The sequence below is a fragment of the Aythya fuligula genome, chromosome 15 (genome assembly GCF_009819795.1).
Source record: "Aythya fuligula isolate bAytFul2 chromosome 15, bAytFul2.pri, whole genome shotgun sequence".
Classification (NCBI taxonomy): domain Eukaryota; kingdom Metazoa; phylum Chordata; class Aves; order Anseriformes; family Anatidae; genus Aythya; species Aythya fuligula.
The window spans coordinates 5,535,903-5,674,660 of record NC_045573.1 but is presented as its reverse complement, the minus strand read 5'-3'; the positions used below and the strand labels follow the sequence as shown (position 1 = coordinate 5,674,660).

Below are 138,758 nucleotides of genomic sequence, written 5' to 3'. Positions count from 1 at the left end.
TTGAAATCTGCACCCAATCCTTTCAGATTCAAAGCAATAGCTCAGGGGAGACAAAGGGGAGCGGCTGACATGGGTTTCCTCTGCAAGTGAATGAGAGGTCTGGCTAAACACAGAAGGGCTTTGGGATCACAAGCTTCCTTTCAGCCTGGAAAATAAACACTAAGCTGAAGCCGGGCAGCTGTACCTCCAACCAGCCTGCCCCATTCACCACCAAGTGAGGAGGATGGGGATGCTCACCGGCGGGTGGTGCGGCACCCTGTCCTGCACCCTGTGCCCCAGCACCCCAGCCAAGGAACACGCTGAAGCCTCCCTTAGCCTCTTGGCCAGCTGTAACCCTGTACCAGGGGTGGGCAGGATGGGCTCCCAAAAAGTCTTTAAATATAAAGAGCCACATTCTGCAAGCAGAGAATGGAAGAGGCATGGTGGAGGGAAAGGGAGGGTGAACCAAGGCAGGCAAAGCAGTTGTAGAAATATTACAAGGTGTTCCCATATTTAACACCATTTCACGGCCCTCTCTCCATACAAAACTCATGCACCTACAACTTGCCCATTCCCTGCAGCAGGGGAACAGTGCTCTCCTCCCTCTGACCTGGGACACCAGGCACCACAGGCAGATGAAACACCTAAAATGCACACAAACGGATGAATTAAAATCAAAACAAAAATCGAATAAGTAATGACATATGTAAGAAAGGCCAAATTCTACATTAAATTATATGTCTGTCAATGACTAGCCATGGGATGGGGAGGGCAGCGTGGTGCCTGTGGGTCAGCAGTGCCTGCTCCTGCCACTTGTCCCTTTCTGCACTTGAAGGAAACCCACCGGCAGGTACGTCCTCTTTGAGTTTCCACAGCTTTTTGTTGTCACCTCTTTCAGAGAAAAATGTGAAAAACACCCTACACACACTGTTTGTGTAGACCAGTACCCCTAAGTGCTCTCTTTTGCTTACACATTTTTTTCCCAGCTCTTTCCCTGCACCTCTCCCTCAAAGTTCATATTTGCCTATTTCTGGTTTTGTAGCTCACCCACCATCCCCACATCAAGCATCAACTTTGTTCAAGATATTCAAAAGTACTTCCCCGAGTAACTGCTGTTGGATTTCAGTGAAATTCATCTAGCACTGGCCTTTAAAATCCTACCACTCCTTAGAGAAATCCTTCCTCCTCTTCCACCTATTTCTTCTTCCTTTCAGGTCTTCCCCATCCTCCCCACTGGTTTTTCCACTGACACTGCAAGACCAGTCTTCTCCTCTGCCTTACTCTGTTCTTCTCCCACCTCCACCTCTCTCACTTTGTTCTGGAAGCCCCCACAGATGTATGCACAAACAGAAATGCACTGCTCAAGTGCAAACTGGACACTACAGCCCCATTTCCAGGTGCCCCAGAGGTCTCAGCTCTACCATTGGATGCCCCAGAAGCTGGTGCAAGAAACCACATTTTGGGAGTACCTTGGCACTGCAGGAAGTTTCTTCCTAATTTTGACAACAGAGGGTTAGGCAAGTGCTGGTACAGGCACCCAGAGATACTCTCCAGACCTCTTCAGAGGGTGGTGTTATTTTGTTTGTTCTTTCTATTTTAATATTGATTCCTACAATTTTGGATGTAGCTATCCATACAAATGCTGAATCTCTTGAACCCTGTTCAGCTCTCAGACTTCATGGCACCGTGGGGCACTGACTTCCAGCCTACCTGGGTGCTCACAAAGAGGTGATGGTGTTTTATTTTTCATCAGCTCTGAACTGACCAGGTTTTCCAGCTTCATTCATCACTAGGAGACAGCCCCTGCAAAAGGCTGGTTTAGCCCTCCTCGAGTCCCACATAATCCTTGAGTCTTACTGAATTATCATTTTTAACTTTCCTGGAGTGATGCTGCTTGTGAGTCACCTTTAGTGCTGAAGAAGTAGCCTCTCCTAGCAAGAAGATTAAAATCCCATTACTTGTTATTCATGTGTTATTTAATGATATTTTTTTCCATTATGTATTTATTTATTTTTAAGTTGCTTGCTTTGAATCCTGAGTTGGTGTTTTTAATACTAAGTGTAGTTTCTAGTTTGTTTTCCTAATTGGAATGAAATAAAAATAGAATGGAATTTTTTAGTGAGTATTTTTGCGTTTATTACAGGAATGACAAAGAGCAAACCCCAACAGCCAAACCCCAGTAGTGCACCTGTGGAGGATAACAGCAAAAAGACAGCGCCCTTACTGCCAGGAGCAGAGGAAATGAGATTAAAGACAGCCCTGCAGTTCAAAAACAGCAACAAAACCCCCCTCAGACTGCAAAATGTCCCTTGCAGAACCCCATTACCTCTCTTGTAATGATTTGGCAGCCAAGTGGTGACTGTATTGACCACGTCTTGAGGACAGGTACCTCTGCTTACACAGTTGTCTCTCCGTCCATGGGGAAGATGGGACGAAAGGAGGCCTGCATGTTCCACGAGATCTTTTGGTGATGGCCATCTCCTCTTTGAGGGATGATGCATCTCCTCGGTGACCGGACAGCTCTGGAGATGCACTGCCACGTCCTCATCCAACAGAGGTCTCAAAGCAGGGAGAAGATTTCTCTAAAACAACAGGATCAGGGCTTAAAAGGAAACCTGAGAAAAATGGCTCAGATGGTGAGATGAAAACCAAAATGGAAGGTGGTAGGAAGGGCAAGAAAGATGGAGTGGGAAGAGAGAAATGAAGGAGAAGTTTAGAGAAGGAAGATAAATGATGGAGATACTGTAGAGATAGATCCAGGCAGAGGCAGAGAAGTAGGAGGGATTCATATGGAAGAGCTGGATGGGAAAGTGCTGCAGAAAAGAGCAGACAGGTATGGGAGGAGAAGGAGAAGGATGACAGGGAGGGAGCAGCTGGAGAGGGTGGGAAGAGGCATGGAGAGACAAAGAAAGCAGGGAGGAGAGAGAAGGACAAAACTTTCCCCAGACTGTAGTGCAGCAGCCCTCTTGCATCTCCTGGATGCATATAACGGGGCTTGGGAGAATCTTCATTTATCAGGAATTCAATTAAGTGGAATAGTCGTTATTAATTTTATAGGAATTATTTGTACAGGAGAGCCTGGAGTGAGGAAAGGCCTCCTGGAGCCATTTCTCCTGTCAATGCCCCGGGTCAGGTAGGCACTGGCAGCGCAGTCTCACCAGTTGAGATATTAATGAGATGCCTCTAGGTGCAAATGATAGTTTAATAGGTGTTACTTAACGGGAGCGCCCCTCGCCTGCGCACGCTGGCGCGCGCAGCTCCTGACGAGGCTGCCTCCTTGTTAGAATAAGTAATTAGAATGTAGGAACACTCACTTTGACACTTTAATAAAGTGTCAGCCATCATCAATTTAGTATTTAATAAAAATAAAATTAAATATTTACTACGTTTTTATAGCATCATATTTAAAATACATATTCCTCAAATTTAGGTGATTTAAAATGAGGTCCCGCTAGGACTCTGGCCCCAGAAAATAAGTCCCACTATTTCTTCCTTGGGCTTTGTCTGCCGTGGGAGGGAGGGACTTTGTTAGGGACACCAAAACCCAGCAGCACAAGGAGGGATGTGCTGTGGTATGGAGTGGAGAAGAGATTTTCTCTCTGCCTTTTGGGCCTCCCCGTGCTGTCTAGAGGCTGAGGATGAACTGAGTTGAGCAAGTCCATCCCCAATGTCACTGGGGCTGGCGGGGCACAGGGAGGCAGCTCAAGGCGGGTGATGGAGCAGATCCCTCCCTGCTCAGCGTGGACAAGCAGTGCCAACCCAAAGGCAGGAAAACCTGTGGTATCTCAGCAGAAAGGCAAACCTCTTCTTTGGCAGACCCTCCCTGGGATGTGGGACTCGGGCTGGGGAGAGCTGCCACCACTGATGGCAAGCAGCCAATGCCAAGGTGTAGGGGAAAGCACAGCTCTGTTCCTATTCCACTGGAAAAAGAGCTTTCCAAACCAGATGTTGGAAAGAAAACAGAAGAAAATCCCGAAGATTAAAGCGTGCTTTAAGCCTGGAGGGAATTTGAAAGCTAAAATAGCTTTGAGTGAGTTTGCTCCCCTCCTGTCTCAGAATCCCAAGTTTGTCCTTCCTCAAGGTGCCTACCTGGCCAAGGACAGTTTGCTGTGCTGGGACTTCGGGATGCTGGCGACACCCTGCTGGCAAAGAAGCCAGACTGATCCCCAAGAATCTTGACCCAGCAAAATATCTGAATGCAGACCTTTCTCAGCCTCTCCTATCTCTTAAAACAAACCACAGACATGGGAGCCCGACTGCTGCAGCAGAGCAGAGCTCTTTTGGGGTGCACACAGCTCTCCCTTACACACATGCACCCCGACTGCACTGGGGCGAGTGTTTTGGAAAAGAAATGAAGGAGCAGAAGGAGGTGCAGGTCCCTCTGGTCGAGGTGCCTTGGCAACACGGGGCGGGTGTTCCCCAGATAGCCCCCTGCTAACAAGGGATCCTGTCTTGGAGACTATGAGTCACCGCCGAAACCCTGGCAACAATTATTTAAATGGGAGCTGCATCCCTCGTGCTCCGGAGCCCTGCTGACGTCTGCTTTTTGGGGGGGTCCCAGTGGGGTTGCGTGCAGGCTGCTTGCACCCACGGCATCACTCCTGGGGGGCTGTGAGTGTTGTTGGACCCACCTGAAAGCACCACGAGACTTGTCCAACGTCACCAGCCACGCGGGGCCAAGCCCAGCCCAGCTCCTTGGTGTTTTCTAGGCTAAGAAATCTCTTCTCCCTAGGCACGAGGCTGGCTTTCCCCAGGTGGTGTTTCCTGGAGGGGGTGGCTGCATGGATCCTGCCCCCGGTGCAGTCCCACCTCCTGGTCCTTCAGCTGTCACTTGGGGGTCCTCATCTGGATAAGGGCCACATCCCCTCTGGATGAGCAGGTTATATCCCCCCAAAACAAGGCAAACCGACACCACCTCCAAGACACATCCTCACAGTTCTCCCAGGATTAAAAATGAAGATCTTACCCCTCTGGACACTGTTTTCTGGCAGCTCTATCTCCAAAACACTCGTGGTTTATCGATGCACACATCCTGATACTCACTCCGAGCATCCTCTGAGCACTTCCCTGAGGCAAACCCCTGGCACTGCTCGGGTGGCTGCCGGCCGGAGCTAAAATACTCAGCAAGGCACCAGCTTTGGAGGAGATAAATCAGCTGGGGGGCTGAAGCTGGGCGTGCAGGTGGCGAGCAGGGCTGGGTGAGCCCCGGGGTGGCTGCGGCTGCGGCTGCCGGCGGGGACAGGGACGCCCGTGGGCTCCCATGGGCGCTGGGCGCCGTGCTCTGGAAAAGAGTGCCACGCTGTGTCCGTGCCGGGCCTTACAGCAGCCAGGCAGCCGGCAGCGATCCCTGAGGCTGCAGCAACATTTCTGCCTGAGGAGAGAGCCCGGGGGGCTGCAGCAGCGGTGGGGTATCCCAAAGCAGCACCCGCTGCTTGCTGCCCGCTCGGGTCCAGGTGGGCAGAGCGGAGCTGGACAGCAATCCTCCGAGAGCCAAAGGCACGGGTGGCTGGCAGGGCTGGTGCTCTCCTCGAGGCTCTGGAAAGAAAACTTTAAGTTACTGCTGGGGAAAATTGGGTGTGACACAAGAATGGGATGGAAAAAAAGCATAACCCAGACCTCTTCCCTTCCTGGGCTTGTCCCAGCGAAATACATTAACTGGCTGAGGAGCTTGGCAGCAGCTCCCGGTGCACAGCTCTGACCCACAAATAAATGGGATCCCTGGCTGCAGGAACAGAGGCATGAAGGCAGATACAGCACCTTTCTGCTCAAAGCACTAAAAGCAAAAATAAATCAGAAAAAACAGCTATCAACAAACTCTCCCGTTACCTTGCTCTCCGCAGTACACACAGCCCCAAGCTGGCACCCACCTCGGCGGTGCTCTGCTCGAGGCTCCCTGCGCTGGTTTTACTTTCAGCCTGCCTGCCCACGCACCCGTTACCCATCGTACAGGGGCTGCCTGTCGCTCCCTTGGCTCCTGGTGACTGCGGTCTGCCCCTGCCCACATTAAAAAAAAACAAATGTGTCTTAGGGACTCCGCAAGCCCTGTCCCACCCATCACCTGGCAGCAGATGAGGCCACTCTGGTCCCTCAGATGCCATCAGCGCAGTTCACTGATGGAGGGGGAACAGTTAGGGACAGCCTGCAGCTCAGCCTGATTTCACACTCCACCATTTCATACTCTTCATGAGAAACTCAGCCAATAAAGCTCTGCACCAAAACATTTCAGCAGCTGCCCACGCTCCGTTCCTAAACTAAAGTGGCATCACTTGTCACCACAAACAGCACCCAGCTCTGCAACGGGTAATGCTGGCAGCCTTGCCTCGATGTTTTCACAGGGAAATTCATAGGCTGACCTCCTCGGCGATACACACAGCGAGTGCCTTCAGTCTGGTTTACATCTGCCATGGGATCCTGTTACATTCAGAACAACCCCTGTCAACGCTGAATCTGTAACAATCAATAGAGAGGGTTTGTTTATTCGTTGTTGTTTTTTTTTTTATAAAACGTTTTCTCATTCCTAATTGTGTTATTTTGCTACTCCAAGTTTTGCAAGTTTTGCCATTGTCTCCCCCCTCCCCTTCTTGTTTTCTTTTAGGACAAGCTGTCATCTTTTCGCATCTTTTCACCAGGCCACTGCAAATGTAAAACTGTAAATTGCAGGATTGTGCAAATAGCACTAATAGCATTTGCATAAAAATTGGTTGCAAAGAGCAATTAGCACTTCATTAATAATCAATGAAGGGCCAATTTACACATTGCCCAAAAGCAAATTGTAAATTCAATTTTGTCTATAATTGAGCATTTGGTGCTGGGCAACTATACAATGGTGCCAGAAGAGACAGGCACAGCAGTTTTGGAGTCAAATCTCCGGTGAGTTCAGGTTTCAAGTAATCCCCAGCCTGGCTCTTTTGGAGGCCAAGCCAGCACCTCCTTCACAATGGAAGGAGGCTCCAGGAGGTCCATTTGTTTCAGCTTAGACAGAAAGCACACACCTCTGCCTGCTACCATCCCTGCTCACATACAACCCTATTGCAAGGAACATGGATGCTCCTTATAGAACAGAGGTCTTTGTCTTGTCCAAATGCACCTTGCAGAGATGCTGTGGAGAAGGAGAGATGCATGAAGGACATGGGGGAAAAGAAGTCATCACCCCGGTACTTAGATCTGCGCATCATTCCATTGCAGTGTCAGCTCAGGCCCTACAAGTGACACCAGAACCTCCTTTACCTTGGGTGAAGGTCCAACATGAGCCTAGTGGGTGAAATGTTCCTAGTGAGACAGTTCATCCAGTCTCCCCTTTGCCACCTCCCTCCACACAGGACCTTTCTGGGATATCCCAAATGTCTGCATCTGTTAGGACCCAAAAAAACCCCAAAAACATCACCACCACCACCAAAAAACGAAAACCAACCAAGCAGCCCTGCTACCGCTTTGATTTCAGCATCAGAATATAGTTCCTGGGTCCAGATTTGGCCGTGAGGAAATGTAGCCCCCACAGCTTCCCCTCTAGGTGCATGGCAGCATCCAAAAAATCCCAGCCAGCTTAACCAGGGTGACAACTTCCCAAGTCCCAAATTCTTCCCTATCTCATCCTCCACTTAAAAGACACAGCCAGCTCTGTTTCATGAGAAGAGTCTGACTCTAAACCACTTGACATCTGAGGTTTTCTTATCGCATTCTACGTGGATCTCATGAATCTGGTGAAAAGCTAGACGATCATTTAGCAGGGGTTGGTCGCTTTATCTATTTTCCATAATAATTTGAATATTATTACAATGGCACCTTTCATCTGGGGATATACATGCACTTTACATATGTTACATTAATTTCACCGATGAGCTGGGGAAGCACTCTTTATCCCTATTGTGCGGATGAGGAAATGGAAGCACAGAGATGATATACTGCTTGCCCAGTCTCATGCAGGAAGTCTCTGACAGAGCCAGGAATAGAAATCACATCTCCCGTGTCTTATGCAGAAGAATATCTTCATGTCCCTGCCCAGTAGCTGAGCCCTTAATCCAGCCTAAGACACCTACACGGGACCGCTTTGCAAGAGCGGCGCAGACACCCAGTGGCAGCGATGCCCTGCTCCGGGAGGAGACTTCCTAAATTGCCCCCACCTTGAACGCTGGACGTGCCCTCTGCTATGGGTGCCCAAGGGAAGGGAAGTCAGCTCTGGGAGCAGTTTCCATCCAAAGTGGATGTTATTACTTGGTGTAAGAGGATGCTCGGCATGGGATGCCCGGGACTTCTCAGCTTTCACCCAGCAATGTCCCAGCTCCCTTTTTCCTTGCCTGTTCAATCCACCTTTACCAAGAGATTGAATTTACAATGGACTCGAACACATTTAAATCCATTTATTGCAAAATTACTTTTCAATAATTACATCACTGTGCTGACTGTGTTGCATAATGAAATTAGCATGAGAGATATTAGAAAGAATATAAAATTATAAGAAATATTGAAATACCTCTTTCCCCGTCTGCCTTAGCACAGCCCATAGCTTAACTGGAAAACGAGCACTGCTCCTGGATGGGATTTAAATGCATCAAGTGTAATTTTATAATGTCTTTTATATAAATTAATTATAATGGTTATTGCTGCTTTACATTATTAGATTGAAATTTGCCTCCACTTCAGTGCATTAAAAGAAAGCTGCACCCATTTTGTTCAGCAGTGCCCAGGAAGTTCTCGTGGCATGGAGCCATCCTCCCTGTGTCGGCACCACCAAAACGCCTGAAGTTCAGAGCTTCAGGCTCGTGTTGGCATTGCAGTGACCACCCATGGGTCCCAAAATCACCCCTAGAGCTTTGGGGTCAGGCACTGGCACCCCATGAGGATCTTGGGCTGGCATGGGACTTTGCACCCTACCAAAATTTGGTTTTCTGTGTAATCTCTGCAGCAGCAGTAGAGGTGCCCATGCTGATTTAAGCAATCCCACACCCATTTTCTACCTGCAAAGAACTAGAAGTGATAGAGGAGGTTCATTTTGTGCATCCCCACTTTTACATGCACAGTTGGTGCTTTTCTCTTCTAATTTTCTCTTCTGGGTTATTGCACACAAAAAACAAACAAACAAACAAACAAATAAAAAAAAAAAAAACAGTCCAGGAAAGAAGGCCACAAGCTCTCAGGTAGCTAACTAGGTGCTTGCTATGCTGGACAAACCACAGTCGTGCAAAGCAGGATGAAGACACAGCAATATGCTTTTACTGCTGCTTAATCCTCAATAGAAGTCCAGTAATATTCAATTTGTGACATTATTTGCACATTGAATTAATCCAGAAACTAAAGGGCTAATGAGTTATGGAAAGTAGCACATGGCTTAATTGTAACAACAAGGGCCTGCCAGGCTCCATTTGGTCCTGGTTGAAAATAAAAAACTGCATCCACTATTCCACACCGGGTAGGCCCTAAAGAAGCTGAGAACAGGCAAGCAGCAAACTGAACAATGCAAACTATCTGAAAAGCTGTTCTTTAAATACCCAGTCTTGCCTTTATTTCCATCCTCGCTCCTCCTGCAACACCACAACTTCTGTTAAACAAAGCACAGAAAAGCCAGGATGACCAGTAGAAAACAAAACAGAACAGAGCAAACTGGTACCTCTAGAACTATTCTCCAATAAAATAATTGCACGGCTTCCTTACAGGAAGGCTGGTGGAAAAAAAAAAAAAAAAAGAAAAAGGAGGAAAAGAAGAGGAGCAGCCCTTCATCCCATCCCACTGGTTCCCAGTACAGGTGACTGCTGGTGGCATTGCTCCCTGCCCATTTCAGAGGATGCAAAGTTCTCACCAAGCCCTTTCATGGAAAGAAAAGCCCCATCTTCTGCATGGTCTCATAGATCCTGCCCTTCATCAGGTTCTCCGTGTGGCAGAAACCCAGTCCTTTCTACAATGTTCACAGTGTGGACAGCTGGTCCTTCAAAGATCTCCTGGAAATCTGACCAAGGCAGCGAAAATAAACATGGAAAGTGGCATATATCCAGCAAACCGATCCCAAATGTCGCCACTGCCCCATCTGAGCTATGCTGATGGTCAGTCCAGGCCAGCAGGTCCTCATCATCTGCTTTCTCCACACAACAAGACTGAGATGGAGCTGCCAGCAAAGAGGGTTGGAGCTCTCAGCCTTGGACGGAGCTGGGTCAGGAGCTCAGGAGCTTGCACCGTGTAATAGAAAAAGTGAATAAATCTAAACAGCACTTAATTTATTGATGAAGTAAGAAAGACCGTTTAAAGTGGAAAACATAAGCAAGATCAATAGCAGAGAGCACAAATAACTAAAGCTATTGACACATAAGTATTTTAAGCCTAATTGCAGGCATATGCACTTTCTAAGGGTATCTCACCTTCTAATAGCACCCTCGAGATTATGGGGTTAATTGATGCAGCTGTTTACTCCTGGCTCACGTGGTCCAGATTGGGATTCCCTGGAGGATGCTATTAAACTAAAGCGTTTAATGAAGTACTAAAGAGTGGAGTTTCTAATATTCTCTCCTTGAGTGAGATTGAATGGAAACTGGAGCAAACTTCCCTTCCCCAGGTGGGAACTGCAGCTTGGCGTTGCCGTAAATCACCCTGTGCTCCTCGTGAGGACAGGCTTGCCGTGCAGGGGACAAAAGGTTGCTTGGGTTCACTTGTTAGACTGAGGATGTTGGGATATTTCTGCTTTTTTTCCTCCCAAGTCACAGGTAGAACAGACCTACAGAGGCATTCTGTGTTTCAGGGCATTTCAGCGTGATGGTGGTGGGGAAAATCAAGATTGCCAGAAAATAGGCTCTTAAAACCAGCCTCCCCATTTCATGTTTTGGTCTGGTTTGGTACCTTAGAGAACCAGACAGATAACTACATAGGACATAAGTTTCCAAGATGGACAATCCTGGCCACAGCACACAGCCTCCCCACACCCATCACAGCTTGATTTTGCCCTACAACTGAAAGGTCTCAGCTCCGCTTCGCCTCCATCCACCACCACCTACTAGGAGCAGTCCAAACCCAGTGAAGAAACGTGTGAAGTAGTTCTGGGGACTGTTTCTCCTGTTTCTGTACCTGTTGTCATAGGGAAAGTGGGATACGAAGAGGTTGGATGGGGATTATCTATGGGATTAAGCCGTAATAAACCACAAACCGTACCTGTGTCTGCTCCCTGCTCCCCTCGTGCCTGGGATCTCTGTGATTTGGGGAAGATGCTCTTGGAGCTGCAGAAGGGACACTCATCTCCCAGGGACGTGGTTCTGCACAGTGTGTTTCCCACCTGCAGGACCTGCAGCTCCTGGGCCAGGGCACGGTGTTACCGTGCGTGTCCTCACCGGGGCTGTCCAGCCGGAGCAGCACGCCAGAGCTCCTCTAACCCTGTACGACATTTCTCCTCCACCAGGCAGGTTTAAGCTGAACTCTTTTATTTCAGCAGGGCCAGCAAACAGCCAGATAGCACGGCTCTGCCGGTATGTGCTAACCCATTAAACGACAACAATAAATGGCTTGCACTGCTCTGTCCCCCCCCCCCAAACTCCACGCTCGCTGCAGCACAGGGCACAGCCGGCATCCCCTCCACAGCCACCCCACAGCTGCAGGGGGGGCAGCACGGGGACACCGAAGCCCCCGGCGCCAGCATTGCAAACTGTTTGCAGAGCTGAGAAAATAAAAGCAGCCAAAAGGCCACGATGGAAAACCAGGGAGAGAGGAAAATTAGCTAAGAAATATGCAGCCTGGATGCCGATTCGCTAAAGAATAATTATTGTCCTCTCACGCGTCTTGCTTGCCCTCCTAACAAATATAATATTTTGGAGAGGACGTGTCTCCCTTTACCACTGCTGTCTCTCTCACGCCCTTTCTCTGTCTCGCTAGCTCTGTCTCTGCCTCTCTGATACCAACTCTGCCAAACCGTGCGATTCTGATGGAAAATTCATTAGTCGTCCTTTTTTTTTTTTTTTCCTTCCCCATTTTCCCAGTCAGCTTCGCGCCTGATCTGTCAGCCTCTTCCATCCTGATTATCTGGAGACGCCAATTTCAAAGAGACATCTTAATAGTGATGTCAACGAATTAATTAGATGTGTTAATGAGCTAAAAGCAACCCAAATTAAATTAATGCAGTAATAAGCACAGACAGCAAAATTAGCTCCAATTTCTGTAAATGATTCTGAACTGTACACAACATCTCATCCTGCTAGAACATTACCATCCCCCAAAGCTAATCAAGAACTCCAGTGCAATTAACTGCTTAATTACAAAACACACACACAGCTCATAGATCCAGCAGCAGGAGGGGTGCGCCGTGCTACCGAGCGAGCGGGGAAATTCTCTGCAACAAACGCCGCGCATCGGCCCCGCAGGAAGGGCTGCGTCCCGGCCAAAAGCACCCCCGAGGAGCCAAAAAATGGGGTTCTCTGGCATGAGGGCAGGAGATGGGGCAGGCAGAGGGGACAGGAGCACCCCGTGCACTGGGTGCCACTGGGGGATGATGTGTGGAGCCAAGGATGCTCGCCGGCCGTGCCCAGCATGGTCCCCACATCTCCGTGTTGTTTATTGTGTTTATCAGAGTGGGGGCTGCATGGAAAAGCCTAATTGTCCAGCTCTGTTCGTCTCCCCCGGGGATGAGGGGGAAGCCACTAATAGCTTTGTGGATCTGCTCAGGTATCTGATTAGCGCTAATTGCAGGCGAGAAGAGAGAGGGAAGGAGCAGGACAGGGCGGTGATGGAGGGAAGGGGAAGAGGATGGTGGAAACGGGAAGGGCGAAAGGGCTGGGGGGGCAGAGGGAAATCCTCGGGATGGGGTGGGGGCAAAGGGAGAGGTGAGGAAGGGAATGATGGATGCAAACAGAAAAAAAAAAAAAAAAAAGAAGAAAAAAAAAGGAAAAAAGCAGGCAAACAAAGAACGGGAGCCAGAAACAAAGGGAAGGAAGGCGAGACAAAAGGGCTGCATGCTGCCAGGCCCCGCGGAGCAGCCGGGGCAGGAAGGCTGGTGGGGACAACGCGAGTGGCCCCGTCCCGGCCCCAACGAGCTGGGTGGCACTGGGGGTGGTGGGAACACGTGGCAGGGTGACACCGCCGAAGCAGAGGTTGTGGAGTCATTAGTCCGCTGAGCAAATGAGAAATATTTGCAATAAAGATGAGGGCAGAGATTCGCTGTGACAAATAGCATCTCTGTGTTTGTCTCTTCTTTTTTTTTTTTTCCACCTTTTATTGCAATTAGTTCGGTCTGTTAATAAGCAAAGGATATTTTTAGTTAATTTCAGTTCCAGTTAATTGATTCAAAAGCGAAACCCAGCAACTGAGTTAATTGATCCATGCGTCTTATGCCGGAGCGGCGAGGTATTCTCCGGGCAGCTGCTGTTGCAGGGGCTCGTGGTGGCGCAGGAGGGATGGGGAGCGGGGCTGTAAGAGTGGCAGGGGGCAGTGGGGACAGCAGTGTCCCCTGCCCTGGGGACAGGCAATGGCCTTCGCACACCCTGCTGCCTTCAGAATTTCCTAAACCTCAGCCAAATCACCCCTTTCCGCCTCTCCTGTCCATGTTGTGTGCCTACATCTTGTCGCAAAATCTTCTTTTTAATGGGAAGACTGAATCCCCATGCTGGTTGGTTTGACGCACGGGTCTCCTGTCCCTGCTCTGCTGGAGACCTGCTGCTTGGGTAGCTGACACGGAGCTGGGTTCAGACTGACACGGCCTGCCCTGCTTTTTGGGAGTTTTGGTCTCATCATGAAGGGCACAGGCAGTCCCTTAAGTCACCCAGGACAAGGTGTGCACAGAGCGAGCTGCCCAGCCACACAGCTACCATGGGCATGCGTGCACATCTGGATTGTATCCGATTTTATAAACTGCAATAAAGTGCACTAGCAATCGGGCCGATGGCTCTGCAAGTTGTTTCCCTTAGCAAGTGCTGAGCACATCTCCCCAAACGCCTTTCAGAAATACCTGTTGATATGTCTCCTGTGTTTTCTGCACAGTTAATGTTCCTCTTGCCTATTCCTTCTGATAGTGCCTCATGCCATTCCACAGCAACCTCATCATTTCCAGGGGAAAAACAAATCTCCCGGGGCAGACAAACCAGAACTGTCACACACATGAAGAGCACAAGCCAAAAATTGGATCTCACCCTCGTAGATACCACGCAAACAGAAGAACACCTGGGCTGTGATCTACGCAAGCAGGTTGGAAAGGAGCTCAGGAAGGGAGCAAAGCACGAAGCAACACACCATGAAGGCTACAGAGGAGGTTTTCTGAGCACAAATTTCTTATGGCACAGGAAAACAAGGCTAGCAAGGCAGAAACAGGCTTTGTGCTCTCGAGGTGGTCCTGCTCCTGTGCACCAGTCCCCCCAGCTGGTACCAGTGCTGCTGGGGGTCCCGCAGTGACCACAAACTGGGTGACCCCATGCAAGAGGGCCACCCCCCTGCTCTCACCCCATTACCCTTCCCATGCACTAGTGGGATTTTCCACCCAGCTGTGCTTTGCCAAAACTGCCACATACCCTCAGGTCTCGGGGAAGAAACTCAAAGCTGTTGGTTTTGCTGCTGATGAAGAGCGCTAAAGTTGGGCTAAAAACGGCACGTAATTGAACATGCTCTGACAATTGTATACCTGGCCACTTCCATACTGCTCTCACTTTGATTTTAATAATAGGAGTTAGTTTTTAAGGCAAATAATGCACTTTCAAGGGGATGTTAAGGATGTTATTTCAGTCTCTGGAGGCTGCATAGCTTGGCAATGAGAACTAGTGAGAGACAGACAGACAAATCGCTTGCTCTCTGCAACTGCAGCATAGCTAAGGACCTACCTAATGAAAGAGCCTAATAAAAATAAGATGTTTCAGAAAGCGCACGCTGAAACGATCTTCTGGAATTGGGCCTAATAGCGAGCCCTCTGTGCCAGGAATACGTAGCTCATCTTCATGCCGCTTCCTCTCTTCCCAACTTTATAAATGGGATATTACGATGCACTATCTGCCCAGAAAACTCGATAGATGCGAATCTGGGTGAGGAGATGAGCAGCTCCAAAGCAGTGTCTCCAAGAGCACTCAGCACCCCTCGGCCCCAGCTGCACGGCTCCCTGCCAGGGGCGGCGGGTGCTCGGAGGAGGTTCAAGGATGCTCTGCTTGTAGCACTGGCTGGGAAAATCTGGAGGGGGGTTACTCTTCGATAACACCACAAATTAACCACATTTTAAAACGCTGGTCCTTGTTTTGTCAGCGTATTTTTGAATAATTTGGTGGATTTGGCAGGTGGCTGTGATATATCATGTAATATGAAGGGGGAAGACTTTTGAAACAGAAGTTAATACTTTCTGGGAGAATAAAGAAATAATTGTGTCAAAACAAGCCCTAATCACTGAATTTTACCTGTTTCTCAATGCACACGAGTTTGCAAACATGATTCCCATTAAAGCAAATGAGAAACATGCGTATCAATCTGTGTGCCTTGAGAAGAAAATACTCTTCACAAGTGCCTTTCTTGGTGTTGTCTGATCAATCCACCATCTGGTTTTATTTATTCATGATTTCTCAGACTACTACAACAATATTGACATTAAATACAGCTTTGGCTTATTAATTTTTTTTTTCATTCATATGTATTTTAAGTCGATTTTATCGACTTCCCCTTGGCTTGCTCTTTTAGCTGTTGGCTTGTGTTCCTGGCCTGCTACTTGGTGCCTACCTTTACGTACATTGCCCATGTTTCCTTGCCAGCTCCTTGCTTCTGCTCCAGGTAGCTGAAGCAGAGTAATTTCCTGCTCCAGGTGTGGTGGATGAGCTGATTTAAGACCCCATTGACCAGACTGGGGTGGTCCTGCTTGCCCTGGGATCTCCAAGGCCCCCATGGAGCTGCCCCCAGCCCCTGTAGCTCTACCAAGGGGATGGGAACAGCACATCCACACCCCAAGCAGACCATCAATCTCCCCCACCCTGGGCATACACAGGCAGGTCACTTGTTCCCAGTATACTGTGAAACTCAAGACAGGACAAGGTTAACTCTATCTGTCCCCCCTTTTCTATCTCATTGCCCGCCAAGGTGCCAGGCCCAGCTGGGACTGCACATTTTCCTGCAACCACCTCTAACTTCAACCATCACTTCTCAAAGTGCCAGCTCACCAAGAGCAGGTCTGGGCTTTCGGGAGGTTTCCAAAGCCCCATCCTTTACCTCATCTCTACCTCATTCCAGTTTCAGGCAACGCTGACCACACCAACTGGCAACGCAAGAGAAGGCTCCCAGCTACAAATCGTCTTCACTCAGACCAGAGCCATTAATTTGGAGGAAGATTTTGCCTACAAGTAGGTTTTGGGTCTCACTCTTTAATATGCCATCCCTCTGAAAGAGAGCAAACCCTGTCCTACTGCACTGTCCTATAGCCCCCCAAATCTCTGCGTCCATTTAGAGCCTCCCCCTGTTTCCTGTACAGTGTTTTCCCTGCCTCTCCAGTAATCTTTTTTCTCTGTTTTTGCAGCTTTATCTTCCCCGTATCCCTCGTGAGTTCGTACTCCTTCCGCCTTGTGCTTCGCTCCCTGCTCACCGCATCCCCCTCTTGTCATATTCTTCACTGGCGGAGTAACAACCTGTCACATCCATAACCTCTTTGCACCAAAAATGTTCTTTGATCTGTGTAAACTACATTTGATGCTGAAATCCTTGATATTAATATCTTTTGTTTGTGTGTCAATGTTCTCTAGAATCTAATTAAGCAATGTTTTGAGAGCATTATATATGTTTGAACAATTTGGCAGAGCAGACAATATGAGCTATTGACCTGCAAGGATAAACTGTGCTTGCAGATTCTAAGAATTCACACGTGCCTGCTGCTTTATGCTATTTCTTCTGAAATATGTGCATTCAGAAGGTGGCCTTGTTTTGCAATAATCTCTGTGAGGCTTAATCAAGTAACTTCTCACACTCCTCACTGTAATTGCAGCGGCAGTTAGAGCAGGGCAGAACAGAAGCAGATTTCAGCTGGCCGAGGAAAACAATAATAAAATAAAACAAGGAGCGAGTTCCACCCCGACGCTAATAACAGAGATTATTCAATCAATAGGCTCTTGTTATGAATGAATAGGCTAAATTGCCTTTGAATGATGTAAAGATTGACAAGGTATAGGTCAGCCTGATATAGCCACTTACCCTAATTTGACTTCAGCAATTTGGAAGGCAGCGTGGGCTGGCAGCGGGGTCATGGCAGGGCGCAGAGCGGTGATGCTGAGCACGTCCTCACAGCACCCTGCAAGTGCCACGTGCTTGCACTGGACTGGGCCTGGAAGGCCCTGAGAAGAGGAGAGGGAGGGAGGAAGAGCAGCAGCACACCACAGCAAGGTGATACAGGAGGGAGAAGGGATCTGGGCGTGCAGGGCTTGGCCCTTCATTAAGGAGCTGGACAGAAGGGAGCCCTTCATTAGCTAATACCTGCAAATGCACTTGGAGGGGGAAAAGTGCTCCCTAAATATTAACCAGTACTGTTCTTGCATCAAGGTAAGAAATGAAAGAGACAGGGATAGAGTCTGGACCAAGAACTTTCATTATAGATAAAATAGTGTCTTGAAAAACGTATGGATGGAAAGTTTATGGCACTTCCCAATAAAAACGTACTTACCACCCAGAGTAGTCTGGGTTACAAGGAGCTGACGTGTCCAGAACCAGCACGTTTGGTCTGCAGGAGGCCCAAGCAGCTAAAGGTGATGAAAGTAGCATCACAATGTCCCCACCCGCATCTGTCTGACCCAGCATCCGGGAGGTGTGTTTTTGGGAGCAGGTTTTTGCTGCTCCCCACCCCAAAGCAGTGTTTTTTTCCCTGTAAAAAGAAGGATTTGGGAGATCCCAGTGCTGTGGCACTGAGCTGTTTAGTAAGAGCAGCAAGTGTGGAGCTAAGGACAGATCTGGAGTTTCCTTAACAATTTTGTGAACCACAGTGACCCAAATTTTAAAGAAAATCCTTTTCTAATTTGCTCCTTCATCATTACTAAAGCCTCAACTATTTTAGAAGTAGAGGAAGGGCAGTGGCATCCAGAGGTTCCAGCCATGTTTTGGGAGCAAGGAATTTGCACACCAGGATAAACCTCAGCAAGGCAGCGTGCCTCGGTTTCCCTACCCACAAAATCCATCAAACACTTACTGTCTCGTGCACAAAATGCTTTCTAAACTGTGCATGAAAGGCCTTACACAAGTAGTTATTAATATTAATAATAATAATTGTTGTTGTTACTAAGCCAACTACAAAAATAATTTTTCAGGGAAACAAAGTGCCCTGTCTCCCGGTGATAGATGGCAGCGATGTTGGAAATTACTCACAGTGTGAATCTGGTTTCCAGTCTGGTTCCTTTCAATAAATTACAGACCCGAGCCCGGAGTGTGCACAGTTTACCGAAGTAAATACAAAGCAGGCAGGAAGTATATTCCCCCATCAATTTTGCTCATGGTCATTTGGGGTTTTCTCCAAAGTAAATATCCCCAAGCAGTTCCTCAGCATCTTAAGCTGGGGATGGTGGGCAGGGCAGGGCAGCTGGCCCTGGGGCTGCGCGTGGGGGTCCTGGTGGAAATGGGGGTCCTGGTGTAAACATGGACATGCCCCATCCACTCCAGCCCTCGCACCACTGTGCCCTTACCTGTCTGGCTGCGTCTCCCGCGTGCTCTTCAATTTTTATTTTTTTTTTCCCATTTTTTGGGGGTTTCGCCGCTGTTGTTTATCCGTTAAATTCCTTCCAGATGGGGCTGCGATTTTCCTCCTTCCTTCAAGCCGGCGGTGCGCGGCGGCTGCCCACGGGCAGGTGTAGGGCCGAGCACAGCATATGCCGCGGGTTTGGCAGCGCCGGCTGCGGCGGCAGCTCCCGCGCGCGTCTCGCCGGGCAGCGCTCAGCTGGGACCTGGCGCCACTCGCAAACACCATCTGGCCTTGGCAGGCCCGAGGAGCCCTTCCCGCACCGGCAGCCCGGACGGACGGACGGGTGGACGGATGGACGGATGGCGCCAGCCCCGCTTGGCACACGGAGATGCCGGGAGAAAGGGCGCAGGGCAGAGTAAAGATGGGGGGGTTGTGCAGCAACCCCTTCTGCTGCTCCCTCGGTGAGTGGCGGCACTGGAACGATTTCTGGATGTCTGGATTAATGTCAAGGAAAAATAAAAGATTAAAAAAAAAATAAGATGCCTGAAGCCCGCATGGCAGTCCAACAAACTCCACCGCGTGGCTGCTGCAAACAGCTGTGGGGTACAGCCTGCTCCAGGTGCCGGGAATTTGGGATGAAGGCCAGCCTGGTGGGTTTGCCCTCAGTGGTGCTCACACGTTTTGCTGGCACGTTGGCCACAGCCCCATCTCCTGCCCACCCCGCAGAAAAGCCCTGCTCCTTGAGACAGCAATTCTGGCGGGGGTGACCAGGGCAAGGCTTCCAGCAGCAAGCTGAGCACCCTGCCGGCCCTGCACCAGTGTAGAACCACCCGAGCTACGCAGGGCAAGCAGCACTTTGGTGCTTGCTGAGCTGCCCTGTGCCCCCAGCCCCCTGCCGAAGGGTGCTGGCACCCTCCCCATGCAGGGGCAGAGCATGGTGGAGGTTTTGTTTCCCACCTCGCCTGACCTATAGCCTGGTCAGGAAGAGCAGCTGCTGCAAGCCAGCAGGGCAATGCGCATCTGGGCTCCCCGCAGGACTCTCCCCAACTTGCTTGCCCACGTGCAGACCCCCCAAGCCCTGCTTGTGCACAGCTGTTGGCCTCCTGCTTGCCCAGGGTGGGCAGCCCACGCAATGAGGCCTTGGTGCACGTGCCTGGCTCCATGTCCCCTCGGAGGAGCTGCTCACGATGCTCTGCTCCATCGTCACCGAGCTGTGGGCTCCCCTGCCCATCCCAGCTGTGTGGGAGCTGCTTTGTTCTCTCCTCCACGGGCACAGCCACAACTGCAACTGACACCACCGGGCACCATCAGAACCATGTGCCTGCAGTCAGCAGAGCCCGGAGGTTACCAAAAGATCTGCTTTTACCCCATTTCTGCAGTTGAGGTGCTCCAGATCACATCTAAGCAGACATGGAGGCCTGGTGTCCTCCCCGTTAAAACCTCCTGTCCTTTTGCTGCCAGCTGCTCCTGGCCCATCTCCTTCTCCCTGAGCTGCCCAGCGCTGCCTGCCCAGCCCTGTGGCTGGCCCAGAGAGGGAGAGAGCTGCCCTCTGGGGTGAAACGTGGCTTTGAGGTGGCAGAGCAGCCAAAGAGGGCCCAAGACTAGAAGATGATATAAAAAAGACAGCTATGAACCAATAAAGACTTGCAGAGCCCTGAGAAAAACAAGCAAAGGCAAAGCCAACACGGTGTCCCAACAGTGACACCCCAAGAGATGCGACCACTGAAGCTGCTCTCTCCTGCTGCCCTCCTGGGCCCAGCAGTGAGGGGAAGCTCTGAAACTTGGTCAGTCTGTCTGTCTGGAGAACACGAGCAGGCTGCAGGGCCCACCACAGAGGCCTGAAGGTTAACTCAGCTGCAGCGAGGTGGCTGCAGAGCCCTGGTGCTCCATGGTGCCAGCACTGGGTGCTGCTGACGAGGGCAAGGTGTGAGCACTGCTGCTTTAGGGCAGACGACTGTATGCAGCAGGGCTGGATGTATTTCACCATATATATCTCCACGCTACAAAACCCAGCTCTTTTACACACAGAGCAGCTTAAAGATGGGCTGTCCTCCAACTTCACTGCGCCTGGCCGTCCCCTGGGCTCCGGCCAGCCTGGGAGGCACCGACAAAGGAGGAGGGATGACAGATGCTCCCCATGCACGGAGGCAAATAGAGACGGGATGAGGGGAGAAAGAGAGCCTAAAGGGAAAGAAAATGAGCGTGCACACCCACCCGTGCACACAAAGGCAGGCGAGACAAAGAGAGGGGGGCGAGCGAAAGGCCGGGGCTGGAGGAGAGGACCTGAAGCGGCAGGCGAGGGCTGTTTGCAGCGGCACCGCGCGCTGCTCCGGAGAGCTGCCCGCACCGGAGCTGCATCTGCGAACCAGCATCCTCACACCAGCCCCTTGGATAAATATTTATCGTGCCAGGCTCTCTATCACTTCGGTTTCCACCAGATTAACCTCGATTCTTGCAACAAAAAGCGCCCCGATGCCCTGCCTGCCGCGCGAGCCGCTCTGACCATCCTTCTGCCTCCCCACGGCCCTCGCGCCCGCTCAGTGAAGGACAGAATTTCCTCCCATCAATCAGGACCGGATTTCTCCCATGCCATGTAAATAATTTAGAAGCACAAGCATCCATGGCACTGCTTATGTGCAACCCAAACCCAGTGCCAGGAATCTTGGGAAAAGGGCCCAATAATATTGTACCAGTCCAAAGTAATTAAAGTGCATCATTACATATAAATTTGTAATTAAACACTTTAACGTAATCATCCCGCACAGCACGATTCCTGATGAATTAATTAAAAGAACTCCAGAAATTAATGTTTTACTTGTCACCATTGTTGTGCTAGCTGTAGCCATCTCCCTGACTATTCCTGCAGCATGTTGTGAAGTAATTATATCATTACTGGGGAAGGGAAAGGCCCAAAGTCCCAAAAGAGGAGAAACCTGAAACAAAGTGGAGACAGCAACCACAAAAGGCAGAAGCAGAGCGAGTCTCCCCACCTTCAGCATTAGCAAAAGGGGGGTGTGAGAGGAGGTGAGGATGTTGGGAACGTCTTGCTGGCACCTATCTGTGTTTGCACGCTCACCCAGGATGGGTCACCCCCCTCTGCTCGGCCTCTATCACCCATAGAGGTGTCCCTCACCCAGTCCCCATTCCCATCCCCATTCCCGTTGTGCAGGAGCAGGGCAGCCACACAAGAAACCACCCTGCTCCGTGGATGTCCACCCATTCCCTGAGCCTGTTTCCCCCACCACCTGTGCCCCCACCAGCCCCTCTGACTCCTCGTCCATCTGGACCTGCCCAGCTCCCTCCCTCATACCCTCCATCCCTCCGTGTTTATGTTCCCTTCCTTGCCCCCACCTCCAGGCACAATTCGGTGCCCCTGGGTCCAGCCACGTCCCCCCCAACCCCATCGAGGCACCACCGGCAGCTTGCTGCCCTATCCTGGTAGATCATCTGCTAGGGTGACGGGGTTAAAGCTGAGCCTAAATTGAATTGTTAGATGCAGTGGGCATCGCTGGCCGTCTGTCTGTCCATGCATGTGTGCACGCATACATCTACACGCAGCGTGCAGCCCCCCCAATGCCAAAAATCCTGCCGGGAGCTGTGCAGCGCGATGCACATGGGATGCTCCCTGCAGCCAGAGCCTGGGCTCTAATTTCCACTGAAAGGAAAACATACAGATAAATGCATGTATAGGATGGGTGCCCGTTAGCGGGCACACAGCATGGGCTGCTCAGTGGTGGGTCACCCATGGGTGCTGAATGTGGATGGAGCCCCCCTTGTGGCTCCTTGTTGGGGTGCCTGTGTCCCCGCAGCACTTCCAGCACTGTCCGGACACAAAGCTCCACAACCCTCTGTCACCAGAGCTGGAAAATCTCCCTAACCCATGGCTGCAGCACTCACAGTCTGTACTTAAAAGCCACCAGTAAGTAAGGGACTCTCCCGTGGTGTGTTTTCCATGAACAATATTCCCAGTGCTGGGTGAGGAGCTGGTTACTGCTCTGTGTCCCCCAGGAGCATCCCGAGCACCACCGTGGATCTCACCCAGATATGCCAATGCTGCCACATCAGCAAGCCCAAAGTGGGAGCAGGCAAAGAGGGGCCACCCATCTGCCATGCCAAGCCCCAGCTGTGTCTCCACTGGCTGTGCAGGGGCCACAGAGCCACCTTCCTGCTGCCTCCCCCAGCCCCAGCTTTGCCTTTGCTGTGGTTGGCGGCTTTGGGATTTTCCTTCCCCTGATTTTCTCAGGAGCTCCTGCAAGGTCCAGGATGGTGAGGGTGCTTTCCACATGAGGCACCCAGCAGCTCCCTCTCCCAGGCTTGTACCGCACGTGACTCGGTTTCCCCACCCAGAGATTACCCGCAAGCAGGGCTGTATTAGTTAATTTGTACAGCTCTTTGAAAAAGAAAAGTGTTGGAGGCTTTACACACTGCCAGTGGGAACAGATCAACAAGATTTCTAACCCTTCTGAAAAATTAAAGCTTTTGCCAATTAAGCTGGCGGACGCATGGATGTGAATCTAAAAACCTCTTGAGCTCGAGACCACGACCGAAGCCTCCTGAGATCAGCCTCTCCTGCTGCTCCTCGGGCTCATCTGTGTCAGAAACGTGTCACAGAACCTGGCTGTAGCTGTCCCGGCAGACACACACTGAAATGTAACTGGGCTGCAAACAGGACTGCAGCAGGGCCACTGCTTGGGACGTCTATCCAGGCAGTGCTAACGTGCAGATAACGTCTTCTCCTCGATTGCTTGAACTGGTATTGCAGAAATATCACAGCAAAGCGTAATTTCCTTTAATTTTGCAATTAGCCCTCTAATTTGAGTTGCAGCACTGATGGCACCAGCTATCAGCGATCTCCATGCGCAGAGCTGTGCCAGTGTATGCATGGCCGACGTTCAGGCGATGTCTATGGCTCCAGTGATTAAATCCTCACTTCTTCTCCTGCTCTGGGCTGCACCTCTGCTGACACTCACTTGGATGAAGCTGGGATTCGAGTGCAAAGTTTCACACGCCATAAAGCAACCTGCCCACCCTGCCCATACACCCCTGTTGGGCAAGCTGAGCTGACCAGAAGCAGCAGCAGCACCCAGACCAAGATGCTGGCACCAACCAAAGCTCACCCGAGGGGAAAGGCATCGCCCAGTCCATGCACAAACACTTGCAGAAGTCCCTGGGCTTCCCAGGAGCCACGCAGACTACTGAAAGCTGCATGAAAACAATGCCACGGCGTGGCAACAAAGCAGCCCAAACAACACCGTGATGGATGGCAAAGCAAATCGCTTGATACCTGAACGTTCCCATCTCTTCTGGGCTAATGTCCACCCTGGCACAGCCCCGCTGACTTCTGCTGAGCCACGTGCAGCCTGTTGGGGTTCACCTGCAGAAAGCAAACCCATCCCATGTGCTCAGGATGCAGCCCTGCGCCGGTCCCTCGGTGCTGTCACCGACGTGTGGCACAGACACTGCTCCGTGGATGAAGGTGCTAAGGACACACTGAAAAGGATAGAAGTCGTGTGTGAGCACAGAAAGCACGCGGGCTTAACCCCGCTGCACAGCCCTGGGCTAGTGGATGAGGGCAGATGCCCACATTATTGCCCAAATTGTGGAAACAAGGAGCCACTCAGCACCCCCGTGTGCTTGCAGTTGCACTGATGGATACAAGCACCAGGCAGGCGTGCTGCGATGCACAACCCCACATCAGACCTGGGCACCTGCTCCTGATGGAGTCGTTTATCCCCACCAGTGCCTGCCCGAGAGGGTGGCACTCGGTGCATGGGAGCCTGGGGATGCCAATTAAAACCAACGCTCTCCAGTGGACCCTGCAAGCTGTGGTCAGCCACTCGGTCCCTTGGTGCAAACACTGGGATGGAACAACCCTGACACCGCTCCCCATGCATGGTGGGTGCACCCTGGGGGGGCCACCCCGTCCCCTTGCACACACACACCCTGGGAAAGGTCTCATGGGGCTGGGGACCCCTTCTTCACCCTTCCCCGGTCCCCAGTGGAAAAATTTACCTTTCGGAGCAAGTCCAAGATATTAATTAAGATAAATCTACCTCAATTTTGAGATTCTCTTATCATGTAATTTATCAAAATTATGTTAATTATTTCTGTAGGGCAGCAAAATTATTACCTCTTCCGTGTCTGATTTGTATTAATATTCATAATTTAATAATTCAGCATCCAAGCCATCTGGTTTGGGGAGCCACGCTCCTTCCCCTCCCTCCGCCAGAGCCAAATCGCCGCAGCCTCTCTGCTCCTGCGCCGCTCCCCGACAGTTCCTGACCCAAACTGTGCCACCAGCTCTGGCACTGGTGTCCCCCTGGTGCCACCAGGGGGGCTGTGGCGGGGTCCCGTGCCCCTGGGGACGGGGAGCAGCCCCTGCCCCTGCGCTGGGCTGAGCCTCTGTCACCGGCGCTGTCTCAGCCCGGCAGGTGAGCGCAGCTGAATTGACATTTTCCACACTTTGTGATTTTTACACTGTAATTTGACATAATTAATGCCTACATTACTGCTGATAATTTAGCTAGTTAATTAAACTCGGAGGAGATAATTAAGGAGAGGCTACTGCTTGGACTGCTAATTGTTTTTGTCATTATTTTAGGGGCCCGACAGCTGCCGGCTGAGTCATCCTCCCCATCAGCTGATGGCCGCACGTGGCCGCGGTGCCGTGGGCGCAGGGCTCAGGGTGAAGCAACCCAGGGGCTGCCGTGGCTCAGCCCACGCAGATGGCGAGCGGAGGCTCTGCGAGCACACAGTGCCCAGTTCGGCACTGGAAAACAAGAGGACAGATGTCAGGAGGTGTTTGCCGAGGAAAATCTGCGCGGTGGATGCAGGAGAAGCATCGAGCGTGCCCAAGGTCTTCTTCCTCCGGGTCATGAGGCCGTGACGCAGCCCACGTGCCTGGGGGGAATGCCAGGATATTTGGGGTGACATGCAGCAGAGACACCCGCTGCCTGGCCAGCTGGAGGGCAGGGATGAGACCCGCAGTTCCCAATGCATCAGGGCCACGTGCTGCAGGGAAGGTCTGTCCACCCATCCTCATCCCCACGCACGGCATCGCTCACCCCGCCGGCTGCATCCTCCCGCACGGGTGGCACCGTGCAGTGCAGCAGCAGCACCTGCTTCCTTCTTCTCGGGTGCTCTGGCCTCATCTTCATCTGCAGCTAAATCCCAATGCTTACTGAAAGCAGAAGCAGATGGGCGACGGCCCCATCTGGTCCCTGAAGAGAAAAGCACATCGTCGGAGCCGAGCCCCTGCTCCCCGCTGCGTTTCTCGTCTCGCGGAGCTCCCGGCAGCACATTCCCACTTCATTGCCCCAAGCACCCCATTGCCCTGTTTGCTCTCCAGAAAGACTTTGACAAAAGCTCCGGCTCCTCCAAGCGCACGACACCAGCACGGAGATCAAAATTTGCATCCTTTCCTTGCCAGGCTGCTCGTGGCCCCATGCTGCTCAGCAAAGACCAGAAATCCAGGTAGGAGCAGAGCCCACACCCTGGGAGTGGTCAGGAGCTGCAGGAGCACAGCACAGCCCCACAGCCCCCGGGGAGGATGGCACAACCATTCCTTCTCCATGGCTGGAGGCCAGCTCAACATCCCCATCCAGAGATTAGGAAGGAGACTGGTCACTTCCCAGTTCTGGCGAACGCCCTTCAAATAATTTGATTAATCATCTTAGCCCCAGTCGGCGCAGTTGGCACCCTCCAGAACTGAAGCCTCTCCTGCAATGCTGTGTTGAAAAACCATGAAGCTGCTGAAAAGGTTCAACCAAGCATGGCCCAAGGCAGGAGCTGGTATTCCAGAGGCTGTGCACTAGGCTGGCTAAATATTCCCTCTAAACATCTCTCCAGCTAGCAGTCAGAGAAACAAGACGTGTAACAAATCACACAGGGACTGCTTGCCTTCTCTCACTGTTAGGAGGAGACACTTTTTTTTTTTTTTTCCTTCTGCATTTCTATTTATCACAATGAAAAAAAAAGTGTCAAAAGGGCTTTATATTTTCGCTTTGAACAACAGCATTTGGACAGCCCCAAGGATAACAGTCCCAGCGATCATGAAAAAGTAAACACTTTGCGCTTCTGTAGGCCCTTTCGTCCAAGCACCTCACAGCACTTTGCAAGCGTTGGCCCCAGTCCTGCGAGGGGCCATGCACATGGCTCATCCCATACAGGAATTTATTCGCTGGGCCCAGCAAACCCCATCCACGCAGCCCTGCAGGGCTCTGGAGTCGTTCACCTCCACGTGCTCCAAGTCAGCTGCTCCACCTGCACTCGCGAGTGCATCAAGAGCTGTTTGTTGGTGTCCAAGCCTGAGCTCCTGGGGTCCTGGGGTTGTGTTTCCATTCTGTAGAGCTCTCTGCTTTGTCATCGTGGTGCCATCCCTACCACAGGAGCCCTCAAAGGCCAGAAAGCAAAAGAAAAATAAGATAAACCAAACACGCTCTCTTTACAGCGTGGTGGTTTTTCACAGGCTCGTGTCTCTTTGGAGTCATGCTTCAGGATTTCTGTATTTATTTTCACCAGAAGAGAGCCATTCCAGCTCTACGGCTCTCAGAACAGAATAAACCCAGCTGATCTCAAACTGCTCCAGGAAAACTGTGGCAGGGAGAGCAATTTGCCAAAGTCTGCAGCAGCACAAAGAATAACCCTCAAACATCCTTGCTCCCACTGCCTCCACCTGCCAGGAGGACAACCACGGCCCATGCCAGAAACCATAGCTGTGCTGTGGACAACGTGGTCCAAACAGCCCGGGGTGGGGTTGGAGTTTCTGCTGTCATTGTTTTCTTTCTTACAATCAAGAAGTTTTATTGCCTCCTATACTGCAGGACAGCAACACGGAGAGCAAGTCCAACCCTGCTGTTCCCCATCAGCCAAATTCTGGTAGTTTCCACAGATCCTCAGTAATAGGGACATCAACATCGTCACAGAGAGCCCCGTCCCAAAGCCACAGCCCAGTTAGGCAACATATTGTATGTTGGCCAACGGGGAGTTAGAGCTGAGTGATAGGAGAGCCACTTTCCTTTGAGGCACGAGCCTGGCCTTGTTGGGACACCAGATTCATCACCAGCTTAGGGACAAAGGAGGCTACATGGAGAGCCCTGGGCAGCTCAGCTGAGCAGGAATCTGTCCCCAGAGGTGCCCAGGGGTTTGCTGGTGACTTGAAGGCATCCACAGTGCCCCTTCCTCTGCAAGGAAGGACGCATTTGATGCACTTGGAGTCCTACTGCTGAGCTGCACGGCAGCCTGTGGATAAAATCCTGCCGGATTTCAAGCCACCCTTTAACCTCTCTCACCTCCACACTCTCTTGAGTGAAATGAATCTCAGCTCCGTCTGGTCCAGCATCCTCGTCCCAGCAGGGACAGCCTCAGCCCGGCCTCCCCTGACCCCTTTTCCTCCAGCAGCCACTGACACGGGGAGAGTGCCCTTAGAACTGGAGCGGAGCGAGACGCAAAGGAAGAGCATTAGGGGGAATGAGAGATAGCAAAAGCACAGCCATATCAGACATCTCCAGGCAAGATAACACGATAAATAATCAATCAATCCCTACAAAATCCTTAAGTGCTTGATGTATCCTCCTGCAAATTGAATCACTTCTCCTACCAGGAAGTTCTCTCTTGTAAATAAATGAGAGCAGAAATGGCCCATATTGAAAAATAATGTTGTTAAAACCACTGATTAAGTTTTACACAAGCATATGAGAGCAAACTAAAAGGTTTTAGCTTTTTAATTTAAGAAATGAGGAATATGATATAATTTCAATTTGTGATGAGATAAGATGTTCTCGATATTGTGGCTTCAATTGGATTATATCCTAATGTACTTTTATAAAGTGTCAGGCTAGCTGCAGATTAAGGTATGTGTGTAATATTCTTTATTAACAATTTAATGGACTTGCTTTCACTCTATCCATCTTAATCAGTGTTTCCAGTCCACCTGGGAGATCTAGTTAGTGCAGAACCTGAAACTCCAACCTGATGAAAGAGGGAACTCAGTGATCCGTCAGTGTCAAAAACAAGAGGGAAGCACTGATAAAAGACTGCCGAGGATCATCTTTAACCTCCTGTCATCAGCACCACTCCAAAAGCTCTCAACAACCACTCTTGGAGTCACTCAACGAGACATATGCCCTCCTCAGATCTGCATCCTTCCCCTGCCAGGATATTAAAGGGGCTTTTGGCAAGGCAGGACTTCCCGAACCACAGCACGCAGTTGCCTGATCCTGAGGGACCCGCTCCTGTAATCCTATTTTACAGCCCAACACCAGTGCAAGAGCAGCCTGGTTGTGCAGGCTCCCCACAACTCTCTGGTGCTCGTCCACAGCCTCTGCTTCGGTGGTTAGACGCTTCCATCTCATTTCCCTCTGAAATTTATTCATGACCAGCTTCTATCTGCATGTTCTGGTATCAATATTGGCCTTTAGCTTACCCAGCTCTTCTCCCTCCCTCGTGTTTATCTGCCTGCACAATCACAGCCCTCAGCCTCCATCCTGTTAGGCTAAATAAGCTCTGCTTGTTTCGTTGCCTTTCACAAAGGGACTTCCCGATACCTTCCCTGCTCTCATGACCTCTCTGCACCTTTTTCCATTTTCCAGAGCAGCCATCTCTCCAGGTAGCTCCCAGCCCTTTAAAGCCCTTTAAAGCCCTTTATTTCAGCAGCCGCCCACCCTGTTTGGTTCAGCGCCATGCTGGGAGGCAAGTCAAAGCCAGGACAGCCCCGTGAGCATCCCCCTCTTCTCAGCAGTCCCTGATAACGCAGGATTTTGGCACCCACTGACTTTCAGGCTGTAACACAACCAGAGGAGCACCCTGCTTATGAGGACAGTGGAGCTGCCACCAGCCCCACGCAGCCCCTGCTCTGCAAGCACCCACCTCTCCCACCACAGCTCATGGGGACACCCCAGGAGGGGTAAGTCCTCCACCCTTCAGCCCTTCCAGCAGCAGCTCTTGGTGAGAAATTGCTATTTCTCGGGCACGCTGGCCCACCATGGGGCGGGCAGGATGGCTCATGATGCTCCACACGAGATCTCGCCGCCAGCCAGCGCCGTCTCCCCCTTCCCTGCCGCTCCGACTGCCATGTGCAGGCACAAACAGCGACTCGATGCGCGAAACCAGGAGCAGCAGCCTGGTAAATAATGGCCAATCAGGAAAAAAACGTATATACATCTCATCTCCTGTAATTCCCTCGCAATGCGATGATTCGGCAAGGGTGGGTCGGTCGTAGCTGCAGGTGCTCCCGGACTGGGGAGGAGCACAAAAATGAAGTTGTTTGCGGCTTTTGATTCCATCCCTGGAATTATTTACAGCTGCAGGCAATATTAAACTATGTAGAGCAAGTGTCCTCATTTACATGCTAATTCATTTATACCCTCTGGATTGATTTCTCCAATTCATTTTCAGCCCACTAACTCTTCTGATATGAATTATATTATCACCTCCAGAACGGCAGCAGGGAAATGTGACGAAGCCACCCCAGCTCTTCTGATCTCTAATTGCCCTCGCTGTTCAGAGCCGGCATGGCCAGCTGCAGCTTTGCCTCTGGGCTATGAGCACCCATCTCCCCTCCTTGCCTGGGGAAAAAAACAGCGTGTGGCTTGGAGTGCAAATATTCCCACCTCCAGAGCTTGGTCCTGTGCTGGGGAAGACCCCAGGGAGCAGGCCTGAGGCTTGCTGTCATTGGAAATCATTCCCTCTGTCTGCCCACAAGGAGGATCTACTTCATTCCCGAGAGCAAATCCAAAGTCCGTCCATATTCTCCAGCAGAAGGTCCTGGAGCCATGAGGAAATTGAATTAATTTTAGTCCTCCCAAGGGCTTTTCAGAGGTTCTCAGCTTTTTACAGCAGCCTCCACCACAACCTGGCAGACAAGACACGTCCCCAGTTCTCCTTGCCTTGGGAATGAGGTACCCACCAGTGGAAGGACTTGGTGCCCAGCAGATGGAGAAGAGCTGCCATAGGTAGCAGCAGCTGGAAGCAGTAGGACTTTTCTTCCATCGCTGTCCCTGATGGGTGACTGAGGCTTAGATATTCGTTTCCAGGAGGCGTATCCAAACACACAGACTCAGCTCTCTGGAAGACTTGGTTGAGGTCTGCCAAGATGACACCAAAGAAAGCAACCCTCTCCTGCAGTGACTCTGGCTGAGCAAACGGGTGAGCCTGCAGGGCACCAGTGGGACACCAAGAAGGGGACAGAAGCCAGCAGCACACGGAGGAGGGCATGACCATTAAGGTCCCTTCCAACCCAATCCACTCTGTGATACTACGTGCACTAATGCAGCAGGGTGTGGTGCAGGCTTTCCCCTCTCCCTTAAAATAGCTGTCAAGTTCTGCAGGAGGTTAAACCTCAGCTTCCGTAACTGGGTGGATTTCATCAGACAAACGCCTCATTGACTAGCCATGACATCATTTTTAATCCCAGACCAAATACACAGGCCTGATTTTGCTCAGGGAGACCAGTAAAACCCTGTCCCTCTGCAGAACAGGCCTCGCACTGTTATTCCCCCGCAATGCTTGGCCTGTGGTTTATTATTGCACGGAAGAGTGCGTTTTACACCCTGGATGGGGGCAACAGGCTGTGCTTGTAGTGCTGTCTTGGAGGCTAATCCTTACAGGAAGGTGCCAACCGAAAGCACTAAGCTACATATGGTTTAAAACACGGGTGATCATCACCTTCCCATCTACTAAAAACAAAGGGAAAGCTGGATTTGAACACCTTGGTGTCAAGCAGAGAAGCATTAAATGCTCAGGGGCAGGTGACTCAGAGTCAACCGTTTTTACACCATCTATTTGGCCATCAGGAAAACTACGTCAAGAGCTGGGGTTCTGACATGGCCTACAGACTGCAAGACAGCGTCCTTTCACCATTCGATATCTCAGTTTTCAAAAACATTTTTTATTTACAAACATGGACAGAATAAAGAAACATGGGACTTAATATAACGCTCTGTACTGGGATTGTCCCTTCATCTGCAGTGTGCGTTGGTGTCCCCTTAGCACAGCTTTTTTTGCTCCCAGCATTTCAGCATTGCCTTCATCGTTGGTTATGAGTGAAATCAAAGTAAGGAACTGGTGATGTTCTCATCCCACTTGCACATCCTTTTCCCTTGCTGCCAGAGTTGTTTGCATTAGTCCTGTACCAGGATGAACCCATCTCCTGTAGCTTGAGTGAGCTGTGGTGGGACACCTGCACATATATCCTCCAGGGACCATTCAGTGCTCTGTAGGTGCTAATTAATCACATTGGAAACCTGACTCAGTACCTGTGCAAGTCAACAGCTGAGGAATTCATCAAGAAGACGCCACTCAGCTGGACAAACTGGCTGCGTTTGGATGGCAGGCCAGACACCCGTCTCTCCCTTTGGCCCAAAGAGTCATTCTGCACAGTCAACGTAAGGGATAGGTGCCAAACACCATGGCGATACAGACACATCTAAACTGCACACGTGGCATTTGGTATTTTAAAGACTTCCAGAAGCCTTCTTTCAACAGCCTCTTTCCTTGCTCTCATACCCAGCATCTCGTATGAGCAGCACGCAGCCTCTCCGCTGCAGCTGGGCAGGCGTGCCAGAGGGACCAAAACCAAAAGGTCCAGGCTTGTTGAAAGTTAAACAGAACCACTTCCCCTCCAAATTCCAGAGCATTATGAAAGCTATAGGGAAATTAAGACATTTCTGCTGGCTGGCAGAGAAAGGACAGCGCTTTGTTCCTGATTTACACCATCCGAAACAATTAACTTGTGAGAGCCGAGATACTGTTCCCCTTGGCATCCCCTGTTTGTTATGCCTCAGACCATTTCAAATGAGCACTTGAAGAAGGAGAGAGCCCCCCTGCATCCCGATCACTTGAGGGAGGGGGAAAGTTGTCCTAAGTGGAACAATAGCCTGTCCCTTCTTAATGCAACTTCAAAGCTCCCTGGACAGGAAAATTGATAATTGCGTCAAGAACAGTTTTTCTAAACTTCATCATTTAGTGCTGAAAACTGGGCTATTCAATTCATATAGTTCTTTGATCAAGACCAGTTAATTAAGTTATTCCCTTGATATGACTCTTATCATTTTAATGCCAGACCTACATCACACTTACGCAATTCCCACACTGCCTTTGATATGAATCGTATAAGCTTCCCAGACCATAATCACTGGACGTCTACAGACTCACTGCTACCTTACCACTTTCACCTAGCGCACAGGACAGGCTATTGGAGGTCAGCTTCCAAACTATTGAGTGATTACACAGCCCAAAGCTCCCGGCCAGGCTGTGCCATGGGAAGTTATGTATGGACTGAAACCAGAGCAGCGATTTCTCCCAGAGCTTGCAATTTCCAATTAGCGCTTTGGGTTCAAAACTCTCACTGCATCCTGTCTCCTTTTTGAAAAACGCCCAGCAATATTGATAAAAAGTGTGTAACTAAACATTTGTTTTACCCTCATCAGTAAGAGGATTGAACTTGAACTAACCTTTTGCAACAACATCACGCTTACAGGACAAAAAAGCATCAATGCTGAGCATGAACTCTGAAATACTGCGGACACTTCACTGCCCAGCACAGCACTAAGTCACAGGCAGTCTCTGTTTAAGCAGGCTTTCCTCTGCTCTCTCTCAACCATTCCTTTTCCCCTCACCCTGTAAATATTTTAGGTGCAATATTCTTTAACGACCCGAAGTCTCAGTCAGTTACGAGGAGATTGCTGGCATCTGAGTTGACGACAGATTTACATGCTCTGCAGCCAGCGTCTCCTGCCCTGGCCACCCCTCGCTGAGGATGTCCCACGGCCTCTCCTTGCCCCAGGGAGAGGTTCCTCAATGGGAACCACTCCCCTGTGATGGGTTTTGGTGATTCCTCTCATTCCTTCCCACCCAGTATGTCCTGACCCTTGTTCTTCACAGCACTCCTCCAGCCTCCCTCTGCCCCTGACCAACCATCCAGGGGCTCTTTCAGCAAATCCTCCTCCTCCTCCTCCACATTCCTGCTTTCCACGGAAGAGTGACAAGCTCCAATTTAGGTCTCCACAGTTTTTCTTGGGCTTATCCCCTTAAACCGGATTAGCTAACATCTTAATGCCAGTGACACCAGTCACAGCTCGCCATCTGATCCTGCCTTTCAGGATTTGCTGTATCTATGCACTTTCCACTGCTAAACTAGATCCTGTGATCTTCCCGCCCAAGGCCTCCAACTCCATCACCATCAGCCTGCCACCCTGGCCTGCCAGTTGTACCCTTCACAGCTAGAAGATGCCCAAATCTCCTCATTTTCTCACCCAGCCTCACTCCAGGGTCTCTTTAGACACCCCAAAAGCTTTTGTGCATTCGCTGTTTTGATACCTCCAGGTTTCTCTTCCAGGCCTTCTTCTCCAACGTACAGCCCACTGGAAAACTCACAACGCTCCTTCCTTGGGCCTACTTTTCTTCAGTATCAGACAGAAAACACCAAGGCAAACAATTCAAGGCCTTGTTCTTGCTCATCTGATCCACTCCCATATTGAACCTGCCTGTGGCCTCCACCCCACCAGGCTGGCAAGGCTCAGCTCCTCATACCCCAGTCTCCTGGACCCTTCCCAGCTCAGAGCTTCCCTTCCCCGCTACCTTTCACACAAACCAGCCCACACGGTGACTGCTGCCTCTCTTAAATCCCCCCTACAGACACGAGTCCTTCCCGAGCTCATGGTCTCCTCCATTCTCCATCGATCTCCGTCACGCGATGGAGGCGCCATTGCCGCAGCACCAAAAAACAAGCATGGAAAAACAAACTGGAAAACAAACTGCAAAACACACACAACAGGGCAAGGACCAGCCGGTGGCTCCTGGGGATGTTCTGTACCTGGTACCAACTTGGAGCAAAGGGGAAGAGTTGGAGCGAGCTGCAGCTTCTTCTTATGGCCTGTCCTCGCTGGGATGGCACTGGGGAACTGCTGGGAGCAGGGTGGAGGGCAGCAGGCCACGGTGGGCTCCAGCTTTGTCCTGCTCACTTCCCTCGTGCCCTGGTGTGCTCCCCGACATCCCCACCGTGCCTGGCGCTGCTCCCCAGCTCATTGCTCACTGCAAAAAAAAAGTTACAGCCTCTCTATCGATCCCCTCCTTCCCCACACATGTTCCCTTTGTCCCCTCCCAAAATAAAACCCCAACCGAGAGGAGTCACCAGCTGGAGTTTAATTTCAGGCTCCAAGGCGTATCTGGAGCCAATTTGCAAGGCGCTTACTCCGAAAATCGCCCTCCCCTGTGACGCGTGACAGCTCCAGACCACAGTCCTGCTCTCGGCTCCGAAGGAAAAATGTTTTAATTTGTCACAAACCAATTATAGCGTCTCATCTATCCCTGAATTACTCATCTTGGCTACAGCATAGGACAAAGGGCCCCTCTGAGAGAAGATTAGACATGGATATTAACAAGAGAAAAAGTGTCCACTGTCTCACCTTGCTGGGGACGCGGCTTCCAGCGAGACAGGAAAAGGAAACCCCTCGTGAGTGACAGCCGGAGGGAGGGCTGCCATCCCACCGCAAATCCCTCGTTTCACGCGGAAGAATAGTCACGACAAACTCCGTATTCAAATGATATTCACGCACGGCAGATAACAGAGTCGTGGCTGGCAGCGCCGCAACGTGAATATAAATAACCTCCGCTCGCTTGGCTGCTGCCGGAGGGGCCCTGTGCCGGGGGAAGGTTGGTGTGTGGGTGTTCATGAGGTTCACTGGCCTCGTGTTGCCACTTTAATGGCACGTGAGCTCCACGTGCCACCCTTTTAATGAAGCCCCTTTCCCCTCGAGCCCTGCACTAGGCTGAAATGTCCAGAGCTAGCTCCCGAGGACCCACGTCCCACCATACCAGCGCTCCATCCAGCCCTTCCCAACATCGCGGGTCTTAGGCTTCATCCTGATAGCCAAGGACCGGGCTGTCACCTTCCGAGCTGAGCCCCAGCCTTGCAGATGGGTTTGGTCTCTTCCCGAGCAGCTGGGGTATGGATTTATCCAGGTGGAGACAGGAGGTGAACGCTGAAAAGTAGCACCTAAAGCTCTCACAAGCAAGAGGCGCTTTGCATTTGCAGCAGTGGCTGTGACAAGCCCTGGCCACTTAGCTCTGCAGCAGGGACAAGGAGCTGCCAGCAGCACTGCCCTCGCAGTCAGCGGGATAAATGGGGCTGTTTGCTGCTCTGTCTCGTCAACTTGAGGCATCTGAGTGCAGCCACAGGGCTCCCCTCCTCTCCGTGCCTATTCCAGATCATCTCCTTCCTTGGTGAAGAGGGAGCTGATGAAAGCCAATTTCCCTTTGTGCTCATGGCGAATAATTTGGAGAATTCCCCTTGTTTACTCAGAACTGTTAATGATGCGTCAGAAATTACCTCTGAGATTGTAATTAAAGAAAACGGCAGAAGAGAGAGAGAGACACACACACACACACACAGAGCCTAGTCACAGCTTCATCTGCAAGTCATGAAGCACTGGAGCTGGCAGCTGCCTCCCCTTCACCCCAAAACCTACAGGAGGACCCCGAGACCCTCCTAAATGGCAGAGGTTGAGGGCTGCGGCCCCCAGGCCCTATGCAGCCTCCCACATATCAGCTAGGAACAAAGCAGCCGCAGCGCTCCGGGTATCCAGGAGCTGGGGAGGCCACGAACCCGGACAGGAAATGAGCGGGGAGCTCAGCCCTCCTGAAACCATGTTGGAAGTGGAGAGGCTGACCTGGAAGAGCAATTAAGCTCTCCGTCATCACCAAAACGCAGACACCCACATGCGCACAGCGACGGAGCAGCCAGCCCCCTGCCAGCCTGACCTCGGGGCTCGGTGTCTGGTGGGGTTTGAGTGGAGCAAAAGCAGTCCCCTCCCGTGGAAAAAGGAGAGGAATTTGATTCCTGTTCGATTGCAGGAAGGTGCCCGAACTGCCTCATTACTCATGGGTGACCACTTTTGGGGGAGAGGCAGCACGAACTAGATTCCCCACTCAGTCTGAATTAGTGAGGGCCTGCTTTCTGGCAGCAGCAGACCTTCTCACAAAACCAAACCCTACAGGAGGCCGTAGGGTTGTAATTTAAACACCTTGGGTTCACGTTCCTGTGTAGACCCAGCTCCTGATTGCCTACAAGATAGGTGATGATTCAACTGCCCTGTATTTCCCGGAGACGGAAGGCTTGGATACGTTTAGATGATTCTGCCACCTCCAAACCCATACAGACTAAATTTCTTGGGGCTGGTGAATCTGAGCCTGAAAAGATAAAAGCCTAGCAATAACGACAGTTCTGATGGACACACCAACAGGAAAGGAAGTTTCCCAAAAAGGAGACCGGGACATCAAGGCACAGCACACCAGAGCCTGGTGGTCAGCATGTCCCCCAAGCCCAGCTCATCTTCCTCTCTGGGTGAGCACAGGCCACCACCAAGCACAGAGCACAGTGACAGGGCTTCCATTGGTATTTTGCCTGATGAAACTGCTGTTCAGCCAGTCAGGTCACCGGGAGGACAGCCCGACCATGGCAGAACGAGCCGGAGCTTGTCTTCTCCCTCAGACTGCCGGCTATGCTGGGGTCCTGCAAGTCTTGGGGATGCGTGTGATGCTAAAGCAGCGAGGGAGAAAATAAATGCACTTACCCATCTGAGAGCCAGGGGGAGTTTAACACAGGAAAATCATGGAGAAACCCCTTGGCTCTGCTGCTGTCCCAGGACCTGTGGCTGGTCTGCGAGCTCTGGATGGGGAAGCTCCTCTATTATGGGTGTGCAAAGCAGGGGCAGCCCTCCCCTGCATCCCCTGCTACCACCTAGGGTCACCCTTGTCTGCAGGGGACTGTCAGTGCTCACAGCAAGCAGGACAGCCCACACCCCGTAACCCACGCCTAAACTCAATCTGGGAGCCTGAGACTTGCACCAGCAACTCTTTATTGTACAAAAACATACACAGGTACACGGTGTCCCATACACACGGCATACCGTGGGCACCAGGAAACCCCTCGGGCACTTGGTACCTCACTGAGCTCACCCCTGCGGTGCCCAGGGTGGGCTGCCTCGGCCAGAGAGCCCCACTGCCACCTCGTGGGTAAGGCACGCATCGCCTCCACTCTGCCACAGGGCACAGCGGGCAGCAAACCTCCTCCCAGCAACATCCCAGGCCCTGCTGGAGAACAGGACCTGGAGAAATCTCCGAGTACTCTGGTGTGGAGGGAGGAAGGAAGTGCAGGGAGTCCACATTTACCAGTGCTAGAGGCAACAGGGATTATTCTGATCTTTCCCTGCCTGTGTCTATCCCTGCTGCCAAGGTTGACTGGGATGAGAGGATATTGCCACCCAGGGCAGCTGCCTGGCTGCAGCCACTCTGGACTGATGGAGGGGAAAAACTCACTGCCTGCATACCAGCACCTATCCTGTCCTGCTCCTACTGTCCTGGTCCCAGGCTGAACCATGGCAAACCCTGAGGGCGCTGGCTGTCCAGGGGCAGAGACTCAGGAGATGAATGTTCATCCCACAAAGAAAACTGGTGGTGAGACAAACTCAGTTATCCCCTTCTGCTCCCAGTTAGCACCAGGCTGTTAAAAGAAGACTTTTGTTTGTCTTCAGTATGGTGGGCCACAGGCAACAAAGACCCTGCTTCATTGTGCAGTTAGGGAAATAAGGAAGCTAAAAATGTCCCCCACAGAGGGAATGAAGCAGTGAGTAACCCCTCATGGCTTTGAGAAAACAGCCTACATCAGCTCTCAAAGAGAGGTCTGGAAACAGAGCACTATTGCTGAAATGTCTCTGGGTCTAGGGCATTCCACCCCATAGTTCAGGAGGTTTCTGGAGGTGTTTCTACTCTCTGCTTCCCCTGGCTGTGGGGCCTGCAGCTACAGCTTGCACTGGTGTAGAAAGTAGGAGACCCTCAATCTGTCTAATGCCCCATAGCATCTCCCTCTGTGACAAAGCACACACAGAGGGAGAAAGAACTGCCCCGTCAGAAACCAGCTCAGCATCCTTGGCACAGCCCTGGCGGAGATGAGGGGGGCACTGCGGGGTGCCATGCAGTGCCATGCTGCTGTATTCAGGTCTGCAGTCACCTGAGCAGTGGATGTGCAAATTGAGTTCTACCCTCCCGAGCTGCCAACAAAGTTGAAGCCAGCTCTGAGCTAGATTCAAAGAAGGAAAATGGTCTTAAGGTGTCTTCTGGGAAAGGTTCACCCCACACCAGTGAGAGAGGACTTGCACCGTCCCTTTGGTCCGCAAACCCGCAGTCTTCATGTCAGAGAGAAGAGAAGCCTCATCACAGTCCTGCACAACTCCAGGAAAGCAGCAGTGAGGAAAGAACATCCCTTTGACAGCCCTCGCTGTGCCACTGGGCCGGGGAATGTCCCTCCTGTGTTTAACTCTTATTTTTCTGCTTCCATATTTTGGACAAACGGAACTTGTTCTTCTTCTTCTCTGGCTCCTGGTTCTCAAGAGATCCATCTGCAGGAGAGGGAGCAGAGAAGATTGAGACCCATGGCCCCACTGCTACTCAGTGCTGCTCCCTAACAGCAGAAAAGGTCCTTACCCAACTTCTGGATCATGTTTGCCAACATCTGGTCCTCCTCTTGCTCTCTGTAATGGAAGAGCATGGCATTAGAAAACTGCTCTGTTTCACAACAAGGTGGTAGACGCTGCAAAACATGCAAAAAAACACGGCTACAGTCCTTCCCCCAGTCAGAAGTGACCAATCCCCTCAGCACACCCCAAAAAGGGGATGGGAAAAAAGCAGTTAAAGTCCTAGACATTAGCAAATTACATCAGCTTTTACAGCCCCCTTTAAAGCAATGGCCTACGTGGGGATTTCCAGATCACGGCAGTCCAGTGCTACATCAGCAGAGCCTTTCCCCAGCTAGCCTATGAATCATCTGAGTTTACCCTGCTGTGAGGCAACGCCACACCCCAGGAGACGAATAAAGATTGAGACACCAGTAGCCTCGGGTGCTGCAGAGGTGCTCACATCAGTCACCCTAGGGCTTGGGCAAGGCCAGAGCCAAAAGCCTGGGCATTACTGGAACCTTCGAGGTGGGGTTGCTGCCCTGAGGGCAAGAAATGGAGGCTGCTCTCAGCAACCAGAGGCACACATCCAACTACTTGACGCAGCAGTCTTCCTTTGAACTTGGGGAAGATCCAGCTCTCAGCACAATGGCTGTGGCTGTTCTTTTGCTGCAGCAGACAAACAGACATGTGGCTTCACGCTCCCAGAGTCCTCCCGGGGTTCACATGCTGCCTCCAACTCCCCATCTCCAGCTTCTCCCTTTCTTGCTCCTGCTTTATACATTTTCATAGTCCTTATCCTCAGAACATGGCTGCAGACCTGATCTCAGTTTTTAACAGGTGCCAAGGAAGCAAAAGCAGCAGCATTTAAGACAAGATGGTTGGTGACAGGTCACCACCCACCTCTCATGGAACAGAAGTCTGGATTAGAGCCATTTGTCCACCCCTAGATCCTGGGCAGTTGAAGAAGTACAGTGCAAACCACTCCTTGTGTTGGCTCATCCTCTACCACCCACAGGCCCTCACCTGATTCTGTCCTCATCCAGGCACTCCACGATATTATTCCGATCGTTGACTGTGTTCAGGTAGGACTCCAGCAGTTCCTTCTCACGCTCCCTCTCTCTGCGTGTCTTCTGTTCCTCTGCACAAGACAAGAGAGGCCTCTCTCACAGCTACAGGTCAGTACCTCCCCACTGGGGTACTGCCTTCACCCTGCTCCAGCAAGTTCCTCTCACAGGCCTGAATTTGATTATCCTCCCACTCAGGGGTACATCTCACATCCCTCAGAAAACACCTGGCAGCTGAGTCAAGAGAGTTCCCCAGTGAAACCATAATCCCTGGCAGGCAGACAGCATCATTCAGATCTCAAGGACATCTTGGGGCTGGTGCACAGAGCGTAGGTCTCTGCACAGCCAGGGACCAGCAGAAATCTCGGTGTAGCTTGTCCTTACCTGGCTTGTTCATGAGGTGTCGCAGCTCCATCTCAATGTTCCACTGCTGCTCCTCCAGCTTCTGCTGTTTCATCCTGGAAGAGACCACAGAAGTGATGAGTTATGCCCCACCACGATCCAGGGCTGAATTTTTCTGAGAAATTTGCCCCCCTCACATTTACAAGGTTTCCCTCACCACAAGCTTATCACAGACCTTAGGGGCTCATCTGTCCATTCAGTGCTCAAAGGCCCACCAGCTAATACCTCAGGATGCTGGCAGGTCTCCCACAGACTTTCTCAAGCCCTTCCTCATCCCACCAGCTGGCAAATTATTTTGGTTGCTGCCACACTTCCTCCTTCACTGCTTACTGCTCACAGATGAAGTGTGTGGGCAGACAGGTGAATTTCTGGTTCTACTTACTTGTACATCAGCTCCGATTCCTGTCTCAGCAGCAGCTGTTTCTCATGGATGAGTTTGAACCAATCCACCATGAGGGCATCCTCAGACTCATCTGCAAAGACCACAGAAGAGCAAAACACCTCCAAAAGCTGCATCAGGTCGGTTCTTCCTGGCTCAAACACACAATCACTTGAAGGAGAGCCCAGGATAACTTGTATGAGCCATAAGCAATCTCAAGTGTAAACAGCTTGTCTTCGCTACTCTGAGATGCAAAGGAAAGGAAGCAGACCCCTTCCTGCAGAAGAAAGCTGCTCACAGATACCCTATCACAGGGCACCCTGCTCATTTTCCATGTGGCTGGCTCAGCTCTGCCACTCTGAATGAACCCACTAATCCCCATGGAATTGGAGCTGGCCATGACAGACAGTCTGCCTTGGGATTCAACCACCAGATAAATAGCAGCCTTTGACTCCCAAAACTCCCTGATCCTCTGCCAGATAAACACAAGACCTTGCTCAAACGACAGGTTAGGATACAGCACGGAGTGGGTTCCAAATTCCCAGGGCTTTATTTTGCTGTAGTAGCTACCTTTGGTAACTCGGTGTCTCACACATACTATGAGCTCCTAAAAACAGAGCCAAGAATGCCCAGGGGTAGGACACAAGCCTCACACCTTCCTACAGTAACAGAGCCCCCTGGTTTTCTTTACCTCCCTCGCAGCCACGCAGCTGCTTCTCCAGATCCACTCCTTTCGATTCCAGCTCATCCAGCTGTTTCTCAATATCACGTACTTTCTCCTGGATTTCTTCCTCAGGGATGTAGTCTGGGTGCAGCTAGGAAAACAAATGTAGGAATGAATACATCTCAGTGCCCTAAGACTGCTTCCTGAAGGCACAGCCCCAACAGAAATGGGAAATGACATAAGGAGCTCAACTCTAGAGCCATGCCCTGGAAGGACCAAGTCAGCAGAGATGCAGAGCTGGCTGTTCACACCGGAGTGGTGGCCATGGCAATGTTACAGTGCTGTGATACACTCACTAGGGTGATAATATCTACCCACACTTGTCAGTCCACAGACATTCCCCCTCCTTGTTGGAGCAGACTGTGTCCACCAGGATTTTGTTATCTATGGTTCTGTCTCGTTCCAGCCTCTACTGTCCCCTTGCCCAGGAGATAAATGGCAGTCTCTCCTTTTCGCCTCTGCTCCAAAGCCTTTTACCCCTTCCCTGAGAATTCAGGTAAACTTTCCAAATAAGATAACCTGAGATGTATCCAGGCAAATACTTCAGCAGAATAACCAGCAACCCCAGTCTGTGCCCATTACACCCGTTTTCCAGCCATACCTTGGTTGGGGACACTGCTTCACAGTTCTGTATGTTAATCAGAGCTGAAGATTTATCTAGAAGGGAAAAAAATAAACCCCACATCAAACTTTAAATAATTCTGTGCTGTGAGACAGTGCCTACACCACTGAGAGCACAAGTCCGTGTCACCCAGCACAGGACACTGACAATACACATGCATTGGCAGGCCCAGACTAAGGTGAGATTTGTGTCCTTGGGAAACATCACAGCCTGGTTTACTCCTTGCTGCTGGACACTCAGATACTCCCAGACCACAGGGTGCTGCTTGCCTCCTCAGGGCACAGGTGGTCTCCTAACTGTGGTGTGGCTTGGGGGCTTGCACCTGAGAACAACGGTTTCTATGTTCATTCATTATCTTGTTAAAACTCAAAGATATTTATCATGGCAAAAAGCACTGCTTATTAAGCTTCCAAAGGGCAAAACAGAAGTATTGGGTTACTGTCACAAGAAACATCAGGTCTCAGTTAAAAATGCCCCTCTAGTGCTCTTGTACAAAGAAGAATCGGTGAATACCAATGAAACAAAGATGGTCCAGGGGACCTTAGCATAGGCCTCAGGAAACTAAGGTTCAATTCCTTCCACAAAACACTTCCTAGGTGAGAAGTCCCTTTGGCCCAGCTACACAGCATTATTTAAGCCCTGGACACCTATTAAAATCAATCCTTCAGCAATGTGTGTTTGTTCCACTGTGCCTCAGCTTCCTCTGCCCACCTGCGCTGCAAGGATAACTACAGGAGAGTGTGAGGTATTCGGATACCCGAGGGGCTGGGCTGGATAATTACCACAGAGAGAGAAGAGAAGCACACGTGGATGATGTGATAGGAAGGAAGACTCTAGTATTAAAAGAGCAGAGCTGTAAGAAAGGCAGCAGTGATGCAGGCTTGGCACACACAAGGAGAAAGACAGGACAGACAGACCAGGGAGCCCCCCGAGAATCTCTTGCTACTGTGCTGACTTGCTGATGAGAAACTCAAGGAAGAGCTCAAGGACATCTCTCAGATTGCCCAGTCCTTGTTCTAACAGGCTTTCTAGAAGACTGTAAAAGGATCAAAAGATGCTGGGTACTGGATTTGGTAATCAGCTGTGTTGTCTCTGCAATGCTGGCCTCCATCAGGTCACTCTTCCCCCTGGATGTAGCTGGTTTGCTGCCCCATATGCTACCTGCAACTCACTCTTCTCTTAAAGGTTCCTCCAACACAGACCTGGCCTGGCACAGGCAGCCTGAGCATCACCTCCCTGTCCCAGCTCAGCGCTGCATTTCCAAGCTCCTTCTGGGTGACCTCTGCAGCATCTCCAAGCAGGGCAGAAAGCTGCATCACTGACCATGAGACCAGGTCACTGGAGGACAACAGCTAGCAAAACCACTCTCTGCTGACCAGCTGAAAGTCTGGTGTCCCCTGATATCCTCAAGTTCTGTCTCCATAGACACAAGATAGGCAAATGGGAAATGGAACAGGGGGCAAGAAAAACACAGTCTCCTTTTTCAACAGGAAACAATACCTACGCCAAATAAAACTAATTATCTACAGAAATGCTCATCATCTACAGTCCTTTGAAGCACACACAGTATTAAGGGCATAACTGTTCATGGAGGCTCTCTGCTGAGGTAGAAACCTATACAGAGGAGCAACAAGTCAGTCCTTAATCCACAGGCTGCCCAGAGACAGCAGCAAGGAAGCAGCCTTTCAGATACCAGGCTTGCATATGTGAAAACTGGGGGCAAATTGCTGGGAAAGTTGCCCACAGGAGGCACTCCCACCAGCAATCACTAAGCTTTAAAAAGAGATATAAAACCAGCCTCCGTTATCTTAACAACTCACTTCCTGGGGAATGAAGTAATGGCGAGCCTCGTGACTGAGTGTGAGAAAAAATGAGATGGAAAGTTTGGGGAAATAGATGGCAATAAAGGTTTGTTAAAACAGACAACATAACTGCTATTTGAATGCTACTCAGCTGTCAGACCTGAAGGCTAAGGACAGTGCTGGAGCCAGCTAAGAAATGAAGCATGAGACCACCAAGCCATGGGGGCCCATCCTACTTGCTCCAAGACAAACATCAGAGTCAGAGCTGAGCCCTGCTCTGAGGATCTTCTAGTTCAAACAGATAAGACACAGCCAGACAGGGTAAGGAAAGGGGAAAACAAACAAGCTGAGCACACAGAACAGCAGCAAACATCAGGTTAGGTCCATGAAATTTCATTGTGGTAGGATATGTAAGAGGGAAAGCAGCAAGGACAACTGGGCAAAACAGAAGAGGTACATAGTGACATCGAGGTTGAACAGACAAGAGTAAGAAACTGGATTAGGAGCAGGGACAAACTGGTCAGAACTGGCTGGGACATCTCTGAATGTCCAAGAAGCAGCAGCCTTGGCTGGAGCTACAGTGTGTTCCGCCAGCTGGAGTCTCTTGCTGACAATTCTCTGCATTCCTTTCATTTCCCAAAGCCACTCAACTGGAGAGGAACAGAGGCAACAGCTAGATTCCCATTCCTCAAATCAGGAGATGTCCTCTTCGTAGCTTTGAGTCTGAAGAATGACAGAGCAGCAACCCTGAAAAATCCATATTTTCATTTCTTCTCTTCCCACTGAATTCCTTGGCCTGGCTGGCTCCTGGTTAGCCCAAGATGGTTAATAAAAATTAATGACACAAATTTTTCCCCCATGACAACAGCCACAGAAAACGCTGGGACATGCCTCCCACACTGACCACTCAGGTCATCCCTAACAGTGCAGAGGAGAGAGTGGCTCTAAGCAGGCAGAAGAGATCTTACATGTGGTAGTGCCTTGATGCAACTGGTGGTTGCCCTCTTCCTTCTTCTTGACAGAGCCCCCATGTTCTTCCCAGCCTTGCTTTGAATTCTGACAGCTCCTGATAAGATCTGAGCTGGGGATCAACTTCTTCTTAACGACTCCACCAGATGAAGCTGAATTAAGAAGCACAGACAGGTCTTGGGTAAGAAATTTCAAGCCTCGTCCCACAAAAATCCCCGTATTGCCCAGAGACTCTGGCATTCATCACTAGCTGCCTTCATTTCTAGTCCTAGCACTCCTCTCTTGATGACACTGAGGGACATGAGTCTGAAGAAAATGGAGAGAAACCACCAGTCACAAGGCCACAGTATGAGAGAAGGGTGGAGGAGAAGAAGGAAAGGTCAGGAACCGTCATCAAGATTTCTCAGCAATACTTATTTATGCAAGAGAGAGCAAGTGAAATCTTGCTAGCTGTCTTACAGAAGAGGAGCACACTGCGAGGACTAAGTCCCTCTCCTTGGGGAATGACAGCTCTCCAAATAAAGGCACTGCAGGGCCAAAGCAGGGTTAGGGAGAGCAAGAATCCCTGCAAAGAAGGCACCATCTCCACCAGCATGTTCCTCACTCTGTGCCTTGCAGCACTAATGCCTGCCCCCGCCTGACCAGCAAAATGAAGGCAAAGCTTATATCCTTCATACCGGAGTCCTGCTTTGCTGATGGCACAACTAACGGACTTGGCTTTGTCTCCTTCTGTGCTGGGCTCCCTGTTCCCACGTGAGAGTTATCAGTAGGCTTCTTAGAGCCACCTTGGTCTCTGCAAAGAAGAAAGACAAAGGTAGGAAACCATCCCTCTAGCAGACTGGTCCACAGAAAGAGCTCTGGACATCCTGGGCCGCGATCTCCAGCCATGATGGTCACACTTCTAATCAGAGTTCAACGATTTGAAATGTGCTCTCCCTTCCCAGAAATGAAAGCCTTTGACTTTTCCTTCAAATAGTTGAAAACAGAAGCATTGAAACATAAGAGCTCTTCCCTCCAACATGCACACAGACCTGCAGCAACAAATACAGCTGCAGACATGGACATCCCCACTCACTTATCATGAAGACCCACTTGCTTGAAAAAAAAACTTACTTGTTGGCCACAGGCTTCAACCGAGATCTCCACTCTGTTGGGTTCTCAGACTTGTCTTCACCAGCATTAATGGTTGCTAAAAGAAGGAACGTAGAAAGATAACATCAGGTCCAATAGGAAGACACAAACCAGATTTGTGTCTCAGGAGGAAGAGAGAAGCCATGCACAGAGGTAGATACCATCATGTTACTGCAGCAAGCCAGCACCAACTCAACAAGTTTAACACAGGCAGATTCCCATACAGTAGGTACTAAATAACCTTGGTGGCATTTTGCCCCTTTCAACTCAAATGTTTTAAAACTTGTGCAACTACAGAAACACAGTCACAATGGAAACAAAGACATACTTAACAGCAATACAACAATAACAGCTTAGATCTTAGAGAGCAAAGGATGGGGGAGGAGAGGGGAGACAAAAAGACCAGCAAGCTCACAACAAACTCCACACAGATACTGTTCTCAGCCCCCCAGATAAAGTGGTTGAGACTAAGAACTCTCAGAACATCAGACCCTAGCCCACTGGACAGTCACTGGGGAGGAAGCTCAGTTCAAAATAGACAAGAAGGCTGGGTAAGCCCCAGTTGTAGCCACAAAATCATCCTGAAGTTATGACAAGGTCTCCAGCCCGGGAAAGTGTACTTAAACTTCTGAAATCCATCATGATCGCAACACTTGATGACAGCTACTACAACTTCAAATACCTGGAGATCCTCAGAGATGAAAAACTCGCCCTGCTACAGGCAGCAGTTGCACAAGGACAAATGGAAGTGTGTTGATCCCCAGAACCCAGAAAACACATACGTAGCGGTACAGATAGGAAGTATGTGACCCACTGACATATTCGCTGTGCTGGCCCAAGAGAAGGGTCTAAAGTTGTCACGCTGTGTCCAGGCAGAGCTGTATACACACCAGTCATCCTCACCTTTGAGGCTTTTTGACTCTGGCTTGTGCACAGAGTCAATAGGTTTGCTGGCAGTCTGATTCTTGGGCAGAGGCTCTGTGATCTTCTCCTGTTTCGGTGCTGTGTACCCTGGTTTGCTGGACTGTGCTTTTGGAGCTGGACTCTGCCATTGAGAACTGGCGGGAGAAAGGTTGCCACTGCAAAAAAGAACAATCTAATGAGTTTTGAAAGTCTGTCCTTTTGCAAAGGATGGAGCTTTATACTGAATGGTGTCCTAAAGATTTGAATGAGTCACTCAGTCTTTAAATCCCATCAGAAACATCAGTCAGGGAAAAAGAAGAAAGATGCAGAGACTTCTCCAAGTTATGCCAAAGTCATCCTGGGAATAAAGAAGGAAAGGGAAATAGCACCTACCTGCTGGATGCTGAGGAGCCAGTGAAACTGAATCTTCCTGGCCTGCTTGGAGAGATTTTTGACCCAGCCAGAGCCTGCATAATATGGTTACGTGCCTGATCCTTCTCGGCATTCTCTGGACTGGCTGCAGCTTCAGTTCTGCCAGAGGTAATTTTACCAGGGCTGTGAGAAGGGACATGTTTTGTAGTGTCAGAGGTTTTATTGCTGAAGGAGTCTGAAGACTGAAAAAAATTTTCTCGGGCTTGCTGTGTTTTTGTTTTTGAGGTTGTCCGAAGTGGATCTGATGGGGTACCTTCATGATGCTCTGTTTTATTTCCCAGCGGGGTACCTTTGCAGTCATCTGATTTATTTACAGCTGAAGAAGACCATGGAGTATTTAGACTTCTGAAGCCAGAGCTTCCAGAAGATGAAACAGATGGCGTGTTTGAATTAGCGATGCCTTCCTGGCTCGGTTTCTTCAACACCTGCTCCAGTTTCTTGGGTTCTGCTGCTTTCTGGAATGGCCTGACAGTGGCAGGGGCTGGGCTGCTCTCAGGTTTGTTCCCGGTGCTGCGGAGTCCAGAGATCTGGACACTGTCTGGCTGTTGGTGGCTGTTACAGATGAACGTACCGGGCTCAGGCCCAGCTTTGTAGCTTCCAGGAAGAAGCACGTTCCAACACTGCCTGCACCTGTGGATAAAGAAGTCTCAGAACACGTCCTCTAGAGCTCTGGGGCCATTGACACACAGCTGAGAGCGCAGGCACAATTACACTGCCAACGCAGGGAGGGTGAAGGTACCACACTGGCAGTGAGCAGACCCCGTGTGCATTTCGTTAGGCACCAGAACAGGAACTGCTAACTGCATGGCCTGGGGTAGGGAAGGCATGGATGAAAACAGACCTGTGCAAAGAGTTTCCCTTATGCACAGGTCAAGAGACTGGCTGCCTCCACTCCGTCAGAAATGTCCTCCAACACCTTGAATGCTTCCCACCTCTCTCTCCAGTCCCAGACTGCCCCTGGGACCCACAGGTTTGTGCCCCCCCTTTCAGAGAGCTGTACCTGAAGCAGTTCCTGTGGTAGAGCTTCCCATCAACCAAGTAGCGCTGCACCAGGTGGACGTGGTTCCCGCAGATACCACAGCTGCTGCTGCGGATATTCCCACTCTCTGCCAGCACCCCTTTCTGTGGGAAGAAGCAGTGGTGAGCAGGCAGCACTGCGGCCTGTGTACAGTTTCAGAATCTCCCAGATAAGCATTTGACATGCACAGCCAGTTGCTAGGACAGGGAAGGGATACGCAGGAAATACTTGCTGTGGCTGACCCCTAGTTTACACAAAGTGGAACAGGATAGTGTAAGGGGAACCTAATTCCACAAGGCCAGAAGGCCAGGGTGTTTGCCTGCATGTGGGAAATTGAAGTTCAAAGGTCTCTGAATTGAATTAGCTTGTGAGCTAATTACTCCAGTGAAAGAGGAGCTTCCCTTCTTCCACCCTGTTTTCATCCCTGTTCTGCTACGAAAATGTTTCCGAGAAATTAATCCATGTTTTCTATCAAAAACAAAATCTCTTCTGTTAGAAATCTCCATCCATGAGATCTACTGGCTAGGAACAACACAGACATATCCTGAGACACCCATGGCCTGTTCACCTCTAGATGAATCCCAGATGGCTGATGGCTTTCCAGTGACTCCCATCTTTATCTGTGCAGCAACCAGACCTCTGGATTAAATCCGAAGCAATAAACAAAAAGTTGAGAGACTGAGGCCCCAGCACTAGCAGCCTTGAACTAACTCAATGCTCCCTAGCTCTCCGAAGAGATTAAAGGTATAAAGAACAGCCCCAACCCCATTTCTTACTGTGGTGACCGGGGAGGTTTCCTTGGGCTTAGCTTTGGCTGGTGGGTGTGCAGGAGGCAGTTTTGGAGACGCCGGCTTGGGAGGCTCTGAAACCACCTTCTTCCCAACAGGCTGCTCCTGAGGTTCAGAGGAAGGACGCTTGATTCCAGCCATGCCTCCAACTGGAAGAAAGGAAAAAGGGCAGATTCTAAGGGAGCATAAGGAAAATTCATAGGCTTAGGAGCTATTTACAACACAAGAAGATCCAGAGGTGCCTGATGGATAACCTGCAAAGCGTACAAGGAGACTCAGGCTTCCTTCACAAGCAGTTCTGTAGTGGAGCAAGGGGAAAGAGGCAACAAGCGAGTTTCACCAGCATATGCAGGAATCAGCTGGCAGCTGAAACTGCTGTTTTATTTTTTTTTCTTCTCAGGGAAATTCCCCAGAAGGGAATGAAAGAGTGGAAAAATACAGAACATAGATGGTGTGAAGAAAATGAGAATCACCACAAAAAGCCTGGAAATGCCCAATGCTCCCTCCATTGCAGATGAAAGATAACCTCTCTAAATTCACAGCAAGTTGAGAAAAGAGAACCACCACCTTCAGTCAAGAGCCCAGCATGAGTGCCCTGTGTCCTGGGAAATGGAGGTAGACTTCCCAGGGAAATAAGGCTTTATGTACAACTGCGACAGACAGGACTCCTCATGGGTCTTGCAGAGATGTTATTTTTGTGTCACTTCCTATTCTGAACATCTCTGCACTCCTTCTGGGAACTCAGCAGTTATCTGAGCTGTAGCTTTGTTTCAAGAGCAACCAACTAAATGACCACCCATCTGAAAAGAGATTATATCCTTCTGAGTAAATACAGGGGATATCTGAGCAGGTTAGGAGCAGAGAGGAAGCCCAGCTCCTAGTGGTCTTCTCTCAAGGTCTTCTCTCAGCTGTCCAAGTCAACACCCAGGGCTCTTTTACCACAAGAGACCAATGGAATGGTGACACCAGACTCAGCAAACACTTCAGACTCAGGCTGCCTGCTAGTTCAGATATCGAGCTCCCAAAGCCCAGTACAGCTTCAGCTCTACTCTTCTGTAAAATCCTGACCTCAATAAAATATTGGCTGCTCGCCCTCTCTGGCCTTCTGTGTCCTGCTTATTTCATGGTCCTGCTGGAGCCCATTCAAAGGTCACGGCGATAGTATTAGGAGTCCGCTTGGAGTCAGAGGGCACATTCCTGGCTGGACTCATTTTCAGACACACACATTCACCCCAGCAACAGGAATGCGACCAAAGCATTTTGTGGGACACTAGAGAGTATAAAAATGTGCCGTGCTTGATGATGTGGTAGGCGAGAAGCTGGGGAGGGGGGAGGAAAGACCCCAAACTGACCCAGATTCCCACCACTTGGCACAAACACGATAGAATTTGTTTCAGCAGGGTTTTAAAACAAGAAATTAAAAAAAAAAAAAAAAGTGGGGGTGGGAAGAGGTTGTGGAGGGAAAGAGAAAGCATAGCTAAATGAGTGAAGAGGTGGAGGAGGGGGAAGAATTCAGATATTAAAGGCAGCCCTCTGGTGTGGCAAGGACTGGGGCAGGGATGGAGGCACCCAAGAAAGGAAAGCTGAAGTGTAGACCACAGAAGTGAACTTTCTGTGCTCCTAGCTGACTGGGCCATGATAAATTTTAGATTATATTTTAAATTCGAAGACACTTTAAAGATGAAGCACAGCCCTTGTGCCCTTCCAAAAGCACTGGTGCTGCTGCAGTAAGTGAAGAGGTCAGATCCCCCACTGAAATAGTTTTGGCACCAAAAGGCCTCCATGAAGTCTATTTTGCCTTTCCAAGCTAGGAAAGAAAAAGCACAAAATTGAGGCCCAATCTTGGCCACCCCTCCAGGGAACGTGGCACTTACTTGGAGACCGTCCATGGAAGTAGTTATAATACTGGGAAACGTAGGTGATGATGCTCAGCCTGTCTGGTACCCTCAGAGCAACCATATCCTCTGCATCCAGCAAGGCTGGGATTCCCAGCTCCTCTGATGCCACTTGGAATGCCTGGGGAAGGAAGAAAACAAAAAAATGAGGGGTCTCGTCCAGCCCAGGCAGCAGAGCCGCTCCGCATCAGGAGAAACTGCACCGCAAACAGCCCCACTCGGATACTAATTCTACTGGGGAACAGCTGCACCAGTTTAACTCCGACATCGTCCAGCCCTTGCAGGAACCAACAGAGTCGTGGCTTCCAGCCACCGCCTTGAAAAACTCAGGCAGGGAGCCAAAAATCTGGCCTGGCAAGCTGGCCGGAGCTCGGTGCACGGGAACTCACCTGGGTTTCCCCTGCTCTTCCTCGAGCCTGCCTCTATCTGGATGCACACAGCTGCGGAGAGAAGGCCTGGCAGAAGGGTCTGTGGCAGCCCGTGCTGGCGTGCAGGCTGCCAGCCCAACCGGGAGCTCTCCCCAGCTAACGGTGTGCCGGGAGGTGTTTGCAGGCAGCCTTCTAGCTCCGAGAGCTGTGCAAATGTTAACGCTGCCTGCCTACTGCCTGCTCTTCCCCATCTGAAAAAGGGGAAATCTTGGGCTGAGAAGGAAAGCATTCCTCCCAGGCTAGAAAGCAGGAATAGAGGAATAACACTGAAGAATTTCTGATACCTAACTCCCAGCTTAACCATTTCCGTGCTAACGTAACATGTGTTTGGGGCAAATATACCTCTTTGTGGTGCCCTTTGCTCTGACACTGCAGGATCAAAGTCAGGTAAAGGACAGAAAAGCTGTTCTGTTTTGCCACTGCACAAGAGGACAAAAGAAAAAAGCAACATCCCTAAAACAACTTTTCCTTTGCTCGACTCACCACAGGACTTCTGCTAGGGACTTTCTCCATCCCTCTCCCTTCCTCACTTATGGGAAAATCCTTTCTTTCCCCCTTTGGAGCATCCCTTTTGAAATGTCAGCAGAGCAAAGGACAACAGCACCTCAAGGAGCAGAGACACCAGGAAGGCTCCTGCTGAATCCCACAGTTAAATGGTTAAAGAAAGACTTGCACACATTAAAACCCTCCGCATCTGACCTCTGGCGCAGACACACAACAGGGCTGGTGTACAAGCTCCCTATTCCTGCTTAGAAGAAACAAACAGCCACTGTGTTTTAGCAAGATAATTACCATTTTTTTCCATTGGGTATCCCAGTAAAAATGTAACCGAGCTGACATTACGCACGCGCTCAGCCAGTTACCTCTGGCGGCACCACCCGGCTGCCAGCCCAGCCTGGCACCTGCCCGTCGTGTAACCTCATACTTAATATGGTTTTTTTGGCGTGTTCCCCATCCCGCTGGCTGCATGACTTGTCTGACCAGTGGGGTTTTCTTGCTGGGCATTGCCAGAGCCGTGCCACCTCCTGCTACACGGTGCTGTTGGTCAGACCCGTGCAACAGGCACACAACAAGGGTTGTTGTGTTGTTGAGGGTGCTCCGTGCACACAGCCAGTTTGGCCAGGACGAAGTGAGCAATGCGAAGGGCAGCATGAGGATGTGGTGTCTGTCCCCTGTGCCTTCTGTGTCCTCGTGCTCCTGGGAACTGCTCTTCCTGGAGGTTAACCAGCCCACCGCCTCACCTGGCCCAGTTGCTTTGCCCTCCCTGCCTGCCCAGGCTGGCCTTTAAAGAAGTGACGTGATATTTGGTGCAGCTCCAAGGATTTACAAAGGAGGTAAGCACTGCTGCTCCCATTTTGTGAACGCTGCACAGAAGAGGCAAAGAGGTTTGAGGACATCTGAGCAGGCCATGCACAGCTTTTCACTGCTGTACCCACTACACCAGGCCACCACACATTAGCACTGAAGAAACTGGATGCAAGGTCTCTAGAAACCTTTCTCTTATTTATACATATTTTGAAATCTTTAACAAACAAAAAAAGACACCAACAGCAATTTCTCCTTTTTTTTCCCCTTCTTTTTCTTTTTGGCACTTGAGGAGTGACACATTCTTTCTTGGCAAAAAGACCTCATGTGGCAAGTCGCAGCCTGGACAAGATTTTTTTTGTTGAGTAACACAGCCTCTGAAAAGAAGTTACTGAATAGTGAGGCACGAAGGAGGGCCTGAACAATAGCAGAGGAGCAGTGCTGGGAGAAATCAGACCACTCGTATCCCGAGAGCAGCCAGAGGAAGAAAGCTGTGATGGAGAGCAGTCCGAGGAAGGAGGCCAGCCCAGGAACCCAGTGCCACGGGGAGGTGGAGGGGACAATCCCACCCACGGCAGAGCCAGGCCAGCGGGACAGCAGCAGTAAAAGGGCACCGAGAACAGATGCAGTAAGGAAGGGAAAGCAAAATAAAGGATGAACTAAACAACAGAGGAAAGGGAGGGAGGGAAACACAGGCTGACATAGGAGAGTGGAGCAACTGTTTTTATGAGAGGCACAAAGAAGCTTTTCATTAGGAAAAGCACTGGAGGTCAGTTGTACAGCTCATTTCCCAGAGAAAAACAAAGCTGCCAGCAGAACAGACACCATCAGCCAGGCGCAGGGAAGAAGCAGCACTTGGGGCTTCACAGCACTCTGGCCAGGACGACCATCCACAGCAGAGGCCCTTGTGCCTGCCAAATACCAAAGCTCCCAGGCAAAAACACTCAGCCTGAATCTCACCTGCAAGAGGGAAACACACAGGGCTGAACCCCACAGCCCGAGTGACTGCTCACGTAGCACAGCCCAGGCTCAGGGAGATGGCACTGCCCCAGGGCAGCAGAAATTAGGGAGCACACGGAGGTGAGGAACACACAGGATCCCAGCTTTTAGCTCTCCTGGAGGATTCTAAGTCCACTTTGAGATGAGCAAGCACTTCCAAAGTACCTTTCATTCAGAGATGGTGATGGGCTATGTAGGGTGAGCAGAGATGGAAGAAGCCCGTGGGAGTCGTGGCTCTGTTAGACAAGAGCTGGCAGAGTGAGCAGAGCTGTACACAGCAGAGACGGTGACACGGTCAGTTCCAAAGGGAACTGGACACACTAAGGACAGGCATCACTATGCAGCCCGTGGAGAAATGTGAGCAGGCTGAGGGTGCTTTCAAGCTGCCAGCGAGCCTGGACATTACTGTTTAAATGAGAAGGTTGGATGCATGCAGAATAAGCCAAAGGATCTGAATAAGGCACTGCCAGGTCACTGCACCTGCAGGGTTTCTGCTGGTAAAACACACAAGCAAGGTGCCAGGCCATGGACTAGACCAAAAGAAAACATCAAAAGCCACTTACCAACTTGTTGTTCTCATACACGTTTTCTTTACTGAGGGAGTTGAAGTTTCTGAAACACAGAAAGAAGAGAAAAACCTCAGGCTGGTGTCGTTGAGCAACCTGCTTCGCTTCCAGCTTCTCAAACCTCTCCGAGCCCCGCTGGTCTGGGGGACAGAGCATCTCCTCCCTCCCTGCCTTTCCAGAGGGAGCAGCCTGGCAGATCCCGTCTGAGCCTCCAGACAGCCACAGAGCTGCTGCTCCTCCTGGGACAGGAGCGGCCAGGAGGCCCAGCAGGCACAGCCATCTGCCCACGGGCAGCACAACGCATTTCTGGCACGTCCAGCCCCGCAGGGCTGCCTTCCGCAGCCTCCCGCAGACAGGACATGCCGATGCCAAAACAACCCGTGCAGGTTCAGGGGCTTTGCTGAGACAGCCAGGAGCAAATTCTGACTTGTGGGTTTTTTGTTATTGTTGTTTTTGTTGTTTTTTCCTCCAAAAAGCCTCTCTTCTTTCCCACCCTGAGAGGAGAAACCCCTGGCTGCCAGCCAGACTTGCAACACACTTTCCCTGGAAACATTTTCCTAGCAGACACATCCATCTCTGCCCTTCCTCCAAGTCATCTCCATGAAGAGACACCATGGAACTCGGAGAAGGGACTGATACCTCCAACACTGCCTGTATCTCATGCTGCTCGATAAATCCATACCTCTGATCTCAGATGCTTCTGCTTCCACCAGTTCTGGTTTCAAAACCTCTTTCCTTCTCTAGCACAGCTGTATAAAACCAGGACCGAGAGCCTGCATGAGAAACACCTTTGCCCACAACACAATTCTGTGACTGATAACACTGAAGTTGCCTTTAAAAATCTCGTTCTCCTTTCCCTGGGGCTGTCACTTTTGATTTGTAATCTAAACCAATAACTGAAAAGGAAGAGACAATTACTGCTTGCAGTTACAAGCCAAAGTCAACAACCCTTCTTCATTTTCTGTTGTCCCTGGACATCACTTCCCTCCTCTCCTCTCCAGATTTTCTCTCCACTCCCCAGATTTGCTCTCCCTTCTCTGATCCAACCCAATTGCCACCTCTGCACAAGGCTAGGCCAGAAACTCACAAACTGGGAGTGGAAGACAGGCAGGAAAGCACAGGGGAGAGTGAGTCTGTGCCCTTGGAAGCAGAGCCCCAGTTCAGTGTGCTTTTCCCACACACAGAGCGTGTGCCTTGCTGAGGAAACCTTCACCACCAGCCTGTTTGAAACACTTGCTAACATGGGAACACGAAACTGGCTGCTGGCTGCCAGCCTCGCTCTCCAGCACCGCTTCTTCCTGCCCAGGCAAGCGCGCAGGGTCAGCTCCTCGCTGATAATCCAGTTTCACTTTACAATCCTTGTGCTTCTTGGCACGAAGCTCAGTGAAAGGCTTTTATCAGCAAGGAAACTCTCACTGGCCAACAAAAAAGGCTACACCACCAACACTGTGTTTTTGTAGGTAGCACCTTTATAACCGATGCAGCTTTACCCCCGTTGGCCTCACCTTTTAAAAGGAGTGAGGGTAGCGGTGTGAGAGCCAGGGCAAAGCGGGCTCACGGCGATCTATTCATGAGACAAACATGATCCGCACCGCAGCGGGGGAACTTTTTCCATGACTGGTAAGAGCAAGGAGCAAGCTGGGTCCTTTGTCTGCTTCGCAGAGAAACTAGAGCGTTGCATTGCAAATAAGAAAGGCACCCAAAGCCAGGGCTGCCTCCCATCTCCCACATCTGAGGCTGCTGTGCTGGATAACGAGAGAGTGAACAGGAAGCGACCGCAAAGACCCAAAGGTCAAACTCCCCACGCGAAGCACGTCAAGCCAAGCACATCCCACCTTTAAGTCTTAGCCCCTTTCCTGCGCAGTCTGAAGGGACTCGCAGAGGTTGTTCTCCGAGCGGTGCTCCTGCCCAGGCACTTCCCTTCCCTGAGACAATGGGTTAGAAAGAGCGGTGAAAATAACTACAGGACAAAAAGTTTCAGTGGAACAACAGATGTAATCATCCTGTTTTGTGTCAGGCAAGAAAACCATCTCTTTTAAGAGGCAGCTGAAGGAGGTGGTTGCAGCCCTCTGCCTCACTGCCGGTTCCGCCTCCGCGGACATCCTGAGCGCAGGAAAACACCTGCAGGAGACCAGGAGAGCTCCAGCTTCCTCGGCCATGCAGAGCAGTAACACAGCGCCGAGGGGAGCAGGGAACAGCAGGAGCAGTACCCACTCACACGGGGAGCCCGGTGAAACCAGTCTGCGTGCTGGAAACACAAGGCCACGAGTCCAGGCTTTGCTCTGCACCAGCACGTCAAAACGCAGATGCAGGAGGTGGCTGCAGCAGAGCCGTGCCGGCCTCAGTAACCCTGGAGTGAGCTATTTATTGTCAGCCCGCGCCTCTTACTCCCACCTTGCTGTGTGCTGTTTGCTGTGGTATCATCTGTACAGCTTCCCACTTGTGTGGCACGGAACAGAGACACAAAAGCTGCGTCTCTGGAGGTGAATATCTGAAATCCCCTTCTGGTCCCCGGGGAGAGTGCAAAGAGCCAGCTCACTCGGTCATTTCAGGAGCTCCCTACCCTCTCAGCATCGCTGCTTCCCGGCTAGCCAGGTGAGCAGTTTACATACAGTATTTCTTTTGAAAGCTGGTGCATCTCCTATCTTGGAATATCAAAGCTCTCTGGACCAATGTAATCCTAAGAAAGCAAAGCTAATACTAAATGGAGAAGTAGGAGTTCTCCGCTGAGAAAACACAGGCAACTGAATTAATTGGAAGAGGTGAGAAACATAAATCTCACCCAAGAGAGCGCTTCCAGAGCTGGAAACAAATCAGAATGGAGTTTGCTAGCAAAGGAATAGAAGTGAAGTTTTTAGCTCTGCAGAAAGTCCTTCTCTTAGCCAAAAGTGGCCGAGCATTTGCCGTGCCCAGAAATCTCCGTGACCACCCACTGCTCCAGCTGCACAGACCCAGAGCTCCCAGCACACCAGGCTCCTTTGCAGGCACACGTGCTTCCCCCTCTGCTGCTGCTGCTGCAGGCGCTAACTCAGCTGGAAACCTCACCTCGGAGCAGATGGAGGTAAAAAAGTCGCAGAGACCACAGGCTGTGAGGGTTCCAGAGACCCTCCTGTCTGTAGGCACTTCTGTGCTATTTCCCCTGGAGACAAGGAGGTCTGTGCGGTCACAAGGATCACTGGAAGAAAGCAAAGCACCCTTTGCCTGCATACAGACCTCAAACAGAGGGTTTGAGCTCCGAGTGCTGTGCCGGGAATGGGATCTCCCAGCAGTGCTCAATCCGGAGGTGCAAAGCACCTGGGACAGGGCTGGGAACCCCAGGTGGAAGATGCCCCCCACGCACCCCTCCTCCTCTCCGCAATGCCTGCTCCGCATTCCTCTCAACCCACTGGCGGGCTGCAACTAATAAAAGATGAGGCTGAGGACAAGTAATAACAGATGAGGCTCCCTGACCCTAGGGCCACCCGCCTGGCACGCAAACCGCAGCCCCGCAGAGGCCGAGCAGGCGGCAGCTCTGCTTCGCCCCAGCTCTCTGCTGAGGAGAAGGAAACCATGAGCAACCCTCCCTGTCCACGTTAGAGGCTCCCAGCCTCATCCCGTCTGGCTGAGCTGACGGCAACCCCAAGAACAGGGCTGGAGGAACGGGTGCACGCAGCTGCTCAGCGCCGGCCACCAAACGCGCGTGTCCCAGCGGCGCACGGCTGCCAAGGGGGATTTCACAACCGGTCCCTTCCCAGAACGCTGCTAAACGCCCGCCAGCAGGCTGGGAAAGCAGGATCCAGGACGAAGAGAAGGAGCCGAATCAAAAACTTTCCTCGACATCTGGCATTAATATCAGAGAGAGCGTGCACGGCTCCCTGCTGCTTCTAACCCACGTATCAGTCTGAGACCACGAAACCCCCGGCTGGAGCTCGCACCGGCAGCACCGTCACAGCCAGCAGCTGCAGGGCAGAGCCCACATCACACCGCTGCAAAGCTTCACGTTCTCTGACACAAGGAACTTCAGGGCTCTGCTCTCATCCCACAAAATGGGCTCGGATCTGCCTGATGATGTGCCCGTGCCTGGCTGGGGCTGGGTACCAAACATGCTTCAGCTGTGATGAAAGAAATGAATTTCCATGGTAATTCGCTGTGTGCCTCCACGCCCCCAGAACCCAGCCTGTCTGCGCATCCGCGGGTGAGTGGGAAGTGAGCTGGAAATGCGTTTCTAATTTTACACAGCCTGCCCTGTTCACTGATAACATACAAGCTGACATCAGGCAAGTTTGAGAGGAGTTATCACATACCCCATATGGTTTTTGGCAAGAAAACAAGGAGCAAGAAACTGCACCAGCCTGTCCTCCGACCCATGTAACTCTCGAGAGAAGCACATGACTATTACCAGCTCTTGTAATTGCTTGAAGTTTTCCCGAGAATTTCTCAGGCTCCTCCAAGGAAAAATCCCCTCTCCATACCATGTACTCCTCAGCCCAAGAATGTAAACCACGAAAGAAAACATGCTGTTGCAAAACTCTTCTGCAGTGACTGAATCGTGTTCTGCAAGTGATTTATACACAAGAGCTTCAGCAAACACACCGGCTTCTCCAAACACCAATTATCATATTCTAGTTTTACTTTCTGTATGATACTTTTAATCTTCAGCTAGGATCTTTGCTAGAAGCCAGGGGAGGAGCTCAGGATAAATCACTTCAAGCCCCTGAGAAGCAGGAGTCACAGCCACATGTGCACCCAGTCACCCTTTCCTGTCAGTGGCTCCTGAAACGCCAAAAGGATTTTTGTACATTCACAGGGAATTTGCACAAGTATTCAGCCCCAGGAGCTGAGGTACACGTGACATCAGGCAGCCCTGGACACCAACCACTTGAAAGTATAATTTGCTTCCAGCAGGACTTTGCCCAGTACAGCTGGTGTTTTCCTGTATTATACCACTGACAGCAAGGAGGGAGGTCACAGATAAATGCTTTTCCTTAACCTTCAGGCAGTCTTGCTGAGCTGGTCCAAGTCAGAAGGAGTTTCTGTAAGGTTCTGCATAAAGTCAGGCAGGATTTCCATCAGAAGAGGAATTCAATGGGAGTAGAGAGACGCCACAAAGATTGCTTCCTCTCTGCAGCACAGGAGTATTTACTTAAGATATGTCTATCCACAACTCGTGGTGCACAGTTCAAGGATTATAAACGACTCACTAAACTCACTTAAAGGAGTTTATGAGCCCCTGGTCACTCTCATGCTCTGGATGGGCTGGCAATGGAATCGGCCAGGAAGCAGTCCCAGCCATCCACGAGCACCTCCCAGACACACCAACCTTTCTGTCCTGGTATTTCAGTACTTCTGGGACTGTGAATGAAAGGAAGGAAAGGGAATATCTGGAGTCACATGGAAGTGACAGCAGGTCAGGAAGCCATACACTGCAACACCATGGTGACTGCCAAAGCACCGGCAAGGAGGGGACATCAGAGAGGGCGCGCCTGAAGTTCCTGCATGACCTCCTGCTGCACAAGGCTGCTCTGACCGCTTCAAAGTTTCTAAACCAACTGAGAGGAGAGAGAGCAAAAGGTTATCTTCTCGGGCTTCCACCAGAAGCAAGACACCTGCAAAAGAGATCTCTGCACACAGACGCACGCGGTAGGCTGTCCTGGAGTCTTGAGGCAAAGGCAGAATTCAGGAAACAGCAGGGAAACCACAGCACAGAAAACGCACCCCAGTCCTCCACGTCTGGCTGGGAGTGACCTCATGCTTAAATCAATACTCCCGGGCGATCTTTGTGCTGCTCCCTTACCTTGAGAAACTCCCTAGTTTTTTTTAATATATATAGTTTGTGTTTTTTTTTTTTTTTTCCTTTTTTAGTTTCCTTTGGTAATTTACATATCCAGAGGTTACATTTGGTCAGAGACGGGTCAAAACCCACGGGACAACAGCAAAGAAACCAGCAAGGACTGGAAAACACTGTGCCTCCCACGGACAGAGCTCTGGACGTGCAAACAAGTCAGTCGCAGGAATGCAGCAACCACCAGGCACCAACAAGGGGATCCCTGCGACGAGGGCGCTTGCCCTGCTCCCAGGGCCCTGCGAGTGGGCTGGGGGAAGACGCAATTCCTCTTCTGCACAGCTCCTCCAGAAAACTGCCCACTTTTCTTTTGTATTTGATTCAACCAGCGCTTGCTTCTTAACTAATAACCCACGGAATTGCCGTTTGGCCGCGCAGGGAAAGCCAAGCCTAAACAAACACAAGCAGCGAAGAAGGAAACATTTCCCAAAACAGTGCCTGAACTTGTTTTGCAACAGAAAAGGACGTATTTTAAGGGTTTATCTTTCAGCCACAGCTCCCCGAAGAAGGAGAAAAAGGGGAAAAAAGGAAAAAGCAGCGAGGGCAGAGCTCTGCTCAGAGACCTTCGCTGGCGTTAGCAGAGCTCGCATGAGGACCGAGCATCTCCTGAGGAGAAGATAACAGGACAAGGCAACGGGACAAGGCAACGGGACAGGTCCCTTTCTGTCAACTTTTTGTCCCTTTCCCCTTGGGCAAGCACCCGCGGAGTGCCCAAATGGCGGGTCCCGGCTTCACCGAGCGGGCTGCCCATGTGCTGGCCTCGACGCCCAGGGTACTCACATGAGGTCGGGGCGGTGGCGGTGCAGGATGGCGCAGAAGGCCAGGCCGTCGCGGAACGAGGTGGTCATGTTGGTGATGCTGACATCGCGGTAGCCCTCGCACTGCTGCTTGCACCACAGCTGCAGGTTCTGGATGGCCGCCATGGCGCGGGCACAGGGAGGGAGAGGCGGAGGTGGCGATGAACGCCCCGGGGGGGATCGTTGAAGGCCACCAGGAGCCCTCAGTTCCGTCAAGCCGAGCCGGGAGGGAAGGAGGGAAGCAGGGAGAGAGGGAAGGAGGCAGGGAAGGAGGCTGCCGGCCCTGTGGGCGGCAGCGGGGCCGGCTCGGAGGCGGGGAAAGGGGCGGGCGGCGGCGGCCCCTCACGGCCGCCCTGAGGCGGGCCCGCGGGGCGCGCTTGGTGGTGTGCGGGGTGGCGAAAGGGGCAGGGAAAGTTGGGTTTTCGACGAAAAATGCCTCTCACGCCGCAAGTTGGCGTCGTGGGTGTGTGGTAGCGGGGCGGCCGCCCGCTCCACAGCGGCTGAGGGGAGCCCCGCGCCCCCCTCGCACAAAGACGGGGGTTGCACACAAACACAAGGGAAATTTATCTGCCTGCAAAGTCAGCAAGCAGGTTTGCCTCTCGTTGTTGAGGAGCAGACAGGCTGGGTTTCTGCAGCCTTTCCTCAGGCTGGAGGCCACAGGGGAAGACCCACGCTCGAGGCTCCGGCTTCCCCGTTTTTGCAGCTCACCTCGGAGAGGTGCTGAGGGGGCGCGAGGCAACCTTGTGCGTCCCCAGCGTGAGGGCAAAATACAAGCAAGGACAAAGTACAGCTGCCGACAGCCATGTGAAACAACCCGAGGCTGAGGAGAGCAGGGTGTTAGGGGTCAGGCACCCAAAAAAACTCCAGAGACGGTCACTCAAAGCCACCTCCGCTGTGCCAAGCCCTTGGTGAACTGAGCCCTCGAAAGAGCAAAATCCAACAAGTGCAAGGAGAGCACACGGAGAGCTGGGGGTGGATGAATTTAGGCTGCTTTCCCTGCAGAGAGGTAGGAGCAGGGTAGCTTGGTGAGGAGCCAAAAATCATCCCGTCAGCCGTGGACCTGCCCCAGGTGGCCTAGCCACAGCTGGGGAAAGCACGGCGATGGCTAATTTATACAATTGCCCCGCGGCACGCACAGCACGAGAAATAACTCAGCAGATAGGCTCTCATATGGCTGACAAAACTGCAGAAGAGACAAGGTAACACTTTAGGAGCTGCCTATAAATTAGGTAAAAATAATTAATAATACATATAATATAAGATATTAATGGCATTTCTATGACATGATATGGATAATATACATTAATATATAAATACCTTACGAATAATTCAGTGTGTTTCCATTTCATCAACAGTCACTGGCCAATGTATTTACTTTATGGTAAGGATTATACATTTCATTATAAATGGCTTGCTGGGCATGTCAGCAACTTTTACATCTCCATTCACTTTATTATTAATGGTTTCCTGAACAGTAACGGCATAATAATGCACACAATGCAGCATGAATATTTGATGTGGCATCTATAGTCTCCCATTTATCATTTATAACAGGCTACAAAAACATTATAAAACATTTATTACAAATTTATAGATCACTTTATACTAAAACAAAGTTGTGTTATAAATACATTATTAATCCTTTATGCCATTTATAGGAATCCCTTGTAATAAGGCCTTAGCATATGTTGCTGCACGACCGTAACAATAACAGAACAGTGTGGCAAGTAGGAAATATGGCACAGAGAGCTTGCTCTCAAGTACTGGCTGTATTCTGTGAAGGAAGGGATAAACATCTGCACTCAGAATTAATCAGATTACCAAGGGATCAATCAAAAGAAATGCTGGATTAACTCAAAGTTGTGTGTGTATGTGTCCTCAGTTCAAAAAAAAAGATGCTTGTTTTCTTGCAGTTTGGAAATATCCATCACAGCAGTGTTGGAACCCTGAAAGCTGAGCTGTCCTGGTTTGTTTCCACGCCACCTTTTCATTAAATTGAGGAAACTTGCAGAATTTGTGAAAAGCAAACTGGCTAACGATGGGCAGTCCTTCCGTCCTCTGCCATCAGGTCACTCAGGGAAGGGGCCTTGTGAGAAATAAAAAGGATGTAACGGGTTTTAGAAACACATTCATGGGGTTTCTTCTCTTAAAGTCCCAAAGACTGTTTTGTTTAGCAGTGTGTGTCCCCCTGCCGTGCTTGCAATCTAAATAGTGCAGCACTGGGAAATGAGGAGACAAAAATGATGTTTGAAAATGGAGTTGTTGCCAATCAGTAGTGGAAAGCCAGCGAGCCTCACTTTGACACAGCTGTAGTTGCCCCTTTCAGATTTAATGGCCCAGATGGGGCACAGCACAGGGAATGATTTTTAGTTTTTTAAAAAATATATTTGTTTAACATGACAATCTGTCTTCTAACAAACCCAGCTTAATGAGTCGGTGTGGTTAGTCCGTTCTCATTACCTTGTACTTTAGGAAGGGGCAGCTGGGGCTGGGCAGCAGGGGACACAGAGCCACGGAGCAGAAAGCCAAGCTGGACTATGAGAGCAGCTGCTGCTTTCTGTACATCACAGATCGCTACATTTCACCTCCTTCCTCCCCGCACTGAGCCCGGTCAGCTGTGTTTGACCGAGGTGATCCTATCAGAAAGGCATCCAGGCTTGCAGACACCAGAAGAAGAATCTGTTAGTCGTCGGCTCCAAGCTGTGCATCCCAAGAGAGGGTAAGGTTGGAGACACAGCCATTGGTATACCATTAGAAACAGGTCCACGTTATACGCTAAGGTGATTAAAATGACATTGCTGGACAAGTTAGCTAATGCAGTAGCAGCATTACTATGGGCCCAATAATGGCTTTTCAAAATACAGACATCAGCGACTTGTGCGGCGTTCTTAGTTGGTGATTAAGGAGAGCTCTGCAGGAGTTTACAGCCATGATGAGTGTTTAATACACCAACAGGTAAACTAACAAGCACTAGAGAGAGGAGCTGGGGAGGAAAAGAGCAGAGCTGTCTGTGCAGCTGCTTACCCATTACCAACAACTGCTGTTCTCACAGGACATTCCTCATGGGATAAAGCTTACAAACTCTCACTCTGGATTGTGGTTTTCCCTTTTACATCTTTTCCTTGGAGGAGCTTTATATGTCTTTATTCCCATTTTGTGCTCTTTTCCCTCCAACCTCCCGCAGCGTTTTCAGAAGCTTGTTGGAGAACAGTAGGCCACAGACATGGAGTGATTTATTCTTCTGCACTTAGACACTTTCCCTTTTCTTCCTTCCCAATCCTTTTCAGTTCTCTTCCTAGACAGCAGACTGTAATGGGGAAATGCTGAGTGCTTTGCAATGGTTGCTATGACTAGCGGGAACCATTCTCTGCCATCACCTCTTAAATTTATCCTGGTTCTCATATGCAGTATCCTGGGTTTTACCATTAGTAGAGAAAAACTTAAATATATGTCCAGGACTACCCTAAAGCCCAAAGAAAAACAAGCCAACGCCTGTTATTTTGAAGACCCGAGGAAGAGGGAAAGGGTTGATTCCTCATATCAGCCAGCATGGGGCCTCATGAAGCTGAGAATCAACTAACGTTTTTTTCATAAGAGTGCGCAACAATGTAGACTGGAAAATCACATCTTTTAACTATTGTGGGAAATCAGTAGATCAAATTGAGCTACTTCATAATTTTGCTGCAGGCTGTATGCAGGGCTGTTCACTCCCAACAATAGGAAGCGTGTGTTGTAGCCAAGAGCTCTCATATATTCCCCTGCCAATGGCTCGTATTAAATTGAGGGATTCAAAACAAGGAGGAGAAAGTACGCGTCTCATCAGTAACATGCCTCATCAGCTCTCTCTTCCCAGAAGGCAGCCAGGCTGACTCCACCGAGACAGCAAGGCCCAAACCAGAGAATAGAATGCCCCAACTATTTCACAGCTACTCACACAGAAATGCTTCTGCGTGATACCCGCCTCTCCTCGGAGTCTGGCTAGTTTGACCTGTAAAGCAGCAGAAAAAAAAGTTATTACAAAATTCAAGCCTGAACACGAATTTCCACTGAAAGAAGATGAAAGCAAAATGCGAAGTTACAGAGAGAGGCACTTCGGTAAATCTCTCCACAACACATGCCTCCGAGAAGCTCATAAATGGTAAATCCATTACCCTAAAACCTCGAAGGACCAAGAACAGTGAGCATCGGGGCAAAGCATTACCTGTCACCCAGGTATAACAGAACATCTGATGGAAAAAAAAACAACAACAAAGTCTCTGTCACTTATTGCCCTGCTGGCAAGGTGGCCTGATGGTTCTCCTGTCCCCAAAACACTGAGGTGGGGGAACAATGTCAGGAAGTCATTTCCAAGCAGCAAGGATGGGAGACTGCCCATGTGCTGCATCCTACGCACCAGGCGAGAAGGAAAAACGAAGAGGCCATGAACGGCTGCTTGGTGGGGCACCAGAGAACCTCAGGGAGCTCAAAGGAGCGCTCTGAGGGAAAGGGGGATGGTGCTTGGCAGGGGACCTCCCCTCCTCTTCCAAGAAAACCGATATGGACTAATGGTGATCTCTGATCTTTGCACAGCCCTGGCAAAATGGCCAGAGCTTCACTGCTCTTATTGGAAAGAGAAAGTGAAAGGTGTGTTTTGCTGATCAAAATCCCTCTGGATCACGAGATTGGGTGAGGTGACCCGTATCTATCACGGCCTCACCATGGGAGCAGGACCCGCCCCGGAGCAGGAGCTGGCTGGGCTGCTTTGAAATGCTCTCTTATCAGCGGAGCACAATTTAAAGCCTGGAAACACAATAACTTTTGTTAGTGATTAACATTGTTAGCACTCTGAGCAAAGAAGCCCATTTCCTCTTCCAAGCTTCTTGGGGACGCAAATAAACAAAGTCTCCTTTCCGTGGTGGCGAGGCTTTATTCTCCTTTCACTGGAAGGCAAGGCTGGGTTTTTTTGGCATTCCCTTAGAGCTGAACTCTGAAGTCCATCTGGTTCCTTACCAGGAGGAGAGGCCAGCTCTTACCTCAGGTTAATAACAAGATAAGTGAAGATAAAATCCTTGAAATAAAATAACTTTAAAGGCCAGGACTTTCCACTATCCCTCTGAATTGATGTAAAACCCACCAGCTTGCTCCCACCCAGACCAAACCTGAAGCCCCATGTATTGTACCTGGGGGAGAACAAGGGACACAAAGCCTGACATACTGCAGGAAGCCCATGATAATGCAAAATCCAAGCTCTCACCAGTCCTGGTCTAGCACCGTGACCACCACGTGGCCCTCCAAAGCCCTCAGCACCTGCATGTCTCCACGTTGCTGCCCGTGGCAAGTGCAGAACAGGGCACAGCCTGGGGTGGTGGCACCACGAGCCTCCCGAAAAGACTCACAGGAGATGTGGCTCAGGATGTCCTGCTCCCCCTGTGCTGGGTGCCATTGGAGGTCTGGCTCCAAAGACATTGGGAGGCAAAAAACGTCTCCAAAGACATTCCCAACAAACCCCGGAGAGCAAAACCATAAGCGTCACTTTAGATTTTAAATCTCATTATTGGTTTAAAAAGAAAAAGAGAGGTAATTTTATTACTTTTATGGTATGTTTTCCATTATTTGCATAATTGTTTAATGCTAATAAGACAATTAGCAATTCTTACAGCTTAATAATTACCCAGCACTGACTGGCCTATTGTAGCTTAATGAATTTTTTAATTGTTGCTGGGGGTCTTGACGTTCTTTCGCCCAATATCTTCTTCAGTTAGAGATGCTGTTCACGCAAACAGGGCAAGGCCAAAGGCAAGACAACACCAGCTACACAGGACAGACAGATTATTATTATTAAGATCTCTTGAATTTAAAAGGGAGAGAAAATGCAAGCTCTATTTTCTGCTGCTTGAGGGCCACATTATCTAAATACAGGGAGAGGCAAGGCAGAGGTTTAAAAATCAGCCCACCTCAGGCAAATGCTACCTCTACAGAAGCCAGGCTAAGTAGCTGGTGTGGGGCTGGCTTCGACATACCCAAAGCTAACAAAAGTCTTAACATTTTTAGCTTTTAGTGAATAACTCCCTGACTTCAGCGTGAATCATACTGTCCTGAACCGCCGTATGGCCAGAGGGAAGTTAATTGAGGTCAGGCAGGGCCAGAATTGTATTTGTCACTGACCGAGGTCACAGATGGAATTGGCTGAAGAGGATGGCAGGGCCCTGGGGAGCAGTCTCTGCGTAGACTCCACGGCCCCCAATTTACACATACACGACAAGTAATGGAGATGGAGCTCTCCTCTCCCCTTTTTGCGGGAGGCTTCTCGCATGGTGCTGCCTGCAAAGCGAGGCTTTTCTTTCTCTTTCCTTCCTCATTTCTACCAGCAAAGTGTCGGTGCCTCTGCCCATGAAAAGCAGTTCGTTAGCAGTAACCTGGAGAGCCTCAACCTCGCTCTGCCTTTCTGCTGCCGAGAGCAGCTCGGGCAGATCTGCCCCTGAGGTCAGCGCTGGGCCTCTTCCAGTTCCCCAATGTCACGCACGTCCCTCAGGCAGCTGCCACTGAGTCAGGAGCGGGCAGGAACCTCCTCCCTTAGTCATGCCTTGCTCACAGCCACGCCAGCACCAATGCACACACCAGTGCTGCTGCCACAGCAGCCTCCGTCCAGCCCAGCCATTGGAGAAATTCCTGACTGCCACCGAGTGCCCCAAAGGCTGGGAGCTTGGACCTAGCACTCTCGTTTCTGCAAGCATGGCACGTGCTGTGCGACATGGTGTACGTGTGGTGAGGCCTCACCTGGAGCGAGCAACATGGACTGGAGATGAGAGGCACTGGAGCTGCAAGGGCACTGCTGTTCCCATGTCCCTTCTCCTTCCTGGAGGAGCCCTGCAGCTGCTCAGCTTCTCCTTTGCTCCTCAGCCCTCTTCCACCAGACAAAAAGCGTTGAGCACATCCCCCAGCCCCACTTAGACACCGCCAGAGACCAGCTGTGGCAGCCCACACCTCTCCTAGGAAGCTCTGCCAGTGGCAGGGGAGCATCCAAGCACCAATTTTGCACCACTCTGGAAGGAAGCCTCTGGCACACACACACAGACACTCACGGGGCCCCCACGGGCTCAGCCAGGAACAACCCTGCAAGCCTCCTCCCCGCTCCTCTCCTGAGCGAGTCAGCAGCTCTCCTCCAAGACAGAGGACGCGGCCCCGGCCCCCAGGAGGAGCCCGGCAGCCCTGTGAAGGATAACGCTGTCAGCTCAGCGGGGATGGGAGGAGAGAAGGTGCTCAGCCAGGCGGAGATGAAAGTTACAGCGTGCTGATTAAAAGGCGGGCGAGTGTCAGGGCATCAGTAATGCCGTCGCTAACCGTTGCCGAGCTGTCACAGCTGCCTCTGCAGACAGGAGGGATGGGCTCCCGCAGCACTCCTGCCCCGAGCTGTCTCTGCACATCCAGACACCCCTCGGCAGCCCTCTTCTCAGCCGTGAGCTGGTTTCAGTGGTGTGCTCCAAGCCAGGGCAGCGCGCTCAGCTCCACTGCGTTCAAGCGGAGGATGGTGGCATGACAAATGCATAGGGGAAGCCTTCTATGTAGCAGAAAACGGAGAAATGACAAATCTTGTATTTAGAGATCTATGGAAACGCCCTGCCTCTGAGCAACTTCCACCCACTCTGTAGCCTCAAATGAGTTTCCCGTCTCCCAAAAGACGGTTCCTGTTGATGACAGAGATGCTGTTTCCACCTCCTCCAACCCACCTGTTTTCCCCCTGCTCTGCAAAGCCTGGCCATGCTGCAGTGAGCAGTGGTTAAATAGTTCTGCCACCACACAAGCAGCCACTGCTCGCCCAAACCAGGCTTCCTGGAGCTGGTCTGTTCGGATGAGATCAGCCAGCTATCACAGAATTTCCCATTTATCCATAAATTACCATTCCCCTTTACCCATAAATGTTTCTTGTTGCAGCCCTGGAGTGGGATTTTGGAAAGCCCTGTCCCCAGGGAGGCTTTTCACCAAAGGACCACTACCTTGTTTGACTCTCTCTTTGCTGTGATAACAACAGTCTTTGGACATTTTCCTTTCTCCTTGGTTCAAAGTCCTGTGAAAAGCCCTTTCCCAGCCAATCCCACATTTCCAGTGGCTCTGGGCCCAGAGCAGCACTGAGAGAAACACCAACCTGCTCTGACAAACTGAACAGTGTTTTAATGATGTCTGATAAGGGACTAAGACAAGAGGAGTCAGTAATCTCACTGGGAACCCTTTAGACAGGCGTTAATCCTGCTGTCACTGAGCCCCTCAGGAAAACCATTTCACTGACTTGATCTTCTTCAGCTGTTCCTCCACATAATTTATATCTAGCTAATTGCCACAGTAGTGGCTTCGGATGTGAAGCAGATGCTGCTGAGGAAAAAAGCATGTTGCATCCTTAAGCACTAGCTCTGATCTCTTTAGTTAGAGGCAAGGCTACTTGCAGTTGTTGGGAGGTTATCTCCCCCTTTTCTTCCCGAGCTCCGTGAAGCCAGCTACAGTCATTCATAGTTTGACACATTAACCAAAGTGTTCAGTTGTAGCATTTCTTGTTTGCAAGAACACACGATATTTCTCCAGCCAGCCCTCCATGAGCTCACAACTGTCCCTGCCACGAGTAAGCAGACTTATTTACAACTGTCCATAAAATTCCTCCAGGATCTTTATCTTTAGGGTATTAGATTCTCTACTAGCAAGTGGAGTGTGAGACAAAAAGAGACAAACGATGTGAAAACAAAGCAGTGAGTAGAATAAGACTGTAGAATGAGCATCTACAGCAGTAATTCCTCTGGAGCAGAGGGAAGGAGACACCTCCTTCTGTCCTCAAATGACAGCTGACAAGCAAACCATCACACCTCTCAGCAGATAAGGACCAGAAAAAGCAGGGTCTAGGAGAAGAATCACAGGAGAAACTGGCAGATACCAAGGAGGAAATCCAGCTGCTTGTTCAAAGACCCCACTGTGACAAGGGCCAGATGCTGGGATGTTTGCAGATGTACCAAGAAGCCTGTTTTGTTTTTAAAGAAAAGATTTCTAAGAAACCTCTTAACAGTTGTCTAGTCAGCAGTTGGTGCTACCAAGACCCTGTCACTAAATTCATCTCCTGTATGCCACTGACCCTTCTAAAGCCCCTCAAGGATAAAGGCCAAAATGGCTCTGCACACATTTGGCCACAGACAGGTTGTCCACAGAAGCTTTGTTTAGAATAGCAAGAGGATGAAGAACAGGGAGAGAGGGATGTCAAGCTACGCTCAAGGCAGCATGGAGCAGAGAAAGGCACAGTGGAAACAAAGATCATTTTAATTGGGAAAAAAAAATACCCACTCTTCCCCTGAAACACAAAATGGTCTCTTCCCCTGTACATGTCCACGTTTCCTCTAACACAGACTTCAAGTGCAAGGGCCAATGCACCCTTCTGCTCTCCTAAGCAGCTCTGCCCTCTTAGAGAAAAAAATAAAAGGAGTGACAGCCACTGCTCTAAGAACCCATGACAGAACTGGTCCCTGTTTGGCACAATATTCAGGAGATTCTTCTCCCACAGTAATGGCATCTTAGCCAGACAGATCTGTCCTTGCCCGTTCTGATCTTCGGTCAGCACGTTCCCCCTTTCAGCAGAGTCTGGCCTGCTGCATCATCTGTGATCCTCCAGCACGTGGGATGAAATAAAGTGCCTTCTTACAGGGCCTCAATGCAGCTGATGAGTCCAGTTAAATTCATTCCTCTGGAAGCAGAGCTCCCAGAACCACGTGTTCATATCGTCGCCTCCATGTGCAGAACCTTCAAGGCCTCTGAAATTTGAGAGCTGGTGTCGATCTGGCCATACATCCCCACCAGGAAAGCCCTGTGCAGTAACACTGCAGCGTGCTCTGTGAAAGGGAGAGACAGCGTGAGGACTGAGACCTCCAGCATATGGCAAGAGCAATCCAGCAGTGAACACCTGGATGAACGTTTGTAGCCGTGCAAAAAGTTCTCTCTTTCTGTAAGAACTGGGCATAATCCACCATCTAACAGCCCCGTGGGTACCTGATTATGTGAGGGATCACAACTCAGAGAGGAAAACCCCAAGGGAGCAAATCTGTTTCATGGAAGCCTTCCTCGTCTCTTTGGCAAACCTCCCCTGTGACGCTCCCAAGCACGAGAGAAGGCAGATGCCACCGTACCTTGGCAAAGGAGGGTATATTCAGGCAGGTTCCTCAACGCTGTCTGCACCACCTCAAAGTCTCGGCTGCCAAGGCAGTACATGAAGGTAGGAAGGAAGTCTGCAGCGATGCTGGGATTAAAACATCACAATGTCAGCACAGACCAGATCGCCATCAGCAGGCACGGAGCGGGCAGCCGGTGCCCATCAGGGACTCACGGTAGCCAAGTCCCCGCAGTCCTCACCTGGGGTTGTTCTGAATGGAGCGCAAAGCTAGGCTGAAGGCCAGATTGCGGCAGGTCTCCTCCGATGAGCTCATCAGCTTCTGTAGGTTTGTCTGAGAGAAGACGCAAAAATAAGGATTACAAGGCCATCCAGGGATCAAAAATGTGCACACTTGCATTACTGCCCCTTCAGCACCCACCCAGCCCTACACACATCCAGCAGGTACTAGCTGAGACAGGAAATCCCTCTGTGTAATAAGGATCGTGCTGTTTGAAATGCTTTAGAACACCCTCCTGTAAATTTATGGCACATGGGACAGCTGAAATTTACCTGTATTTCAGTACTTATTTATTTATTTTTAAACAGAGCTGTTCTGCTCTCTTCTTGCCCCATTACTGGAAAGGGGACAGAGGATTACTTCTTCCTCTGATATACAGAAAAGTGGATGATGATGTATCCAGCATGCAACAGAGGGAAGACAGTAGGGAAATAAATATTGCCTGCTGTCAGAAAGCCCAACTGAAGTTGCAGCATCTTCAGAGAAATTTAACAACCTCCCAAAAGGCAGGGAAAGGATAGCACTTAGGCTGGCCATGCAACACAGACTGTGGTGAAAAGAATCTTCTATTTCTAGTGGCAGTTTGAGACACCATACTCACAGAAAAAAAGGAGAGAATTTCTGGCCTCCGCCTGGACATCTCATCAATGTCTGTCAGCACCTCCAAAATGTCTGGTGGAAGACACAAATTGAGAGGGGTGACTGAAATTTACTGATCCAGCAAAGGAGCTATAAATCCACGTCTTCAATCAGTCAATTTTTACTACCTACACACAGCTAGAGTAATAAAGGCAGTTCTTCAAAAAGGATGAGAGCAAACTGCCCAAGGTGGGGCCACCAAGCACTGTCATGACATGGGCAGGGGAAGGAGTGGTATGGGGTGTGAGGTTTCAATTCCAGAGTACCTTCTGTAACTGACAGGTCTTTACAGAAAGCCTCTTTTAAAAACAGTGCCCAGACAGGATTTCTTCCCCCTGTTTGTATGAAAACTGTCACCCCAATAACACAACGTAAGTCTGATATGAACACTGGACACCTGTGATTTCAGAAGACCTTTGGAGAAGCATGTTGTTCCCACATGCCATGTTAATGTGGTTTTCTTTCAGGAAGATCATCCAAGAAGTTTGTTAGAAACTCCATTTCTAATCAGTCTGGTATTTTTATAGCATAAAATAAGGTGCTCCTATCAGCGCTCCTGAGCTGGGACACCATCCCAGCCCTGAATTACTCATATCACCTCCCAGAGTACCTTCAAGATCCCTGAAAAGCTCCAAAGCAGAGGCAGTTGCAGCATTGCCACGCTAAGTGACAACAGCATCATGGGAAGCCTCTGTCACACAATCACAGAAGGTTATGGACAAGTCCATCCAAAACAAAACCCCAGCTTAACTGCTGGAGACTTCCAAACGAGACAAAGAGGAAACTGGCCTGCAGCTGTCATTTAATAACAGGGCTGGCACCTGTCTGCACGTGCCTTATGTTCTTGTGCAGCTCTGCAGGTCCTCACTTACCCTCAACTGTTTGGCCTCGAGACAGCCTCTTCATATATGGGGCCATTTCAGTCGGTGTGAGAGGGGTGAAGAGAGACACGTTGACAAGGGGGAGAGAGCCAGCTGCTGCTTCTTCTGGGGCAGAGAGAGAACAGCGACTTCTATTAGTTTTAACAGGGAGACAGGTTCAGTGTTCCCTTGATCAGCAATACTTTAACAGACTTCCTGGCTCTCAGCCTCCAGCCCCACTGCACCTTCTGGTACCCCTCTGCTGATGCAAAGAGAGCAAACCTTCCTGACCTGTCTTAATACTGGAGAGTTTTCCCATTCAAGTTTTAAAGAGAAGAGTGGAGAAGTCAAGGTAACTTTAGGGTTTCCTGACAGGTTGACCCTGAAGTGAGGCTGAGCAAGGTAAAATCCACAGGAAAGAAATTCACCAAGAGCTATTCCACAGCAGTAGTAATACCAGTGACAGGGAAAACAATCTATCACCTGTCCCAGATACTGCCTTCAAGCTGTCGAGCATACAAGTGCTGTTCTCCATTCTAAATACCTTTTCACTGGAAGTAGGGACTTGATCTTTGTGGGTCCCTTCCAATTTAGAATATTCTGTGATTCCATGAAAAGCATCTGCACTTCAAAACGTACTGCATTTTCACTAGCTGGAATAGCTTTCCAACACCCAGACTCACCATCCTTCTCTTCCTCAGAGCCCCTGTCCAAGATGCCACTCTTAGTGGGCAGACTCAGCCCAGCCAAGAGGGACTTCAACATCGCGAGGTCACTGTTGTCTGATGACAGGTCACTAGAGGAACAGATGGCACATTTAACTTTAAATAGCAATAAGGGTGTGAAGACAACTAACAGCACATGTATGGACACTGAAATAGGGTAGAAACAAATTTCTTAGAAGCAGAAACAAGATTTCTCTTTTCAGCATTATAAACTCAAACTCATTTGTACCTACATCTGCAGGTGGGATCCTGCAGCCACTGCTCAGGGAACAGCCCCTCCTACTGGCTCTCTGGAAATGACTGCAGGGCAGCACAGTGCCTTACAGGGGCATTAAGGCATTATGTGAGTTGGAATTGTCACCTGACTTCTTTGGTCTTAGCTTTTATCTATAAAAAGGGAGACTGCTCATCTTAATAGACATTTCAGTGATCTGAGGATGAAGCAGTGCCACATTAACAGCTATTGTTACATCCTCTTGCTGTCTCCTGTCCAATTATCTCATGGCAACCTGCCTGACCAAGCCCTCCATTGGGCTAACCGGAGTAAGGAAGCTTACTGGAGTGGATCGGAGTGCTTCTGCAAGAAGGAAACAGATGCTTGAGCATTGCATGTGATGTACTTCTGGATAAACTGGACAAACTTGCTGATGAAAGCAGCCAGGTGCCGTGAGGATTTCCTGTAGTTCTGAGAAAGGGTAGGGAAGATGAGAGTCAACGACAAAACAGCAGTGATGCACTGCCCCATGCTGCACCTCTGGGCTCCAAGGATTAGATTCCTGATCTCTGGCCTCCCCTTTAAGCTCCCCCTAGTACTCGATACACATTTGAGCTCTAAGTTATGCAAAGGCTCTCCCTCTAGCGGCTGGCAGCCCACACACGGATGCAGAGCAGGAACTTTTCCTACCAACAGCAGCCTGATGAAGGACAGCAGACAGTCCCATAGTGCCGCCTGGTGCTCGTTCTGGAAGACCTGTGGCTGAAGCAGCTCCAGGATCCCCAGGATGTGGATGAAGAAGGTCAAGTGGTTCTGTTGCCTGAACTCCTGGAAATTGAGGTGAACACGGCCATGCAGCAGAGCTGCAATCATTGGCAAGTGCCTGAAACACCAAACAGAACAACACCCAGCTCTAGCCTCTTCCTAGACACAGTTACAGGTTGTTACACCTCAGTTCTTGTTAGCATCCCTCATCCCTTCCCAGGGTTCTGGGTTTAATCCCTGTTATCCATGGAATCAGCAAGCACCATTTCCAATTTCTGCTGCTTTCCTCTTAACTTTCACATATGAATGCAGATCCCGTCACAACCATCACGATTAGTCCAAACTCACTCCCCTTCTAGGGCAACGGTGGATGCTTTTCAGTGAACCCAGCCACATAGAGGGTGAAAGGGGAGAGTGGTACCTAAGAAGTAGGATAGGATGAGCCACAGCTAGCTTCCTGCAGGCCATGTTGGCATCCCACACGCGGCTTTCTGACGACTTGGAGTCACTGGTGTCTGCAAGGAGGTTAATGAATCTGTGAACCAGGGCATCGAGCTAGAAAGAAAAGTAGTGAGTAAACAGTTAAGTTGAAAGCAAAAGCAAGCCCCTGGCTCTTCAGCAGTGTTTCCCAAATACATTCCAACTACAGATGAGGTTAACAGAAATTATTTTCAGCTAGAACCTGTGAGCAGATGCAGCGTTCCAGCTGGCACAGGATCTGAAGTCCACAGTTCCTACAGACATCAAAGCAGGATCAGACGCCTGCACACTTGTGCTTTACAGAAGCCTTTGGCACACAGAAATTTATATAAGTAGAGCTCCAAGTTATTTTATAGTCAGACACTGCAAAATAAACTACACCTGAACTCCCTGCTCCTGAGAGTGCAGGCAGGGAAGGGGCAACTGAAGAGCAAGGTAAAGAAACCAAAATGACCCAGCCAGCCTTTGACAGTCCTCTCCTTTTAGTCATGGTAGGATTCAATCTGGGTGCACAGCTGGAGAGGGGCTTTCCCGTGTCTCTAAATTTACCTTGCAAGTGCTGCTGTCCCTGGCTCCTTCACTGCTCAGAAGCACCTCAGGCATAGACACAAGTTGCTCAGGTAGTTGCAGGTACATCTGAAGCAGAAGGTCCTGGCAGCATTTTCCCACAGAACTAAAGAAAAAAGGGAGATGTCACCCTCTGGTTACTGCTTTAGTTCCACAAGAAAACATCCCAGACCCATCAGATTCATAACAACCTTCTTGCATTTGGCAAAAATCTTGTGTAAGAGTGCAGCCACCACTAATCTGAATCAGTGTTTTTTTCAGTCTGAATGAGTGTTTTTCAGTCTGTTCTTTTAACTACTTTCAAGTCATGCACAGTCCATGGGGATCCACATACAATCTACACAGATCTATACCACTATGATACTTCCAATGCTGGAAAAAAGTTACATCAAGCATTTTATCCTGTATTCCTGAAAGCAAAAGTGCCCTGCAATTTCACTTTTAAGGTCACCTTCCTGGTTCCAGTAGCACTTAAAATGGCATTTTATTCCCCCCTAAATGTCTGAGAGAGTATTGTGTGTAAGCACTTGTCATATGGGCTCTGGAACACTATTATTAACGAAGATATACTGGCAAGTTTCCTCATTACCTGGCTGCCTGTGCCCAAACAACTACAATTAGAGCAGACAGTGCTCTCCATTTGCAACCCCACCTGCTTCCCCACTGCTGGATGCAGCTGGTCAAATACTCTGTTACTTTTTTGATGCTCTCAAGGTCCCCATGAGAACAACTGAGCAACAGAGGCAGTCGAGACTGGATGAGTGTGCAGGAGGCCTCTTCTGTGTTCTGGTATCTGGTTTCTGCTTCAGCCAGGATCAACTCCACCATGCTGATCAACTCTGGTGCTTTTAGGTGGAGCACAAACTCCTCGCGGCGCTTCTGTTACGTGAGACAACACTCAAAATGAATCCCTAGACCCTTAGTCCCTTCTAGTTATGCCTTCCCCACATAAAAAGGAGCATCTCTTAGAAGCAGACTTAAGAACTGCCCTGTATCCAGAAGTCTGAAAGCACATATCCCAGCCCCCCAAAGAAAAACCTCTTTACCCCTCTACTATTTCTGAACTCATTTACTTCCAACCCAGCATGCGTGATGGGACAGAAGCCATAACTGAATCATCAAACCAAAAAAATTCCTCTGTGGAAGAGAGATGCAGTCCCCTACTCTCGGTGCGGTGGGAATTACTCCACACCGGGTTTTATCTTGCTCACAGCTGTAGCCTTTTGACTAGATCTTTAATGGATATTGTGGCAACTCTGCGGGAGCTGCAGAGGAGATGTCAAGTGGGCAAACTTATGTGTGTTCATATGAGCTTTTTGGACCCCAAATTGCCACTGCAATATTTAGCAGAGCAGAGCAGCAAAGCAACCAGCTGAGGTACAGGCAGCAAACTTGGCATGCTGCACCCCTATCACTTCAGCCACCTCTTGGCCATGGAAAGCCAGGCAATGTGAAAGCATCACCTCGCACCCCATCTGAAGATGAATCTTGGAAGAACTGAGCCACTACCTGAGGAGTTCTTTGGTCCCTTCCCTGCCAGATCCGAGGGATATGAATACAGGCCCACAAGAAATCCAAGGATGCAGTTGGGTCAAACCTGCCAGAAGACAAAAGAAGACAGATTTGCAATTAGAGTCAAAGCAGCCCTCAGGCAGCACACAAACACATGGCATCTTCTCTAAACATCACAAATACTGTGAAGAAAAACATCTGCAAATGTAAAAATAGGATCCATTAAGTCCCAAGAAGGGGTTTGGTTCTGTTCCCAGATTGTGACTAAATATTTCTTGAAGTAAGCACAGCACAGGGTACGCAGCTGAACAAATGGCATTCGCTAAGAGTACGGTGGCTACAGAATCTTGCACCACAAAGCCAGAAGTCTGTCATAAACATAACCAACTGGTACAAGCAGACCAGTGACCATACTGCCCCAGAATCCAAAACATCCTACCTGTTATCCTGGATTGCAGAAATTAATGAAAGTGTTCGTGAGCAAGAGATCAATAATAAAATAGCGAGAAACAAACACTGCCAGCTTTAGACACACTGCTAGTTAAATCATGGCCTGACTTGCCACCAGTGTTAGTGTTTCCTGGTCTGTAAGTTTAACAAATTTAAACACGATACTACACTACTGCAGTAGAGCTTCATTATTTGAGAGCAACATATAGGAGCTGAGAGCTGGGGCTGCTCCAGAGATCAGAACTGGGGGCCCGATGCCAGGAAGGGGGATAAAGAGTGGTAACAGAGTTTAGTACAAGCAAAAGATCCAGCAGAGCCTGCCCAGGTACAGAGACTCCCATCAGTTTGCTATCCAAGCAATCTTTCAAACCCCATGTTCATAAAGATTATCAACAAGGGCAACGCTAGATAGATTACCCAGCGATTAGCACTTCCTGTTTAAAACACAGCCAAATCTTTATGTGCTCCTTCCATCAAACAGCAGGTAATATTTATATCAAGGTACACAAATCAGCATGACTGAAATCAGCATCCCTCTCACAAAGCCTTTTTTTGGCTAGATGACATCTCTTGGCAGACGCACCGTGGAACGCAGCAGCTCTTGTTCTCAGCTTCTGTTTGCTCTCTCAGACATAACGTTTTAAGTTGGGCGATTTGCTTGGCCCAAAAAACAAGACTCACCTCTGCTCCCGGTTTCTGCACAGCAGAAGTCTGATGCATTGGTGCAGAGTGGTCCAGCTGGACTGGTGAGTGAGGAGAGCCAGGAGATATGGACGGAAGGAGGGCACCTGGGACCCTGCCTGAAAGTACAAAACAAGGAAGATTAGTATAAAGAAATCATTACTGTGAGGTGGATGCAGGAGATAGCTTGTATTTTACAGAAGGATGACAATACAAGCAAGCAGATAGCAGAGAAGACAACAGATGGATTTAGGATATGAACTGCAAAACTGTCTAAAAGCACATGGCAGAATCCATGAAATTCAGTTTTAGTCTTAGCTTTGGCATAGCACTTCTGGACAGGCTGTTTATCTGACTGCAAAAATACCACTGAAAACACAGCTGGCTGATCTATTATGGGACTAGGCTGTGTCTGTAATGCTCTGAAGTCCTGAAAAGAACAGGCCTGAAGAAATATAAAGATCAGATGAAACATGACTTGATCTGATGTACCAGAATCCCCCTCTTAGTCAACCTGTATGGCTTTAGAACATAGCAATGTGGAAAAACAAAGAATTCCCTTGCCCTGTTTCCAGGTGCAGGTCAACACCCCAGAAATGCCATTTCAGCACAGAAGTCCCTCTGCCCACCAACTTTTACCTTGTTCCACGAGAACAGTAGCTTCTGCTGGAGATCAGGGCAGCTGCTTATCACCTCTGGGTCCAACATCTCCAGCCAGTCATTGAGAAGGCCAGAGGAGGGCCCCAGCCAAGCGGCTTCAGTGCTGAGGAGAAAACGCCTGTATCAGTGGTGCTGCCATTGAAACCAGGCCTACCAGTGAGTTCCCAACATCACCCAGACTCACCTGCAACTGTCCAGCTCCTTCTTCACTGGTGTCTCTTCTTTGTCCTGGAGCAACAAGGAGCTCACCACAGCAACTGGTTTCATGGCAGGAAATCTGGCAGTGGTCTCAACAGTAGCTGAGAAGAGGACCGTCAGGAGCTCCTCCAAGTATGGGGAGTGAGTTTCAATCAGACCTTGAAGGGCTAGCAGAGGCAGAAATGTGTCAGTAGCTACAAGATATGGTGAAAGCTATGGAACATAATATGGGTATCACAAAGGCAATGAATTTCCCAGAGCATGGCTCAGTAAGGAGGATGGAAGCCATTTGTATCTTGGAACAGTAGGTTTCTATTTCTCACAGGATTACTGGAAACCAGCAGTCTGCTGAAGGACTGAATCCCAGACACAGGCCACATATAAACCCACACACCAGTGCAAGGGAAGGAGGGGATACAAGACAGGACCAAGTTCAGATCAGTTTGCATTTTCTGATCCAGGAAGAAGGCAGCTTCCCACTGCCTACACACGAAGCACTCCCCTGAAGGGCTGGAAGTCCAGCCTGCTGCAGCACCAGGGATAGAGAGGACAGACACACCTTTGCTGATGAGCTCTGGCTCCACGTTACACTTCTCTCCTGATTTCAGCGTTGCAATGATGGCACGTACTGTGGAGCTGATCAAGTCAGGGTCACGACGGAAAGTCAGAGCTTCTGTGAGGTGCAAGAAGCCACCTCGAACTGCAAAGAAATTACAGCGTTGGCATCACAGGGACAAGCCACATCAGGCTTCTCTTCTACAGGCGCACCAGGTGGTTGCAGGGCACAACTAATCAAACACACGCACCTACTATGCTCTACTATCATTTTACTCCTAGTGTAGCTCTTAACAGCTCTTGTGCATGTTACAGGGACATATGGCTTAAGAGAATACTCTATAACCACAAACCTATTTCCATGCCTAAGCTCTCAGTCTCCTCTCTACAGATGGCAGATGACAGTAACCCTACAAGTCACAATGTGACCTTGTTTCAGAAGCATTCTTGTGTGCTCATCTTCCAGTACAATGGCAAGCACAAATTCCTGGCCTGAGCAATTGGAATTTCTCCCTGAATCCACTCTGCTTGATGAGATGCTAGTAGGTGTCTACTAAAACCCCTTAGAGCCAAATTACTTGTTTGCATCCTCATGGAATTTTATAGCACAGTACAAAACTGACTTTTCCCTCTCTTCACTACTAAGCATACCTCTACAAAAAGCAGCCTGCCTGACTTTCTGCTCTGGGTGCAGTTTCATTTCTTTCCCTTTCTTGTCCCACTTGGTCTACTCTGACTCCCACAACCTGCCCAATGCCAGTACCGTCACTGATCCTGTGCCTTGAGGAGTACTGCACAGCAAAGGCCTTCAGCTGAGCACGGAGAGGCCCATCTTCCACCGCGGGGTTCTCCAACCACTGCAGCATCTGCATGAGGACTTTGAAGAAGAGTGAGGAGAAGGCAGTGTCTTGTGGCATGCAGCGCTGGGGAGAGCAGCAAAAGAGACCTGCTTATACACACTTCAATCACAGAGCAAAGACAGCAGGAGAGGCAGACAGTTACACATACTGCCAAGAATACGCAGTGCGCACCTACTCTGTTGGACCACAGCTCACAGGTATCAAGGCAGCAGCCTCTAATGCCCAAAGCAGAAAACTCCATCACACCCACAATACCTCTCCAAGCATAACTAAGGGCAACTTTGTGCCTTCCTCCATCATGATGAAAAGAATGAGATATTTCATTGGTTAACTCTCAGCCTGCTCCAAAGCTCCCTAAGGAATTACAGACCTCTACTCTCAAATTGTCTGCAAATGCCTTGGTTTGCGAGACATGTTCATGCTGCAAAACAGCACAAATTGGAGCTTCCAAAATCAAAAGAGACCCAGAGCTGCCAATCCACAGTGCCACAGAGTTATCAGATTGGTTAATGTACACCTAACCCTGCACACAAGCTCTCAGCACTGCTAGACTAACGAGGCCAGCCTGTATCCATGGGACAGCTTGAGTCCCTCTGTACCACACTCCCCAGGCTGTACGTCCAGCACTACACAGGTAGAGGGTCTGCGCACAGCAGAGTGGATGCACTGCAGATTTTCCTTTCCTCCTCACCCCTCTTTGTTCAATATGCTGCTCACCTGATACTGGTACAGCTGGCGCATCAGTGGGCAGGAGATGAAGTGGTTGCGATGCATGGCCATCACCAGCGCCCCGCTGTGCGGTGAGTTTATCAGCGCAGCTACTGCCTGGAGGAGTCGCGCGGTGATCCCAGTCACTGGCGTGTTCCCCTGGCGGATACGAGCCAGTTCCTGCCCCAGGGCCTGCTGCAACGCCAGGGCAAGCGGGCGCAGGTTTGAGTTCTGCCACCGCGGGTCTGGATTTAGTGGGAAGAGCTGGAAGGATACAAAGCAGAGTGCACTTATGAGAAAACAAATGAAAGGACTTGCTATACCATACACATCCCTGAGGCGGAGGATTGATTTACCTCGTACAATCATACTGACTGTGGACTAACTAGAACCTTCAAAGAGCTTTTTCAATTTTTTAGTGCCTGGTACAGGAAAAGGCACAGCATCTATGCAACACCAATATGACTGTCAACACTAACACTGCAGGGGATCACCACACTGCCCAAACACAGGCAACCAACTTGGCCAATTAACTCCCTGTAGGTTTGTCCTGAAGTCAATAGAGAGAGGGAGGCTCTGCTAGCAGACATGCCAAGGTACAAAAGCTGTTTACATATAGCTTTGCTGCCAAGGCCCTGTGAGCATTTCACAAATCCTCCATGCACTGCAGAGAAAAAAGGCACTATACACAGAACAAACAATGTGCAGAGATGACAACAAGCTAGTAAGTACTGACAGCATTAGACATGATCAAAAGCCACATCATGTTCAAATTACAAGACAAAAATCCGTCCAGTATCAACTCCACCAGGCTGTAATGGTGCAGCCTTATTTTATGCAAGGTTTTCTTACTTGCTGTCTGCAAATGTTGAAGAAAGAACAGGGCAAAAAGATGCAAGTATAAGGGATATGGTTTTTGCAAAGGTGCTGCAGGGAAGCAGTTGAGAGACAATCAGCTTGAGGTTACACCAGTACCTGCAGAAAGATGCCTGCTAGGTCATCTTCTGGGCCCAGAACCCGAACCTGGCTTAAAGTCCGGATCCGGCTCTGGCCTTGACTGTTCTCAGGGCTAGATTTTGATCTTGCAGTCTCAGCACTGTCTGTAATAATAAGAAAATAAAGAAAAATGCTGTTATGCTGACAAACATTTGGAAGCCTAGCACTGGATCACCTTCAGCTTTAATGTCTCTGAGGAATTCATTCAGAATCCTTTTCTCTCAAGGCCAAGCAAGACCACCTTTTCCGTACCACTTAGAACAAATCATTACAGTAAACTCCAAGAATACCAGAATTTCTCCCCTTAATAGAAGTGAAAAACTCTAGGAAGAACTAGTGTCTAATTGTAGCTTGCTAATGTATTGCAACATAACTGCTTCTGAAAACAGTTTTTCCTAGTCCAAATGTCTTTCCCCTGTTGCCGTTGAGAGGAAGAAGACTGATGTTCAGAAATTTAGGCAATGTTGGGCTGGTAAGGTTACCTCGGCGGGCTGGTAAGGAGGCTGTGAGCAGGGAGTGGAAGGTCTGGCCTCCTGTCGCTCCTCTTTCATGCTGAACCTCCACAAGGTGAGCCATGTAGTCTGAAAAAGGACAAAATACAAACAAGTTGTCTCACCCTCTTTAGTAAAGCAGTACAGAACTGGCTGCTGTCAGTGTAGCTACCACAGTGAAGAGAATTTGCTGTTACTATGAACTTTGTAAACATGTAGCGAGTCAGCCCTATTTCTTTTACAAGTTAGCCTCCAGACTATTTCTAGACTCTTTACAATCCCATCCAGAAAAATCCTTCTCTACTTCAAGAAATACAACCAAGAGCCATCTAGACAAGCACCAGGGAAAGACAACAGGCTGCAAAAGCAGAGTTTGCAGAACTAGTTTGGATTTTTTCCAGGAAGTCACAGGATGTGACTGTAAGAAAAATTAAAATGAGTAATCTTAGATGGAGCTCTTACTCTTGTCCATGATGTTCTGCTCCAGTGTCTGTGGGTCGTGAGATACCGCCTGATCCAGGTACTGCAGAAGTTTGCTCATGCTGGAAACTGGGATTCCAAAGGACTGAACAAAGAGAAGTAGCTGCTGTGGCTCCAGGTCCTGCAGAGCTGAAATACACAAAGATACAAAGAGCTGAAAAACACCGAGTCCTGAGACCACCAAATTGCTTATACAGGGTCATTTTTATCACCTGTATTTGTACTTTTGGCTGGACCAAGTGGCACATTAATGACAGGGACGCAGAGAGCCTAAAGCCAGAAGTCTGACAGCTGCCTACTATGTTTTCACTGCTCTGCAAATCATTACCTTCTTATTGCATCTTTCAGTTAATTCACTTGCTGACTAATTTGATCTTCCGTTTAATTTGATCAAAACCTCAGGAACCCAATCATCCATATTAAAAAATAACTTCCACCCTATCTGTTAATGGCTCCAGGCAGGAATTATTGAATAATTCAATCACTGGCTATAGAGAGCTGTCATTTAATTAGTAAGAAAGGGACAAAGCTCTGAACACCAAGAAGACAGACAGCACTGACAAGCTGTGCAAGGATACAAGTAACTACAGATATAGCTCACATCCTTCAGCCACTGCTCTCCACATTGCAAGCATGCTATGTCCTATGGAAGCAGTGCTTTGTCTTTGATTGTGTAGCTTAATTTAATCTGAACTGTTGTAATAAAGATGGCATCCAATTCACAGTCCTGTATTTCCTTTAAATACACAGAAAGCACAGCAGTCATACAGACCCTCCCATGCTTTAAAAGTAACTGACACTGCTTAAAAATGCCACTGAGATTCAGCACTTGGATCAGAGTGAGAGGACCTGCCTTCAACACGGCAGTAAGGAGCTGTCATAGGCACTAAACTCCTCCTTCAGCCTCAGCTTTCACTAAGTTCTGCTCTTAACGCAGTGGGGATTAACCTGTGTGATAGTTCAGCAAGGTTGTAGTCATTCTCAAACCCATGGTACATGGGCTACAAATCACGGCTGAGGAGGGAATAAACATTGGGACAACCCCCAACAGAACCCAGAACCAACTCATATTCTGTGTATCTGTTTGACTCCCTAAAGGACACAGCGAAGAATCTATTGAATGCTCACATTGCAACTGTCACAAAATCCAGAGACAATGTCTTTTAAATCCCAGCTCTCTGTTCAGCTGCAGGGTCTGCAGTGACTGATGGCCCTGCCAAAGGCATTCAAGTAGGACGGTTGGGCACACGGAAGGCTTGAGCAGGGAAGACTCCCTTTCCTATGGGAGGGTCTGAAAGGCCAAACATCCCACAGGCTCACCTGCATCCACAAGACGTGGGACCTCGGAGCGGATCATACGCAGCTTTAGCCAGTCAGGAAGCAGCAAAGCCTCCTCTGAGGTGTCAACCAGAAAAGCAGTAGGAAGAGGCTTTTTCTCCGGGAACCATATATCCAATAACGTGTAAAAATCACCATCCCCTGCTTAAGAGCAGACACAAAAATCTCTTATGTTCAGAAGCACTTCAAACATTCTACACTTCTGTACAGATCAATGCACCAGAATACCTTCTTGCTCAAAGGCTAGAAACAACTTGGGAATAAATACTACCAAATGGAAGCATCATCTGTGAATCTAAGTGCCCAGTTCTCACCCTACAATAACCCTCTGCATCCTTTCTGTTCAGCAGGGAGGGACACACCATCATTGTAATGTTTCCTGCTGTCTGCACAAGGCAGCCTGCAAATACTTCACTCCGTGCAGCACTATTCTGACATTCCTACAGCTACAAGCAAATGTTGCAAGGGAGAAGGCTGTAAGCAGAATTAACACCAGCCTAATTCATTATGCAGATAGAGAAAGGCTCTCTGTCTAGTCCACAACCCCTTGAACACATCTGAGCATACTTCACTAACCTTGAGGTGGCCCTAGTGTCAGCAGGATAACCATGGCATGAACCACAAGGATGTGCATAGTGGCTGTTTCACCACTAGTCCAACGAAGGAACACTTGATCCTGGGACTCTGACTGGAAAAAAACAAAGCAGAAGAAAAACAGATGAACAACGGTGGGGAAAGAACAGAAAGTGAGATCTGCGAGAAGCAGGTGAAAGGACAACATGAGAATGGACAGGTTTGACTGAGTCCCAGTATCTCCAATAGTGGCAAAAGAAGATACAAAAGGAAAAGAAAATGCTTTCTATGTGTACACGCACATTTGGCTCTGATACTACGCCAAGTCCCAGTTATTTTCAGATCAAGGATCCTTGAACTAGACATGGTTTCTACATACTGAGTAACCCACAATGGGCATCTCTTGTGTTAAACTCATCCTTTCTTCTTCTACCCACTTAAGAAAGGCAGAGAGGCACTCACCCAGCTGTACACCTCCTCGCCTTCCTTACTCTGGCGCATGCGTTTGATGTAGCGAGAGAAGATGGAGAGGAGAGCTACAAGCACCGCATCCGACTCAGCGCAGTACGAGAGCTTGGAGAAGAGGTGAGACATGATGGTAGAGCGCTCCACTATGAGCCGGGCCACATCCTGAAAAGGAAAAATTTCCGTGGGATCTTTACTAAGCAACGTACACGAGTCCTCCTGCCTTATTCTGCCACATCTTCCGGTTCCCATCACCAGCCCAGGTAACACCGGAGATCACCACGTAGAGTCAAGAGTGAAACTGTCAAATCAGGAAGAACTCAAGTGCTTTGCATGCATCTTGTGATACCTCACAGTGTCCCCAGTTGTAGTACAGCTGCATTCTGATGCATCCCATTGCAAAAGGGAGCATTTAGCAGTATTTATGAAGTAAAAAATGCATTCCCCTGAAGAAACGGTATGATTACTATTTAACAATCTCCATATACTTAAACAGATCTATGCAGGCAGAAAGAGCCTGTGAACCTCTAGATCCATGCAACTGAATCTCAAAGACTGTTACAAAGGATGTTGGTCAGTGAACTTAAAAGCAATGAAAAGAGCACCCAAGAGTGACGATGAATAATCATTGCATACAAGCCAAACATCCAAAATCACCAAAGCCTTAAAAAAAGAATCAGAAATCCAATTTCAGTTACAGAAGAATGCATATCCCACCACTAAGGTTCCTGGCCTCCCACTGTCACCCAATGTATGTGACTGCAGGTTTAGCACCTGCATACTTGAGAACCACTACCAGATGGTGGCATTGCCTTCAAACCTCTCTCCACTCTTGCATTCCCCATGCCAGCTGAGATGGACTGATGGACTGGAGGTTGTTACTCTCTGATTTTCTGTCTGAATGATATGAAACCAAAGACACGGGTTGCCTTCCAACACATACCCAGAAACACAGCCATGCAGTTATCAAATTCACATGCTCCTAAAAACCTCATCCTGCTGGTACAGCAAGTCACATGTCTACCACTGCCATTTGCAAGGAGTTCAACGTGTCAGGTCTCTCTGATAACCTCTCTGCCACTGCACTCTGCCTCCTCACCAGAGCGAGGTCGTTGTGCTGTCCCTGCTCCTCCACTGGGGCGTGCTGGGAGAGGTACACCAGGTAGGCACTGATGGTCTGCGGATCTGTCTCCATGTGGATGGCCTAGAAGGACAATTTCTTTCATCAGGGATCAGGAGGTAATGAAGACAAGCACCAGCAAAACACATTCTTCTGCATGCACATAAACATGTCGATACCATAGCCACATGCAGTCTGCTCAGATTTGTTTTAGCATGAATAAAACAAAGAATAATTTGCCCCACAGCTGGCCCCTTATCCCTTCCAGCAAAGGTTTACCTGTTGCAAGGCAAGAGCTGTTGTTGCTCTAACACTATCAAACAGTGGCAGCCTCGGGAGGTCTCTCAGCAGCCACTGATACCCCTGCAGCAGTTCAGAATCCCCTGAGTCTTCTTCCATGGGGTGATCTTTCTCCTCTCCATCACGCAGCCCGCCTTCTGACAGCACCAAGGACAGGCCCTGCAGAAATCAAAGCCCATGCATATGAAGCCATGGTTGGACCACTCGTTTCATACTAGTAAACAGAACAGAAACAAGTTTCAAATGTCATGGAGTGATGCAAATGCAGCACACACAGCCTACAACAGGTCTCAAAACATGTTTGCTTGACAGCTACCATACTTGAAAGTTTCAATCCTCTTTAAGCACAATCTTTTGAACTCTGCAATTCTGCCTGCCTTGACTGTGCTCTAGAGCACCAGGCATTTACTGATTTACATTCCCCACTGGCAACAGCTGCTGCCATTTACTCCTCATACTACATGATGTGCTGAGTCCACACCTGAACTTCACAGGAAACATAACAGAATCCAGATCTATCTTAAGAAAAGTACTACTTGGCTGTTGAACAGAGAAGGCTTCTGAGCAGCAGGAAGCAGAAACACATTTGACGGGCCTTGGAGACTGAGATGAGTTACTAAAGAAAATTGACATGGAAATTGCACTGCACAGCAGTCACGAGAATCTAAGAATCTGCCCTTAGTTTCTGATAAACCTGATTCAAGATATTGATTTTACTCACCTTCATGGCCAGGACCCGTGAGGCCACCTGGGAGGAACTCAGGCGTCGCAGGAAATAGTCAAGCACCTCACAGGTTGTCTGTTCATCTGCTTTGGGACCCAACAGCAAGTCTTGCAATCGTCCAAGCAACTGCCTTTGTTTCTGTTGTCTCTGTGGAACAAGGAGTTGGCCTTTCCAGTGAAATCTAATCCAGGATGCACAGAAAGTAGGTAACAGAACTGATCTCCAAGAGACCACTAACCTGGCGTTTCTTGGCACGCTGCTCTTTACTCTCACCCTCCTCCTCTTCTTCACCTGAGGTTGACTCGTCAGCAGCATCATGAAGCAGGAATTCACAAAGGCACTGCACAGGCAGGACATCCAAGGAGCCCTCACTGGACTGAACCAGATCTGCCAGCCATGGCATTGACTGTGATGAGGCCTAAGAAACAGAAGAAGCCCTGCTCGCTCTGCTCAAGTTTTAGAGATGAGGGATCAGATCCTAACTTAGCCAACCCGTCAGGAGAGCCTACCTGTCTCTGAATGATGTTGAGAAGAAAGTCAGGATGACGGCTGCGACAAAGGAGGTGGCCCAAGCGAAGCGACTGGTTCAGGCTTTTCACCTGCTCCAGGACATGTGGCGGAGGTCTGCGTGGGGGCCCCCTGTCAACAAGAAGCAAAACTTCTTGTGAAACAAGAAGTTATTCACAGACAAGGCACCCTTTCACTCCAATATTGATGAGGACTAATCAGGTCAGCAGCGTGTGATGGCCACATGCAGGTTACAACAGAAGGACAAGGACTGAATGCAACACATATCCCACAGGTGACCAAGTTTCAGGGCTCTTCTTGCCTACCCCAACCACCTTATCAGCAGTAGAATTTATTGACTAGCATTAACTGGGTTTTCCTGATAGCACCAGACTGCAGAAGGCTACTTACTGAGGATCCAGACTTGTCAGCTGGGATAGCAAGAGGCTGCTACTCTCTGTAATCGTTTGTTTTGTGGATGCAGCAGCCAGATGACCCTCAAATGCAAGGATCTCCTGTTTTTCTCTCTGGGAGATCTGAAGCTCGCGGTTAATCATCTCTGTGCGCGTCTCCTCATCCGTCAAGGTACATTGAGGATAGGAATAATTGCTGAGAAAACAAGTCAAAAACAGTTACCTTGTCCAATTCAGAATTTATGAAACAGTCATAACGTCTCTATGGCCTCAGTTCCATTAGGGAACACAGAAAATGCAAGGCAGCTTCCCAACAGAGCCAGGGAGACTGAGACCTTTTCAGTAAATCGCGCAACAATCATGCTCTGAGTTTTATTTCCATGTTGATAATATTTCTGTTGGGGGAAGGCTTCTTTCCCACTCAAACTATAGCGTTGCTGCCAGCCTGCTATTTTACACGTCCCACTAGAAAGGAAGGAGCCAACTGGCACAAACTTCATTCAGGAATACACGCTCGGTGCCCTTACTTGATTTGGGGGGGGATTTAGACAATACTAACTTGGTCATGACCATTTCCATGAGCATCTTTAGAGAGGGGTACTCCTCCCACGCAGCCAGACCTGCAGCACAGAAGAGAAGGGTAGTCAGGGATACGAGAAGCCAGTCAGGGTTTTATTGAGATCCTATCGCAATCCACAATAGGAAGACACACACACACTTTGGAATGTCTCGCCACACTCAGGGCATGGAAACTGTAATCCCAGCCACCTGCTGGTCCAAACCACCCCACTGTGCATTCCTGCACACACAAGGAACATGCATTACAGCACAGTTAGCTAACAGCAGTTATTTTGCCATCCCAGCATATGACTTCAACACAAGCAACTAGACTTCACCCAGCACTTTCCCCAGTTTTTGCGGCAGACCCAGAATCCTGAGAAACATCCACACTCACCGATGTTTTCAGGATTGAACGCAGCCACTACAAGCAGGAGAGGCCAGGCTTTCCAGTACAGGGTAGAAATAGCTAGATTTGGAGGCTGGTACCTACAAGAGACATCAACAGATACAAGTGATTGGATTTGGTTACCGGAGGGCATCCCAAGCCAACTCTTCTCCTTAGTCACGCACTGAATTCAGTCACACCAGCTCAGTGGTTTTCAGGAAGGAAAAAATGAAAAAGTCTCTCACGGGTGCAACAACAGAGTTCAGTTGAAAATTTCTAAAGCAGAAAGGTCAGAGTTCTTGCAGAGGAAATTCCATTCCATGACTCAGAACTTTCTTGCCCTGGAGAAATTTCCACCAGAACATGACTTTGAAAAGGTTTCCTGGTGATTCTGTTATTAAAAATTCTAATGGGAAATAGCATCCTGAAGTCTGTGAGCTAGTGTTGTTAGTCACGAGGTGAAAGTGAGCTAGGTCACAACAAGGTGAAAATGAGCTAGGTCACACAGTGATTATCTACTTGACAAGCCTTACCCTGGGGGTAGCTGGATATTCTCTGGATGGTGATAAGTGCACAAATTTAAGACAGCATCGATCAGCTGGATTCTCTCTACCCTCAGGACTTCAACATCTGGAAGAGAAGAAAAGACCTAACAAGTTATTGACTGGCCCACCTGGCAGAAAGTCCTTCAAGAAAAGCAACACTAACAAAAATTCAACTTGAAGCAACTATGCTGTTGTGGTCTTGCTCTCATGATATTCCAGAATTAGAACAACAAAAAACACCACTACACAACTCTTAAAAAGCAGCAACATTTAAAAAAGACTCAGTACCCTCGTGACTTGTGTTTTCAGCTGCAATTTGGTTAAAATTCTTCAGAAGGCCATTTTTTTCCCCACAAAAGAATCCAACCTGCTATCCACATCTTTTTCAAAACTCAAGTGTGTTCCTTCAGGTAAGCAGTGAGTCTGCTCAGAAATTCTGGGGCTCCGAAGCTAAAAATCCATTTCAACTTTGTTGCAAGCTTTCTAACTCACTGTATGTATATGTATGTATGGTAACACACAGAAGTTACCACTGGAGCTTTGTGCAATCTTACCATCGGCTTGCACAGCCGCAGCCCGCTTCACCAAGTGGTCAGCAAGCTCCATGGCATCCGCAGGGCCAAGAGGGAGGTCCCGTGACAAACCGATCACAAGGATCCGCATCAGTGTGTCTTCAAGGATGGGCACCTCAGAGCAGAGGCGAAGGAAGAAGCTGCATGAGACAACAGACATCAATCATGCTTCCCTTGACAGCAGCATGAACATTGCTGAAACCCTCCACAGACCGTACAGCTCATCTGAGCACAAAATAACCCACAGCTTGGTTTACAACCTTTTCCCTGGTCTGCAGCTCCAAGTGCAGCTGCCAGAAACAATTTGTTTGCATTGCTTTGTACCTCTGCACTTCAGCCTGCTGGAGTCTGAGTTCCCTAACATTACACCAGTACAAACCATACAGCACTGGCCTGCCCTTCTTACAGTTACAGCATTAAGATATAGAGCAGCTTGCCACAGGGAACAAGAATCAAGAATAGAAACTGAGAGAGACTGAAAGAACATTCACCAATTTTAAGGCACTGTAACCAAGGATGAAAAAATGAGGCACAGTTCCAAGCTTTTCCAACAAAGAGCTACATAAAGAGCACCAGAAAACACTAATTCCTTTGCCTCCAGCTACAGTTCTGGTCCATGTTCCCAGCCATGGGTGGAGCACGCACTCACTTGCGGTCGCTCTCGGGGGGCCAGTTGTCCCATTTGTAGTACGTCTCTGGCTGTTCTGTGAAGAGCACCTTGTGGAGGCTGTCAGGATGAAGAGAACAGCAAATGTTACCTGTGTGAAGCTCAGGAACACGTTCAGTGGTCCACTCTCCCCCTACTCCTTCTAACGCTACCCATTCTATACATGCAAGAGCCTCCTTAGATAAACTAGCCTACTAAAACTGACAGTGCTAATCAGAGCCAAGAGGACTATGCGGTATAGACATTGGACTTTTATACTTTCCAGTGAACACACCTCATACATTATTAGTTCTGGCTTGACCTGCCTCAGTAATGCCTTGAACCACACCCTAGGATACGATCTCATCTCCAGAGGCAAGCAGAGAAGACAGTATTATATACGGGGCCTTCAACTATACAGCCTGAAAAAGGATGTCAGGCAGGACAACAAGGGGTCCGCGGGAATCATTCCTGACCAGGTAACTGGAAACTCCCTATTGAGCCAAAAGGGTTAACCCAAATAACACAAATCAGGAGTTTTCCATTATCGTGTATTTCCAGTGAGAGGATGCATTTGCAGGCATTCTTGAGGGGGAGACAGTCCCATCCCACACCCTTTTAAAACATTATTTCTGCTCCCTGTCTGTTAAGGGGAAGAGAGATCTAACCAAACCCTGGCACATGTATGGGTCTTCCTAAAATGTCATAAACTGCTGGGAAACAGACTGGACAGGCACAGCAGATGCCCAAGCTGACGCTCTTACCAGTGCACGTAGTCCTTGGGAGCCAGCTTGCTAATAGATGGAACAACTGTATGAAGCCACCAGACTGCATCGCGTTGAATAGCAGCGATTTGGTTCTGGAAAGAGCGCAGAACTTCCAGGTCTGAAAGACAGTCAGGTTACAAACCACTCACATATCACAGCCTCATACAGAGCAAAGCAGGAGAAAGCATCATTTCAAGACCAACAGTAACCATGGCTCTAAGTATAAACAGTCAGTAAGCGGGAGAGAGAAATCAGACAGCCTTTAGCAAGCCAGCACTGACAGAACATGCAGATGTGTCAAAGTGAAGCACAACAAAATGCCAAGATGCACCACAAATGAATTAGGGTTGTGAGAAGACATCTGGGCAGTCACTTCAATGTCCCCCAAAGCTCTGCCCTCTCTGCATTAAGTCATCTATGTTTTCCACTGATATGAAAACTGCCTGTTTCTCCACCCAGCCACACAAATGCCACACCTCCCAACTCTGCTAGTCTCAGAACAGCAAGCAACCCCATGCTTTTACTTAGAACGGAGGCTTACAGGCCCCTTTCTAACTGTGGCTGCAATGTTCCCCCAGTCCCAACACAGCCAGGAAATATTTAACAAGCCACCCATCTTCAAACGGAATCTGGGCTGTCTGCTTACTTTTTTTCTCTCCTTTGTCCCAGGCAATTCCAGCCTCCTTCACCTGGGCTGTGATACCAAGCATCATGGAAACAGCCAGCAGATCAGTTATGTGGATGACAAACCGCTCCTAAAAAAACATGAGTGAGTCAAATCAAAGCTGCCTTCTGGAACAGTGTTTTGTCATCAAAACGGGATGTGGAAGAGCTGCTGTGAACTTCAAGACGCAAATACTGAGTTACTCAGATAATAAGAGGTGTGGGGACGGATAAAATCTGCCAGAAAAACATATATAGAAGAGTCTGGTACACCGCTGGCATCATCCAGCAGGCATATGGGTCAAACAAAGTGGTACCTTGAATTCCATTTCTGCGTACTGGGCCTCCTTTCGTTCCTGCATAAGGCCCAGACAGAAGGCCTGGAAGTTGATTTCATGCTTTGTCTGTTTAATGATCTCTCGCAGCAGTGCCCGTGAAGCCCGCAGGTAATCATCCTTAGTAGTCAACAGGTCCTGGAACACCATCGCTAGGTACTGAGACCATACAGAAAAAGAAAGCTTTCAGTGCACTGTAAAATATCCACAACCACAGAATGAAAAGACATGGAAATAACGCTGGTAATATGCTTGCCCTTCAGACCCCAGGGAGCTGTAACACGTTTCTCACGAAGTTTTGTTACCAAAGGTAACAAAGGTTACCTTTGTTACCTTTTTTGTTACCTGTTTTGTAACAAAACTGGTCACACTGAATGTGGGAGTTAGAAAATGCCCACACGTTTATTTCTAACAAGTGTAACAACCTAATTTCAATCCAATATGACGCGGATCCCACAGTTGTCTAAGGGAAGATTTCATTTGAGCCTTGGTTCAGCTAAAACTCTCAAGCAGGGGTCTGGCCCCACCAGCAGTCACACAAGACATTACACCTACCTTTGGAGCTTGCTCTGAGCTGTGCTGAAGAACAGTGTACAGGATCTGCATGTTGTTGGGATTTCTTGCATTTGAAAGCTCATTGAAAATCACAAACTTAATTGTCGTGCCCAGGTTATCCCTGTGTGCATTCAGCAGTTCTCTGCAAGGGAAGAGCAGAGGTATCAGAGCTGAGATTTCATTTCAGCTTTGTTCTGATTTTTCTCTAAGTATTTAACACAAAAAGTGAAGATGGTGGGGCAGCAGCTACAGTCAGCAACAACAAAAGATTACTGAGAGATTTCCAGACTAATGAAATTCATTTGAAAGTGACACAGAACACCCCACAGCCACACCTGTTATTTAAAAACACTTTGTAGAGACAGAGCCCCATGTACATCATCCGGAGTGCTCGCTTCCCATTACAGACCCAGTCGCTCACTCACCTGACACACAGCATGTAGTGGTTCAGAAGGACTTTTGGCTTGAGACGAATTTTGATCAGGTTAGAGATCACTTCCATGTCCTCTGAGCTGTGGGTGTTGCAGTTCATGCAGACTGACATCAGCAAGTCCTGAGCTGGCTTGGTCAACTGCAGAGGAAGAACAGAAATACTGCAGCCACCTGCCAGCACAGATCAGAAATGGAACTGGACCTCCGAGCTGGATTCCAGACCAGGCCCAGTAAAGGCACGGTTCAGTCTCTGTCCTTACCTTGGGATTCTGCAACCACATCTCCAGGCGCTGCACGGCCATCTGTCGCACCTCTTTGTAGCCACAGGTTGCTGTCAGCAGCCGGAGGAGGTTCCTGGAGACGTTATCCATGGGCTGGCGCCGGTTGAGCTGGTCCCGCAGCATGTCCAGGACGTACTCCTCCACGCTCTCTGCAAGGTCGTCATACCTGGGCCATACAAACTGTGTTTTATTCACTTCTGCACAAGCTAGCCTGGTGATGCTGCGTCCAGAGATCAGCATTCTTTCTTGTTTGTGATAAAGGTTACAAAAAAACAAAACCAACACCCATTTATTAATTTCTCCTGATGTTCAACATTCTCTAGCAGGTGCCACAGGACAGCTATTGCAAAGAGGGAGCTCTGCTGCAGCAGTGCAAGCGGGGTGAGCACAGACAGATCTGCCACACGGCTGCACCAGGAGAGGAATGCACTTTACCTGGGCATGAGCTGGCCCTCCTGCTCCGGGCTCATTTTCTCCTCTGCAATCAGCAGCTCGCTCTGACTGTCTTCCTCCTCTGTCATGGAAGGGTGGGGGCTACTCCCTACAAAAGACCAGTGTGCTTTGTGAGACCATTTCTCCTTCCAGAGATCGATTGCTCACACTCGTACGCATTCAGCTTCTTTCAAGGGTTCACATCAGCAACACTGGAGGAGGCCACAACTCGTCACCTTCTCACATCACAACACACTCAGGTCCTTCATTCAAGTCTTTTTAACTGCTTGCACTCAAACATCCACTAGAAACAAAAGCGACACTAAATAATGGAAAAGCAACACTAGAAACTCAAAGCCCGGTCTACAGGATTGGCTTCTATTTCCTAAGCACATTCTTACCAGCACTAAGGTCCCCACTGCTACGGCCAACTTCGCCATGCAAGAGCATGCTCTTAGGAGGCATCTTGGTGTTAAAAGCTGTTTGGATGTTATCCACAAAGGTCTTGCAGTGAGGGCTGTCCACCCAGATGCGCTCCCCAAGGGAGTCCTCAATGTAAACCTAAAGGAAAGAAAAGCCACAGAGAATACAAACCATGCTCAAGCTTTTTTGTACATGTTTGTTGCAGGACTATTTGAGCTTCCCAAGTTATTATTTATTTTCAACATGCAACTGTGAAGTAGGAAACTAGCATAGCCATGCATAGATGAAAAAACTGAGACCAGATGACTGCAGGCAAATCATATGAGAGCAGAACAACAAACCACCGCATCCTAACCTCTATGGGCACTCTCCCTCTCCAGCAGGGAATCAGATTAAGCTCTAACAAAGACTTAACCATAACTCCTACCTCCAAGATATAGAAGCTTGCCTTTCAAAACCTTCTCATTTTCAGATCAACAAGAAAACATTACACCTTGCAGATAAATTATAGAGCACAAAGTCTCTGAGACACTTATGTTAGCAAACACCATCAACGGCATCCCAGAGAAGAGCAGAGAAATGCAAACAAGACCACAGCACTTCAACAGCCTGTGGAGGTTTTCCTTGGTGAAAAGAAGGACTGGGTTTTTCTTCCCTTCTCCATACAGCATCAGCCCAGTCCCCATTTACTGCCTCCACCATGTTGAGGGATAGATCACGGGACACCCCCTTGCCGTGCAGCAATAATAAATCCTCTGCTTTTATCCTGCCCCCAACACAAGCCACTTCCCAACCCTGGCTGGTTTTACACGTGTCCACCAGTGCCTCAGCCCTGCAGGAGCACCCTGTGTTCAACAACCTTGACAAAGATCTCTGGCCAGTTCTCATCCTCTTCGTAAGCTGCCATGAGAAGGTTGCAGGCCAGGACAGACACGAGGCTGTTCCCTTTGGCTTTGAAATTGATGGAGGCATCTCTTCGGAGCAGGCTGCATAGTGCCTGGAAGATTATAAAACAGATACAATAAAATTAAGCTATCTACCAAGAAAGAAATACAAATCTCAGTAATTACCACAGAGCTGTGGTATTTACAAATACACGCTGATTATGTTCTGATATCAGCTGGAGGGCAGCTGCAACTACGCTCACTACTGGCAGGAATTTCAGAAACGTACTTCAGAAACACACAGAAAGGTACCTCATAAAGCCCAAGAGTCCCCGCACGGCACAGCCCTCACCTCAATAACCCCTTCGGTGGCAAAGATGTTCGGTTTGATTTTAGCCAGGTACATCAGGCTGAGGTACAGCGTGGTGTCGGGCTTGGCTCTGTTCATTTTCAGCTGCTTCACCGCTCCGCACAGCACCCCCTCGATGCGGTCATCGTTACCTTCTGCCTCTGCTGCCTCGATCTCCTCCAGCAGCACCGTGGGGCCAACTGCAGCAACCAACACAGGCGTGAGTTTGATACCCCCAGGCAAAATAACCTGCCCCGGGATGCTGCCAGCACCAGCCGTGTGGAAAGCAAAGGATGGATCTGCTTACCTTGACTCCTTGCAAACGCATTTTCCCTATCCACACCCTATTAAAAATCCCGTTTTGTGCCTGACAACACCCCGTTGATTACTTTTGGGTTGGTCCGTGCTAAAACGATCCTCTGTAAATATACCTAATGCCAGAAAACGGGGTGACACTTCAAGAAACAGCGAGATCCACAGACTGCAGGAGACAGATGTGAGTAAAACACCACAGAAAGATTTCCTCAGTAAGGTTTCCATGTAGTGTCATCAGATAGGGTGAGGACAACCCGACACAGAGAGGGAAGAGGAGACAAAACCGTGACTTTAGCCACAACCAGGGGGTGAAACCCTTGAGGATAGTGTACAAATGGAGATGGGGGGGTTTACAGAAAGGCTGCCGGGCGTTGAGCCAGGTTCCCACAGCCCTACCCCGGCCACCAGGAGAGCAGCACACCAGCCTTACCTTCGATGGGGATGACGGAGGGCTCCTTGATGGAGGGCGAGATGGCCCGCTTCTCCGCCACCGCCGCCTCCGCCAGGCGGCCCAGGGCGCTGAGGGGCGGCGTGGAGGCCAATTTGGGCCTCTTGGCCAAGCCGCCCAGCCCGGGGGGCCCGGCCAGAGCCGCGGCCGCGTCCCTCTTGCGCTCGGAGGGCAGCCCGGCGGGGGCCGGCTTCAGCAGCGAGCCGGAGGCTTTGCCCTCGCCGCCCTGCCCCTTGGAGCCCAGCGCGATGAAGTCCCCGGGCGGCGGGTGCGCTGCGAAAGAGGCAAAAGTGAGCTGAGCTGAGCTGAGCTGAAGCGAGGGCGGCTCCACCGACACCCCCCCGCCGCCCCCCGGTGCTCACCCGAGGGTTTGGGCACTGCCCCCGGCCGCCGCACGGCCGCCGCCTTCGGGCGGTTCATGGCGGAGCCGCTGCCGCTGCCTCAGCCCCGCTCCGGCCGCCGCGGCGCTGAGGCGGCCCCGGGGGAAGCGGGAGGAGCGCGGCGGAACCACAGAGAGGAGGAGGAGGAGGAGGAGGAGGAGGGCACACAGCGCCCCCGGGGGGAGCGGGGGGGAATCGGGAATGGGGGTGGGGGGGAATGAGGGAAATGGGGAAAATAGGGGGAAATGGGGGTGTGGGGGGATATGGGGGAAATAGGGGAAAATGGGGAGATATGGGGGAAATGGGGGATATGGGGGAAAATGGGAGATATGGGGGAAAATGGGAATATGGGCGAAATGGGGGAAAATGGGGGAAATGGGAGTGTGGGGGGGAGAGGGGGGTTGGGGATGAGGGGGATTGGGGGATGAAGGGCTGGGATTGGGGGGACATTGTGGGGACATTACAGGGGACATTATGAAGAAACATCATGGGAGGACATTATGGGGGGACACATTGCGGGACCCATCATGGGGGGCATTATGGGGGACATGGGGGGACATCATGGGGGACATTATGGGGGGACACATTACGGGGGGCATTATGGAGACACCACAGGGAGACATCATGCGGGCATGTTGTGGAAGGACATCACAGGGAGACTTTGTAGGGGGGACATTTTTAGGGGACATGATGTGGGGACACCATGGTGGGACATTATCAGCGTCGGCAGCGGGGTCTGGGTGGCTGAGCTCTGTCCGTGGTCACCCCCCACACACACCCCCAGCCCCACATCACAGCCCCACACCAAGCTCTCCTCACTCCTTTATTGCAGACGGGGCCGCCAGCCCTCACCCCACACCACCAGCACGGCGTGGGGGCACCCGGCAGCCACCCCCCACCATGTCCCCATCCCAGTGTCCCCATCCCCATCCACAGCAGGTGACAGTTCCCAGCGCCTCCACACGGCGACTTCCACATCCCATCCCCGCCTCGGGACCATGGCCACGGACGGGTGGTCTCGGCGGGGTGGGGGCAGCTCCAGGCCCCCCATCACAGCCACTGCAGGGAGAAGGCCTGGCCCAGCCCCATGCCCAGCCCGCTCACCGTGAGGACCTGCAGGACAAGAGGGGACATCCCAAGATGGCAGCGGGCAGAGATCCTGCCCTCACCGCCCCAAAACCCCTCCCTGAGCAGCACCCTCAGCCCCCTGCCAGGGCTGGGGACACCCCTCCAGGACAGAGCACCCCAAGCGGGGCCGCACCTGGTTGTCCAGGTAGGAGAAAGGCTTCTCCTGGCCGTTCAGGAGGACTTTGTGGGGTGGCTCCCGCACCCCATAGATGCTCAGGGTGCCGATGGTGGTGGAGGCAGCCTCAGTGCTGGTGTGGAGGACGCTGGAGGTGAAGACATTCTGCGGGAGGGGACAATGTGAGCATGAGGGTAGCCAGAGGGGGACATTATGGGGTCCCCACGCCCCATCCCTGCCATGTCCCACCTCTGTGGCGTTGAACACCAGGTAGGAGTAGCTGCCCCGCTCGAAGGTGTCCAGGCTCTCGCCGTCATCCCAGAAGAGGTCCCCCCAGGCTGTAGCACCCGGGGACAGGGCCACGATGAGGCGCAAGGGGTTCCCTCGGCTGGCCTTGCTGGTGGGTCCGGGTTTCTGGGGTTCAAACACATGGGCACTGTAGGGTTTTGACAGCCCAAGATAGGGTGGGGAGGGCTGCGACCTGCACGGGGGCTGAGACTTGAGGTACTCGGGGGCACGTGCCATGCAGGAGGTGTCTCCTCGGGGACAGTCCCCAGCCCGGGGAGGTGGTGGGTGGGAGCTCACCTGAGTGGGCAGGATGGAGCCCTCGCGGAGATGCAGGTTGAGGTGCTCCAGGGGGGCCGACAGCTTCAGCATCTCCCCGCTGCTGTTCACGGAGGAGCCCTGGGCAGGTGGTGAGAGCCAAGGGGGGTCAGGGACACCGTGGGGGCTCAGGAAAAGTACCAGGGAGCAGCCACTTTGGCACCAAGCCCCATGGGCAGCACTGACACCGCAATGCTCCAGCCCTTCTGCAGGCCTTCCCTGCTGAGCAGGGACCACCCAAAACCCAACCGAGCACCGTGGTGGCACTCCTCACCGTGTAGAAGTCGTACCACACGCCTCGGGGGAAATAGCCCATCACGGAATCCACCCCGGGCTCCAGCACCGGCGTTACCAGCAGGCTGCGGCCCCACAGGAACTGCCTGTCCAACCCGTACGTGACCGTGTCCTGGGGGAACCTGCGGTGGGATGGAGACAACGCTCGCATCGGCTGCTATCCGCCGTCCAGGTGAATCCAGCACCTCGCCAGCTCCGTCAGGGATGCTCTTACTCAAAGAACAAGGGCCGGGCGACAGTGTCCCCATGCACGTGGGCACGGTGGAAAAGCGTGTAGAGGAAGGGCAGGAGGGAGTAGCGGGTCAGCAGCACGTCCTTCATAGCCGTCCTCGCCGCGGGGCTGAACACCGTCGGGTCCTGGGCCTGGGGGAGATGCGGGGAATCAGCGACTGCCCCAGCCCCAGCCCTGCCAGGCATCCCCCATCCCATACTCCACATCCCAAATCCCGCATCCCGCCCGAGACCTTCTCATTCTGGGAGTTGTGGTTGCGGGAGAAGGGGTAGAAGGCCCCGAGCTGCATCCAGCGGGTGCACAGCTCCTCCGAGGTGCTGCCAGAGAAGCCGCAGATGTCGGCCCCCACCAGCGGGATCCCGAAGAGGCTGAAGCTCAGCATCCCTGCGGACACATGGGGATGGATGCTCAGCAATATGCTGGGAGTTTTGGAGTCTGCACCACCTCCCAAATGCGGGATGGGGTGGTGCTGGGGGTCTGCACATGCTGCGGGGAAGGACAGGGCTGTGAGGCCGTGCCACCCACCCGGGATGGAGTAGTACATGTCCTTCCACTGGCTGCGGTTGTCACCCAGCCAGTGCCCCGAGTACCGGCCCTGGCTGGGGAAGGTGGAGCGGGAGATGACGAAGGGGCGCTTCCCCCGGATCTGGATCAAGGCGCTGGAAGGCAATGAGAGACACGGGGCAGGAGGTGAGAGCAGCCCCCTTATCCCTCAGAGGTCAAGGGACAGCTCTGGGGGTACAAGCAGCACGGTCCCCCTCTCCCTAGGATCAGCACCAGGACCAGCCTCACCCACCCAGCCCTCCCCACAGCCACGCACACTCCCCTGCCCTGCTGGGTTACTCCTGTACCCGAGGCTGTGAGCAGCCAGAGCACCTCCTTTTGGGCCAGGCCCTCAAACCCTAGTCTTTTTCCTACACCGTGCCAGCCCCAAGCAGCAGGATTTCACCCCGTCCCATCCCCAGGGTGCTCAGGTACCTCGCCGTCGCTTCGGCCTCCATCAGCCCGTAGAGGTTGTGCAGGTTGTAGTGCACCGAGGCGCTCTGCTTCGCCGAGGCACACACCGTCTTGGCAGACAGGGAATCGCCCAGCACGGCTGCCGGGAGGGACAGTCACCGTTGGCACGTGGTGGGGGGCGTGGGGACACGCAGCCCCCCGTGCTGAACGAGGTGCCCTGCTGCTGTGCAAACTGAGCGCTGAAAGCTCCCGCGGCCCCGATACAGCCACAAGCATGCAGTGTTCGGGTACCAGCACACGGAAGCAGGGATGGAAACGTTCGGGGGTTGAAATGAAGATGTGATGTCTCTTAAAAATGGTTTTCACTCGGTTTTCAGTGACTTGAGAGCGCGCGGTACCTACCAGCACAGCCTGCATTTCAGCGCCCTCCTTACCCGGCGTGTACGGGGGGCTGTCGAGCTCTCCCGGTGGGCAGCCCTCCTCAGACCCATCCATGAAGTTGGACGGCTCGTTCATGTCCTAAGCAAAGGAAATCATGGAGCACTTTGGGGAGTTTTTAAGGATCAGAAGCATCCAGCACTAACACCAGAAGCACCGGTGGCAGCACCGAGCTCCTTTGCCCAGCGTGCACATGGGTGAGCACATCTGTGGGGCTGGTGTCTTGCCAGCACCTGATGCTTGCTAAACACAATAAAGCTGAAAAACCATTAAAAGAGGGACAGACGAAGCTCCAGGACTGGGCACTGTCCTACAGGGAGCCACGTGGGGCGAGGGGGCACTTACGATCCAGACGCCGTCAAAGGGCACGTGGGCATGGAAGCGCTGCAGGTTCTCCAGCCACCACTGGCGCGTGTCCACGTTGGAGAAGTCGGCAAAGGCCGTGTAGCCGGGCCAGACCTATGGTGAAGGAGCAGAGCGGAGGGTTGAGCAGAGGGGGAACACTGTGGGGAACGGGGTACCCGGGGGTGTGAGCACGCTGAAGGAGCAGGGACAATAAAACCAATGAGAAAATCCAAGCTGATTGCTTTGAGTGCTGGAGGCTGCGTGTGCAGCATCCACCTGGGCACCTCGGGGTGCTTTTTCTCCCTGTTTTTAGACTACCAAAAGTTACAGGTGGTGAGGAGGAGTGAGTGGCTGGGAAGGAGGGGATAAACTGGGAAGGAACCGCTGCGGGTCCTGAGCAGATCTGGAGGCACAACCTTGCCTCACCCCAAAAACAGGAAGGGAGAGAAATCAGATGACCGGCCTCAGGCAGAACCACCGACTCCGTTGCACTCATATGACTTCCCCGGGTGCCTCTGCCAGGGCAGGAGCTGGCTCCAGAGGGTAGTGGGGATGCCATGAAGTGAAACACAGAGAGCTGGGAGAGCTGAGAGCACAGCCAGGCTCTGGCCATCAGCCACATGGCTTTTCTGAAGCAGGAGGGAAGAAATCCTGGCCCTGCTCCTGCCAAACCCCTCCAGGGCTGGGATTTCCCCCGGTTCCTTACCTGCCCGATCAGCGGCTGCCCTTGGGTGGTGTTTATGAACAAACCCCGTCTCAAACCTTCATCAAAAGGCCAGTAGGAGCCCCGTGGGCTGGTGCTGCTGATGCCGGGGTCCTGGGGATGCAGCAGAGGGTTAGTGTCTTTCCCAGCACGGCCCCTTCCCCCTGCGATGCCAGCGTGATTCAGAGAAGACAACCACCACGGGGTCAGCCAGAGCCCGCACACGGCGGCTGTTTTGACCAAGAGGAACAGAAACTTGCTTCAACGCTTCCAGGCATGTTTTCTAACAAGTCACTTCTGCAAGTCCCAAGGACCCGTTACAGGGTTTGGGGGAGCGGGGGGATAAATATAAGTCATCATGCGCTTATGCAAGAAACATCAGGTCACGGAGAGGCTGCGAAGAGGACTTCAGCCGGCCAGGGGAACCCAACCTTATGCTCCCAGGGTCCGTTTCCAGCCCAGGACCCCCAGAACCCACATCCCGTGTCCCTGCAGCGGGGTGAGGGGACATCACAGCTGGGTCACGAGAGCCCAGCAGCACCCGTGGGATAGCGGAGCTTCCCACAGCAAGCAGCCACCAGCTGAGCAGCCTGACCCCGGCTCTGGTCACCGGTCCCTTTACCCACAGGGGACAAGGACCCCAGCACCCTTGGGCTCCCGCAGCAGGCAGGAGCACAGCGTGACAACCTGGCCTGTGTCTCAGCAGTCCCTGCCCTTACAGGGGATTTCCATCGGCAGTTTGCAGACACTGGTAAAAATCCCCAGCCCTGGTGCTGGCTAACACCCTGCAGAGACCACCCGGGGCCACCAACTGTCCCCGTGTCCCTGCCCTGCAGCCTGGCCACAAGCCCACGAGCGAGACAAGCCGAGTACCAAGATCATAACGTAGTGCTGCCCGTGCTTGTGGAGATCCTCCACCAGCGAGGGGAGGGAGGCGAATTTCTGGGCATCGAAGGTGAAGTCGCGGTACCCGTCCATGTAATCGATGTCGTTCCACTGCGCATCCTGTGGGGAAACGGCTCAGAGGCGGGCGGCAGCCCCCAGACCCCATCCCTCCTCCCTCCACGGGGCTGGGGGGGGCACCTGTGGGATCTGGAAGTTCCTCATGGCCCTCACGGTCTGCCAGGTCTCGTTGCTGGAGCCGTAGCCCCAGCGGCAGAGGTGGAAGCCGAGCGCCCAGAGGGGCGGCATGGCCGGGAAACCTGCGGGAGGAGACGTGGGGCATCCGAAAGTAACGGCAGCATCGCAGAGGGATGGGGAGGAAGGGGAGAGGAGTAACTTCGTGGTGTGGACACTCACCTATCACCTCCTGGTACTGCTGGATGACTGCGTTGGGGTCAGGCCCCAGGAAGATGTAAAAATCCAGCACCCCCCCGATGGTCCTCCAGGTCAGGGCCGGAGCGGGCTGCAGGGCCACCTCTGTGCAGAGCGGGGACAGAACCACAGTGGGACGTGGGGAGCAGCCCCGGGACCCCGATCCCACCACGGGGCGAGGCGGCGCTGCTACAACACTCAGCCTCTGGCAGAGGAGAGGAGAAACCCTGCCTTGCCCTGATCGAACACCGAGTGGGTATCAGGAGGCTTGAACCATCACAGACTGGGGAGATACTGGTTTATACAGGGAGGGAGCTCCCTTTTCAAAACGTGCTCTGTAAGCTGAAGGCTGTGCCGCTCTCCCAGCTCCCACCTGATGAGTGAGCGCACGCATCCCTCACATCCTCCCCCAAACCTTCTCGTAGGCGAATAATGAATCGAGAGCTACTTGTACAGGAGAGCACACAGCACCCAGGGCTTTTCACAGGGCTGAGCCCTCAAACCTCAGCCACTGCATTCCCCTGTGCTCATCCTGGGGAGGGAGCATTGCTGCAACAAAGCGCAGCTGGAGCCCCAGTGCTGTCCCAGCTGGCTGCTGGAGGGGACGGGTGGCTGCCGGTGCCATCCCCAGCAGGGCAGGACCCCCGGGGAGTTATCAGCAGGAGGATGCTGCAGGGCACAGCTGGCACGGCGGGCACAGCTGGGGACAGCAGGCGGCATCCCCGTCCGTGCTGGGGTCACCCCTGCTGCCAGCCTCGGGGTGAGGCTGTTTGGGGCAGCCGGGGAGCAGGCACGGAGCCGCACACAAGGGACTTGCTTTTCCGACGGCAATTCAGCAGCTGGGCGTGTGGTTAAACTGCTCGGCAGTTGCTAAAGAGCCTGGCCTTAGCCAGGAAACAGATGGCTAAGCTCAATAACGGAGCCAGCAAACCACATCGTGTCCCTTTTATGGCTTCCTCCTGCCCCGAGTTCCTGCAGCCGCCCCGGGCACCTACCCATGGCATTGCTGTTGAGGAGGAAAACCCCGTGAGCATCCCCGCCCTCCTCTAGCAGCAGGTAGAAGGGGTGAGCGCCGTACAGGTTGAACGATTCCTGCAAGCAGAGGTTGCCCGGTGAGAAGGGAAGCCCGGAGCTGTGACACTCGGGCTAACCAACGTCCCCAAGCCACTTCTGCTGCCCGGTGCCAGCCACCACCCAGCCTGGCATCTGTCACCCCATGGCCGAGGACGGTTTTGGAGGTGGCAGCCATGGGAGAGCACTCGGGGTGTGTTTTACAATCGCACCCAAATCCTCCCCAGCACCTCCCCGTGACCACCCCCTGTCCCTGCTGGCTCCAAGGCTCCCCCCAGCAGCTCCTTGCCCCGGGGGTACCGTGGGGGAGACGTCGCGGGCCCAGAGGGTGAGGGTGCTCCAGTCCAGGCTGTGCAGCAGGGTGCTGCGGTGCTCCCCCAGCCCGTACAGGAACCTGGAGGGCAGCGCCGTGGAGATCTGCAGGAACTGGTCGGCGAAGATCAAGGGGGCCACGGTGGTGTTGAGCCTGCCGGGGCGACACAGAGGGGACATTAATCCTCGTGCCTATCGGGGATGCTCCCTTCCCTCTAGAAGCATCTCCAGGGCAACGAAACAGCATGTGCCATCCTACATCCACACCCCAAATGTCTTTGGCAGGTGGCAAATTGGGGTTTTGGGGAAGGTGAGGCACAGTCTGCCCCCCCCGAAGCTTCCCCCAGCACGGCACAGCCGTTCATTTGACACCAGCAGCTTCCACCAAGGTTATTATTAACCATCGAGGCAATGTGGCCAGGGGGTTCTCTGCCTGCTGCCTCTGATAAGCGGCTCCCAAGGAAAGGAGAGACCACAGGGCCTGGCGGACAGGAGCGAGGAGGAAAGGACACGGTCCCCAGGGGCTGCTGGAGCTCAGCAATGGGGCTCAGTGTGGGCAAAGCCACGGAGGGGACTGGAGCAGCATGGCAAAGCCACCAGCAGTCCTTTTCCCCTAAATGCCTGAGCCCAAGGCTGAAGGCGATGAGTAACCATCAGCTGGAGATGCCACCAGGAGTTTTTCCCTAAGGAAAACCCCCAGGGGGGCACGCAGGAACCTGCTGGGAGCAGGCAGGGCTTTCCCCGTGCCCAGCATGCAGGAGCTCTTACAGCACCGTCCCCGTGTCTCGGCGCCGCAGCAGCAGCCCAAAGGGGTCCTTGGAGAAGTCCAGGCTGTAGATGGGGTTTTCTGCTCTCTTCTTTGCCCGGGGAACATCCAGAGGAACCTCGTACCGGGGGTTGGCCGCATCGGTTATCTGCGGGGGTGGAGAGAAGATGCTTTCAAGATCAGCTTGGCAAGAGGGCGAAGGGTTGGAGACGCTGACTGAGGCCACGCACGGCCATGCCAGGAGCAAAGCAGCTGCTGGTCCCACTCTGAGCAGGGGACAGCCACCTACAGACGCGGCACGGAGGGTGCCAGGGGACAGCAGCACGGTCATAAGCCCTGGCAGGGAACCAGAGGCACGCTCACCTTGACGTGCAGCCGCGTGTCCGTCTCCAGCTCCACATCCAGCCGCAGCACCCCGATGTCCCGGGGGTAGTAAGCCTTCTCCCTGCGCACCAGCAGCCCCGCCATGCCCAGCGCCGTCTGGTTGAGGCTCTGCAGGGCGTAGCTGGGGAAGTCGGGGGGGTAAAAGCACCAGGGCACCCCCCTCGTGCCCCCCACTGCCGGGGGGGTCTCGACAAAGCAGCACCCCCGGCCCTCGCAGAGCTCCCGGGTCACCACCACGCTCCGCTCGGGGTAGCAGTCGAAGCGGTGGCTCTCGGGGACCTGGTGGCACTGGGAGGGTGGCGCGGGGCCGTGCCAGCCCCCGGACACTTGTCGCAGCACCCAGACGGTGACGGCGCTCAGCAGCACGGCGCTCAGCAGCAGCCCGCTGCCCACCCACCACGGGGCCAGCCTGCTGTGCCCGGTGGGTGTCGGGGTGTCCGCATCCTCCTCCTCCTCCTCTTCCTCCTCTTCATCCTCCTGGCTCAGCACCAGCCGTGGCACTGCTGTCCTCAGCTTCTGGTACAACTTCATCGTCCTGGCGCTGTGGGGGAGAAAGACGGAGACGTGGGTGAAGGAACCAGCCAGGGGAAGCTCACCGGGATGGGGTCTCTGTGCCCGATGCCCCCATTTTAGGCAGAGCATCCTGCAGAGGCTTAAATGGGCACTGCAAACCCACGGCACCCAGGATGGCTTTGCCTGGAGCTGCCCGTGCCAGGCTGGTCCTGGCCCCACCAGGGAAAACTAAGACCCTGCCACAAGGCTCTCCTGGAGCTCCCCACCTTGGCTGCTGTCAGAGCATCCCCTCATGGAGTTTTGCTCAGGCCTGAATTTACGGGATGCAGCGTTTCCAGAAGCTGCAAGCAAAACCAAGCCCCTCCACCCATCGGAGCACAGCCGTGGTGCTGGGAGCAGTAAAGGGCAGAGCCTCCTCTGCTCTGAGCCTCCTCTGTCCTGAGCCTCCTCTGCTCTGAGCATCCCCTGCTCACACCCAAAGCCCTGAGTCAGACGTTTTAGCTTGGTGAGAGCTGGACAAGGGTTTCAGAAACCTCTCAGGCAAACATTTTCCAGCCTGGAAGTGGAGAACCCCCCCTCGTGCTGCCTGCAGGGAGCAGTCCCAGCCCTATAAATACGGCCACAACTTTCTTTTTTTTTTCCCTCCGCCTTTTGCCGAAGCGCTCGGACCCCCCTCACCTCCACTGTGCGATCTCAAAAGGCGCTGTGCAATCTCAGCAGCAGGGATTTCATCGGCAAGCAGATCTCCTTCCCCATGAACCCTCCCCCGGCTCCAACACCAAAACATCCCAGCCCGCCGGGGCCTGGCTGCGAGCCCCCACAGCGGCAGCACCCACCCCGCAGCGCCCCGAAGGGTGCTGTGCCCCCACCCCGGGGGGTGACAGCGGGGCCAGGACCCCACGAACACCCTCGCACCCCGCATGCACCCCCAGGCCCCGTAGCACGCCACCAGCCCCCGCACCACCCAGGCCACCCGTGATGCCTGCGTGCGGCGGTGGCGTTTTGGGGACAAGGAGGGGGACGCGGCCGGCCCTGCCGAAATGCATGGAGGGTTGGGGGGCCCCAGCCCAGCCCGGGGAGGCAGCGCTCCGGCCGTGCCAGGAGCTTACTTTCACGTGTCTCCTCTTGACATTGGGGCTGCGTGCGGGCAGAGCGTGCGGGCAGGGCTCCCAGCGCTGCGGCTCTGCCCGCTGCGCCGTAAAACCCCGACAAGGCGCCCGGCGCCTACCGCTCTCCTCTAGTAGCAGCGCCAGCACGCGCCTCGTGGCCGCCTCCTCGGCTGCTTTGTGCTCTTTTCAGACGTGTTCATATCCAGACAGCCGCACCCAGCGCTGTTCGGAAGCCCCGTGGAGGGGGATATGGGGGGTGAGCGGTGTTAGGGGTTTAACCGTACGGCCGCAGGGCCTCCAGCCCCTACACGTGCCTCCAGCCCCCCGCCTCGTCCTCAGGGCTCAGCCAAAGCAGAGGGTGGGAGGGACGGGGAATCGCGGTGCCTGAGCACACAGCAGGTGGGTGAGACCCGCAGCAACCCACAGCCCCAAAGCAAGCCCCGAATTCTGCCCTGGGTTTCACCAAGTGCCCCATCTCCCACGCTCGTCTGGCTGCCGAGCACGTGGAAGTGCGTGCTCCCGCCCAGGGCTCCCCGCTCTCCTGGGACCGGGGAGCCGCTTGCTGTTTACTACCGAAGGCCACCGCGGTCTAAAGGTCAGCGGCGAAGGCCGACAGACCTTTGGAGCAGAGCTGCTTTCTCCAGGGAACGAAAATCAAAAGCAGGAGCAGGCGGGGGGCAGGTCGCTTGCCCCAGAAGCAGAATCTCGAGCAAAATCCCCCGTGCCGGAGGGGACCCCCAAACCCCGACCCTGCCAACAGAGGGGGAACAACCCCGGGCTGCTGGGAGGCAGCGGGGTGGGAACGGGGTGGGCTTTGAGGTCCCGTCCTACCCAACCCACGCCGTGATCCCGTGACGTGCCCGAGCGAGGATGTGTGGGGCTGGGAGCATGAAGCGCCCTGTGACGGCGCTGCCTTCGCAATGCACTCGTGAGCAGCCTCATACAAAAAAAAAAAAGGGAGGTCAGCTTCGAGGGAGGCCGTGGTTTTGGTCAGCCACCGGCCTTGACTCACCCCCTGGGCATTTTCGCCTCCCCTGGATGGGGGGACGAGGCGATGCTTGTGCCGCCGGGATGAGCTGGACTCCCAAAAATTGTGGGTTTGGTGCAGTTGGGGCCTGGCAACGCCCTCCTGGCCTCCGGGGAACCACCTCGGTGCCCCACGGAGGATGGGAGGCTGTGCCAGGAGCTGCCAAGGCGGGCACCAAAATAGCCTCCGATCACTCTCGCCAGCCTCATGACTCCCAGCAGGCGTCCCGGGGGCTCGGCAAAGCAGCACCGTGACCGCCCCGTGACCGGGCCCACGCGCTGCAAACACCACGGCCTCCACCACGGGGGGAGAACATCCATGGGGTGGGACCTCCATGGGGTGGGGGGAACCTCCATAGGGGGAGACCTCCACTGTGGGGAGCCTCCACTTAGGGGAAGACCTCCACTTAGGGGGACAACCTCCACTTGGGGGGCAGCCTCCACTTGGAGGAGAGATGCCTCCACTTGGGGGAAGCCTCCAATGGTTGGAGATTTCACTGGGGGTGGGGGGAGAACCTTCACTGGGGAGGAGCCTCCATCTGAGGGGAGCCTCCACTTGGGGGGCGACCTCCACAGGGGAACAACCTCCACTTGGGGGGCAGCCTCCACTGGGTGAGGACTTCACGAAAGGGGATGAACCTCCACTGGGGAGGAGCCTCCATTTAAGGCGAGCCTCCACTCGGGGGCAGAACCTCCACTGTGAGGAGCCTCCACTTGGGGGGGAGAGACCCCCACTTGGGGCGAGCCTCCCCCGGCGGGGACACCTCCACGGCGGGGGAAATTCCACGGGGGGCGGCCTCCACCGGGACCCAGCCTCCATTGGGGTCCGGCCTCCTCCGTATCCGGCCTCCCCTTGGGGCGCGGCGCCCCGTGACCACGCCCCCTCCGCATAGCCACGCCCCCCTTCTCTAACCCCGCCCCCTCCCCGTAGCCCCGCCCCCTCCCTCCTCCCCCTCCCGCCGCCCTTCGCCATGAATGAACCCGCGGTGGGCGTGGCCGGCGGGGCGCTGACGTCACGGGGCGGGAACCGATTGACGCGCGCCGCTGACGCGCGCCGGGGCCGGAAGCGGCGGCGCTTTCTGATTGGTCCGGACGGGGCGCGGCGGGGCGCGGGGCGGGGGGGGGGGGAGGGGGCGGCCCCGCGCTTGTTGTTGTCCGCGGGACTGGCTCGGAGCGAGCCCCAGCAGCGCCCCCGCCGCCGCCCCCCCCCCCACCACGCGCTCCGGCCGCCCCGGGAGCGCGCGCGCGCTCCCGCCGGCACTGCAGGTGAGCACCCGCGGAGGGGTCGGCACCGAGCCTGGGGGGGTGGGGGGGGATAAAGCCAGGAGCGGGTGATAAGGGCGGGGGGGCGCCGCTAGGGGGGGCATAGGGGGGGTTATAGGGCGGAGGGGTTATAGGGCGGCCCGGTTGGGTTGGGATCGGTTGGGTTGGGTGCTGCCCCCGCTGCCCGGAGAGCGGTGTCCGGGTGGGGTCGCGCCCGCCGCGGTGGCTGGGCTCGAAGTGCTGAGTCACCACCGCGCCGGGCACGTGGGGCCGCCGCCCCGAGCCCTCCAGCACGTGGAGGGGAGGAGAGGGGGGGAGTTACCGGGAGGGGGGGGCTCCGGGAACCGAAAGCAATCGGGGGGGGGGCTCCGAGAAGCCGAGGGTGCCGCCACCCCGCTGCTGTTCGCCGCTGTCGCCGTTCCCACCCGCCCCGCCCCCCCTCCCCCCCCGTCTCCCTTTCTTACCCCTTTCTTACCCCCTCCCCGTTTTTTGGGATCCCCCCCCGGGTCGGTCCCGCTGCTTGGCCCGGTGGAAAAGTTGCCTGAAGTTGTGGGGAGCGGCGGTGATGCTCGCACGGCTCCGCCTTGGGGCTTTCAGCCCCCCCCCCCCCCCAACCATGTCCCGGTCCATCCTGTGCCCCCCGCCCCCCCGGTAACCTGCCCCCGGATTTTTAACGAGCTTTAAAATACCCCCGAGGAGAAGCGGCGTGGTGCTGGGGGCCCAAAACCGGGAGGTTTTGTGGGGCCGGGGATTGTCCCAGCAGTGGGGTCGGGGGGGCTCGGAGCGCCCCACACGTGGCTCCTGAACCGGGTGGGCGCAGCCGTGGGTGGGGGCTGCGGGGACCCCCCGGCTGCGGGCACGGCCGCCACGTGGGCGCGGGGCGCTGGGGAGTTTTGGTGCTGGTATTTTGGGGTTTGCTCCGAAACGGGGGTGGGGAAAGCCCAGCCGTGGCGGGGCCGGGGAAGAAAAGTGGCGTGAGCTGGAGAAACGGCCGGGAGGGGAACTGAGACCTCTGGACTCGCCGAGTGCCCGACGACGAGGGCCTCCTTCCTCCTCCTCCTCCTCCTCCTCCTGCTGCTGCTGCTGCTCCTGGCGGGGCTGCTCGCCTCCCTCGTGGGCTGTTTCCCCGGCCGTGCCGAAAGCAGGCCACGAGGTCTGCAATTAGGAACGAGCCCCCGTTGGGCAGCGCGCCGCCGCGGGAAGCGGCGAGGCCTCCATTTTCGCTTTCACTTGCCTGCCCCTGGCCTCGGGGGGCTGCGAAGAGGAGGCGAGCCCGGAGGCGTCGGGGACAGGAGCCGAGAGCCGTCAGGACGGTTGCGGGACAGGAGCCACATGTGCCACCGCTGCTGTCCGAGCACCGGCCGTGGAGACGCTCGACCCTGCGCCCCAGCCCGGTGCTGCCGTGCTCCAGCGGCGAGTTAATTTACCTTGGGCTTTGCTCGCTGCTGCGTGCTCGGCGCCTCTTGCCCTCTCCTTCCGTGTACACACTGGCGCAGAGCTGCCTTCCCCGCGCAGTCACTTCCGAGGCGTGATGGATGCCGCCGCTGTCCAATGGCGCCGCGCAGGGCCGGGCGGCAGGAGAGTTAACTCTGCTGGTACCTGATAGAGGTGCTGCACGCCGTTAATTAATCGTAATTAACTCTGGCCGTGAGGTTGGGGCACGGTGGCTCTCCTTAGCAGGACACGCTGCCGGCCTCTCGGCTCACCGGGGCTCTGTGCCGGAGCCGCGGTGCGCTGCGTGTCCCTGGCTATATTAGGGCACGCTCGTGCCCTGCTTCAAAAGCGTTCCTAAACCAGCCAGCGGTTTGCTGCCTTTTTTTTTTATTGCTTTTCCCTCGAGGACAGCGTGCTTTGTCACGTTTTATCTCATTCCCGCACCTGCCTGGGCAATCTGTTGCAGTGCCATGCACCCGGCTGGCGCGTATCGGCGCGACGCGCTCCTGATCCCGTCGGCCTCGAGCGGTGACGGATCGCCGGAGTGCGCCGTGGGGCTGGGCGCTGAAAACCTCGAGCTGGGGAGCCAGGAGAGGACAGCTGGGAGTGCTGGCCCCACGGCACTTGGGGTTTGTGGGATAAGCTCGCTCGCTGACGGTTTCTGTAAACATCCAGCTGTGAAACACTTGAGCAGCGCTAGCACTTTCAGTTATCAGGAAGTTTCAGGCTCAGCACCCTGTCGAGATGAGCAGGCAGTTTCCACTTCTGTCTGGGCTATTGTTTCAGGCTATCTGCAAACTCGGGCAGAGCCTTCCAAGCATGAAGCAAGCGCAAAGCCACGCGGCGCCGCGACCATAAACACAAGGACCGGGGGGAGAGAGGCAGCACCGCGAAGCTCCCAAATCCCCCTGCTTTGCAGGGTGGCAGGACCCCAGATAGCCACGCCATCACATTCCTGTGTCACAGCTGGTGAAGATCTCCAAATTGATGTCTGGTCACATGCCTGGGATCTGATCGGATCCTGTGTGAGCGAGCCGAGCCGTTTGCTGCTCGATGGTTTGGTTCCTCTGCTTGGGAGAGAGGTGTCCTTGGGCTCATGATGCTGGGATGTGATTCGGGTGCAGCTCTGTCACCACCTTTGTGAGCGCACGGTGGGAAGAGCGCCCTGCGCTGTGGCTCGTGAGCACCGGCAGTGTCTTCTGCGTACCTGTCCCCCGAGGTCCTGGGTTCTGGCTGTGACAGGCGTACCCCCCTGGTACCCTCCTGGTACCCTCGTGGTGCTCTGCTCCATCACCACAGGCTCTCTGACGGGGTTGTTTACCAAAGCAGCACAGCCCATCTGATCTCTGTCCAGCCTTCCCCAGAGAGCGCCCCAGAGAGCCGTGTCCTGGCAGCTCTGGCGTTTGCTCCAAAGGTTCCCGAATCTCCCTTTTGCTGCTGGATGCTGGTTCCGATCCATAAGGGAAATGGAAAGCTGGCCAGCTGGGCGAGGGCTGTGCAGAGAACAGTAAACAGTGACTCACCCCTCCTGGTGTCTTCTCCCTGCTCGTGTCAAATATATTGCCTCGCATGCGCTCCCGGATTCATGCCGGCAGCCCGGCCCTCCCCTCTCCTGTTCCGAATGAATGACAGGCGTCAGTCTGCTTCGTGGGCTGTGTGAAGGTTGGCAGAGCAGGGGAAGGGCTTTCTGGATGATGGGTGAGGGATGGTGCTCGGTGTGCCGTGCTGCAGCTTCTTGGAGACCCGTGTCGTGTCTGCGAGTGGTGGGGGCGCAGAGATGAAGATCGAAGCATCTGTGGTTCCCTTCGCCTGTCAGATCCAGAGGGGTCCTTGGGAAGCGCATCCCTCCAGCTAGCCCCCTGGAACTGGGAGTGATTTGGGGATAAACAGGAGATTTGGGTAACTTGCTACAGCAGCTGCCCGCAGTTAAAGCCCTGTGTTTGGGAGCGAGCAGAGAATTCCCCTCGGTGCTCAACTGAGGCTCGCCGGCGGAGATCCCCGCCGCTGCTTGAATGTTTCGCTGTTTTTCTGCCCTCTGGAAGTTGGTGCCGGCCTGGCTGGAGGTGAGGGTTGCGTGTTTTCAGTTTGCTGGACTTGTGTTAGGATGGAAGCCGAGCACCAGCGGGGCTGTCTGCCAGGCGCTCGTGTTCTGGCCGGGGCTGTCTTTCGGCGCAGAAAGAGTTTGAAAACTCGAGTTCATCCGCAGTCGTCGGGTGTCGGCGGAGCCTTTGTAGTAATTCCTTAACGCGGAACGCGCTCTGAAAGCCCCGTAGCGTGGAAAGTCTGAAATCGCGTTCTGGCGTCTCTTCTTTCTCTTAATTACCAACCTCTCGTGGAAGGCTCTGCCTCACCTCGGCGCAGCCGGGCTGCCTCCGTCACCCAGAGCCGGGGGTCACCGGGAGCTCCAGGCTGCGACCCTCAGCCTCGAGGTGCCAGGGGTGGGTTTTGGGGAGGGTTTTGGGGAGAGTGCTGCGAGCGGCACGGGAGCCCTCCGCGAGGGAGAGAGAGGGCGTTGGCGAGGCTGCCGGTGGGTAACTTCATTGCGGAATTACCAGGGCTCTTTATGCAACCCACAGTCAAAACACTCGCTTTGGATACGAGCGTGGAGCCGAGCTGTAAAAGCCTGTGCCCGTACGGCGGGTGTCTTACTACTCGCTGTTTTATTTATGTAGCGTCCTAAGTGTGTCACGCTGCTTACAGAATAGAGATGTAATGCGCTCCTCGTTCCAAAAAGCCGAGCTCCTAATTTTAGACGTGATGCAGCAAATGCAATTAAGGAAAGAAGGGCAGCAGTAGGGTGCAGACTGGAAGGGCTGGGGTAATCAGATCGCGGGTGGGGTCCCTGCAGACCCCAGAGCAGTGCATTTGGGGGATGCCATGGGTTCAGCATGTTTCTGGGACAATTTACTGCTCCGTCCTGGGGTTTTCGCCTCCTTACTGTGGGAATGCCCTGATGCTGGGAGACAGGTAGCCCAAAGTGGTGCTGAGGGGCAGGATTTGGCCGGTGGGGGTCTGTGGTTCAGGTGACGTGCCCGTGCCGCTGGTGGGGATCGTGAGCGGTGCTGTCTGGGCACTGAGAGCGTGAATGGGGCGATGGGGAGCCCGTGTGCTCCTCCTGGAGCTGTTTGGGCACGTCCCCATCCTTGTCCCCATCTCTTGTGCCACCAGCAGCCGTGGCACAGCTCCACCACGTAACAGAACCGACCGCAGCCCGACCGGAGCGCTTGGGTGTGCGGCACAGCCAGAGGAAGGCGTGGGGTTGGGAGATGCAGCGCAGGGTGACAGGTGACTGGGGGGGGCCGTCACCACGCCGAGCCACCTCGCACCCTTGCGCTGACCCCCGGCGGAGGCGATCTCAACCCTCGCTGCCTGTTTTCCACGCTCCTTTACGTTTCTTTCCGTCCCCGCGCGGCCAAGCGGCCTGTTCAGTTTTTCCATCGGCTGGCGCAGAAGGCGCTTTGAAGACACGTTGGGTGAGGATCAAAAGGCTTTTTGTGCAACCGGTGGGTGTCACCGCCCTGCCGTGTCGCGCTCCCCCCCCCCTTCTCCTTCTCGCCTTTCCTTTTCCGGCCGCCCCGCGCCGTGCGTGGCGTCGCGTTGGGTGCCGCCAACGGGGCCGGCATCGCGCCCCTTTCCTTGTAGGGCCGGGGGGGTGGCGAGGGAAGAAGTGAGGGGGGGGGGGATGCCGAGGGGAGGAAGAGTTTCTGATGCTGTGGGAATGCGAGCTCTCCAAGTCTGTAAACAGCTGGTGACTCACTGCATAGCTATGGCACCAACTGCCTGCGCGGCCGCGGCTCCCTGCGTGCGCAGGGAGGGGGCTGCCGGCCGCTTCCTTTACGCACTGGCAGCGCTCCGCTCCCCTCAGCTCGCCGGGACCGTTGGGCCGAGGCGAGGAGCTTTTCCTTCCTCCTTCGTGCTAGCGCGCGCGCCTCCGGCCTGGAGGTAGGGGTGGGCGGCCGAGGGGAAGCGATGAGGAGGAGGAGGAGGACGGCGAAGGCAAGAGCCGGCCCTCGCGCCCAACGCAGCTCGGGGAAGTTGGCTTGGGGGGGACCCCGGGCTCGCGGCGAGTAAGGGGGGCAGCGGGAGCCGTGCTCGGGGTGGGGTGGGCGCTGGGGGAGAGCAGGGCAGGGCCGTGCGATGCTGTGGCAGAAGCAGCACACCAGTTGCTCGCAGCGCTCCATTCATCACCCAGCAGCTCGGCCTCGTCCCTCCTCCGGCGGGCGTGCGGAGCCGCGCTGCCTCGGGCTGGAAAATAGAGGAGGCGCCTGAACGCGCGCACCCTGATGTCTGGGATAGTATCTCGGCGCTTACGGGAGTATTATTATTATTATTTTATTTTTTTATTATTTTTTTTTTTCAACCCTCCTCCCCCAGCTCTTCGGCTCGCTTTGTACGTCAGCTGTGTGACAGTGAGGTGTCTGCCTGACAAAGCGCAGGTGACAGCAGCACCCACGCGGCTCCCTCGTGTCCCCGCAGCCCACCTTTGCACCCCCGGGTCCCTTCACCCGCTGTTTGCAGATATGAATGAGTTTGTTTACTCGCCGACGACCTCGTGATGTCTTTGCACAGACATGACCTGAAGTCATTATCGCTTTTGGGCTTCTCGGTTTCCATGGCGACTGTCTCGGGGTTGGCTACTTTCCCAAGGTCACCATGGCAACTATCGGAAGGGAATCATGCTTGGGATGCTTCGGCTGGATTTTTCATGAATGATTAGGATGTGTGACACGACGCAGACGTGGAAACGGGGAGGGTTTGGGCTGGGCCGGGTCTGGGGAGGGGGGGAGAAGGGGAGCGGGCTGCCGCCAGACAGGCGCGGTGCTCCCGGCTGCGCAGCCCCTCGGAGCCGGGTGGCGTGGCGGGGGGGACCGGCGCGCCACGGGAGCCCTCCCCGCCGGGGGAGCGACAGGCAGAGGCTGTGATGGTGGCACGGCTGCGCTCGCCTCGCCAAGGGTAAGGTCCCCGAGGCTGCTGCCGAAACCCGAGGATTCGGGTGGCTCGTCGCCGAAAGGCTGGGGGGTGTATTTAAGCCCCCCCGGGGAGGTGGGAGTGAAGGGTGCCGCCGGGGGAGCTGCCTGCACCTCGCCAGACATCGCCGGGGGGTCAGCGTGCAGCGAGCATCGAGCATCATCAGGTCTCGGTGTGCTGGGAGAGGCAAAGTCTAATGCCTTGCTTTGTCATTATTGGGGGGGGGGGGGGGAGGTGGGCTTTTGTTCCTGGCGTTTGGGTTTTCCAGTAGCGTCGCCTTTGGGTGGGGACGGCGCTGGAAGCAGGTGACGAACCAGGCAGCCTATTTCTGGGCTGCTGATTCAATGTCAAGCCGTGTTAATAATCGTCAAAAGGAGGGTGAAGGGAGTTGTTGTCTTGTGGCTTTGCAGAGCCTTTTATGAGCGGAGGTGACTCTCCGGTCGGTCCCTCAGAGGGTGTCCGAAGCATTTAGGTTTCCTCCAGAGGGAGGTGAGCGAGGGATGGGGCCCGGGTGGTCGCGCTCCCCCAGCAAAGAGGTGGCGGTGCACGGCCGCTCGCATCGCATTGCTGTTGTTTACAGACGGGTGGGTGTCCTTCCCTCGCTCCCTGCCTCGTCACGGTGTGCTTAAAAGCAAAAGATGAGGTCTTCAGCATCAGGCAGCAATGAGCTTGTCCATACAAATGTCTCTTCCTCACGTCTGTACAGGGCAGGCGATCTCTGAACCCTTCCCAGGGTTTTTAGCCATGGTGCGGTGTTTTTCGGGGGTGGTTTGGATTGGGGTTTCGGGCTGTGTATTGGGTGTCTTTTCTCTTTACATGGCCTTCATGTCGGAGATTGACGTAACCTGAAAACCTTGTTTTGTGTTTGTTTTTTTTTTTTTTTTTCCAGTTGCAATTTCTGAGCAGTTTTGTCCAGAAGACTGTGCTCAGGTTATGACGACTAATCCCAAACCGAACAAGGCGTTAAAGGTAGGGGAGGCCGAGCGGGTGCTGCAGGGTGGCGGGGGGGCCGTGGCAGAGCCGTGCTCCGTGCAGCACCCATCACATGTGGCTCATCTTTTCTTCTGACAGACTCTTACAAAAGGGTGCTGATATAATTTCCCATTACTTATGGGAAAGATCTCCAAGAGATATGGTAGAAGAATGCTGGTCATACCTAGAAATATGGCTGAAATCTATGGGATTGTGGGCTCGAGCATCCCAGTTGCCATCCAGGAGACCTTGGGGTAGGGCAGGTGCTGGCAGCACCCTGAAAGCAGCGCTCCCAGGCCTGGCAATGCAGCACTTGTGCTCTCAGGGCTGAGGTGCAGCAGGGAAAGGCAGCTTCCACCTGTTCTCCTGCAGATCCACGAGGCAGTAAATGCCTTGGGTTTAACTGCTGTGCAGTGGACCAGGTTCATGCTCTGGTGCAGCTTTTCTGGTGTCCTGACGCTTTGTTGCAGGCGTCTGTAGTGTCAGAAGGGACAAAAGAATGATGTTCTGGGAGTAGCAGTGGCAGCAAACCTGCTCGAGAGAGAGAGGCACACGCCCTCGGTGTCTCCTGGTGCAGGAAAACCCAATCAGGCCGTGCTCCTTGCAGCCACGCAGGGCTGGTTTCGGCCAGTGCTCCGACGAGCAGCCTTTGATGAAAAGCCACAGCGTGCCGAATTAAACCCTGCGCACAAGTGGCTGTTCTGCTTGGAGCCTGCTGCACGGGTGTCCCAGCGTGCTGTGGTGAAGGGTGTCATCGGCAGGGGAAGAATTCAGCCTCCTTCTATTTCCTTGAGCTCCCCGCGGTGCCTCGGGGCGCGCTGCTGGCAGGGGGCAGCCCCTCCGCCGCCCGGCGGGGCCGCTGCTACCCCTGTGCTGTTGGTGTTTGCAGGTAAAGGAGGAGTCGGGAGAGAATGCCCCGGTGCTGAGCGACGATGAGCTCGTGTCAATGTCCGTACGGGAGCTGAACCAGCACCTGAGGGGTCTCACCAAGGAGGAGGTCATCCGGCTGAAGCAGCGGAGGCGCACGCTGAAGAACCGGGGCTACGCTGCCAGCTGCCGCATCAAGCGCGTGACTCAGAAAGAGGAGCTCGAGAGGCAGCGGGTTGAGTTGCAGCAAGAGGTGGAGAAGCTGGCCAGAGAAAACAGCAGCATGAAGCTCGAGCTGGACGCCTTGCGCTCCAAGTACGAAGCACTCCAGACCTTTGCTCGTACTGTGGCGCGAGGGCCTATTACCCCGGCCAAAGTTGCCACCACCAGTGTCATCACCATTGTGAAATCCGCCGAAATCTCATCCAGTTCTGTGCCGTTCTCAGCAGCGTCCTAGTGCCCTCGGGGGGGAGGGAACGAGCAGCCTTTCGGAGGGAGGGGAGAAGGCTCTTATGCATTGTTCCGGAGTCCTTGGTCACGTCAAGAATTGGCATCTTAACGATTCTCTTCCAAAAGCGCCAAAAAAAAAAAAAAAAGAAAAGAGAAGAAAAAAGGAAAACAAAACAAAACAAAAAACAAACCCCAAACCTACAAAGGGAACTTAACTGGCTGCTTCTCTCTGGACTCGGTGGCTCCACCAACCCCTCGTGTCCAGGATTTGAGCTCTGTATGCAGTACAAGTTGCTTCCTCCTTCCCCCTGCCTCCCCCGGCCCCCTCCCCGCCGTGGGCAGCTTTCCAGCTGGGAGAAGATACCCGAGGAGCCTCCGGAGTCTTCATGAACGATGCTCAAGAGCCAGGAAACAGATGGACCGTAGAAATCGTCACGTGAGATGAATGTATGGAAAAGAGTTTCCTTTAGTGGCATCCTGCTCCCTGGCAGAAGGGTCTCCCCTACCCTCCCCGCTTCCATCTGCTGTCGCGAGGGCAGGGAAATAGGCATTTGGGTTTGGGCTTCATCCTGCCAAGAGTGGATGGGAGTGGGAGGATGATGGAGACTAATGCTTGGGTGTGACCTCACACATTAGGAACAACCTTTTGTTTTCAATCTATGCTGTTAAAATATGGAAAAATATATATTTTACATATTTTAATACGCCCCACTACCTGTGTGGCCTATAAAAAAAAAATTACATTGCAGCCTCCTTTTATTCCAAGCCCAAGTTTCCTAATAGCTCCTTCCCTAAGGTGTGCCTGTGAATTGGGTATATTTATGCAGTGTATTTCTTCCAAATGATCCGCGGTTTTGAAATAGCGGTTTTTTTTTATTTTATTTTCATGGATTCCCTGAAGCTTAGGGGAAGGAGGCACAGTAAATGCTGTGAAGAGCTGTGTGATGGGGAGGAGAGGGGGAGACGAGGAGGAACGATGCTGGAAGTATTACCAGGCGGAGGCGGCGGGGCGGTTCGGCTGGGCTCAGCGCTCTGAGAAGGGGTTTGCGTGGAGTATTTGGGATGTTTTTAAAGCACTGAAGTGTAACCAGAGGGACACGGGCAGAAGGAGAGACTTTAGAGCCTCCTCTTTGGTGGAAGTTTGGTATTGGTGATGGTCCCGGCTACAGAGCCGGGCTCTTTGATGGCCAGAGAAGGGCTGTGGGGAGGTTGGATGGGAGGCGTGCGAGGTTTTTCCTCTCTGTCTCGTGTCAGTCAGGATCCAAAGAGTACAGCCTACAACCCTCAGTGTTCAGACAACCTGTGTGAATGTGACCCTGAAACTTGACGCTTCCTCTCGGGAATCTGTGAATTGCCCTGGGAGGCGCACGGAGGGCAGGACGAAGATGGTTGTGTGTGGGGGAAGGAAGAGTTGGGACCGAGAAGTCGTGCGAGTGGCTCTGAGCAGTGGTTGGGGAGAGGGATTTCTGGCTCGGCGGTGGGCAGGAAGCCGAGAGGAGGGATTCTGCTGTCGCGCAGCAGCGCTGAAAGGACGAGTGTTTCCAGGTCACTGTAAAAAAAAAAAAAATAGCTATGTTGGTGTTTGTGCGTTTCGTTGTATTTTTTATTTTCTTTTTGAAGTAGGAAAGAAAAGGGACTGTGAGTTTGGCAGGGCAGAGACTTGTGGAATGGACGATGCCTGTTGTCACGCAGGTGAGAAGTGAGGTTTCCGAAGGTGAAGCTGAGGGGAAGAGCTATGGGGATTTGGGCTCCGGAGTAGAAGCCAGAGATCACGGAGAGCTGACCGGTGTTTTGGACTGAAGGAGAATTATTGGAGTGCCATATAAAAGAGGCCAGGAGGCTGGCATCCACCACCCAGTACGACTTGTTTGGGGCTCTGTCTTGTCTTGAGTGGCAGTAAGTTTGCAGAGTTTCAGCCCTCTTTGTCTTTGGAAGAAGTCGTTAGCTTGCTTTTCCTCTTTTTTTTTTTTTCACCTTGTCATTGGAGTCTCTGCATTTCCCAAGAGGGTCCTCTGTGAAATAGGTTAATGAAAAGAGAAGCCTCAGCCTCGGTTCTCGTTCAGTCCTCAACACCTACCTTCGTGACCTTACTGAGCCAGGAAGGGTGCGAGCGAAACGCTTCCTGCAGGCTTGTCGCCCCCGCCGGATCCACGTGTCGCGGAGGGGAGCAGGGAGTTTCCTACAAGTGGTTTTCCAACCCGTGGAGTTTGGATGACACTTGGCGTTACCTCATTTCTCCTCCACTCCCTCCCTATCTCCTAACAGGCAGATCGATGTCCTGTGTATCAGTACCAGTTATTGACTCCCACAGCAGAAGCTGAGGAAGAGAAAGATGTTACTGTCATTTCCTGGTCCTCTCATGTTCTCCAGCTCGCAAATGTTGGAAACTTTCCCAGACCTTTACAGGTGCCTCCGAAAACAGGCAAAATGGAGACTCCTGGCACTGTTGGGGCTTTAAATGAAAACTTTAACAAAAAAGGCCAGTTGACTTGAAAATGCCCAAATGCTTCCAGTCTTTAAAACAGCTCCAGAGCTCCATAACATTCCTGGCTAGATAGGAACACCCTCTGGCTGCCCTTGACCCCCTGTCAGTGAAAGCAGACCAGTCGCACGGAGGGGGACGGAGGTTGAACTTTGCTCCTTGGGGAGGGTCTTCTTGCTGTTGGAATGAGTTAAGAAACATATCTTTTAGGTGGCACTTCCCTTGCGGCCAAGTATTTCTTTTTTTCCAGTTCTTGGAAGGGTGCCAAAGGCTTGTCCAAGCGATTGCTAGTTTAGTGCTGGTAGGCACTTAAATCTCTGGTCACTCGATTAAAGAACAAGAGGCCTGGGTGTTGTTAAAGCTGTTGATACCATAGCCATGGTAGGTAATCCATATTGGATATCCATAAGGACCACGTGGAAATATTTAAAGAGAGAGAAATATATATATAAATATATAATTATATACATTTTATCGTACAGATTTTTCGTAAAAAAAAAAATAATTTTTTTTCCAAGTTTGATACTGTAAATCTTTATTAAAAGAAATTGCCAGTCCAGGGCTCCCTGGGTGGTGACCTGGAGGGGAATGAAATGTCCTGGCTAAACTTCCACAGAGGGATCAGAATTGCAAGGTAACGTGGAGGGAGGAATGACCCGAAAGCTGTTGACCACGTTGGAGACCCAACTCCTCTACCCTCCGTCCCGGAGGGCCCTCCAGCTTGGGGTTGTCACATTGCATTCCTCTGGGGTTTGGTTTGTTTCTGTTTAGTTATTTTTTTTTCGTTTTTTGTTTTTTTTCCTCTCCGTCCTGCACTTGCAAGCCTGACACCCAGGGCAAGCGTGGCGTGGGGACATAGCTGCAGAGCCCCCAAGGCGCTCCCCCGCCGCAGTACCTCTCGCTCGTCTCTTGCTGCAGTAGTTGGGGGTGCCGGGGCTCCCTTCTCTGCCCCTCTTCGCTTGCCAAGGAGCGGTGGGCTCTGAGTTTGAGTGCTGGGATCCTCTCCCCTGGGCCTGGCCTTTCTAGCCTCTCCAAAACATGGGCACCATGGGATGCTGGAACAGCCTGCAGCATCCGCACGGGTACTGGGAGGGAGTCCCTGGTCTCGTAGGCGCCTTTGCTGGTCTCTCCATTGGCAGTGGGGAAATCTTTTCCCTCCAGGGCACCTCCAGACCCTCAAAGCAAGTCAGCATCTCAGCTCTTGCCCACCCCTACCACCTGCTGGAGCCCTGGGTGCCACCACAGCTGTGGGGAGGGATGGGTGCTGGTGGGCGAGGGCATGATGCCATGGGCGCGTGGCGTGGTCGGGCTTCTGCATGGCTCAGACCCCGGGGAGGAGGAGAAGGTGGCATTTTGGTTTTTCTTTTTTTTTTTTTTTTTTTTTCTCTCTCTAATCATTTAAACTTCATTGTCATGATTGTTTTTATTTAAAAAAGAAAAAAAAAGAAAAAAAGAAAATGAAAAACAAAACGAAAAAGAAAAACTTTTGTAACGTGGATTTGTTTTCCTTCGTCTGTATTTCAGTCTGCTGGGGTGTTTCCGTAGATGGTGGATACTTGCTTTCATTTTTTTAATGATAGAAGTCTTCTGTTTTAAGTTGTTTTTTATCACCAGCTCATTCTATCCTCTGTGGTTACTCAGTAATTTCATTTCAATATTTATTTTTGTGCTGCTTTTTTATTATAAAATAAATTATTGATATACCAAGCAATGTGGATTCCTGTTTGTAAGGCGAGTAGCCCTGTGTATGTGTCCATTACTTTCTCTTGACAGCCACAACGTAATTTATTGCTGTAAATTTAGCTGCAGTGACTGGTTTTTTTGTACCTTTCCAATAAAGCATTTTCTGGTTTCAGACTTGCCCTGGTGTATGGTCAGCGTTTTGGAGCTTGCATTGATTTTTTTTCAGGGGCATGTTTCCCTCACCTGTCACCCGAGCGGCGTGCAGCTGGATGCAGTGCTGCGGGTGAGCGCTGTATTTTTGGGAGGAAGCCTTTTTGTGAGTGTCTGAGCCAGCTGGGTGCTTGCAGAGCCACCAGCTCGCCCAGGTCCCAGCCGTGACGTGTGAGACGTTCCTGTTCCTTGAGCATCAGGGGATATTTTGTGGTGGTGGCTCGCAGAGCATATGGGGACTGGCGGCCTGGTCATGGTGCTGGGGGCACCCTGCAGGGCTTGGCGTGGGGAGCTCAGGAGGTGAGACAGGTCCTGAGCTGCTCCCCTCCCTTCGGGGTTGTGAAAGAGCCCTGCGGTGCTTCCTATGCAACTGCTTGTGGAGAAACAGCTTTAACCCCTTAAATCAATACTTTGTTTTTCCCTGTTTGTTCCTCTGGGATTTAAAGCAGTGGTGCCTCTGACAGAGAGCTCCTGGGAGCCACGTTAGCTTTGGTGGTCGCGGTCACTGGTGAGGGGTTGGAGTAGGCCTCCATCGTCTGCTTCAGCTCCTGTTGGCAGGGATGGCAGCGAGGGAGGTGGGACGTTGTGTCTGCCAGGGATGGAGGAGCAGGAGCTGAGGTGGAAAAGAGTGTTGGGACTCAGCCAGGTGGAAGTTTGGGGTGAAAGGAGACTCGGCCCTCACCGTGCTTAGGGTAGGGGGAAGGAAGGCCTAGAACCGGGGGAAGTCTCGGTACGCGGGGCTGGCACCACACGAGTCCCGCTGGCAGTTCTGGCAACCTGCTGCCTGTGGAGGGCTGGGGCCTCACGGGTGGGTGCCACCACCCCAAAAAAGAAATGCTTCTGCCTTGCAGTGTATGTTCTGAGGCCAGCACGGTCAGCCCCTGCTCTTGTGGGTGCTCCTGTTGTAGAGGAAGAGGAGACGAGGAGGCATCCTGCCTTAGGAACACAGCACCACAGCTGCTAGACGACTCATGCCACCTAAGGCACCTCGAGTATATCAGCTCTCCGTGGATGTGTTCTGACGTTGCAGGGGTTTGAGGGCAGGGGCAGAGCCCAGGAGGAGCCGTGAGCCTCTCTCCCCTCTCAGAGGCTCAGGAGGAGCAGGAGGCTGAGCCTGCTGGAGGAGGCCGTGTTGCCTGCTGCTGCACAGCGCGGCCGCCAGCTGGGGTCCAGCCCAGCACGGCTCCTTCGGGCTGGCATCGCGCTGCTGACTCGGATGAGTCACAGCTGGTTTTTTATTATTTTTTTTTCTCTCTCTCCGTGTTTTGCTTGCAAGAAAGACCTGTTTTACATATAATACAGTAATCAGGGCTTGACATAAATAGGCGATTGTTACCGTCTGCAGTGGGAATTGCACCTGCTGGCAAAAGCAATGAATGCAGCCCATTATGCGCTGGAGTCGATCATTTGTGCAATGAAGTACAACTACGCTCCTCGCTGTGTTCTTGTGCGAGTCTGTATCTCAGCGGCTGTGAGCCCGCTGGCAGATGCCCCATCGTCACCTCTGCAGTCTGTCCTCGCCCCGGGAGGCAAAGCAGCCTCTGTTCCTGCAGCTGCGGCAGGCTCCATCCCAGAGGGGCAGTGTGGACCAAGATGCTCGCTGAGAGACGGTCCTGCTTCGCTGACGGCTACGCAACAAAGCCAGGCAGCCTTGTCGATGCTGCTCTTTGTGGGCAGCGGGGTCCTGCCCCTGTGCCTGGACGTGCCAAGCACATGGCCCTTGTTTACAGACCGGGTGACACCAAACGTGGCAGCGGTCTCACCGGCTGGGCAGGTACAAGCAGCGGAGCTCTGGAGCAGAGGACTTGCCAGACTGGCTCAGCCATAGCCTGCTCGTGTTGACTCCAGGCTTCCAGCACGATAAGATATTCTCTGATAATAAGAAATAGATTTTGTGCTGTTGCTGCCGAAGTCTGGGCTTGGCTCAGCGGATGAGGACCCGGCGGCTCTGAACTGCTGCATCTGCAGCTTAGGAGAGGCTTGGAAGAGGTGCAGCGCAAGCAGGGGGGCACGCACCGCTTGTGGAGTGAAAAAGATGAGCACAAACCCTGCGGGAATGCCAGAGTGTGGAGGATGCTGCGTGTGCAGGTATTTCTGCTGGGCCAGCACTGAGGGGCAGGGAGGACGCGGAGCTGGAGAGCATCAGCATTAGAGCAGGAACGGGCAGAGTGTGGGCTCTGCTCGCTGACCTAAGTGAAAAACACTTGTTCAATCCATGGTAGAAATTGCTGTTTATTAGAAAAAAAATCATAAATAAAATAATTTCATCTTGCAATTTACATTTTGCAGCTCAGGAGCAGGTGGAAAAAAAAAAAAAAAAAAAAAAACAAACACAAAAACACAACAAAACACTAGGAGCTCTAAAATGGCTATAAGCCTTACCCAGAGGTTGGTTTGCCATGCAAATCGAAGGCTCCGGACTTGCCCCTGTCCTTCCACTACCCAGCTCCCACCCCAACCAACAGCCCAAATAAGTTCCCAGGGACCATCTGATGAACAGCAAGGGAATAGAAATTGGAAAAAATAAAATCAGAGAGGAAGTTTAACAGAAGGAGGCACGCTCTCCATCATGGATACAGAGAAAATCCTCCCTGGGAGCACTCCTGCCCTGAGTGCATCTCTGCCAATACCACCCTGGCTGGGCTCAGCCCCACATGCCTTTCTGCAGCTTGGCAGGGGTGAAATGAGTTTGTCAGATCTGGGAAATGGCTCACGCAGCCCTTGCACCGCTGAGCTCCCCGGGTCCCCCAGCATCCCATATCTGGCCCAGCCTGGCCGCAGCACTTGTTTCCTGCAAGCAGGGGTAGGGATGTGGAATAGAGGGGTTAGGAGGAACAGACAGTTCCCGGTCAGTGCATTCCTACCACCACCAGTCACAGTCTGGTTCCCTAATAATGCCTCTGATAAGGAAGCTGGAATCCCTTTTAACTTCTGATCCGCTCAGAGATAAGTCGGTTTAGACATAAACAAGTGCCTCTGTCACCAGCAGCTCTCAGAAATGCAGCTGTGAGACCTCGTGGTGAAGTCCGAGTGAGGTCCCGCTGCTGCTCCCGGGGGACTTGCTCAAGCAGCTGCATCCCCATCTGGAGGGAGAGGAGGATGAGTTACTTTTCCTCCTCTGTAAAGGTCTCCTGCATGACTCCATAGGCTTTTTGGGGGGAAGAGAGGAAAATGTGTAAAAATAAGGCATGATGTCTTTCAAACATTACCGGGTTTTGAGGTGAAGTGAAGTCACCTTCCTGCTCTGCTTTTCTCCACAGGGCCCTTGAGACCATTTTTTACCCAAATCAGGCAAAACTAGAGCAGAACCGTGCTGAGAAAAGCATTTCTCTCAGGCCTGGGCGCTGCTTGCAGGCAGGAGGAGGGTGAGGGCAGCCAGTCCATCCGATGGCACAGGTGGGTGGCCTGGCTTGCTGGGGACCCCAGCCAGGGTACGGGCATGGGGCTGGCACCCAAACCCTGGCAGCAAAGAGCTGAGCTCAGCACGTGACTGCTTGGCCACAGAGCAAAGAGCCCGGTCCCTAACACCAGCAGAGACAGGACAGCAGGAGCTGGCACTGTTTGATTTAACCTTTCCCTGGGTTATTGCATCTTCCCTCCAAGGGACTGCCCTTTGAGTAGAGTTCTCGGCTTCCCTCTCCTCCTCTCAGCACTCTGATTAGACCAGGTTGTCTCAGCCTCCAGACAGTCCCCCCTTCCATGGGTTTAAGCCTCTCCGGTGTCACTGTCCCCTCTGACTTCTCCTACAGCTCCTCGTCCGACAGGATCAGCACTCTCTTCTCGATGTTTTTGCTCTTTCTGCCACTCACTCCCTCCACCTTGGAGGCCACGTGCCCGTTCTCGCCCGGCACTTTGTGCTCTGCCTCCTGCATGGACTGCTGGGTGTACTGCTGGTACGTGGGCGAGAAGTTGTGGATGGCGTCCTGCACGATGTCCTGGGGGCTCATGGTCTCCTTCAGCCCGCTCGAGATGCTCTGCATCGGGGCGAGGTTTGCTGAAAAAAAGGAGAGCAGGAGGGTGATGGGACATCAGATGAGCAACAGCCCGAGTGCTCCGAGGTTGCAGTGACACTTTTCCTTAGATGAAAGGAGGAAGAGGAGAGGAAGAGCTACCTGTTGTGTTTTCTTTCTTCTCCCTGTACACCTGGCAGGTAAACGCGTAGCGCAGGGCAATGGAAGCAAAGAGCATCTCGATGCAGATGATGAAGTTCTGGTAGCCAGCAGCCACTGTCCCAGCTCCCACCTCCTTCCCGTCTATGATCTGAACTTCGGGGATCACCCCGCACTTCTCCAGGATTGCCAGCAGCGTCCCTGCGCAGGGGAAGGGAGAGGGGTCAGCTCTGGTCCCACATCCCTGGGCTGCGTGGTGCTGCGAGAGGAGGACGAGGGACCCACCTTGCCAGAAGGAGAGGAAGATGACGGCCTTGATGGTGATGAACTTGAGGACCGGCTCAAACGGGCGCAGCAGGTCCATGGTGGCGAAGTAGAAGAGGAAGAGGGCGTAAAGCGCCAGGCTGACGGAGAAGTTGTAGATGATGGTGATGTAGAGGTAGCCGCTTCGGACACTGCGGGGAGAGAGCAGGCTGCTGGAGCGAGCACAACCAGAGGCACAGGGGGAAGAAGGGGAGCAGGGGGTGGGAGGCGTGTGTGGCTTTGTCTTGGGGGGCAGCCCAGCTGGGGAAGGAGAATGGGAAGTGGGGGAGCAGGGGCTGCTGTCACTTTTCCTCTCTTGTGTGACCGTTTGTGTGATGGCCCCTGAGCGTTTCATCCCCATCTCATCGGGGGACAGTGAGTCTCCATTCCTGGGTGCTTTGGGCTCCTCATGGCCTTGCTGCCTGGGGAGGCCTGGCAGGTCACCCTGTCCCCTGCGATGGAGCAGGGACCCAACCTGTCCCCTTCCCCCCAGGAGGCCGGTGCCTCCTCCCCAGCCCCACACAGCATCCTCACTTGAAGTCCCCGTCGTGGTACTTCCCGAACGCCTGCAGGATGATGGTGACGATGGCCATGAGGGGTTTCACGATGCAGAACTGCAGCGTGGCCTACACAGGGGAGAGACACCGTGCACTCAGGGCCATCCTGTCCCCCCAGCCCCACCACAGCCAAGCTCCCTGCTCCCGGGACACAGGGGTGAGCGATTCTCCATCTCTGGAGTGACCAGCACTGCGGGCTGAGATCTGGACCAGCAGACAGGAGGGAGCAGGGCTGTGCCCCCGAGCGCTCACAAAAAGCAGCAGAGCCACGCTGAGGCAGAGGACTGGCTGGCTCACAGACAGACCAGTGCCAGGATTTGTCCCTGCAGCGCAGCCCTGGGCGGTGAGGGAGCCGTCCAGCTAACCTGGGACTGGACAGAGATAAAAATCTCAGCTCTGCAGTGGGAGGAGACCCTGACTCAGCAGTGAGTCAGAGGCAAGGACAGCGAGCGCTGCGCTCTGCTGCTGGCCAGGTGCCGGCAGAGCTGCTCCCTCAGAGGAAAAAAAAAAAAGAGCATCTCGGGTAAGATTTCTCCTTGGGTAAGGAACCCACTGAGAGACAGCCTGGAGAGCCCTCATCCCTCAGTGCAGAGGGGAGCGGAGGCGATGCTCCCTGGCAGGTACCCACCTGCTTGCAGAAGCGCAGGAACCCAATGGAGTAGGACATGCCCTGAAGGCAGCAGGTCCCGTACAAGCAGCTGGACCTGGAAGTAGAAGCCAAGGAGATGCCATTGGGGCAGCCGGATGGGGAAGGTGGGTGAGGAAAAGCTGAGGAGCTGGTGGCGTGCCACCACTTACGCAATGGGCTTCCCTCGGATCTCCGTCATGATGGTGCTCTCCCCACCGAGGTACTCAAAGCACAGGCTCAGGAAGCTGTAAATCACGAAAGCTGGCAAGGCAAGGGCAGGCACGATCAGCAGGGCTGGTGGAGGTGCGGGGGGGTTCTTACATTTCCCATCCCTTCCTGCTCAGATGTCTTCTCACCCACCCTGGCACAGCACCAGGGTTTGGGACTCGGGTCCAGGTGGGTGGGAGGCCACCAGCAGGTCAGATCCAGCTGAGCCAGACGCGCCGTGCCACGTGTACAAGGCAAGTGTGTTCTGCTGCAGACACAGCAGCTCTGCTGTGTACACACAGCCCCTGCACTCAGGGCACGTGGTGGCACTTGTGTGTCCCAGCAGTGCCCAAGGAGCCAGCCCTCGTGCACACCCAGACAAGCCCAGGAGCCTTGCAGTTTTCTTGGCCAGCCCCACCAATTTTTGTTTTGTGCTCTCTTGCTCCAGACCTGAAGTATTACGCATGCCCTGGGGGGAAGCAACCCGGTGCAAGAGCAACCTCAGCTCTCAACAGTTCCCCCCTGTACCACAAACATCCCAACTACCCAGTTTCTTAGGTAAGTGTACCTGCTTTAGAAAAACTGCATTGCTACCTCAATGGTAGCCAGAAAACCCTTCCTGGGAACATGACCAGACGCTGGGCTCCCTCTGAGCCAGCAGGCATCTGCCCATGGGCCACCTCTCTCCCTGCTGCTGCTGGGGAAGGAAGGGGAAACCTCCACGTGGAGGAAGGGAGAGTTGGAAGTGAAAATGGTGGAGATCTGGCACCGTGTGCAACCCAGGCTGCTCCAGAGACATGTCAGGGGGAGGAGAGTCCTGCTTTGCTTTCAGCACCCCGTGCTCACCTTCGTAGCAGTCGCGCACCGAGTCGAAGTAGACGTAGTACTGGTGGCTGCCGAGGAGGAGGAGGCTGAGCCAGGAGTCGAAGGCATAGATGGGCACGATGAAGAGGATGCGGATGATGTAGCGCTGCTCCTTGGGGATGGTGTAGTTCCTCAGGTGCGTGTAGATCTGCAGAGGAGAGCGTGCCCGTTGCACACAGCTCCGGCTAGGACTGATGACTGAGCTGGGGCTGGCTCCTGGAGGCAGTGGCTCACCCCAGGGCAGCCCCAGCAGCACGGATCTAAAATCACCAGCAGCATCACAAAACGTGCCTGCTGGCAGGGTGCTGCAAGGCCGTGTGCCCCAAAGGCACAGTTCTGGGGTGCTGGAGGAGACACGTGCTGGAGCTCCTGGCTGGGAGCTGCCTGCAGGCGCTGCTGATGCCCTGCACCTCTCCCAGCTCTGGCAGCACGCGGGCAAAGTCCACGCTCGCGAGGCAGAGATATCCCCTGCAGCCCCAGGAGGAAATACCCACCCGGGGCGATGGTTTGCAGCGAGCTTGGTGCCGATTGATAGCTTTGCCCCAGAGCTGCAGCTCCATCCCGCCCGTACCTGGTGGAAGGTGATGATGAGCGCCGACCAGACGAAGATGCCGGAGATGGCCTGTGCCGCCGTGGTGGTGAGGAAGAGCTGCTGGCCGTCCTGGGAGTCGTTGTGGGCAGTCAGCGGCATGGCAAAGGCTGGGGAAGGGGTGGCCGAGGCCAGCCTGGTCACCGTGCTGGGCCCCGGGGAGCCGGGTGGCGTGGGAGAGGGCACGGCCCGGGTGGCATTACTCATCTGCAGGAGGGAGAGGCACGGGGAGTGGCGCAGGATGGAGGTAAGCTGGGGAGGGGGAAGGTCCCTGCAGGTTTCCCGGCCCACGCAACGTGGACAAACCACCTGTGAGTTTTTCTCCTCCCCAGGCCTTTTCCAGCAGGTCCCTCACCCAAGCCAGCCGATTCACTGTGGCCAGGGCTGCTGCAGGACAATGCAAATGTCCTCCAAGAGCAGACCCTCGTGTCTCCAAGGGGGTGTCTGTGCTCCCTGTGTCCCATGAAATGCCTGCTTTTCCCCGCCTGCCTTGCTCCTTCTGGTTTTCTCAGGGAAAGACCTGCCCATGTTTGTGCTCCTTGGAGGACACTTGTGGCTCAGGACCCTTTTTCACCAGGCACCAGAGACTTAAGGCTTAAAATCACCCCCATCCAGCCCCTTACCAACAAACCATCAGGCCCCTGACATCCCTTCAGACAGTGCGTGCACATCTTCATCTCCTTTGGACTCCAGAGAACACCAAGACCCTTGCAGTGTCATCTCCCCCCCCCAAAAAAAATGTGGCTCCTTTCCCCATGGGTAACACGCTAGGGGCAAACCCCGGGGTTTACCAAGGAGCTGGGCATTTGGCATCGCCATCACTTGAAGTTCAGCCAGGGAGCAAGCCTCAGCCCTTTCGGGATTTAGGGGGTCCTGCTGGGATTTGGGGATGCTGGAGCACTCCTGCACCTCCACAGCGTCCTCATGGGCAGCTCTGCCCTCCCCAAAACCGCTCACCCCAAGCACTCCCAGCACAGAGAGTGGCCAGGACGCACAGGGCACTGTGCACCCTGCAGCTCCAAACAGCAAGGACCAGCCTAATAATACACTTTTATTTATAGGGCAGCTTCATATCTCAAGGCCAACAGATGCACAAACTGCCGTGTTTGGCCTCTCTGTGCTAATCTATGGAAAGCTGCTTTTTCCCCAAGTACAACAATAGTGGTTTGAAAACCAGCAGCGAGAGGAGCTCTACCAATGCAGACGCTCCTCGGCACGCTGGTCATAAACAAAGATTTCAGCTGCTCGGTAACTATCACCCGGAGGAAAACCTGTAAGCACGGACTGGCGAGCGGCAGGAAAATATCTGCCGGCGATAAGCCTGCTAGGGAACGACCTCGATCCACTTAAAACACAGGAACCAACCCAAAGCCGGAGCTCGCCTGGCTCGCCCTCTCTCCGAACCCCAAGCTGGTAGGAGAGGAAACCCAGCTGGTGTCAGATCAACGGCCCTAAAAATACCTCCCACTGCCTGTAAGCGGAGATGCCCGGGGCGGGCTAGGTGGCCGCGGGCTGGCGAGGTCCCAAGGGCTCGTCCCAGCGTACCTGCGGCTGGCCGAGGGCTCATGGAGGTGGCAGGAGCTGGGTTTTTTTGCCCCGTGCAGCCATCGTGACCCTGCCCCGGCCAGCAGGAAGCAGGATCCCGGGGAGGGATCTGTTCTTTGGACAGAGCGGACCTGCCTTGTAAACATTAACTGGAGGCCAGGGAGAGCTGGAGGCGTGGGTCGGAGGGAGAGAGACGAGCTGGGCCCCCTTCCCCGCAGCCCCCCGTGCTTTTTGGGGATGCCCTGTGTCAGGTGCTGTCCCTCTGCCCAAGCTTTGTGCTGGGGGAGGGCATGATCCGGCTCAATTCCTAATTGCTAGACCCATTTATTCTGTTCTCAGCCCGGCGCCGTGCCGCGGATGCTCGGCCCAAGCCGTGCTGCCTCCTATTAGCTTTCACAGCCTGGCTGCGCAGCGAGCACCACGGCACCAGCAGCCGGCCCTGGCAGGCTCTCCCGCATTGTAAAACTCTTAACACGTCGCAGCAAGTCATTAAAAACAACAGCCTCCGTGCCACTCGGAGCCAGGGCTCCCAGCTCCAGAGGTAATCAGATCCCGGCCGTGCAAGGTAGCCGGGCAATTCAATGCAGCCAAGGGCCCGTTTGCTTCCAAAACAAAGGCAGCCAGGAGGTGCGAGGGTAATTCTAGCTCCAAAACTCAGCTCAACGGGACGGTGCTAGTGCCACATCCAGCCGGGCTGTGCTCAGACACCTGCCCTGTGCCCCTCTGCGACTTGGGGATGTTAAGGGAGCACTGAGCCAAAAAAAAAAACAGGCACTGGCACCTTTCTTGGGGCAGACCACCTGTAGGATTGTGTTGTCTGGGATTTTCCTTGCATGACAGGCTGCTGGATCCCTCCCCAGCTGCCTGCTGCCAGGACGCCTTGCGGAGCACAAACCCCACCCTGGCGGCTGCCCCGTGGGGCAGGGACAGCCAGGAAGGGAGCAGAAGCCCCCACAACCCCCTGCCAGGAGGAATACCTCCAGCATGTGCCCAAAATAAGGCAGAACAGCACCCAAAATAAGGCGGAGCAGTGGGTGATGCACGCACAGGGCTCCTGCTGCAGGCTGTGCCCTGCCACCTGCACCCACAGGTGCTGGGAGCCGATGGCTGGGGCAGCCTCTGCTCTGTTTGAGGAGCACCGGGACCCCCCAGCAACCCACCAGGATCCCCTTCCCCATCCCAGGGCCCCACTCACCCTGCGGGGCTCCTCCGGGAGCCGGCCTCGGCTGCCTCCTGCCGTGCACCTGCCTCCGCATCCCCTGCGCCCTCCTCCACCACCAGACTCCTCCTCCGGGCACCTTCCCAGCCGGGCACCCTCACCTCGCCAGCCCCGGGGGGCTCAGTCCCAGCCCCTCTGCCCCTTCCCTGGGCCCCAGGGTGGCTGGAGCAGCAGGTAGAGCTTTGCCTCCTGAGGAAAAGCTGCCAAACGTACCTTTCCAGTCCGCCCCACTTGGCACCCACGCCCGGAAAGCAAACACGGAAGGCTCCGGCGCTGCTGCCCCGTGAGCACCCCGTGGCTGTGGGTGAGCGCCGTGCCGCCTGCACGGGCAGCGAAGACGGTTCTCCTTGCAGTTGGGAGTTAAATCTTTCCCGGAGGATAACGATGACTAAAAGGCAGACATCTGGTTGTACAAGCAGCCAGGCTCGCGTGGCTGTTTTTTGGGGCAGGCCTTCCCCCAGCTTTACTGCAGAGCAGAGAGCAAAGTCGAAGGACCAAGTGCTCACGGTCAGATTTATCACCCGCAGGAAGGCAGCCAGATAAGTCTGTTGCGGCTCCGAGCATCAAATGGCAGAGATTGCCACGTCCTTTCTTTGCCTGCCACTGTGTGCAGACCTGGTGGCAAAGAGAACCAGGAAATTCTGGTGGTTAATCTGTGGTTGGCGTTCAGGTAGCAACACTCAAGGTCTTCAGGGCACAGCAGCGGTGTGCTGACGTTACCACCACAGTGGGAGATGTGATGATTTACATTCAATTTGCTGATTAACATACACTTTCCACAAGTTGCTGGACCCACAGACACCGTGGGAGTACCACGAACCAGGAAATTCACTGAATTTTGTAACGGAAAAGGATCTCTACCAGCAAACCAGGATCAGCATTAACAAATTCCACATGCCTCTCTCAGCCCTCCTAGAGCAACAACATAAAAAAGTGTAAAAGAGAGAAAATGTGGAGTTCTGACAGATGCAAATCTTTGATTCTTGGAAGCACAGTTTGGAAAACTATTTTTAGATGAAATTTCTTGTCAAGGGCAGCTGCGAGCCTGCAGCTTTTGAATGTACTTTAAAAAAACCTTTCATTTCTCATTATCCTTTAAATATTGTAAATAACCCTTCCTTCAGAGGGAGTCCTTTTGAAGTTCATTTTCTGCTTTTCTACCTTTAGGGGATCTTTTAGCAACAGAAATGATCCTGCAACTGGATCTACAAGGGAATGGCTGTGCTGATTCTGCTAGTATCAATGGTTCCTAACACAACACAGGTCTTTCCTGCCCAGAATTTAAACACAAGACCTGTCCTCTGTCTACTCAGTCAAGTTCATAAGTGACAAAAGTGTGTAATGGCTTACTTAAAAATTTACTACTTGGTGTTAATTGTTCAAAGAAAAGGTAAAAACAAACCTGCTTTCCAGGCAAATAGCAAGAGCTGGGCTATTAAGTGTTGCGTTTACTCACATGACTTCAAGTAACACCACTTCTTTTCAATGGACTTGGCAGACACACCGCTGTGTAACCCCCACGAGTCCTTCTGACCTCACATCTCCTCTGACAGATGGTTTAGAACAGGGGCAGCTTGCTGCGGGTGGTCCAGAGCTACGCACATACTGCCTCTCTAAAATGCTGGTGACATATAACAAGTAAACAGCCAATATTTTGTCTTTTTTCCACTACTAATTTGGGTTCCTTTCTGCCATCCTGACGTCAGCTTTCAAAAACTTTGAGCAGTTTAATTATCTACCTCTCTTTAAAATTTGACTGAAAGTAAAGAATGGGTTCAGAATACATCAGGAAGGGACTGACATACGGACAAAAGCACTCATATAGGACTCATTTCCTTAAAAAAAACAGTCAAGAAAGTCTTTCCTATTATGCAACTGCTGCTGATTTGTTACCGAGGCTTGTATTTCAATTGAAGTGATTTTCACAGAGTAAGAAAGAAAACACATAAAATTAGATTCATCAATGTTTCTTTTATTCACTCTGCACTGGGTGTTCCCCTTTGCGGTACACTGTAGCTACAGAGCTTGGCATCTATTACTCCTCAGGACACAAATGCAGAGCCATGTTTCTCAAATATACAACCCACCCAAAGTGATAAAAATAAAATTTCTCTTGTATGTCGAGACAATTGTGCTTGTCTCATCACTGACTATATGGACTGCAAACCTGTCACAGTAATAAAACCCACAAACATTCTACACAGTAGAGAAAAATTCATCAAATTCCTCAGTATGTCCAAAACCAGCACAAAGACATTCCATCATTTTCATTTTTTGTCCTTTTAAAAAAGTGGTGATGAGTCATGGACTCAAGATCATTTCCTTGAATCCAGATGGTACAACTTCACCACACTTGGCAACTTCGGATCACTTCCCGTAGAGCTTGTATTCCTTCCATGGTCTTGTCTTTTAAAGCCATGGCGAGAAGAACAGGTTTGTTCCCAGCTTCCTGAGACACGAACGCCACCAGGTTTTTGGCACAAACATGGACGAGGGGCTGAAAAGCAAAGGTATACAGATGTGTACTCTTACAGCTGGGAGAGCCCTCCTACGTGCGTTAGGAGAGGAAGAGTCTTGCAATGACTCGTTCGTGGAGCACACAGAGAACCTGCCTATACTGGACTCAGATTGAACATGAGTTTGCTGAACAGTTCCAGCATGATTAGAAACAGACACGCAGCTTGGCTGGTCAGCAAAGCCAAGCCATGGTACAGGACATTTTAGAAAGCACTTTCTCAACTATCTTAAAATGGAAGAGTTTGGACCTGAGAGCAACAGCTGTTCAACCCACCCTGAAACAACTTAACGGGAGCTGCACTTGAATTAAGTTTTGCACTCGTTTGGAAAATTTGGAAAGCTGGTGTGGGGAATCTTTCCTTCCACCGTTGTAGAAAGACAGCGAAGAAAGCTGTCTTGTTTTTTGCAATTCTTAGAGATCTCAAAGTGGTGTTATATACACGCTCTTTACATGCCATGTGTAAAAGATGTGTTTCTGATTTTAATAGAATAATGAAAAACAGAAATAAATGGTGAGGCCAAAGCAGAGAAGAAAAGGGATAGAATTTTCTTAGTGATGTTTCTTTAACAAGAATGTCAAGCTTGTCTAGGATTTATTGGCACCATAGCTATGTATTTATTAGAAGGCTGAGCTTGTTTGATTTTAGCAAACATTGTGTGTTGGAAGCGTGTCCTATCCCAAACAGGGATGTTAATGGCAACAAGCAGGAAACCAGCAAACTAAAAAGCCTTTCCTTAAAGTTTAGATTGATTAAGTTGGTAAAATTATTTAAAAATACTATGTAACCAAGTATAAAAAGGCACTTTCCATCTCCAGAATAAAACATAAAAACAGATTGAAGGTGGTGCCATTCAGAATTAGCAGATGTCACACCTACCAAAGCAAAGGTTCTCCCATCTAGGAAAGGCAGCTATTACTGAAGAATGAGAACTCCATAATGAGAAGCTGCAGACAGAATTGGGAACCTGTGCTGCTAGTTTTTTCTACTTTAGGCTAGTAAGTAATATTTGACAGCTCCAGCCCTGATGGAAAGCCTCATAATCTTGTAGCTCTGTAACTTTTTGTTTTAATGCTTGACTAGTTGACGCTTTGCAAAATGCGTTTCCTTCTGCTTTCTCTCCAGCTTTGTGAAATAGTCGATAAAAACTCATTTTGTTCAAGCAAAACAAATTAAACTTTATCAAGGGCAGGTGCTGGCAAGCACACTTGGGAGAGGGCAACTAAAGTCCATTATGGGGCTGGCATGGGTGGGGGCTGGGGGGAGGAGACGAGACTTGAAAAGTTAAATTTATTGGAACTGAAACCCAGAAAAGGTTATCGAAGGCCAAATGTTTGATCTTGCAACCTTTAAATCAACACCAGCTGTATCAAACCTGCCATAAACACTGCAAAGCAACCCATATCCTGTAAGATACAAAATACCAGGCCCCCAAACCACTCAGTTAGTTAAACTTACGCTGAAGAACAGATAAATGCGCATATTTTTCTGATGAACCCCTCTTCCTTCGGAACAGATTTTTACATTAATTTTACCACTATGCAAACACTGCTTAACTACGGTGATTCATCAACTCCCTGGCAACTGGTACAGCCCCACCTACCACATTTCCCCCTCTGCCTTGGTGCCAGCGTGCTGTACATCTGTTCTTACCTCATCCTTGCCCAGTAGCACTTTTGTGGTGAGCGAAGGCCTGCCAATGTTGTCGCCTATTGTGTTGGGGTCCACGTAGATGAGCGTCCCCAGCTTGCCGTACTGCGTTACCACCACAAGAATGGAGTTGGAGAACGCCGTGCACACCACCTCCGTGGGGACCCCGTGTACCACTTCCTCTCGCTGCTTTGACGTCACGATGGGATTTGCTGCCATTGCTGCAGAAAACAATAACACGACATTAGATTAAAAACACGGACCACAGGCTATAAAAAGCCCGAATCTTTTCATTCACTTGGTGTACCGAGGTTAAGTTGATTTCAGGGAGTAACAGCACCCAGAGGTGTAGGCGAAGCGGTGAGCCAGGACAGGAACAGTTGTCAACACCCAGTGTCCACACACGCACCTCACAGGAAGGTGAAATACAAATGCCCCTACATGGAAAAGTTGCTGTTTATAGGTTTTCACACTGCTCGCAGTTTAACAATGAGTGGACCTGTTCCCACCAAGTGCAGCATGATGCAAAACCTCATGGCAGTTCCTCACCCTTACTGCCATCAAGGGGAGCCCCCCAAACCCCCCGCACCTCCCAGACTTCAGCACTGGGCGGGCAGGCAAGCAGGAAACAAAAACACCAACAATAACAACCCCAAACTATGTATTTTTTTTAGGATGCCCCCCCCCCCCCAACATCGCATCCCTCAGAGATGAGGGGAGCAGCGCTGCGCCCCCACAGCACCCTCGCTGCGGGACGTGCCCGCCATCCCCTCACCCTGCCCCGGGCTCAGGCTGATCACAGGCCCCGCTCGCCCGCCCCTACCCTCCTCAGGCCTCGCCGCCGCCGCCGTTCTCCGCCCGGGCCCGCCCAGCCACGACAGAAGCGGCGCCTTTCCCCTCCCTCCAGCCGCCCGCGGCGCGGGGAGATGGCGCAGGGCCGCCGCCATCGCCGCCGCCGCCGTCCCCTCAGCGCGGGGCCGCCATTAGCGGGCCGCCCGCCCAGGGAGGCGCCATCTGCAGCGCACCCCCCCCCCCCCCGCTCCCCTCACGGGCAGCCCCCCCCCCAAAGCTCCTTTCGGGTGTTTTCTGCCCGTTTTTCGCTGAAAATCGCGGCTGAAAATATAGGAGGGAGTGGGATGTGCCCGTCCGTGACTGCCCTGGGTGTGTGGCGGGACGGGGTTGACCTGGTGGCAGGATGGAGGTTGCTAAATTTAACCTTTAATATTTATTTATTTA

The 138,758-nt window shown here is 52.2% G+C and overlaps 6 protein-coding genes across 11 annotated transcripts; 1 reads left to right on the top strand and 5 right to left on the bottom strand.

The window, feature by feature from the left end:
• Positions 1-37,390: 37,390 nt before the first annotated feature.
• Positions 37,391-61,271, bottom strand: MICALL2 (MICAL like 2). The gene is made up of 17 exons (XM_032197839.1): positions 61,032-61,271; positions 54,428-54,476; positions 51,112-51,253; positions 49,226-49,386; positions 48,432-48,553; positions 47,393-48,061; positions 47,000-47,175; positions 46,079-46,154; positions 45,643-45,758; positions 44,965-45,117; positions 42,174-42,229; positions 41,540-41,663; positions 40,852-40,942; positions 40,452-40,525; positions 40,027-40,141; positions 39,032-39,078; positions 37,391-38,946 (listed from the first exon to the last, which is right to left on the bottom strand). Exons 1-17 carry the CDS (start codon positions 61,172-61,174, stop codon positions 38,861-38,863), a joined length of 2,400 nt encoding a protein of 799 aa, XP_032053730.1. The 5' UTR covers positions 61,175-61,271; the 3' UTR covers positions 37,391-38,860.
• A 9,029-nt stretch (positions 61,272-70,300) lies between these two features.
• INTS1 (integrator complex subunit 1) lies at positions 70,301-97,747 on the bottom strand. Its single transcript, XM_032197469.1, has 47 exons — positions 97,679-97,747; positions 97,299-97,589; positions 96,557-96,753; positions 96,180-96,317; positions 95,299-95,458; positions 94,901-95,006; positions 94,445-94,631; positions 94,178-94,323; positions 93,753-93,894; positions 93,180-93,356; positions 92,846-92,954; positions 92,197-92,317; positions 91,436-91,513; positions 90,769-90,926; positions 90,203-90,299; positions 89,679-89,770; positions 89,283-89,343; positions 88,722-88,919; positions 88,313-88,442; positions 88,042-88,221; positions 87,801-87,950; positions 87,059-87,238; positions 86,759-86,863; positions 85,657-85,824; positions 85,198-85,309; positions 84,604-84,765; positions 83,266-83,412; positions 82,795-82,893; positions 82,292-82,416; positions 81,326-81,580; positions 80,512-80,671; positions 79,753-79,893; positions 79,180-79,360; positions 78,975-79,098; positions 78,336-78,454; positions 77,202-77,289; positions 76,345-76,571; positions 75,675-75,798; positions 75,067-75,200; positions 74,571-74,763; positions 74,224-74,351; positions 73,625-73,737; positions 72,954-73,067; positions 72,044-72,114; positions 71,405-71,496; positions 71,182-71,291; positions 70,301-70,887 (listed from the first exon to the last, which is right to left on the bottom strand). The coding sequence occupies exons 1-47, from the start codon at positions 97,734-97,736 to the stop codon at positions 70,772-70,774; spliced, it is 6,564 nt and encodes a 2,187-aa protein (XP_032053360.1). The 5' UTR covers positions 97,737-97,747; the 3' UTR covers positions 70,301-70,771.
• A 759-nt stretch (positions 97,748-98,506) lies between these two features.
• On the bottom strand, positions 98,507-111,744 carry LOC116495205 (lysosomal alpha-glucosidase-like). Of its 4 annotated transcripts, none has more exons than XM_032197530.1 (20): positions 111,697-111,744; positions 106,338-106,899; positions 105,977-106,122; positions 105,197-105,362; positions 104,821-104,917; positions 103,811-103,930; positions 103,595-103,713; positions 103,385-103,516; positions 102,515-102,625; positions 101,809-101,922; positions 101,460-101,544; positions 101,047-101,164; positions 100,594-100,727; positions 100,301-100,452; positions 100,051-100,199; positions 99,817-99,958; positions 99,525-99,623; positions 99,189-99,353; positions 98,958-99,104; positions 98,507-98,809 (listed from the first exon to the last, which is right to left on the bottom strand). In XM_032197530.1, the coding sequence occupies exons 2-20, from the start codon at positions 106,887-106,889 to the stop codon at positions 98,747-98,749; spliced, it is 2,811 nt and encodes a 936-aa protein (XP_032053421.1). In that variant the 5' UTR covers positions 106,890-106,899; positions 111,697-111,744; the 3' UTR covers positions 98,507-98,746. The 4 variants fall into 4 exon arrangements, with proteins under 4 accessions (XP_032053421.1, XP_032053423.1, XP_032053420.1 ...); XM_032197532.1 differs by lacking the exon at positions 111,697-111,744 and adding an exon at positions 110,745-110,799; XM_032197529.1 differs by lacking the exon at positions 111,697-111,744 and adding an exon at positions 107,981-108,039.
• Positions 110,217-119,106, top strand: MAFK (MAF bZIP transcription factor K). Of its 2 annotated transcripts, none has more exons than XM_032197533.1 (3): positions 110,217-110,272; positions 117,561-117,640; positions 118,533-119,106. In XM_032197533.1, the coding sequence occupies exons 2-3, from the start codon at positions 117,605-117,607 to the stop codon at positions 118,965-118,967; spliced, it is 471 nt and encodes a 156-aa protein (XP_032053424.1). In that variant the 5' UTR covers positions 110,217-110,272; positions 117,561-117,604; the 3' UTR covers positions 118,968-119,106. The 2 variants fall into 2 exon arrangements, with proteins under 2 accessions (XP_032053424.1, XP_032053425.1); XM_032197534.1 differs by lacking the exon at positions 110,217-110,272 and adding an exon at positions 115,734-115,770.
• Positions 119,107-126,917: 7,811 nt separating this feature from the next.
• Positions 126,918-130,799, bottom strand: TMEM184A (transmembrane protein 184A). Its single transcript, XM_032197852.1, has 8 exons — positions 130,575-130,799; positions 129,986-130,151; positions 129,103-129,193; positions 128,933-129,008; positions 128,282-128,373; positions 127,730-127,899; positions 127,448-127,645; positions 126,918-127,329 (listed from the first exon to the last, which is right to left on the bottom strand). The coding sequence occupies exons 1-8, from the start codon at positions 130,797-130,799 to the stop codon at positions 127,079-127,081; spliced, it is 1,269 nt and encodes a 422-aa protein (XP_032053743.1). The 3' UTR covers positions 126,918-127,078.
• A 4,508-nt stretch (positions 130,800-135,307) lies between these two features.
• PSMG3 (proteasome assembly chaperone 3) lies at positions 135,308-138,390 on the bottom strand. 2 transcript variants are annotated; one of them, XM_032197612.1, is made up of 3 exons: positions 138,346-138,390; positions 137,526-137,743; positions 135,308-135,853 (listed from the first exon to the last, which is right to left on the bottom strand). In XM_032197612.1, the coding sequence occupies exons 2-3, from the start codon at positions 137,739-137,741 to the stop codon at positions 135,701-135,703; spliced, it is 369 nt and encodes a 122-aa protein (XP_032053503.1). In that variant the 5' UTR covers positions 137,742-137,743; positions 138,346-138,390; the 3' UTR covers positions 135,308-135,700. The 2 variants fall into 2 exon arrangements, with proteins under 2 accessions (XP_032053503.1, XP_032053504.1); XM_032197613.1 differs by lacking the exon at positions 138,346-138,390 and adding an exon at positions 137,830-138,135.
• Between the last annotated feature and the right edge of the window lie 368 nt (positions 138,391-138,758).

Excerpts from the sequence above, each read along its gene's own strand:
- INTS1 (XM_032197469.1), bottom strand. The coding sequence starts at position 97,736 with ATGAACCGCCCGAAGGCGGCGGCCGTGCGGCGGCCGGGGGCAGTGCCC. Across the intron at positions 97,590-97,678 it reads GGCAGTGCCCAAACCCTCGG|CGCACCCGCCGCCCGGGGAC; the intron begins GTGAGCACCGGG and ends CCTCTTTCGCAG. Across the intron at positions 74,764-75,066 it reads CATCCTATCCTACTTCTTAG|GCACTTGCCAATGATTGCAG; the intron begins GTACCACTCTCC and ends TTGGTGTTTCAG.
- LOC116495205 (XM_032197530.1), bottom strand. The coding sequence starts at position 106,889 with ATGAAGTTGTACCAGAAGCTGAGGACAGCAGTGCCACGGCTGGTGCTG. Across the intron at positions 106,123-106,337 it reads ACACGCGGCTGCACGTCAAG|ATAACCGATGCGGCCAACCC; the intron begins GTGAGCGTGCCT and ends CCACCCCCGCAG. Across the intron at positions 104,918-105,196 it reads CCCGCGACGTCTCCCCCACG|GAATCGTTCAACCTGTACGG; the intron begins GTACCCCCGGGG and ends CTCTGCTTGCAG.
- MICALL2 (XM_032197839.1), bottom strand. The coding sequence starts at position 61,174 with ATGGCGGCCATCCAGAACCTGCAGCTGTGGTGCAAGCAGCAGTGCGAG. Across the intron at positions 41,664-42,173 it reads AAGCAGTGTCCCCAACCAAG|CTGCACCCAGACTACATCCC; the intron begins GTATGGCTGGAA and ends TTGTTTTCCTAG. Across the intron at positions 40,142-40,451 it reads ACACCTCATGAACAAGCCAG|AGGAACAGAAGACACGCAGA; the intron begins GTAAGGACAAGC and ends TGTCTTGTGCAG.
- TMEM184A (XM_032197852.1), bottom strand. The coding sequence starts at position 130,799 with ATGAGTAATGCCACCCGGGCCGTGCCCTCTCCCACGCCACCCGGCTCC. Across the intron at positions 129,194-129,985 it reads GGTGCGCGACTGCTACGAAG|CTTTCGTGATTTACAGCTTC; the intron begins GTGAGCACGGGG and ends TTGCCTTGCCAG. Across the intron at positions 128,374-128,932 it reads TCCTGCGCTTCTGCAAGCAG|GCCACGCTGCAGTTCTGCAT; the intron begins GTGGGTACCTGC and ends TCCCCTGTGTAG.
- PSMG3 (XM_032197612.1), bottom strand. The coding sequence starts at position 137,741 with ATGGCAGCAAATCCCATCGTGACGTCAAAGCAGCGAGAGGAAGTGGTA. Across the intron at positions 135,854-137,525 it reads TGCTACTGGGCAAGGATGAG|CCCCTCGTCCATGTTTGTGC; the intron begins GTAAGAACAGAT and ends TTTGCTTTTCAG.
- MAFK (XM_032197533.1), top strand. The coding sequence starts at position 117,605 with ATGACGACTAATCCCAAACCGAACAAGGCGTTAAAG. Across the intron at positions 117,641-118,532 it reads AACCGAACAAGGCGTTAAAG|GTAAAGGAGGAGTCGGGAGA; the intron begins GTAGGGGAGGCC and ends TGGTGTTTGCAG.